Source organism: Anabrus simplex, chromosome 1 (genome assembly GCF_040414725.1).
Source record: "Anabrus simplex isolate iqAnaSimp1 chromosome 1, ASM4041472v1, whole genome shotgun sequence".
In the NCBI taxonomy this organism is placed as follows: Eukaryota; Metazoa; Arthropoda; class Insecta; order Orthoptera; family Tettigoniidae; genus Anabrus; species Anabrus simplex.
Genome location: NC_090265.1, coordinates 117,381,550 through 117,525,728, shown reverse-complemented (window position 1 = coordinate 117,525,728; position 144,179 = coordinate 117,381,550). Strand labels below are relative to the sequence as shown.

The following is a 144,179-nucleotide window of genomic DNA, read 5'->3' as shown; positions in this document are numbered from 1 at the left end:
GTATAAAATGTATTTAGTATTAGTGCGCGCTAATAAGATAATTCAAAGTATGCCAAGCGACAGCCAAAACAGCGTATGAACTGACAAAGATGTTGAGGCATACTGTATACAAATGATTTCTTTACTGTTAATTTTCATGTATAATAATATGGCATCATCTCATGTATTTTATCGTGTGGTTCTATCAGTTTAATAAAATTCTTAGTTAATATTGGAAACAATCTCCTCATTTTATAATATTAATGTATTCCTCTTACATTATACAGAACCCTACTTTCGTTATAATTAATGTAGTGACCATTTTTCTTTTACGAAAATTCCATTACCCGTATGCTCTTGAGCTTTAGCCGTTGATGCAATGAAAGTAGGAGGATGGGACTTCGAGCCCGGGAAGTGATTTCCGAAGGTATATTTAATTGTAAAGCAGTTTTTTTTTTTTTTTTTTTGCTAGTTGTTTTACGTCGCACCGACACAGATAGGTCTTACGGCGACGATGGGACAGGAAAGGGCTAGGAGTGGGAAGGAAGCGGCCGTGGCCTTAATTAAGGTATAGCCCCACCATTTGCCTGGTGTGAAAATGGGAAACCACGGAAAACCATTTTCAGGGCTGCCGACAGTGGGGTTAAAACCTACTATCTCCCGAATACTGGATACTGGCCGCACTTAAGCGACTGCAGCTATCGAGCTCGGTGCCGAATTATTTAATTGATGCCCTGATATGCCCGGGATGGGTACACTAAATCTCTAAGTTCAGCCAACATTGAGCATTCATAAAATCAAATCACTAAATGATCACTCCAATAATTGCAGGCGAAGGCTTACCCTAACTCGCAATATTTCTGTACTTAGCAGGTTGCTAAGTGACCAACACTTCCATATTTGCTGATATATGTGATTTTCATCCTTAGCAATGTCATTGCATGCAGCCATGTTTGATTAATACCTGTCAAGGAAGAGAGTATACACTTGCTCTGATCACGGAAGAATACTATTCCCTGGTAGATACTCTTTGATTCTCTAACCTTTCCCAGCTTTCAAACATATTCAACAGATGGCAAAGCGTTCCTAATAGCTTACATACTGCTAAATAAAAAATATACGTACTAACAGACCCCATCAGGACAAACGTCTTAGATATTATCTGGGAACACCTACAGAAGGATAACCTAGCTACGCTGGAAAGAGTATCTTAAATAGTTCTCTTCCTGGCTAAAAACGTTCCTTCGAAACTAACCTATGAACTCAAAAGACAACCGTCCTATATAGAACTGCGATCAAAAATACCATTGCCTTCCACGACACAATACCAAGCTTTACATCATGAAGTGCAGGATAAACAAGCGACTATATAGATAGACGTCATGCCAAATAGACGGCATGATGACATGAGAACGGATGCATTTTGACTACGAACTGCGGCATACTATATGGCGCTTCTTATTAATTAAATGTTCATAAAACCATTGAAAAGGGCAGACAAAAAAATATGACTACTACAGGAATATCAAGGCGAGTTATCTGACCTATTTATAACGAGTGCTGAGGAGAAGCACCGGGCCTCTAGAATATATATTACTTTTGTATTGTGTTTGGTACTTCTAAAAGAAGTGAGTACAGTGTTTGACGGTTTTAGTTAAGGCAGTACTCAATAAAAAACTTTATTTTCTAACTAACTTTATTTACAGGCTCTACAAGTACTTAATAATACAATTTGACAGAAAAAACAATCCAGTGCTCAGGAGGTCAGTATTAAGACAGGAATATACTTCCCACCGCCTGCTGTCTGCCATTTGGAAGTGGGAACATAATATTTCCCATAGCCCACCTATGGACACAATTTCAGTTCAGTTAGTTCACTTTTTATTCAGCAAAAATATTTCGGACACCTATGTGGGCTATGGGAAGCATATTCCCACATACAATGAAAGACATTTGTATCTCAGAACTCTTCAATTGGTAAAATAATCTCAGAACAAATGAGAAAAATGCACAGTAAACAAAGAAAATTCATGCAAAAAGTATATAGACTTATAAAACGTTGATTTCTTACCGTATCTCACTTCATAAATCTTGTTCACTACAGGGGTTGCGCTGGCATAATATCGCTCTTCAGATGTTTTCCAAAGAAGCTAAAGATTCCAAGGAGATCAGAATAGTTCCACAGATATTCCCAAGAGTGCAGCACACATCAATACTTGGGAAATAAACTCCCAGCGCTCCGAAATGACTGAAAAGCGAGCTGGAAAAATAATTCCCACCGCCTTATAAAGGGTTAATAAGCAAATATCAAAGGCAGTGGTAATAGAACATGCTCGTGTTCTGGGTAAGGGCACGGCTTTGAACCTACAGCGTACCGTTATTCGTCACAACCTGAAAGGACATATTTGGAGAAATTCTAACGTTCCATCAATGAACCAGAGAGAACTAAATTATTCTTGTTCTAAATATCAGCACCCGATCATTGGTCTCACCCTAATATGAATTGTGGATTAAGAATAACTCACCTAACAGAGTTCTCTTGAGTTCATCTTTGAGATTTTAAATACTCTGGTGGACATAACCTGCACATGAGCAGGTAAAAAGTTTTGAAATTTGGTGTTCATTGCGAACTATTTCATCACGTCGTTGTGCGAGTGAACCAAGGAAAATATCACCCCCATGTCGTCTTAAGGCGGAATGAAAGCACACTGTACTTTGTGGAAGAGTTCAAGTTCAAACACACTAGTTTATCATTTCTTCAGTAGAGTTAGATAAATGCTTACTAAGGATGCTTGGGGGCGAAGCATGACTGTCTCAGTTCCTGAAAGCGGGCTGGAAGCCATCAGTCAATCACAACCTGCACCATGCTGAGTTAACGAGTTCTAAGTGATCCTTGTTTGGTGTGGAGAGGTTGCCAAACCACTTTCTTCCACACTCTCTTCAGTCTTTACCCTTTCTTCGTGTCGAGTGCAGCAGACGATATGGCAAATCCGGCTATAGCAAACGTAGCAAATCCTATTAGCCACTAACAGACACCGGGCTGCCGCTGGAGAGTAGTGCTGTGAGGCCACGTCGTCCCCAAGTACCGTATACTAATCTACTTTGTCAACGGCAGCTTTATGGAACTGCACTAGTGGATTTCTTCAGCGGCAGCATTCTTTGGACGGGCTATAGTGTGATCGGACTTGAAAATGAAGTGCAGTGCAGAGAGGACAGATCTCACAAGGGGCATATAAGTTTACAATGAAGTTACAGTATAACAGAACCACGACTAAAATTCAGATATCGGGCGAGTTGACCGTGCGGTGAGGGGCGCGCAGCTATGAGCTTGCATCTGGAGGATAGTGGGTTCGAACCCCACTGTCGGCAGCCCTGAAGATGGTTTTCCGTGGTATCACACCAGGAAAATGCTGGGGCTGTATCTTACCTAAACCCACGACCACTTTCACCCCATTCCTAGACCTATCCTATCCCATCGTCGCCATAAGACCTATCTGTGCCGGTGCGACGTAAAGCAAGTTGTAAAAAAAAAAAACCAGATACTACGATTTCGTTATAAAATCGAACTGTTAGGCTATATCATAGTTCGACAAATTCAGAATTATTTTTAAAACATTGTGAAATGAATATAAATGATTTTCATTGTAACGAAAGTACTAGCACTCCCTGTTCGAGCCTAGAGTAATGTATCTGTCCTCTTGAGCAGTCATGTTAAATTCGTATAGGTAGAAATCAGGTCCGCCTCTGTGGTGTAGTGATTATTGTGATTAGCTGCCACCCCTGGAGGCCCGGCTTCGATTCCCGGCTCTGCCACGAAATTTTAAAAGTTGTACGAGGGCTGGAACGGGGTCCACTCAGCTTCGGGAGGTCAACTGAGTAGAGGAGAGTTCGATTCCCTCCTCAGCCATCCTGGAAGTGGTTTTCCGTGGTTTCCCACTTCTCCTCCAGGCGAATGCCGGGATGGTACCTAACTTAAGGCCACGGCCGCTTCCTTCCCTCTTCCTTGTCTATCCCTTCAAATCTTCCCATCTCTCTACAAGGCCCCTGTTCAGCATAGCAGGTGAGGCCGCCTGGGAGGGGTACTGGTCTTCCTCCCTAGTTGTATTCCCCAACCCAGAGTCTGAAGCTCCAGGACACTGACTTTGAGGTGGTAGATGTGCGATCCCTCGCTGAGTCCGAGGGAAAAACCGACCCTGGAGGGTAACAGATAAAGAAGCAGTAGAAGAAGAAATCAGGATTTACTTATAAGGGCGTCGTTCAATGTGCTGCACCAAATTCTTTGAAAAGTTCACAGATATTTACAAAGTATATTGATTGCTCTCCTCTAGGCAAAAAATTTATTGTAAAGAACTGAAAGACAATAGCGCATAAAATTATAGTGGTGGTGTTGTTGTTTTAATGCACAAAACAACGAGATGATGTTTTACAGTATACCCGTTGGTCCATCTGCCCCTTGCGATCCAATTTTATGGATCCCCTCATATTTACTACAATTCTGAAAAACATCGGTCCCTCTAACCGGGGTAATATAACGAGATGTTTGTTTACAGGCTAGAAGACAGCAGAAATCGTCAGCGCCACTATTAATTCACTATGCGTACCTCGTATAAACCCGTAAAACGAGTACATATACGCAGAACACGTACTTTGAAAACAGGAGGTGGACCCACAGATCGAAAGCACGGTACTGTATAGGCAGGGAAGTGGGCGCCGTAGGCCGAGTGTCGCAGTAGCATGGCGAGCGGGCGGGGAGATTTGTGATAGTGGACAGTGCTCGAAGTAGGAGGCTCGAATCCCACATAAGAATTTGTTTTAACAGCCAATTACCTGGGATGTGGTAAGGTTGCATACTTTATAACTTCCAAGAACTGACCCTTTTTACCCTGTAAAAGACTGTATGTATTGAGTATGGTGCTGGGTTGGACGAGGATAAGAAGGTGATGGTCTGTGGCCAGTTAGCTACGTCGTACATGTTTCAAGCTTCGTAGACCACAGCTAGGGCAAAGTATGTCCCATTGGAACAATAACAACTTGCGATGGCAAGTAAGTATGTAGTCGCGCGACCTCCCTTCCTTCGAAGCAATTCACAACACAGAGATGTATTCCAGCGACGAGAGTGTGGGTATGTTACTTATCTATGGAGTAGCTAGGCAGAATGCATATCAGGCGCAACGCCTGCACCAAGAACGCTATCCGGATAGACGACAACAGACGGGCATGACATTTCGGAGTGTGGAAATACGCCTGCGGGATGCTGTATCCGTGGGAAGGACACGGCCTGTTTGAGATCATCCCGTGGCGTCTGCTGACAATGAAGAGGTCGTGTTTGACGCAATCCGGCGTAACCCTCATACTAGTACACGGGCCATTGCACAGGAGACGAAGATCAGCCGAGCGTCTGTTATGCGGACAGTGCATACCCACCGGTTTCACCCGTACCATCTGCACTTACACCAGGAGTTCCATGCTCATGATTTCGATGCCCGGGTGGTGTTCTGTCAATGGATCCTACAGCATTTGGACACTGATCCTGCTTTTCTAGCGACTCTCTTACTTATGGACGAAACACGATTCCACAACAATGAAACCGTTAATCGCCATAATTTGCATTACTGGAGTGTGGATAATCCACACTGGGTGCGACAGACAGCTCTTGAGGTGCAGTGGAGCATGAATGCATGAAGTGGAATCATGGGTGATCATCTCGTCGGTCTCCATTTCTTTGAGGGCCATCTGACAAGCCAACGCTATCTGCGGTTTCTCCAAGATGAACTACCACCGTTTTCGGAATATGTGCCACTCCATGACCACTGCAGGATGGAGTGGTTTCAACATGACGGAGCTCCACCGCACGCGGCGGTGGTCGTCCGGAACCATCTCCATGCGACGTGTCCTGATAAATGTATAGGAAAGACCTGCCCCTGGCCCGCCAGATCGCCCGATATTACGCCCCTGGATTTTTTCTGTGAGGTCATGTAAAACAACTGGTGTATGTACAGGAGCCGGCCAGTCCTTGTCACCTTAGACAGCTCATCAACGAGGCATGTCGATCCGTTTCGCCAGGTATGTCGCAAAGGGCCAGGCGGTCCTTACAACATCGCGCGCAGCTCTGTATTGAACACCGAGGTCGTCAGTTTGAGCAGGTGCTGCGTTAAACGGTGTGGATAACTGAAATCTTGTCACGTGTTTCCTAGCCTCTATCAACCCAGCTCCTTACCAACGGCCCTTTTCAGGGCCAAATAAACAAATCAGTCAGTGAAAAATACCGGTACTAAGTATACAATCTTGCCACATCCCAGGCAACTGGCATTAAAAAAGTGCACGGGACTTGAACTTTCTAACCCTCGGGCACTGTCAACTATCACACATCTTACCGCGCGCTAGTTATGTGAGCTTCTGCGACACTTGACTTAGGGCGGCCACTTCCCAGCCTATACTGGCCACAGACCATCATCTCCACATCCTTCTCCAACCCAGCACCATACCCAATGCAACGATACATACGGTCTTTTACAGGCTCAAATGAACAAATCAGTCCTTGGAAGCTATCAAGTATGCAACCTTGCCACATCCGAGGCAACTGGCTGTTAAAAAAAATCCTTACTGTCAACTATCGCATATCTTCCGCCCACTTGCCATGCGAGATAATGTGACACTTGTCCTACGACGCCTACTTCCCAGCCTATATCTGTACTGTGCTCGCGGTCTGTGCGTCCACCTCCTGTTTTAAACTAGGTGTTCTAAGTATCCGCACCCGTTTTACGGGTTCATTCGAGGTGCACATAATGAATTAATAGTGGCGCTCACTGCTGTCTTCTAGCCCGTAAACACACATCTCGTTATATTACCCCGGTTTGGAGAGAGGGACCGAAGCCTTTCCAAATTGCAGTAAATGTGAAGGGATGCAAAAAATTGGATCGCAAGGGGCTGGGGGACCATCCGGTATAATGTCAAACTAGTATTTGCTGGTGAGACCTAGTATTTAAGTGCACTATCTCTTCTAGTATGGAAAAGCAAAGCAAAGCAAAGCAAAGTCATCACCGTACAGCCCATGGAAGCCCTTGGAGAGGTGGAAGGTAAAGGCTTCCACTATTCGTAACCTCGGCACGTGATGGGGTAGAGTGGTTTTGCTCTACGCCCGGCCGCCTTTGCCCCTAGCAGTTAACCTGGTACTCACTTTTGGTGTAGGCTGAATGAACCTCAGGGCCATATGCACGTACGGAAGTGGAAATCTCGTTTCTTAAATTTTACGACTTCTTGACGGGAATTCGAACCCACGTCCAAATGACTGAGTTATGAGCGATTCCATTCTATCGGTGATTCTAAATTCACACAGGAAGCTTGTTTGAAAATGAACCTAGAAGCATTTAGGGAATATCTGAGTTTTGGTGAACTACAAACGCTCAAACGACATCTCTTTATCTACTAACAATATACGACATGTAACTCTCCTGTGGGTCGGGACAGCTAAATATATCTACGATATTTCCTGCCTGTCGTAAAAGGCGATTAAAAGGAGCAATTCTCATGGCTTCTCATCTTGAGAGCATAAGTTGGTGACCATAGGGCCCATAACTGATTCTGGCATTACTTCTGCTTCAAATCAAAATCAAATCAAAATACTTTATTTGCAAGTGAGGTCTCTACCTCGGTGGAAAATGATACACAAAAATACATCATTCTCAACAACTGTATTTTAAGTTAAAAAGAAAAGAAGATATTTTTCCTAAAATACGTTATTATACAATTTACATTGATATATTTTTCTATTAAACATACAGCTCATCCGTATTAAATTTATATTATTTACAAAATTCTAATAATATCTTCTATACTTACTCATATAATCAACTCACAGTACGTGGAATCACTTCAAAAAATACTATACAATATTACTATAGGATTTAAATGTACATTGCTTTTTTTATCATGTTGGTTATGCATAACGACCTGCGTCGTCTTAACCAAAGCTCCTTTTGCCACCGTTTTTCAGAGTTCCTGAAGGACCTTCACAGCTACCGTAGCGGTCCCAGGGCCCTCGAAGTCCCCACTTTACTTCACTGTACTGTACTTCACCCCTACAGGCAGTCCCCTGTTTCAGCTGCCCAGTCTCCATAGATAAGGGGATGAAATTAATTTATTTAAAAAAATCTTTATTACAATCACCTACACAGGTCGAATGCCCTCTAACATTTATTTTCTTTGTTGCCGTTTATTCTTTTTTTTAATATCTGTACAGATTTTGGAAAAGGATCAAACACCGAGCTCGACAGCTGCAGTCGCTTAATTGCGGCCAGTATCCAGTATTCGGGAGATAGTAGGTTCGAACCCCACTATCGGCAGCCCTGAAAATGGTTTTCCGTGGTTTCCCATTTTCACACCATGCAAATGCTGGGGCTGTACCTTAATTAAGGCCACGGCCGATTCCTTCCCACTCCTAGCCCTACCCTGTCCCATCGTCGCCATAAGACCTATCTGAGTCGGTGCGACGTAAAGGAACTAGCAAGAAAAAAAAAAGGATCAAACACTTTCCCAGGTAAACTGTTCCACTCCTTCATGCCCCTCCCAATGAATGAAAATTTACCCCAATAATTTCTGCTAAACTAACGTCTAATTTTATACTTCTGATCAGCCCTGCCGGTATTATTATTTTCCAATAAAAGCCTCTCACACATTTCTCCTCATTCTACTTCTCCTGTATAGGCTCTATATAGTCCTATAAGTCTAGTTTTCTCCCTTCTCTTACTTAAAGCTTCCCACCCAATTTTCTGTGAAATTTCTGATACACTTCTTTTTCTCCTGAAATCTCCTGTTACAAATCTTGCTACTTTCCTCTGCACACCATCTATTTCTTCTATTAGGTATTCCTGATGAGGATCCCAAACACTGTTAGCATATTCCAATAATGGACGAACCATATTTAACGATCTGTATGCTTTCCCAACAATGTAACCAACATGACCCTTGCAGTGCAGATTACTTTCAAATCTCACACCTAAGTATTTGCACTTGCCATCTTTTGGGACAATTGCCTCATCCAAAATATATTTAAATTCAGTTTTTAAGCTCCTATTTGTAAATGCTGTGACAATTGATTTGCCTCCATTAATCATATTATTCTCTTCAACCCATTGTTGGATACTGTCAAGGTCCGTTTGTAATTCTGTACAATCCTCTATGTTATTTATTTCCCTATAAACAATTATATCATCTGCATACAATCTCATGTTTGATGTTATATTGTTTCCTAAATCATATGCATATATTAAGAATAGTAATGGGCCTATTTTACTACCCTGTGAAATTACCTTCCAAACTTTCTCTTCCTGTGATACCTGATTTCCTACTTTGACTTTCTGTACCCTTGAATTTAGAAATGTTCTTATCCAACGTATAACCCTTATGTCCAATCCTATTCCCTCCAGTTTCTTTAATATATTCCATGTTCCACTCTATCAAAGGCTTTGGAAAGATCTATGGCTATGCAATCTAACTGGCCTCCCGAATAAAACTCATCTGATATGTCCTGCTGAAATCCCACCAGTTGTGCCTCACAAGAAAATTTCTTTCTAAATCCATACTGACTCCTCATGAACCAATTTTTATTTTTACATACCCCTCTAATATATGTTTCTACTAAACTTTCCAGTATTTTACAAACTATACTGGTCATGCTGATTGGTCTGTAGTTCTCAGGTTTCCTTTAATCACCCTTTACTGTTTAAATTGGTATTATTATAGATTCCTTCCATTCCTTTGGTATTACACTGTTATATAGTCAAAGATAAATTTTAAATAAGGAACTATGTACCAACCCATTGTCTTTAATTCCTCCCCATAATTTGAACACTTCTTGCTGCTTTTCCTTGCTGAAGCAGTTGGATTAGTCTGAAAATATCCTCAGTTGTGAATGAGAAGCTTCTTGTTTCCCTCTGTGTCTCTCCCTCTCTATCTTCTGTTTCGGTTTCCAACTCCTGACAATCTTCTACTGAATCTCTGAATTCCCTACTAAATAGATTTGCTTTCTCATTATCTGTTAAAAACTGTTCACCCCCTTCTCCCACCATTGTGGGAATTTGGATTCCTTTTCCCTTTTGATTCCTGATATATGAATACAGCTTTTTCCATTTCCCTTTATGGTCATTTCCCTCATGAAGTACACCATTCATGTAATTCTCTTTTGCTTCCTTCTTCACTCTATTAAGTTCCCTTATTAGCTGTTTTCTAGTTTTTCTATTCTCCCTACTAATTTTATTTTCCTGTTTACAATTCTACATTTTCTTTTTACTTTCCTCATTTGCTTTGTATAATAAACCGGGTCTGAGGTCATTTTACTCTTCCTAACAGGTACAAATTTCTTCTCTCCTTCCCAAACAATTCCTTTAAAGTTTGTCCAAAGTGTATTCACATTACTCCCTTCACTTATCCAACAACTGAATTGTGATTTAAGGTAAGTCCCGAATTCTTCAACTTTAGTTTTTCTGCACAATTTCTTATCTTGTGTGACCCTCTTATTAAGCTTTTATGGCACCAGTCCTATATCCATTACTACAGCCTTATGGTCACCTATCCCTTAAATTACCTCAGTATTATCAAAAATTTCCTATAGTTTAACCAAGAATACATCCAGTAAGTTATTGAGATGAGTTGGTTTTTGTACTACTTGCGTAAATCCACCGTCCCAAATTAACTTATTTGCCAGTTTCTGTTCATGGCCTTAACTTGTAACTCCATTCCATTCAACTTCAGGCAAGTTTAATCTCCCCCAATTATTATCATATCATTATTGTTTCTATGAGTACAATCTATTAGTTTCACAAATATTTTCATGTCTCGTTCTTCTCTTCCAGACCTATATGTTCCTAATTCCCACCTGCTCCATATTATCACAAACTAATTTTATCCCGAATATTTCATCCGTTTCATCGGTAAACCATTCATGTGAGCAATAAGTTTCCTTCACCAAAATAAACACCCCTTCACCCATTTTATCCCCTCGGTCTCTGCGATAGACTGTATACCATTCTGGAAATACTTCTATATTACCCACCCCTTCTCCCAACCATGATTCCACTCCTATCACCACATCAATCTCATAAGATTCCATCAATGTACCCAATTTTAATTGCTTATTTACTACACTTTGACAGTTTAGCAGGATAAATCTCAGATCCCCTTCCTCCCTTTCCAATAATTTACTATGATCAAGATCCTGTTGACTCTCTGCCACACTGGAATTTTCTTTATTATCCAAATGATCATCAAGATAATTTAAACTATGTTCCTTACTGTTGTTTTACTTATGGGCTGGGGCTCTATGATGCATTTCCTTGAGTTGCTAATTGATAAATGTTTTCCTATATCCTTGGATGTTTTCACTTTTTCCTAAAAATGTCTTACCTGTGCGGTTATCTCTAAATTTAATCACCCATCGTTCTAGCAACGTTGGTTTCCCCCTTTCTGATTTATTATTCTCTCTAATTCTCAGTGGCATATTCAAATTCTCAATCAACTTTCCTAACCTGTCACACACCTGATTTTTCCCATGTCTGTTCATGTGAAGACCATGCCTTGTAAAATGATGCATAGATAACCCTTCACGTTCACGTTACCTGTTTACATTTTTTTTTTTGCAAGTTGCTTTACGTCGCACCGACACAGATAGGTCTTATTGTGACGATGGGAGAGGAAAGGCCTAGGAATGGGAAGGAAGCGGCTGTGACCTTAATTAAGGTACAGCCCCAGCATTTGCCTGGTGTGAAAATGGGAAACCACGGAAAACCATCTTCAGGGCTGCCGACAGTGGTGTTCAAACCCACTATCTCCCGAATACTGGATACTGGCGTCACTTAAGCGGCTGCAGCTATCGAGCTCGGTTACAATAATGCATTAACTAGTCGTACGATATGATTGTTAGCTCTTTCAATAACAGGATTTAAGTTACGAATTTCATGTCTGTGTGGTATAGCATGCAAAATTACATTGGTTTTTTGTGTTAATTTTAGCAAATGACTTATGGCATGGTCCAATTCCTCAGTAATTACATTTACTTGTACCAGGCTCTTCACTTTCATATTCCATATGCGACCTCCGTTGTACAACTCTTATTCTATTTCAAAATCAACGGAATTACAGTAGGTTTTTTGAAATCAGGGTAGTCTTTCTTTTCATGTCCTATATGGACCGTCTCTTCATTTTGCAGATACCCTCATTCTTCGATCCATTGTATCCCTTCCATTTTTCCTCCGACTAATTTAAGAGAAGATGGTTGTCCAGCTGCACTTTCTATACCGAACAAAAATTCGATTTTTCGATTCATTTTTAACTTAAAATTGACTTTTCCCTTTATCACTGTGCAAGCAAGTCCTTTATCGGTAAGTTTGTTGCTCGTTCCCCGTAACTTTTGTTTTTCAGAACCATTTCCATGATAACTCTGAAAGCTTTTAAGATATTAAGATGAAATTTTGCATGTATGTATATTCCACAGAGAAGAAGAAGTATGCTAGAATAATTGAGCTAGCTTCATTGGTTATGTTTAAAAGATACATTTTCAAATGAAAATTAATTTAAAATACTTGAAAATAACTTCATGAAAAAAAATATTTATGCTGGATGGACTTCACTGATTCTATAACACGTTGTAGCTGTAATATTACTCTTCATAATAAAACAAGAATCATAGCAAAATATTCAAGTGTTTGGAAATTATTATAGAAAAGGGCAAAATAGTGGCCACGATACACCCCCACTTTGAATAATTAATTACAGCATATGTAATGGCGTAGGTTTATATGGTTTCTAAATATGTAGCCATATGATTAAGGAATAATTTGTTTGTCATACTAAGTTTCCTTTTAGTATTCATTTTCATTGCTGCGGGAAAGAAGTTTAATTCACCTCATGTTTCTATGTTCAAAAATGTGGATCCCCCTTAAAACAATAATCGCCACCAAAACACTTACTAAATGATCGTACAGAAATAGGATATTTACAAGTTTCAGTGACATTTCAGAGGCTCTAAGAAGATCCTCACAACGTGCGACATATGTCCAGTTAGTAACATAGGATGTAGGATATGGTGCGTGTGTGAATAAGTTGGTCCGAACCTCAGCGATGACCACCTTAGCGTCGGCCTTCGTAGCGTAACGGTTAGTGTTATTAGCTGCCATCCTCGGGGGCCCGGGTTCGATTCCCGATACTGCCAGGAATTTAAAACTGACAGGAGGGCTGGTATGTGGTCCAAATGATACATGCAGCTCACCTCCATTGGGGGTGTGCCTGAAAAGAGCTGCACCACCTTAGAATGAGGACACGAGTTTACTTTTACCGGCTTAGTGAGTGTTTAACCATGGTTCCCTATTTTCATATAAACCAGTCTGCAGTGATAGGAATGGAGAGCTATGGAAATGAATCAGCAATCCAGAAAGGAGTGAGGAGAGACTGCAATTTGTCACCTCTCCTATTTCGATGTCTTTATAGAACAGTGCTAAAAGAAAACAAAGAGGAATTTGGAAAGATAATCTCGATCCAAGGAGAGGAAATTAAAACTCTGAGATTTGACGATGATGTTATTTTATCTGAGTCTGCAGAAGTTATGTAGAAACTGCTGAATGGTATGGGCGAAGTCTTGGTTAAGGAATACAAGATGAAAATAAATAAGCAAAAAACAAAAGTAATGGAGTGTAGTCGAACGAAGGCAGGTGATGCAGGAAATATTAGATTAAGAAATGAAGTCTGAAAGTAAGTAGATGAATATTGTTACTTGGGTGGTAGAATATCTATGATGGCAGAAGTAAGGGCGATGTAAAATGCAGACTAGCACAAGCAAGGAAGCCCTTTTTCAAGAAAAGAAATTTGATCACTTCGAACATTGTTATAGGAATTAGAAGTACGTTTTGAAAACTTTCGTATGAAGCGTAGCATTGTATGGAAGTGAAACATGGACGATAACTAACTCAGAAAGAAAGATAATCGAAGCTTTTGAAATGTGGTGTTGCAGAAGAATGCTAAGGCTGAGTTGGGTAGATGACGAGATATTGAACTGAAATGATGAGAGGAGAACGATTTGGCTAAATTTGACCAGAAGAAGTTGTAGAATTATGTGACACGTATTAAGACCCCGAGGACATGTTCAGTTGGTTTTGGTGTAACTGTAGGCGGTAGGCAGGAGCAGACCAAGGTATGAAAATGTCAAACAGATTAGGGTAGATGTAGGATGTAGTAGTTACCTAGAAATGAAAAGGTTAGCACGGAATAGGGTGACATGGAATCTGCATCAAACCAGACTATGGACTGATGATCCAAATAATAACAACAACAACATGTATCTTAATTAAGGCTATGGCCGCGAACTTCCCAGTCATAATCCTTTTCTTGTAAAATGTTGTCGAAAGCTTACTTATGATAGTGCGACGTTAAATAGCACATTTTTTTAGTTTGTAACTACCGCTAACGTGAGAAATGCCTACATTGAAAGTATCAGTTCAATGAATGACTGAACAAAATTACTCATCATATGTTGCGATTTAAGAATCACATTGTTATTCCACTCATTTTCACACTTTATTTTCCCACTCAGAGAGCGTAAAAGTTACAATGATGGCGAAGTAAGATCATTAAACTGATAATTAACCACCTTTAAGAGAAGATGCCTTTTTTTAAACTTACTAGTGAACGGATCAGTTACGGTATATCACCACCCTTCCTAACATTTAGTCCTTATAGTCATTTGGATAAAACTCCACTTAACCAAAGAAAGCACGTATATAATCCCCAAGGCAATTTTCAGCGGTGGTAATTTGTTGCTGTTAACTTGCTAAGTGATCAGCATGGTGGGAGGAGAGGGGGTAAGTCTTTGTGGATAAAAGAAGGCAGGCGCTCGGTGTCGATAACTCCCCCTCCCCTTTCCACTATTATGCCAATTAGCCCGCCGGGTGGGATTAGTCCCACGAGCGATAGGAGTTGGTAGGGGGAGCAACTAATTAGAAGCCGACGTAATTAGACTGCGCACAGAATAGGCAGTAATATTGTATATACTTTAATGCTATATTACCGTTATTACGCATTTAAAGTGAGTGGATTGGAAGTTCTCTCCCCCTACTCAATTTACTATCGACTTAATTCCCCTTCTTAACGAAGTGAAGGCGTAAAATTCAACATCATGAGCCAGCGTCGCGACGCGTCGCAGTCTGGGAGGATTGTCGTTAAATACTAAAACAATTACAGGCGCTAATGTCTGACGGTCCTATCCGATAGTGATATGTTCAAACACCAGTCCCAGTACGGCGTTTGTTGTAACAAATCCAGCCTGTGATTTCTCCTCTCATGCTGATGATGTCTGTGCATGCTGAATTGTACGGGATCGTTAGAAGAACACTGAGTGTTTCAAGAGGAATAGTAAATAATTCGAGAGACGTTAGTTTAGACTATTTCCAGTAAAAGAAGATCATATAAACATGTGTTCAAAGTGTAATAATTGTGAAATTACAGCTGTTCGTATGGTTCACGCAAGGACAATCATACTAAAATTATTATTACACAAAAATGACTTATTGATGCATTGAGGTCCCAATAATAATAATAATAATAATAATAATAATAATAATAATAATAATAATAATAATAATAATAATAATTTCGTGTGACAATTTCTAGTCGGGTGCAGCCTTTTTAAGGCAGACCCTCCGATGAGGGTGGTCGGCATCTGCCATGTGTAGGTAACTGCGTGTTATTGTGGTGTAGGATAGTGTTAAGTGTGGTGTGTGAGTTGCAAGGATGCTGGGGACAGCACAAACACCCAGCCCCCGGGCCATTGGAATTAACCAATGAAGGTTAAAATCACCAACCCGGCCGGGAATCGAATCCGGGACCCTCTGAACCGAAGGCCAGTACGCTGACCATTCAGCCAACGAGTCGGACGCGGTCCCAATTATCCCTGCGACAGCAGTGCATTCTACATTCGAGAGAGGACAAAACTTCAATTATTAAACATTGACGAACTTCGAGATTTCTTTATTTTTAAGGAATATGGTACCTCTGTGGCAAGATATGGTGAGAGCTCTATAGGAGACAACAGTGGCGGCGACTGGGGTGAGGGAGAGGAGGAGAGCGGGTGGTCAGTGGCACCCCACTTTGTGGAATTATTTAAACAATCAAGTTTTAGAAACCTAGCTGTCCCATCAGCTAAGGCTTTCCTTTCATTTCTTTAATTATTAAGAAAAATACTTAGGAGAAATACGTACAAAATGTCGTTCACCGAGCTCGATAGCTGCAGTCGCTTAAGTGCGGCCAGTATCCAGTAATCGGGAGATCGTGGGTTCGAGCCCCACTGTCGGCAGCCCTGAAGATGGTTTTCCGTGGTTTCCCATTTTCACACCAGGCAAATGCCGGGGCTGTACCTTAATTAAGGCCACGGCTGCTTCCTTCCAATTCCTAGGCCTTTCCTCTCCCATCGTCGCCATAAGACCTATCTGTGTCGGTGCGACGTAAAGCAAAATAGCAAAAAAAAAAAAAAAAAAATTCGTTCGTCGCGACTAACAGATTCGTACAGTGCGACAAGTAATGGAGAACCACGCAGCAACGTGCAGCATGTGCTCTAAGAAAGGGTAGCAGGGGTATATTTTTGCCAAGGTCTAGAACACTGAGATATTCACCCGCTTGTCGTGTGCATTTGTCAGTCTGGTAGCCTCACTCATTCAATGTATATGTGTATTTCTATCTAGTGCAGGGCCTCTCAAACCCCTAAAATCTCACGCGTACAAACTGAGTCGCAGAGGTCCTGTCCACAGTGCATCGGCCCCACTCGGCTCCGCTCTGACCAGTGCGTAGTCTCGGGGCGACTCGTCTAAGCTCGGTTCAACTCGGCTCGGATTTGGAGTGCTACGGAGCAAGTGAGGAAGAGGGAGACAATGGGAGCCAGCGATACAGGCGTGGAGAAAGAGAGAGACAGCGCTATTGCTCCAAATCGAGGAGTGGGGGTCTGCAGTCTGGTCAACCAAGCGAAGTCGTCTTTTGCACCGTACACCGCGCAATGCACTGGTGCTTGCACTCTGAGAGGCCCTGATCTAGTGTCTGTTACTTTTTTACTGTGTAGTCAAATACTAAGTGATTTTTAATTGTATAATCACGCTGTACTTCTATTTAATTGTAATACATGTGTAATTATTGTTCCTTAGGTGAATATTTTTTGTACAGTATTGAAACAAACCTTAAAAAACTACTATTACCGCACCTTTACCCGTCTGTCGAAATTTTCTCGCGCCGATGACGTAGCTGTTAGGCTCCTTTAAACACAACAAACAAACAAACAACAAACGAAATTCGCACAGACAGCATAAAAACTTACCATTTCGTAGTTCCCCACCCGTTATATCCCTCAAACCCGGGTACTTGTTGTTGTATATACATTTTTGTGCTCCATACTTCTAATTGCCAATTGCCGCTATTGGGAGAGAATATGCAACTTCTTTTCATCACAGCTGGCCAACATAAACGAAGAAAATAGTCGCATTTCACACTTTTACACAGTCCCCTTTTAATTTTTCTGTATAGGTACTGGAAAGCATAAACCACGACTCTCTCCTCAATCTCTGTTATTTCAGGTATCGTTTAACATGTTGTTTACATGCGTTTTCTCATTCCTAAGCACGCACACCCGTTAGCAAATTGCTACCTAAATAATAATAATAGTATGATCTCGGAGAGCCTCCGTGGCTCAGACGGCAGCGCGTCGGCCTCTCACCGCTGGATACCGTGGTTCAAATCCCGGTCACACCATGTGAGATTTGTGCTGGACAAAGCGGAGGCGGGACAGGTTTTTCTCCGGGTACTCCGGTTTTCCCTGTCATCTTTCATTCCAGCAATACTCTCCATCCTCATTTCATAGCATTTATCAGTCATTAATATCACCTTGGGAGTGGCGACCCCATTGTAATAATATCCTATATCTGGTTCATTCATCACATCCCTGACCCGGACAAAGACTTCTTTTTTTTCTAGTTGTTTTACGTCGCACCGACACTGATAGGTCTTACGGCGACGATGGGACAGGAAAGGGCTAGGAGTGTGAAGGTGTGAAAATGGGAAACCACGGAAAACCATTTTCAGGCCTGCGGACAGTGGGGTTCGAACCTACTATCTCCCGAATGCTGGATACTGGCCGCACTGAAGCGACTGAAGCTATCGAGCTCGGTTGTCAAAGACTGGAAAACAGGTTGTAGGTTTTCATTTTCAGCATGATCTCGGTTATTGAGCTGTAGACCTTCTGAAGTGTTGTACAGTAACGTGGGCGGCTTAGCAGGTGTATGCATAAGTTTTTGCCGGTTTTTGTGATAAAGAAAACTCGTAATTTTCAAGGGAAATTCATTTTTTGTCTATTCAAAATATTGGCCACCGGCTTCTACACATTTCGTCCCTCTTTCAGGTAAGTTATAAATACCATGCCAAGAAAAACTGCTTGTCTTTTGCGGAAAACGATTCGTCGAGCCATTTCCCAACTTCTTAGAAATTGCTGAAGTGCTAATCCGTAAGCGCGTGCCCCATGCATGCGAAGAGGTGATAGTCAGATGGCGCCAGGTTGGGGCAGTACGGCGGGTGCGGAAGGATGTCTCATTCAAGCGATTGGAAGATGTTTTTCACTGGTTTTGCTGAGTGAGGCGGCGCATTGTCGTGTAGCAAAATCACTTGAAACTGCCCTTGTTATCCAGTTTTCTTTAATTATGACATGTATTTTATCAAGATAGAATATCTGGTATCATGTGTGCATGGTCCATTGCTTCAAGTACAGTTCAGGCCTCAATCAAATCAGAGGATTTTGCATGGTCCACAAACGCCATGTGTAGAGAGAAAATTTACTCAGTACATTCCTCGGCCTGAGTGTGTATCGTTTGAAGATGTCCAATCGTACTGAAACATTTTCTGAATCCTGATTACTCGATGGGCTGGAAGGAGTCGAATTCGTTGGTAAGTCGGTTTGTTACAACATTGGTGATTAATTTATAACAGATGCGGAGTAGAGTAATGTAGTGTACAAGTAATATCTTATTAGAATTTAGCGTGCTTATTTCATTATTGTAAAATATGTTGTGTAGTGCTGGTATAGTAGAGGTACCCGTAGAAACTCTCTTACTAAAATTCTGTTGTTGCAATTAGGATACGCTTAATTGCAGTTTAGAATTCGGTAATTCTTGGGTATTGCTTACAGTATTCGGTAATTAACAGCAGTTTTTATCCTGTTATGGTGTTGTAGGATAAAAATAGAGTAAGACTAAGTAGTAGGCCTACTGTAGTGTAGTCGTATATTTATTACCTTACTGTCGTGTGATCTTTGAGTACTATCCCAGACAACACATCCCTCCGTTCATTTTTTTGCACATAAGTTATTTTATTTTTATTTTCATTTTTTCGTAAAGTATGGCTAAGGAGTGCAAGTGCAGGAACTGTGGGTGTGGCGAGGAATTAAGGGGTATGAGGGAGGAGTTGGAGAGTTTGAGGGAGATAATTAGGATTCTCATAGAATACAGGAAGGAAGAGAGGCCTCATCAAACAATGTACAAGTTACAGTAGATGTACAAGAGGGAGGGGAAGGAAATGGGGTAGTTGTAGAAGACAGATGGTCTAATGTTCTGAGGGGAAGGAGATTGAAGGCTAAGGCCATATTCAGGATCAGAATTCAGGACAGATATCTGTGCGAAATCGATACGAGTCACTCCACGTAGAACAACAGAGGAAAGATGAGTAAGAGGGAACTGTTGCTGAGATGTGTGGAAGTAGGAGGAAGAGAAAAGGTGGGAAAGGGAAATGTAGAGTAGAGGATCGGAAAAGACAGGTGGAACAGGGTCATGGGAAGGAGAAAAGGGAGGAGGAAGCAGCTTCTGCAGCTATCAAGAAAGATAGGGTTGACCAGGAGGGGAGCGGATCAAATGGGTTGGGCAGGGTTGAGGCTCTGGTCATGGGGAATTCCATCGTTAGACATGTGGGGAAAGTGTGTGTAGGAATGGGAACGAGGGTAGAGTGTTATCGAGGAATTAGGATGAGGCAGATGTTGAGGAAAGTAGAAGAGAGGGAGGAGGGGAAGGTGGTAGAGTTTCACGTTGTACCAAGAACGTAACGCAAACTGATATTAGTCCCAACATAGTCGGAGATGTGTGGGATCTGGTAAATACAGCACGGGTGTAGTTTAAGGAAGAGGAGATTGTTATCAATGGAATACTGTGTAGGAGGGATACTGACTGGAGGGGGTTTGGGGATTTAAATGAGACTATGGAGTGGGTCTGTGGGAAACTGGGAGTGAAATGTCTAGATCATAACGGGTGGGTAGGAGATAGGGATCTGAGCTCAGATGGCCTTCACTTCAACCGCAGTGGTACACATAAGTTAGGAAATTTGTTTGGAAGGGTTATAGGGAGGTACATTCAGGGAAACGGGGTGGCCTAGGGAGCGGTGATAACGGAACAGGGAACTGGAAATCAAGTAGGGATGACATAAAAATGTTACCGTTGAACTGCGGAAGTATTGCAAAGAAAGGAATAGAATTAAATAATTTAATAGATATATGTTGTTGTTGTTGTTGTTGTTGTTGTTTGAGTCATCAGTCCATAGACTGGTTTGATGCAACTCTCCATACCACCCTATCCTGTGCTAACCTTTCATTTCTACGTAACTATTCCACCCAACATCTGCTCTAATCTGCTTGTCATATTCATACCTTGGTCTACCCCTACCGTTCTTACCACCTACACTTCCTTCAAAAACCAACTGAACAAGTCCTGGGTGTCTTAAGATGTGTCCTATCATTCTATCTCTTCTTCTCGTCAAATTTAGCCAAATCGATCTCCTCTCACCAATTCGATTCAGTATCTCTTCATTCGTGATTCGATCTATCCATCTCACCTTCAGCATTCTTCTGTAACACCACATTTCAAAAGCTTATATTCTCTTTCTTTCTGAGCTAGTTATCGTCCATGTTTCACTTCCATACAATGCCACGCTCCACACGAAAGTCTTCAAAAACATCTTTCTAATTCCGATATCAATATCTGAAGTGAGCAAATTTCTTTTCTTAAGAAAGCTCTAGATATATACTTACCAGGTATTGTAATAGAAGTTGAATCATGGGTGAGAAATTATATAATGGATGCAGAAAATTTTTCACGGAACTGGAGTGTGTATCGTAGAGATAGGATAAGAATGGTGGGAGTATTCATTCTGGTGAAAGAAGAATTTGTAAGCTACGAAAAAGTTAAAGATGAGACACATGAAACTCTAGGTGTAAGGCTCATTTCTAAAGATAATAGGCAACTTGATAGATTTGGAGTGTACAGACCGGGAAAGGGTAGCGCTGACACAGGTTCAGAATTATTTGATAAGATAATCAGCTATGTGGGAAACGACATGGAAAGGAATGTGATTGTAGCGGGAGATCTGAATTTACCAGGTGTCAATTCGGAAGGAAATGCGAACGACATGAAGCATGACCAACAAATGGCAAATAAGTTAATATGGGAAGGACAGCTGATTCAGAAAGTGATGGAACCAACTAAAGGGAAAAATATCCTGGATGTGGTGCTGGTAAAACCAGATGAGCTCTATAGAGAAACCGAAGCTATAGATGGTATTAGTGATCATGAAGCTGTTTTTGTCGTAGTTAAAAATAAATGTGATAGAAAGCAAGGTCTTAAACCTAGTACTATTAGGCAGTACCATATGGCTGATAAAGCAGGCATGAGGCAGTTTCTAGTAAGTAAATATGACCAGTGGATAACGGCAAATAAAAATGTGAACAGACTATGGGATGGGTTTAAAGCAATTTTTGAGGGATGTGAAAATAGGTTTGTACCTTTAAAGGTGGTAAAGAATGGCAAGGACCCACCTTATTATAATAGAGAAAAAAAGAGATTAAGAAGGAGGTACAGAGTGGAAAGAAATAGAGTTAGAAATGGCTGTGGAAGTAAGGAGAAATTGAAAGAACTTACTAGGAAATTGAATCTAGCAAAGAAGGCAGCTAAGGATAACATGATGGCAAGCATAATTGATGGCCGTACTAATTTTAGTGAAAAATGGAAGAGTATGTATAGGTACTTTAAGGCAGAAACAGGTTCCAAGAAGGACATTCCAGGAATAGTGAATGAACGAGGGGAGTGTGTGTGTGTGAGAATCTTCAAAGGGCTGAAGTATTCAGTCAGCAGTGTGTAAAGATTGTTGGTTACAAGGATAATGTCCAGGTAGGAGGAGACTAATGCTAAAGAAGTATTAAAATTTACATATGATAACAATTACATTTACTATAAGATACAAAAGTTGAAAACTAGAAAAGCGGCTGGAATTGATAAGATTTCTGGGGAAATACTACAGACAATTGGTTGGGATATAGTACCATATCTGATGTACTTGATTATAGTTTGGTTGAAGGAGCTACACCAAAAGAATGGAGAGTAGCTATAGTAGCCCCTGTGTATAAAGGAAAGGGTGATAGACATGAAGCTGAAAATTCCAGGCCAGTAAATTTGACATGCGTTGGATGTAAGCTTTGGGAAGGTATTCTTTCTGATTATATTAGACATGTTTGCGAAATTAATAACTGGTTCGATAGAAGGCAGTTTGGTTTTAGGAAAGGTTATTCCACTGAAACTCAACTTGTAGGATTCCAGCAAGATCTAGCAGATATCTTCGATTCAGGAGGTCAAATGGACTGTATCGCGATTGACCTGTCTAAAGAATTTGATAGAGTGGATCATGGAAGACTACTGGCAAAAATGAGTGCAATTAGACTAGACAAAAGAGTGACTGAATGGGTTGCTATATTTCTAGAAAATATATCTCAGAGAATTAGAGTAGGCGAAGCTTTATCTGACCCTGTAATAATTAAGAGGGGAATCCCTCAGGGCAGTATTATTGGAGCTTTATGTTTTTTTATATGTATAAATGATATGAGTAAAGGAGTGGAATCAGAGGTAAGGCTTTTTGCGGATGATGTTATTTTCTATAGAGTAATAAATACGTTACAAGATTGTGAGCAACTGCAACGTGACCTCAATAATGTTGTTAGATGGACAGCAGGCAATGGTATGCTGATAAACGGGGTTTAAAGTCAAGATGTGCGTTTTACAAATAGGAAAAGCCCTCTGAGTTTTAATTACTGCGTTGATGGGGTGAAAGTTCCTTTTGGGGATCATTGTAAGTATCTAGGTGTTAATATAAGGAAAGATCTTCTTGGGGTAATCACATAAATGGGATTGTAAATAAAGGGTACAGATCGCTGCACATGGTTATGAGGGTGTTTAGGGATTGTAGTAAGGATGTAAAGGAGAGTGCATATAAGTCTCTGGTAAGACCCCAACTAGTGTATGGTTCCAGTGTATGGGACCCTCACCAGGATTACCTGATTCAAGAACTAGAAAAAATCCAAAGAAAAGTAGCCCGATTTGTTCTGGGTGATTTTTAACAAACGAGTAGCATTACAAAAATGTTGGTAAGTTTGGGCTGGGAAGAATTAGGATCAAGAAGACGAGCTGCTCGACTAAGTGGTATGTTCCGAGCTGTCAGCGGAGAGATGGCGTGGAATTACATTAGTAAAAGAATAAATTTGAGTGGCGTTTATAAAAATAGGAAAGATTACAATATGAAGATAAAGTTGAATTCAAGAGGACAAATTGGGGCAAATATTAATTTATAGGAAGGGGAGTTAGGGATTGGAATAACTTACCATGGGAGATGTTCAATAAATTCCCAATTTCTTTGAAATCATTGAAGAAAAGGCTAGGAAAACAATAGATGGGGAATCTCGCCACCTGGGCGACTGCGCTAAATGCAGATCGGTGTTGATTGATTGATTGATTGATTGATTGATTGATTGATTGATTGATTGATTGAATGGGCTAGTAGTTTTACATACCTGTACAGTTGCCATTCCTGAACAACAGAATCACCTCTATGTTCTGCTATGAATGAGAAATCCTACCTTCGTTGAGTCAATTGCTGAAGAGTAGCAGAAGTGCTGTTTCTAGAGTTTTTTACCCTACCCGTTTTGCAACGGCAAACGAAATTTTCTGTTTTCTGCTAAGTATGAAAGCGTTTAAAATTTCAATAGTTTTTCAATATGTTGGGAAAGAAAGTACAACAGGAAACCGACTGCGCCACTGAGGTTCGCTGGATGTAACAACAAATATATTACTGTATCGACGACAATAGGTAACGTGAAACAAAGCACACTTCAAACTACGGTATCAGTAGCTTACCGTAGTTTTCTCCAGGGTTATCCCCAACCACTTTAGGCAAGAGTTATTATAGAACTCTTTTTCAAATTTTGAAGTACTTGCCTCAATCGCTGAGCCGGATCATTATAGTATTACACGATATCAGGTAACTAGTAAAAAAAAAATGATAAGGAGGATTTCCCTAACTCGTAGGTTGAATTAATGAGAACAACAAACTATCACACAGAACAAAATTTAGCCTTTATTTTGGAACTCGTCGGGGTTCTTTTCACATACAGAAACACTAAAAATCGTTTTACAAGCAAAATTGATCCAATTTGTTTGGTAAATGCAGGAATCCTCAATCACGTCTCAAGAAAGCTATTATATTGTATTATCAAGAAAGATTTATGTTCAGCAATTCAAAAAAAAAAAAAGTAATTTCCATAGCTTCCACTGTCTCAAATATGTGTGTTCTTAAATGACCAATTTTAGTTCCGTACGCAACCTTGTTCACGAGTTACAATTCATTGTTAGCCCAGAGCACCAAACAGTTCAGAATTCAGCAAATAATTCACTCAAACAAATCTGAGAAAAAATTGATCACGTGATCTTTTCAGTCCAAGTCTACAGTTACCATGACAATAGAATGTTTAATATCTTCCAATACATATTCCAATGTAGGCCTACTGGACATACATATAGGCCTATACAGTGAATCCCATTTTCGTGTAGATAATTCCGTTGAATTCTCCCTCACCGGGAGAGTTGGCCGTGCAGTTAGAGGCGCGCGGCTGTGAGCTTGAATCCGGGAGATAATGGGTTCGAATCCCACTGTCGGCAGCCTTGAAGATGGTTTTCTGTGGTTTCCCATTTCCACACCAGGCAAATGTTGGGGCTGTAGGTTAATTAAGGCCACGAACGCTTCTTTCCAATACGTAGGTCTTTCCTATCCCATCGTCGCCATAAGACCTATCTGTGTCGGTGTGACGTAAAGCCACTAGAAAAATAAAGAAAGAATTCCTCCGTCGTTGCAGTACCCCGCTGGTGTGTCCTTGGTTTTCGGACTATTGTAAGGAACCTGTCATCTCTTGAAACTTTAGGTCTAAACCAAGTGCAGCAAATGTATTTAAATTAGTGTTTACGACTACTATTGTTTACCTATTAAAGAGCAATATGTTGAATTCCTTTCACCAGCTAATCAAACTTAAAATTTTGCACAGTATTAACTTCATTCCTAAATTTGCTCTAAATAGTTGTGGATAATCATTACAGGCTTTATTTCTTCTTCTCCTTCTTCTCCTTCTGCTTCTTTATCCGTTTACCCTCTAGGGTCAGTTTTTCCCTAGGACTCAGCGTGGGATCCCACCTCTACCGCCTCAGGGGCAGTGTCCTGGAGCTTCAGACTCTGGATAGGGGGATACAACTGGGAAGGATGACCAGTACCTCTCCCAGGTGGCCTCACCTGCTATGCTGAACAGGGTCTTGCGGGGGAATGCGAAGATTGGAAGGGATAGACAAGGAAGAGGGAAGGAAGCGGCTGTGTTTTTAAGTTAGGTACCATCCCGGCATTTGCCTGGAGGAGAAATGGGACACAACGGAAAACCACTTCCAAGATGGCTGAGGTGAGAGTCGAACCCACCTCTACTCAGTTGACCTCTAGAGGCTGAGTGGACCTCGTCCCAGGCCTCGTACCATTTTGCAAATTTCGTGGCAGAGCCGGGACCTCCGTGGGTGGCAGCTAATCACGCTAACCACTGCACCGCATAGGCGGACTATTTCATAACTAACATTTGAATTAATTTTACTTGGGTCTGAAGATAATCATCAGAGTTTCCGTTGCGTTGACGTAAGATGACAGTGTACATCGTCTAACAGATGTGTAACCATTCAGAGCCCAGCTGATGGCTATGATCTTAAAGGCGTCAAGTTGTTATAGTCTGACTCTGACGCCGTCGTTAGCTGCTTCGAGACGCGTTGATGGAGAACATTTTAACTACCAGAATAATAATAATAATAATAATAATAATAATAATAATAATAATAATAATAATAATAATAATAATAATGTTATTTACTTTACGTCCCACTAACTACTTTTACGGTTTTCGGAGACGCCGAGGTGCCGAAATTTAGTCGCGCAGGAATTCTTTTACGTGCCATTAAATCTACTAACACGAGGCTGACGTATTTGAGCACCTTCAAATATTACCGGACTGAGCTAGGATCGAACCTGCCAAGTTGGGGTCAAAAGTCCAGCACCTCAACTCTCTGAGCTAATCAGTCCCACGTATCAGAATGTTGGCCGGCAGGATCAGAAAGGTGGTGGTATACCATTTCCAAGTACTAGATTGTGTACAAAAAGCGTGGGTTCGATTCCATACGTATCCGCAATTTTCGTATAGAGTGAGGGCATCGGATGCTCTTGGTGAGGATTCATCCGCTGAATGTGGGCATTATGCCTTGGTGTTAGTCGACCTCACTGTCATCATCATTATTATCATCGTCATTACCACACACCTAGACGCGGCTCCTTGAATGAACGGTAAGCGAAAGGGCCTTCGGATCGGTTCTCGGTTTGTTAATGGATTATAGTCGTGTGTGGTTAACTCTCCTAGTTTGAGGAGTGGGTGTTCTGGTTTTCCATTAATACCCATCTCTTCATTTACGTATAACACTCTGCACCGCTAACCACGTAGAAGAGTGTAGGCCTAATGGTATTAGACTGTACTTCCCACAACATAAGATTGGTGTGTGGAAGGGCATGACAGTGGGTAATGTTCACCAAGGATCGTATCCATGACCCCATCTGGATATGGAAAAATAGGCAAAAGTATAATAATATTAATAATAATAATAATAATAATAATAATAATAATAATAATAATAATAATAATAATAATAATAATAATAATACCGAGGTCGATAGCTGCAGTCGCTTAAGTGCGGCCGGTATCCAGTATTCGAAAGATAGTAGATTCGAACCCCACTATCGGCAGCCCTGAAAATGGTTTTCTGTGGTTTCCCATTTTCACACCAGGCAAATGCTGGGGCTGTACCTCAGTTAAGGCCACGGCCGCTTCCTTCCCACTCCTAGCCCTTCCCTGTCCCATCGTCTCCATAAGACCTATCTGTGTCGGTGCGACGTAAAGCAAGTAGAAAAAATAATAATAATAATAACAGGCACCAGGCAAATGCGGGGGCTGTACCTCAATTAAGGCCACGGTCGCTTCCTTCCCACATCTAGTCCTTTCCTATCCCATTGTCGCTACAAGACCTATCTGTATCAGCGTGATGTAAAACTAATTGTAAAAAAATAATAATAATAGAGAGAAACAAGAGATGTCGTTCATAACATATTTGACACCATATATTATGTTACATCATGTGTAAGGCACTCGTGCGTTTATTTCCTTTAAATAGACCTACTGAACGAGCTGACCTCGTAATTTGTGTTTGTAGCTGTTAGACTGCATTCGGAAGATGGTGAGTTCAAACCCCACTATCAGCAGCGTGGCTTGTTATTTTCACACCAGTTATATGCCTCGCTGGATCGTGGTCACTTCCTTCCCAGTCCTAGTCATGTCCTATCCCATCGTCGTCATAAGACCTGCCTTTGTGACGTAAAAGCAATAGAAAATAGAAATAGACCACCCACCCAATTCCTATTAACTTAAACTGGCTAACACTTCTACTACTAAAATGTGTTAATTCCTCCCTTGAAGGCAGAGGAGAGCCTCTTTCTTACACGGTGAGGCCGTCTCTCCGGCCAGGAGTTTTGTATCCGAGAAGGAGATGTTCGGGGAAGGTGATGGGGTTGGCGGCCGTGATCTATAATAGGAACTGTCCCGCCATTCGTCTTAAAGCGGGGGAATGGAAAACCACCGGAAATCATTCTGAGGACAGCCGATGGTGGGGACCATCCCCCCTCCGTCTCCCGAATACAGAGGAGTACAGCCTTGGTAGAGTCGTGGCAACCCCTCCTCTCCCCTCCTCGGTTGGTCGGTCGGAGTGCAGAACTCTCGGACCACGAACCAGCCGTGGCCGCTTGTGGGCCGAAACCTAATTTTTTGTTATTTTCTTTACGTCGCACCGACACAGATAGGTGTTATGGCGACGATGGGATAGGAAAAGCCTAGGAGTTGGAAGGAAGCGACCGTGGCCTTCACTAAGGTACAGCCCCAACATTTGCCTGGTGTGAAAATGGGGAACTATGGAAAACCATCTTCACGGCTGCAGATAGTGGGGTTCGAACCCACTATCTCCCGGTTGCGGGCTCACAGCTGCGCGCTCCTAACCGCACGACCAACTCACCTGGTAAAACTAATCTGTAACCGCCGACCTGGTTAACACTGAATCTTATGACATAAAACGTCTGGATATCATGGACTAGTACTTTTCACAAATTTGTTTCGCAAATCATGAGCCTCATCGTGAACTTAATTCTAAAATTCATGTTTATGAACCTTCGTGCGCATTTGGATATTCGTGACTATTTTCTTTATTCTATGAAAGTCCAGTCTTTAAGTAAAATGATGTACTGTTGAAAGAAGCTAGAATCTGGAGTAGAAGAGAAATATTTGTTGTTTTAAATAATACCACTGCACTAATACACAATATTTCATCCAAATATACCCCGGAAACGGTTCCTAAAGGGATTGTTGTTTGCAATATTCCTGATGGGATTAATAGCTATATTGCCTATGGCATTGCTGATAGGGTTGTTTCTTATTAGATTGATGGTGTTGTTTACAGCATTACTAATAGGATTGTTTGTCATATTACCAACAGCGTTCTCCAAGGCACCGTTGTTCAAAACATCTCCTATAGGGCTATTAGCTAACATCCTGTTAACAGTGTTCCGTGATCGATCGATCACATCGCAAGGTCTCAGTCCGTCTGGTCCAATGGGTAGATCCCTACAGTCCTCCAGCATTCTTCCAGCTGTTTCTAGTAAGTTGCCCAACCGGCTTCTCTCAGTAGTGGTGGTCGTAGGGGTGGTAGTAGTCGAGGCAGTGGTAGAGGCTCCTCTGTTTGTAGCAGTGGTTGGGGTAGATCTGGTGGTAGCAGCTGTGGTAGTTGTGGTGGTAGTGGTGGTGGTGACGGTAATAGTAGTAGACCTCAGTGGACTTGTGCTGAAACAACGTATAATGAGAGTTAGTAGTGGAAATATCACCTCAGTTTCCATTAATGTTTAAATGTATTGACAATTTCCCTAATCTAAGATATCCAGGATTTATGGAGGACTTACTAGCTTGTTAACAGGATATAATTATTTTTCATTTTCAACTAAGTTAATATAATTAGTAAGTTTTCAATCTGTTGAAACTCAAAATGTAACATTTAGTACACTTTAAGATATTTATGTCTATTTATAGGATCTATGTTTTTAATCGTTTTTACAATCTGATTTATGTTGCAACAACAAAGACAGGACATTTGGCGACGATGGGTTAGGAAAGGACTAGAAGTGGGAAAGAAGCGGCTGTGTTCTTAATTAAGGTACAGCCCGAGCATTTGTTTGGTGGGAAAACCGGGCGAGTTCGTCGTGCGGTTAGGGGCGCGCGGCTGTGAGCTTGCATCCGGGAGATAGTGGGTTCCAATCCCACTGTCGGCAGCCCTGAAGATGGTTTTCTATGGTTTCCCATTGTCACACCAGGCAAATGCTGGGGCTGTACCTTAATTAAGGCTACGGTCACTTCCTTCCAAATCCTAGGCCTTTCCTATCCCATCGTCGCCATAAGACCTATCTGAGTCGATGTGACGTAAGGCCACTAGCAAAAAATGGGAAACCACGGAAATCCACTTTCAAGGTTGCTGACAGTGGGGTTCGAACCCACTATCTTCCGAATGCAAGCTCACAGCTGTGTGCCTGTCTATGTTTTAGCGTACTAAATGTTGCACTTCGCGTTATTTCTTTTATATATATATATATATATGAAACCATCTCTTTTCAGTTTCGACTCAGTTAATTCTTTATTACTGTTAGGTTCTTCCGTCTGCCGAAACTAATTTTTGAGCAAATAAATGTATAAACTATGTGACGAAGAAATCATGTGGTTAGAGAATTATACCTTAAGACAGGGCCTCTCAGAGTGCATTCACAGGTGCACTGCGCGGCGCAAGTTGCAAATGACGACTTGGCTTTGGTTGACCAGAGTGCAGATCCCCACTCCTCGATTTTGAGCAGTAGCGCTGTCCCTCTCTTTCTCTGCGCCTATTTCGCTCACTCCGCCTGTCTCCCCCTTCCTCACGTGCTCAACAGCGCTCCGCATCCCGAGCAGAGTTGAGCCGAACTTAGCCGAGATTAGCCGTGTCCTCCCGAGACAAAATGCTGGTCCGAGCAGAGCTGAGTCGGACCGATGCACTGCGCACAAAACGTCTGCGCCTCGGTTTGCACGCGTGATATTTTGGGCGTTTGAGAGGCCCTGCCTTAAGAAGAAGCAACTTAATTAAAATAGCAAGACATGGTTCGTTCTTGAAAGGACATCATCACATTCGATCAAATATAAGATAAGTTCCATATTTCAGTTTTTAAAGGATATAATCACTCGGCCTCTGTGGTGTAGTGGTTAGTGTGATTAGCTGCCACCCCCGGAGGCCCGGATTCAATTCCCGGCTCTGCCACGAATTCGAAAAGTGGTACGAGGGCTGGAATGGGGTCCACTCAGCCTCGGGAGGTCAACTAAGTAGAGATGGGTTCGATTCCCACCTCTACCGCCTCAAGGACCATGCCCTGGAGCGTGAGACTTTGGGCCGGGGTAATACAACTGGGAAGGAGGACCAGTACATCCCTAGGCGTTCTCACCTGCTATGCTGAGCAGTGGCTATGTGCGGGGAAGGTAAGCTTGGAAGTGATAGATAAGGAAGAGGGAAGGAAGCGGCTGTGGCCTTAAGTTAGGTACCATTCCGGTTTTGCCTGGAGGTGTAGTAGGAAACCACGGAAAACCAATTCCAGGTTGGCTGAAGAAGGAATCGACCCCCACCCCCAACTCAGTTGACCTCAAGATGCTGAGATAAACCTGTTCCAGCCCTCGCACCACTTTTGAAATTTCGTGGCAGAGCCAGGAATCGAACCCAGGCCTCCAGTGGTTGCAGCTATTCACACAAACCAGAGACGGGCATATTTATATATATATAATCAAACATTAGTGTTTGTTTCGATAGCGGTGGAAGCACTAGGGCAAATTCCCCTCCAGCTGTACGATGCATTTCAGTTGCTAAATCTCAAGAAGAACATCTACATTAAGCTGCAGGAGATACTGGGCTTAGAAATCTGCATCGTTACGAGGAAAAAGCAGAACAGGGATTTCAAGAATTCGTAACTGAAGAACATTGCAATCGCATTAGTGTCTCCCTACGCTTGGTTGGTAATGCCATCTAATGTGACTCAACACCGAGAAACCCAAGAAAACCTGTATAATATTAATAATAATGTATGTATGTTCAGTCTTCAGTCCTAAGCCTGGTTGGATCCTCAACAGCTCTGCCATCAGCTGTCATAGATGGCCTAGGCATCACTGAAGAGGCGCACTAGGGAAATGAGGAATGAGGTAGTTTCCCGTTGCTTTCCTATAATAATAATAATAATAATAATAATAATAATAATAATAATAATAATGAAAGTGAAATGAAATGTCGTATGGCTTTTAGTGCCGGGATATCCCAGGACGGGTTCGGCTCGCCAGGTGCAGGTCTTTCTAATTGACTCCCGCAGGCGACCTGCGTGTCGTGATGAGGATGAAATGATGATGAAGACAACACATACACCCAGCCCCCGTGTCATTGGAATTAACCAACTAAGGTTAAAATCCCCGACCCGGCCTTGGAATCTAACCCGGGACCCTCTGAACCGAAGGCCAGTACGCTGACCGTTCAGCCAACGAGTCGGACATAATAATAATAAAGTGGGGAGTTACTCCCGAGAATGAAATACCAAAAAGAGCAGGTACCAAGGGGACGGAAGAAAGGAAGAGGATCTTTAGTCAACAGATCAAAGCATCCTGGATCCTCCGCAAACGAAATCATAGATAAAGCTTTGTGTGTTCCGGAAGGAATCATTCACGAATAATAATAATAATAATAATAATAATAATAATAATAATAATAATAATAATAATAATAATAATAATAAATTAGGCCTAGTGTTAATAATAATACATACGTGCTGTAGAGTACACCTTTATTATAGACTCTTATGTCCGACTCGTTGGCTGAACGGTCAGCGTACTGGCCTTCGGTTCAGAGGGTCCCGGGCTCGATTCCCGGCCGGGTCGGGGATTTAAACCTTAATTGGTTAATTCCAATGGCACGGGGGCTGGGTGTATGTGTTGTCTTCATCATCATTTTATCCCCATCACGACGCGCAGATCGCCTACGGGCGTCAATTAGAAAGACCTGCACCTGGCGAGCCGAACCCGTTCTGGGATATCCCGGCACTAAAAGCCATACGACATTTCATAGACTCTTATGCCTTTCGGCGTTCAGTCTGCAAAGACAAAGACACCTCCGTACAGGCCATAAAGGCCTTGGAGGACAAATTGGGGCAAATATTAGTTTATAGGAAGGGGAGTTAGGGATTGGAATAACTTACCAAGGACCGCCTCTGTGGTGTAGTGGTTAGCGTGATTAGCTGCCACCCCCGGAGGTCCGGGTTCGATTCCCGGCTCTGCCACGAAATTTGAAAAGTGGTACGAGGGCTGGAACGGGGTCCACTCAGCCTCGGGAGGTCAACTGAGTAGAGGTGGGTTCGATTCCCACCTCAGCCATCCTGGAAGTGGTTTTCCGTGGTTTCCCACTTCTCCTCCAGGCGAATGACGGGATGGTACCTAACTTAAGGCCACGGCCGCTTCCTTCCCTCTTCCTTGCCTATCCCTCCACAAGGCCCCTGTTCAGCATAGCAGGTGAGGCCGCCTGGGCGAGGTACTGGTCATACTCCCCAGTTGTATCCCCCGACCAAGAGTCTGAAGCTCCAGGACACTGCCCCTGAGGCGGTAGAGGTGGGATCCCTCGCTAAGTCCGAGGAAAAAACCGAACCTGGAGGGTAAACAGGTGATGATGATGATGATGATAACTTACCAAGGGAAATGTTGAATAATTTTCCAATTTCTTTGCGATCATTTAAGAAAAGACTAGGAAAACAACAGATAGGGAATCTGCCACCTGAGCATATCAGTAGTGATTGATTGATTGAGTGGAAGGTAAAGATGTAGGCTGAGTGAACCTCAGAGCCATGTGCACCTCCGGAAGTGGAAATCTCGTTTCTTAAATTTTACGACTTCCTGACGGGGATTCGAACCCACGTCCTTCCGGGCGAACCGAGCACTCCTTTACCGCCTCGGCCAGGCAGCCCCTGTTCAGTCTGCAAGCCTCTGCGAATTTACTAAATGCTGCCATGATCCTCTATTTGTAACTAGTTTTTTGTCCTCGTTTAGTTGCTATATCTCCTATCTTTAAGTCATTAGAAACTGAGTCTAACCATTGTCGAATTGGTCTCCATCCACTTCTCTTACCCTCACTGCCCGAGTCCATTATTCTCTTAGGTAATATATCCTCCTTCATTCACCTCACATGACCCCACTACCGTTATGCCTACAGCTTCGTCAATCGAGTTCATTCCTTGGTCTTTATTTCCTCATTCCGAGTACCATCCTGCCATTGTTCCCACATGTTTGTGGCAGCGAGCATTCTTGCTGGTCTGTTACTTCCAACCTATGAATAATATATTCTGAGTACGCCCAGCTTTCACTCCCGTAATACAAAGGTGGTCTGAAAGCAGACCGGTGTAAAGGTAGTTTCGTCTGGGGGTTGACTTCATCTTTACTGTTGATCGCAACTGCGAACTCACTGCATTAGCGTTACTGCACTTTGATTAAATCTCACTTACTGTGCTCGGTGCATACGCGTCCTAAATATTTACTTGAAATGATCTACCTGTTCCAGCTTTGTATTCTCAATTCTCTTAGGTTACTTACCTAAATAAATCACTTTAGTCTTGTAAAAACTAATTTTCAAATCATATCCACTGCACTTAATTTGAAGATCCAAGATATTAGACTGCAAGCTTTCAGCACAAATTGCCATTAAGTAATAATAATAATAATAATAATAATAATAATAATAATAATAATAATAATAATAATAATAATAATAATAATAATAATAATAATAATAATAATAATAATAATAATAGTAATAATAATAATAATAATAATAATAATAGTTTTTGCCGAAGGGCATTGGCCTACCAAGCGTACGCTGCTCAGCCCGAAGGCCTACATTTTACGAGGTATCGGGTAGTCGGTACGACAAATCCTCTCGGCCGTTATGCCTGGCTTTCAAGACCAGGTAGCCCCTTAAATATAATCATGCAGGCTAAATATGCTTCGAACCAGCCCTCAGATCCAGGTACAAATCCTTGAGCAGGCCGGGAATTGAACCCAGGGCCTCCGGGAAAGAGGCAGGCACGTTACCGCTACATCGTGAGACCGGCAATTTCATTCGTTAATGTCGTAACTTATCTGCCAACTTTGGACAAAGCCATTTCAACTGGCTACTTCTGGCTTTGATGTCCGCCCAGTACTTCCGCATGCGTTCTCGGTGTCGTTATTGCCTCTGCTGCGTCCATGCCTTTCCTGTTTTTAATTTTGGCTTGTCTCGGAAATCCTAGAATGCTTGAAGTTTCTTGTTAAGTGGGACAATCTCCTGGATGTCATTATATGTGATTCCTACTTCTTCAAGGTCTCTATCTACCTGAATGAACCAAGCACCTTTGATTTTCTTCTGCTGAAAGAAGGTAATGATGCGGTTGGTCAGTCTTGTTTTGTGCATTCACGTCACATGCCCATAAAAGATAATTCTTATTTTCCGGATGGTAATGGTAATCTTCTCTATTGTACGTGGGTGTATATAACGTTGTTATCTCATCTTCTGCACTCCCCATTGTCTTTGAAGGGACCTAATATCTTTCGCAAAATCTTCCGTTCTTTGGCCTCCAGCTTCTCTATCAGGCCAAAATAATAATAATAATAATAATAATAATAATAATAATAATAATAATAATAATAATAATAATAATAATAATAATAATAATAATAATAATAATAATAATATTTAGCTCTCTCTGTGTCGGTCTCTGGATCCCCAGAGAGCGGGTTCATACTCGACAGAGGTACCGTACGCGTATTTTTGAAGGGCGGAAAAAACGTCTATTCGACACTCCATGTCGTATGATGTCGGCATGTAAATGATCTATGCTTTCATGTTTGGTGTTTACCCGCCAAAATTCATTGAAAGTGTTGCCATAGGCACCCAAGAATGACTCGGTTTACTGTGCCATTTAGTAGGCGTTCAGTAAAACGGTACGTCGAAATTGACGAGTTGGCAGCCAGATGACGACAAATTGAAATGACTCTCACGGTATCTGAAGCCATATGATTATTATTATTATTATTATTATTATTATTATTATTATTATTATTATTATTATTACATTGGTTTTACCCCCCCACTAACTATGTTTACTGTTTTCGGAGACGCCGATATACCGAAACTGTTACCTGCGTAGTTCTTTTACGTGTCAGTAAACCTACCGATACAAGGCTAACATATTTGAACTCCTTCAAATACCACCGAACAGAGCTGGGATCGAACTCGCCATTCTGAGCTCAGAAGGTCAGAGCTTCACCATCTGAGCTACTCATACCTACCAAATCAATTATTCATTCTTACTTCACTTCAGTGTCTTCCGATGTTAATTTGAAAATAGACTGAACAGTTCATAAGCAATCTAAAGTTCCATGCTTTATCACACTGCCAATGTTGTATTTTCGAACGAATCTAAGAACATTATTTGTAACATTTTAAGTTTCTCCGTATTCTTGTAAGCCACGTTAATTTCTAGCTTAGAAATCAAGAACTAGCAAAGTAGCGTTATTGGGCTTTCCACCAATTTCCTGGAATGATTTCATGTCTTCATTTATGAATCTAGAGTTAGTTATTCTCATAAAATAATGTTAATGTAGAATTCATTATTCATAGAAATAACTTTCTTGGATCTCTTGAAAGGATGGAATGACCGGGCGAGTTGGCCGTGCGGTTAGGAGCGCGCAGCTGTGAGCTTGCATCCGAGAGATAGTGGGTTCGAATTCCACTGTCGGCAGCCCTGAAGATGGTTTTCCGTGGTTCTCCATTTTCACCCCAGGCAAATGTTGGGGCTGTACCTTACTTAAGGCTATGGCCGCTTCCTTCCAAGTCCTAGCCCTTTCCTATCCCATCGTCGCCATAACACCTATCTGTGTCGGTGCGACGTAAAGCCACTAGCAAAAAGAAAAAAAAGGATGGAATGTGAAGAAGAGTAATAAATTAAACAATTCTGTTAGACAAACCTTGTTAATAACAGTAACTTAGGTGCTGTTCACTTACACTGTACACTCAGTGATGTGCTGTACATCGTGCTGCTTGCTTGTTGTTTAAAGTGGCCTAACATCTAGGTCATCGGCCCTGTACATCGTGCAAGTTGTGCCAAACGTGAAGGTAATGGTCCTCACCAAGAGCAGTTCCTGTGTTGCTGTGAGTGGTTAAAACAGATCTGTGATGTTTCCATCGCAGAATTCCTACGGCAAAATTGCATCATCACATACCTTGATGATGTTGATGCACTCAGGCTGGATCTAGTAGTTGGTTGAGTTGATATGGGTGTTGTTCTTGCTGTTGGCATCACCGTCCTCGTTGGAGAAGTGGTCGTTGTCCTTGATGCTGTACTCGTGGCTGTGCTAGGTCTTGCGGTGGTCACACTTCGCGGCAGTGGTGTCATGGCCGTTGTAGCAGCATTCCGTCTTGGAGAGGTACTCATTGTTCTGTCTGATACGCTCGTAACTGTTGTGACTGTACTCGGTCTTGCTGTAGCCCTTGACGTTGCTACTCGCAAGGCAGTGGATGGCCGTGGTGAGTTTTCTGTACTGCCAGCTGTTGTCATTCTTGTAGGAGCGACCGGTGATTGGGTAGTTACTTCTTCTGCTGTGTTTAGCAACTGGCCTGCTCTGAGTTCTGGCGTTGTGGATAACGTACTCGTGGAACTGAAAATAATAATAGGTTTATATTTTGCATCCTTAATCACTCTTTGGAAATAGAGTGATCAGCTAGGAGTGTTTCATATCGGTATCCTTGGTCACCTTTTGTGTGAAGTTATCAATGACAAGTTTTAATGGACAAGTTCAATTATCTTTGATTTGGGTATTTTAAGCATGCGATTGGATTCTGTGGAAAGTTTTTGGAGAGAAGAAAGTGAAACGTCTCCAATCTATATATAAAAATAGACGTATGTGTGCGTATATTTCACCTTGCAGCCGCAACTATCTGTCGCAGACAACTGGTGTTTGTGTGCAGTAGTGCCCTCGAGTCTCCTATCATGTACTATAGTGTTGCCATTGTAGCTTTCACGGCCCGTACTTATAGGCATGATACTGTATAGGCGTTTGAGCTTATGCTGTGTCAAGAAAATAAAGTGAAATTCTTTACGTTTCGCAGAGAACTTTGCTCTGCTACATCAGAAGAAAAACTCGACTGTCCACAAGAAAGGCTTCTTAAAAAATGACATTTTAAATTTTGACATTATAATAGAAGTGAAAATGGTACGTGCATTCGTCACCAGATGGCCCTCCGGACGTGGTACTGCGCTAGCGTTCGAAGCGGAAGCTGACCGAACCATCAGAGTCAGTCTAAGAGTGTCACATAACATGTGTACGTAACATATGCCATTGACAGATGTATGACACCGACACAAGCCTGGAATGAAACATCTGGCGATGAGGAACGTACGAATTAGGAAAACACCGAGACGAAATAACAATAGTGAAGGGACAGGAAAGGGAACTACCTACTTAAATCCTTAATAGGTGGCAACCAGGTATATTATTTAATTGATAGCCAGTGTCACTGTTGAAATTCTTAGGATTTCTACGTATTTCCACAGCTTTCCGTATAATTCTGGACCTGTAGTGTCTAGTGTGGGTAAGAGCTCGATCATCTGGGAACATGACATCATGACCCGACGATAGAACGTACTCAGCTATTGCCGATTTTTCTGGCTGGTTGAGACAAATATTACGTTCATGTTCCTTGATACGGGTACCAATGGACCGGCATGTTTGGCTGATGTATATCTTACCGCAAGTGCAGGGAATTTCGTATACCCCAGGATGCAAAAGTGGGGACAATTTGTCCTTGGTTTTACTTAGACTGCGAGCAATTTATTAGCGGTGCCAAACACGGTTTTTATACTGTGTTTGCGGAGGACCTTGGCAATTCGATCTTTAGGGTTGTGAATGTAAGGCAAGTAGGCAGTTCCTTTCACTTCTTCCTTCTGTGAGCTTTGCTTGTTCATTTCTCTGGGTTGCAGGGCTCTATGAATCTGCAAATCGCTGTAACCATTACCCTTGAACGTGACTTTGAGCGTGTCCATCTCCACCTGGATATTTGATGGCTCACAAATTCGTCTCGCCCTTTTGGCGATTGTCGTGAGAAAGTCTTGTTTTTGTGCTGGATAGTGGTGAGAATCTACATGAAGATAGCGATTTGTGTGGGTAGGCTTGCGATAGACGGGATTTCCTAAGGAGCCGTCCGGTTTCTTTCTTACTAGAACATTCAAGAATGGAAGACATCCGTTCGACTCCATCTCCATAGTGAATTTAATTGAAATATGTTGCTGCTTTACGTGGTTTAGAAATTAATGAAGTTTCTCAGAACCTTCTGTCCAGACCACAAATGCATCAACATACTTCCACTATATCATAGGTTTGACGGGCGCCGAAGTAAGAGCCTCCTCCTCAAAATGCTCCATAAAGAAATAAGCCACTACGGGCGAAAGTGGACTTCCCATAGCCACTCCGTCCGCCTGTTCGTAAAAAATCCCTCCCCCCCCCCCCACAAGTGGCCAACTACATATAAGAACAGACGTGTGTGTTCGTATATTTTACCCTACAGCCACAGCTATACATCGCAGACCACTAGTGTTTGTGTGCAGTAGTAGCCTCAAGTTTCCCACTGTGCACTATGGTGGTTGTGTGTCGGTAGCTGAGCTCGTGTGGTAGATTTGGGGGCTGAAAGTGGCCGACTACATATAAAAATAGACATGTGTGTTCGTTGCATCCACAACTATCCATCGCAAACCATTGGTGTTTGTGTGCAGTAGTAGCCTCGAGTCTCCTATCATGCACTATAGTGGTTGCGTGTCGGTAGCTATGGTGGTGTGAGAGATGCATGGTTGAAAGCGGCCCACAATATAAAAAATAGACGTCTGTGTCTATATATTTAACCTTGCAGCCACAACTACCCACCGCAGCCCAGTGTGGTAGTAGTCTCGAGTTTCCCAACCTGCGTTATGGTGGTTTCGTGTCGGTTTCTGTCGCAGTGTAGTAGCTTTGGGGATTAAAATGGCCAACAACATAGCAGAAATAGACCTGTGTTTACGTATATTTCTCCTTGCAGCCACAACTACCCATCGCAGACCACTAATGTTTATGTGTGGTAGTAGCCTCGAGTCTGCCGTCGTGCACTATGGTGGTTGCGTTTCGGTAGCTGTGGTAGGGTGAGAAAAGTGTGGGTTGAGATTGGTCGACTGTATACAAAAATATACGTCTGCGTTCGTATATTTCATCTCACAGCCACAAATACCCACCGCAGACCATTGGTGTTTGTGTAAGGCAGTAGCCTCGAGTCTCCCATCGTGGGTTTGGAGATGTGGTGGTTCAAATTCGCCGAGTATATATATGCAAATAGACGTATGTGTTCGTATATTTCACTTCGCAGCCACAAGTATCCATCACAGACCACTGGTATTTGTGTGTGCTTTTAGCCTCGAGTTTCTCGTCATGCACTATAGGGGTTCCGTGTCTGTAGCTGTGGTGGTGTGGCAGATGTGAGCCCTGAAGTTGGCTGACTTCGTCATTGAATGTATTAAAATGAGTTAGAATGTACTGGAAGGATCGGAGTGAGAACGCACTCTAGAAGGCTATGATTGTACTCCTTGGTTTTATATATCATCCTTGATTCATCTGGTAGGAAAATGGTGATCTCAGAACCATAACATCTGTGAGTATTTTCTGTAATTCTTGAATATAAAGCCGATACCTACTGAAACACCTCCTTAGCAATGTCATTGAGACAGTAATATTAACCGGCAAAGATAAAGGGCAATCGGTTTCCATACCAAGAATTCCCTTGATCTCAAATGACTTGTTATTTTGTTTCAAATGATTACAATATCTAGTGAGATTAGCTCATAGTATGACTATCAATAAAGTTCAGGGCCAAATGTTCCTCTCTTGCGGAGTTAATTTGAAGGATTTCTCTTTCACACGTGATCAGGTCTACATTGCTTTCTCTCGTGTCGCACAAGCAAAATATCTGTTCATGCATGCGCTAGACAACAAGACGTCAAATGTGTATAAGAATGTATTTTTGTGAAATGACTTAGAATGTAAGATATATATTGCACCCATAAGCGAATGTGTATAATAGATGCATGAATTAAATGTTTAATAATTCGCATATGGGAATACTGCAGTAGGCTGGGTAAAGCTTGCAGTCTCACAAAGCAACAGTCAGGCGCCGTTCAGACTGAAAATATATCCACAGAATGCGTCTTAAGGCACGAACAGGATATAGCTGGCCTAAGTGGTACGTCCAATTATGTTTATGATTCCGACGAGAGGTGGAAACTTTCTATCCAGTTCCCACGTGAATCCGCACATTGGAATGTGCCCTGCCTAGAAGTGCGAGTGAGAAACGAATAATGCCCGTCATCCCTTGGCAGAAAGTGGAAGACTCCAAGCTACTAAGAGCGCGAACGTCTCAGCCAATCACAAAATTGGAAATTTTAATGTCTTGTCATAGCGGGAATCTACAGCTAGTATTTCGCGATTTGGTGCCCGAAGTAGCTATGAAAGATTGTGTCCTGACTTCCAAACAATATTTGAGGATTTATCAGTGCAAATGTGTGGTTAATCAGTGGTTAAGTAAGAAATTTTCAATTTTACATGGAAGAGTGGTATCGCCCAGGAAATGAACAGTCATGGCGGGGCGCCATACTCTTGCAGAAAATAGAGCCAGTGACGCGTGCCGTCGTAAAAATTAACCTGTGATCGTTTCTCATAACGCGATGTAACACGTAAATCGGACCAAAATTAGGAATGTTTGGAACACATTTCCTAAAATTCTAACCTACGGACGTATGTTAAATCGGTCCCAAGTGCAGGATTATTACGCCACATCCCTTCCACAGAACTGTTTTCGAAGTGGGGGAGGACAGTTTACAAAACCGACGACACCAGGGTGGTGAATCTCAGTCTTGGAAGAATCTCAGTCTTGTGAGAATTCGCAGTCTTGTAAGAATCTTCAGTCTCGTAAGAATTTTCAGTCTTGTAAGAATTCTCGGTCTTGTACAGTTGTTCGCATCCGAGCGAATAACGTATTTATTTGTGTGAGTAATATCTTAGCCGAAATGAACACTTTGACAAACTTTTATTCAACTTTAGTTTATGCAGAGATAATCAGGCAATTAAATTAAGGAATGACAATGATAGTTATATTCTCAACACTCGCCTTGAATGAAGTTATAATGTACTAGGACCGGAATGAGCATTGAATCTCTTCGTAACACGTAGCTGCATAACATTTTCCCTAGTTCACGTGTAGCTTGTATATTTTGTGGAACAGTCATATTTTGGAGGACGATTATTATAAAAATTCTCCACATATCATCGGGAACATTACATTTAAATTTTTCCACACTCTCATAGAACTATTATTGCAAGTGAGATATTTGGGAGCAGAATTAGTCAAGCCAGTTACAGGGAGAAGGACTTTGTTTTCGCTAGTGGAATGCTGCGGCACTAAGACCTTGAGTCCAGTTTTTTGGTCAGAGAAGGTGAATAACCAATAATCCTTTACACAAACAAACTGAGAGGGGTGAGAGAGACGACAGTAGGAGGCTAGGCAGGTAGCGGAGTCCAGACTTTCAACTTCACGTCAGGTGCTCAATGCAGTGTCATTGAATAATCTTCATAGGAGTGTTAAAAATGCGAGTGCTAATATAAATATGGACGTGTGCAACGCTATCGTAAAAATGCATCAAGTTTGTGTGTGTGACCTCTTGGATAACCACATCAGCTTGAAGATGGAGTACTAAATTCATCATGACGGAGGCTGAAGGGTGATCTGACCTGCCTCCAGCACAAATAAGGTAAATGAGCAGAATGTAAATATGTAGATTTGTAGGACCATGAACAATCGATGATGAAAAATGTAGTTTAGAATTTTAGATAGAACTGTAAATAATTCACGTGTTGGATGGTATTAATTATAGTTTGATATCATTTTCATTTTTGAGTTAAACGTGAGACTACGACAATTATATTTGGCCATTCGGAATATAAATGCCATTGTGTCACGGTAATAGTAATTATAAAAATCATGATCGTAATAATAATAATAATAAATAAGTGTTAGCAAGTGTTATTTGCGTAGTTTCCTTAAGTAAATGTTTTTCATATTATTTCTGGATCATTTTGAAGTAAGTCATTTTGACATATGAGAATTCTATTTTATTAAGAAATTTACACACAGTGTAGTGCAGATGCTAAAGTGATGATGATAATAATAATAATAATAATAATAATAATAATAATAATAATAATAATAATAATAATAATAACTGTGGTAATGAGTGTTATTTTGTTGACGTTTTGATTTTATAGATGCCGCCATGTTAGTTTAAATGTTTGCTTTTGCTGCTGGCGCATCCAGTTTATTATTTCATGTTATGTAATCATTATTCAGATGACCGTTTCCGGTAGCTTTCATACTTTGTATTTCGCGACGATCTGGTTGATACGCAAAATTTAATTTCTTTATGTAAACGTGGTTACACATTTCGATAGCCGTGTTTTTGAGAGGCAATCTCGTTATTTCAGTTAAATAATTAGTGACGGGAAGCCGTTGATAAGTTAGCTCTGATATTTCATAATATATGAAACGGTATATGATCAAAATAACGAGCAAAGTTATAGTAATATCCCTGATGATCTGCGTTGAGAAATGGAAAATGTGATATTTGGACCATGTCATGAATAATGTCGTAAAAATGGATGTGTGAACGACACAGTTATTTCGCCCGCCTGATATGAGCGAGGCCGTACTATGAGTTACTACGTCGAGAATATTGATGAATAAATAGAATTGAGAGATGAATAATTTAACCGAGAATGTTAAATATGCGACATGTGTAATGGTTGTAGGTGAAAAGCCTGTATTGTTTCAAATAGTTTCCAGGGAAAATAGATGCTCGGAAAATATGCAAGTTAGAGTCCGAGGTGAATTGTGAACAGAGCGACCGATCAATGTGTGTTTCGACAGTCATGTATTATCATTAATGACATGTAATACCAATAATTATTGTCCGTAAAGATTGAATAGGGTAATGTCCAGACATTTTCGTCTGAGGTGAGAAGATTGCCATCAAATTCACATAATTTTGCTACTTGAATCAGGGTAATATTTTATACTTCGATATTGCGCATTTTTTATTTTTAAAATTGTATTAGGCAGCGATCTTTGGGTTCTGTTTTTTGTTATAATATCCTTTCTTTGCATATATTTTGTCACTGTATTATTTTAGAATCTGATGATACGTGAATAGTGTTTGTATTTAATTTATGTAAATAAAATAGGTGAAGTCAGGTTATTTTAATTTCAGTATTTCTTGGGAGCAGTGTTCTCCATTGACATGTTCATTTATGTAAATAAGATTTCATGTGTTAGGGTAACAGATCATCTATTAGTTCATAGTCAAAACCATAGTAGTGGTATGCTCATACCAGAAGACAGTTAGTAATCACCAAGCCTTAGAAATCCACTACATTTCAGTTAGGCAAATGAAGCGATCTTTAATAAGCAGTTGTATCGCAAATGCCGCAGATGAGTTACATAAATAAGATGGGATCTGCCTCCATCTAGAGTTGGTACCACACAAATATGCATTCACAATGAAAATGCAGGCAGCGGCAAACTAGGTAAAGTTGACGATGTAAAGGGATCGCTTTCATTTGAGATGTAAACTTGAGGCACTTGGCCTAATTAATTTAAGTATTTTAAGCGTCCAGACCATCACAGTTAAGTAAATAAGGTTTAACTAATTAAATGAGTGATGGTAGCACTCAGGTTTTTGGTTCTATAAATTTTCTTGTTTTCAGCCACGAGTAGTTTAAATATGTGGCAATGGTTATATAACGGATAAAGTACCATGTTCATGGTTTTTCTCTTGTTTTCTTTTATTGTTACACATGGTTAGTGTGTTCTATTATTATTTTAGAGTTGGGTGTTTCCCAACTAAAGTTGAATATGGGTTAAATATTTGATAGACACCTCAAAGTCAATGTCAATTTGATGAATTAATAGATTAACTAAGTAATTACTCAAATTCATTTTGAGAGGACATTTTCCAAGTTATTGTAAATCATTTATTCAAATGAGGTTGTATTTTTTACCAGTGTTTTAAATGTGGTCACATCATTGTCATGGAGACGGTTCGGTGTACTCCAGTATATTTAAATTTTGATCGACCTTCAGTCGAAATTTATTAAGGCAGATAATTAACTTATTGTAATGCAGATCCTTTAACGGTTTTAAATTTTAATTTCATTTCACATTATTTTATTTTACACCATTTTACACTTTGCACATTTTGTTAAATACATTTTATTTATTTAAATTTTAATTCAGTCTTTGGGTACCGTCATTTAATAGTTTAGTTTACCCCATCTTTCATTTCCTCACCCCCCGATCGTCGAGTGGCCCATCAACCCGAGGGATCCAAGACGCACCACCCCTGAGGAGAAGAGTCTACATGAGGCGGTAGGTATTTTTAAATGTCATTATTTGCAGGAGCAGCCGGCGCACATATCAAGAAAGAAGACCACCGTATTGGGTGCCTTTGAAAGGTCACAATATGTACCCCGTAAAAAGAATAAAAATGAAAGAAGACACAGAAAAAGAGCGGTATTTTAATTCACGTCTTCTGTATTATACAGTACAGTATAGAGAAAACCGCATGGATGTACAAAAAATACCCAGGGAAGCGGGTTGTCTTCAGCTACTTCAGTAATAAAATGGAAAACAGGTAGTTTGTCTGCTACATACAATATATGTCCGCCTCTGTGGTGTAGTGGTTAGTGTGATTAGCTGCCACCCCTGGAGGCCCGGCTTCGATTTCCGACTTTGCCACGAAATTTAAAACGTGGTACAATGATTGGGACGAGGTCCACTCTGCCTCGGAAGTTCAAATGAGTAGAGGGAGTTCGATTCCCTCCTTAACCATCTTCAAAGTGATTTTCTGTAGTTTCCCATTCTCCATGCAAATTCGGGGACTTAATGCCACGGCCGCTTTCTTCCTCCTTTCCTCCAATCTTCCCATTCCCCAACAAGTTCCCTGTTCTTCATAGCAGGTGAGGCCACCTGGGCGAGGTACCCGTCCTTTTTTCCCAGTGGTATCCCGACCGAATGTCTCACGCTCCAGATGGTAGAGGTGGGATCCCTCGCTGAGTCTGAGGGAAAAGCCAACCATAGACGGTAAACGTATTAAGAAAGAAAGAAAGAAAGAAAGAAAGAAAGAAAGAAAGAAAGAAAGAAAGAAAGGAAGAAAGAAAGAAACAAACGTACAGTATATATTCAAACATGAATGATCTTTTGAATGTCGATTTTGATAAGATTATCTCCTCATACATTATTTAGTGCACATAACTCTTATCTTCTTCATGAGTTAACTTGTAATGATAAGTCGAATTTCACATGTTAGCTAAATTCCAAATTGTATGGCTATTTCCCGTTGACTGACAAAGATCCCTTATGTGCCCATAGTGCAGCCAACTGTTCGGTGACCAATATTAAAGATGTTCTATAAACACAGGCATTATACGTGTGGAACGAGGCAGAATTGCCAGGAAACTTAATACTTCCTCAGAACTACCACGACTGTTCTAATAATTTTGTGAGAATAATTATTCGCGGTTAATTTCCGACCGAGTGAGTTGGCCGCGCGGCTAGGGTCGCGCAGCTGTGAGTTTGTATTCGGGAAGTGGGGGTTCGAATCACTTCGCTGACACCCCTGAAGAGGCTTTCCATGGTTTCCCATTTTCACATCAGGTAAAAGCTGTACCGCAGATAAGGGTATGGCCGCTATCTCCCCAATCCTATCACTTTCCCTTCCTTCCGTCGCCGAAACCTTTCGATGGGTTAGTGTGATATTAAACCACTAGCAAGTACTAGTATTACCACAACTACTAATACAAATAGTAATGATAAGGAATAATAAAGAATGAAAAACTTCGCAATTATTTCTCTACATACGATTTTCTACTGAAATTCATCAAGGAATATGCTCGAACAATTAAACACTGCAGGTATATAAAGATATCAGATATCATTCCCACGAATTTACGCAGTTATGACTCTTTTCGTAATTCAGAGTTCCTGTGTTTGGGTCGTTTGTAACACTGAATAAAATTTGCGCTCAATTTTAATGACTCTTATGAAGTATTGGATTCATCTTTCCTCAAGAATTCCAACGCTGAAGTTTTTAGTTATTCCTCTAATAGCAGTAGGATAACACTGAAAGTATCCCCTCCCTGTCGTAAGAGGCGATTAAAAGGGGCTGCAGGGGTTCTGAACTTGAAAGCGTGGGTTGGCGACCCTTAGCTGAGTCCAGGTATTGTTTCTACTTACTTGTGCCAGGCTTCTCGCTTTCATATTTCCTATCCGACCTCCCTTGGTCAACTCTTGTTCTTTTCCTACCCCGACGGTATTAGAGCATTCGAGGCCCAGGGCGTCACATTTTCACGCCGTTCGTGGCTCTTGTCTTTCTTTGGCCGATATCTTCATTTTTCGAAGTGTCGGATCCCTTCCAATGTTTCTCTCTACTTATTGTTAGTGTTATGTAGAAGATGGTTGCCTAGTTGCACTTCCTCTTAAAACAGTAATTACCACCACCGCCACCACCACCTGCCAAAGAACGAAATGCTTTTCTCAAGATTGATTTAAGTATTATGAAATTTCTCTAGAAAGTTTTAAAATTTCAATGGTATCACACTGGGAAGGTAATGCCACCATGATTGCATATTCGAAGTTTGATATTATTCGATTACGCAATCTTAAGTCGTATTCGATAAACTAACAAAGAATTGATCCCTTACTTTTGCTTCAGTTAAGCTCTAGCAATATATGGTCACCACACTTACGTCTGTATATGTGAAGCTTTCCTTACGGTGCATATACTATCGTTAAATAATTATAATAGTATCACTGAAGTAACCACAACATGAACTAAGATTAATAGTGTAAATATAACTGTTTATTCCCACTGCCTTCTGGACTCCAACATATTTTTTGGACCTCAGATTGCATTAATTGTCTATTAAGAGTCCAGATAATGTTCATGTAATGGATCAGCTACAAGGGATTCTATGTTTCTCTCTCTTCACCCGATTACGAGCCTTTTTGTGAAGCTGAGAGTACGAGGACATTGCATTGGCACCACAGATGTGCCATTGGCCTCTACAATCTGTAAGTGTCTGACGAATAGAGTGGATTGCTCAACACTGTTGGGGTTGATTCCACTACAATTTCCTCTCCGCGGTACGTCGTGGGTGAAGAGGATCCGGAGATTATACCATTTATTTGTTTTACATTTTCCCAACTACGATTCCTTTGTAGTATCTTCCTGAATTTAGCCAGAAGGTTTTGCCCATATCTCCAAGAATTTCGTCCAGTCCGGTTTCTGTGTTCCACACCTCATTCATTGATTTGACTAGCAGAAGCTCTCTGCTCTCCAGCGATATGTTAGATGGCAGTGAACCAAAATCTCGTCGATCTGTCAGAGGTATACTTCCCACCAACTTAAAACGAGAACTGTGGCTTGGGCAAAGTTATGGCTACTGAGGGCTCCAAAATCAATGAATGAGGTGGGTGAAACAGTGGATTTTTTCGCTCACATCCCTCTAAAATTCGACGAAGCCAAACGACCTGAAGAACGTAAGATTCCCTCTATTAAGATGTGAATATGAGTGTAGAGTTTTAGTTTAAACATGGTAGTTATTTAGGAGAACCATTTATATTTATTTCAGGTACATTTGTTGTCTATAATGTTTTATTCATCATTCTGTAATTGGAACATATCCTGTTGGTGATAAATAAAGTAATCAATTTACTGCCAACGGAGACTTACGGACCACTTTCCTCAGCTAATGATATTATTGTTCCCAGTTCTTAGAAAGGATATGAGCGCAAGGAAGGAAAATCACACCTTGTAATTTGCGTATACAGGATGATTCAAAACACCGATAACGCTTAGTATGTTCAAAGGGACTTCAAACTGATTAATTTAAACTGATGAACCACGTCTGGAAACGCATGGTTTACACGCTGTGGAGTATACAGCACTTCATATGAGCGTGCTGGTTTAAGCCACTTGCAAATTTAGCAACACCGCCTGGCAAAACGTATTTCAATTAGCCCGCAAAGCGATATGATTGGCTAACTCGAGTAGCTGATGAAACGACAATGGTGCGAGATATCGAATTGTTTTATGAAAATGATTTAATAGTATGGCCAATTCTTTTTTTTTTTTTTTTGCTAGTTGCTTTACGTCGCACCGACACAGATAGGTCTTATGGCGACGATGGGACAGGGAAGGGCTAGGAGTGGGGAGGAAGCGGCCGTGGCCTTAATTAAGATACAGCCCCAGCATTTGCCTGGTGTGAAAATGGGAAACCACGGAAAACCATATTCAGGGCTGCCGACAGTGGGGTTCGAACCTACTATCTCCCGAATACTGGATACTGGCCGCACTTAAGCGACTGCAGCTATCGAGCTCGGTATGACCAATTCTCTAACGCTCTATACACCATTCAGGTAGTTTCCGACCACCCTATGTAGTTAGATAATATCGAAATACCTTGGTTCCACTGTCTCAGCCTCCATCCTTACAGAAGTAGTTTCATAGTTCACGGTCGTATTGCTGTATGGGCGCCTGAAACAGATAAGATCAAAAAATTAGCACTAATAATTAATAACACATAACAACAATATTTAATATAGGCCTACCATGTTGGTTTCGATGAAAGAGAGAAAAAAATTTAACATGAGTTATAAAATGACCAACGTAAAACGTGAGTATTGATATTCCAGTGATCAAATCGTTAAACAGATCTCTAAGAAATCGACTTTTCGATTCCTCTTCAACAATGAAGATGATCGTTCGGCACTGGGTATACACAGTGAAAAATAATGTACGAAGTTTCAATTGAAAATACTAACATTTACATTCATAATATGAAAAGTTAATACCTTCACTTTATAGTTGAGAGACTGTAATATACGTAAATATCTTAAGTTATACAAGATGTTAAGAAAATTGCCATTTCTCTATAAATAAATAAATAAATTAATTAATTAAATAAATAAATAAATAAATAAATAAATAATCCGCATCTGTGGTGCAGTGGTTAGTGTGATTAACTGCCACCCCCGGAGTGGCACAAGTGCTGGAACGGGGTCCGCTCAGCCTCCAGTGGCCAGATGAACGGAAGGGGGGTTCGATTCCCACCTCAGTCATCCTTGAAGTGGTTTTCTGTGGTTTCCCACTTCTCCTCCAGGCAAATGCCGGGATGCTATCTAACTTTAGGCCACGGACGCATCCTTTCCAATTAATTGTCTATCCCTTCCGATCTTCCTATCCCCCCACAAGGACCCTGTTCAGCATAGCAGCTGATGTCACCTGGATGAGGCAATAGTCCTCCTCCCCAGTTGTATCTCCGACCGAAGGTCTCACCCTCCTGGACACTGCCCGTGACGAAGTAGAGGTGGGATCTCTCGCTGAGTCCGAGAGAAGGAGCAATCCCGAGGATAATCAGATAAATAAATAAATAAATAAATAAATAAATAAATAAATAAATAAATAAATAAATAAATAAATAAATAAATAAATAAATAAATGTATCTAATTGCTTAAAACTGAAATAATATTGTCATTCTGGGTGTTTATAAACTTGGAACTATAATTTTGCTATAGCCTGTATATCTTTACGGTTATTTCTATTTTCGTATGGTACTAGCATACATACCCGTTCTTCGTACGGGAATTGGTAATCGATTTCACGATTCCTTCATGAATTTTTGCGAGGTTACACGCCTGTATTCAAACGTTTAATATGGCATGTTAAACTGATATTCTTCTACGAAAGCACGTGGCAGTAACGTGAAGTACGATAAAGCTGAACGAAGTGGCGACAGAATGGAGTTCACAGAGTTTATTGTACGATACAGTTCTTGGTCTGAAGTTGTGCGTAATTTTCCCTATTTCTCGGTTACGTATTCTTGTGGCTGAACACTCATGAAACCAATCGTTGACGATAACCTCACTTATTATCTGTTCTATCCAAACAAGTAAAGTCGCTCTTTTGTTAAACCATTTAACGCAACTTGAAATGACATGACAGCCAGTAAAACTAATGAATACTCCCTTCTTATCCTCCTGTAGAAAAGGCACACATAAAAAAATATATATATTTTTAAACTGATTTCCATTAAGGCTGGCAGCTTTTTAAGGTTGGTCAAGTATATTTTGTGGAAGGATAAAATCACTGTTTCGACTTCATATAAACCCCAAAACCAATCCGGGATTTAGAAATAATATTGACCCCAATACCTACTCAAGGACAGATATAAAGTTTGGTAAAATATATAGAGTAGTTTCCAACTTAAAAGAACTCCAAACGGACGATCAGACAAATAGACAAAATAGCCAAAAGAGGTCAGTTAGAACTTAGAGTGAAAAACGGTCTGTTAATGATATCTCCCTTATTAGTCCTCGTATCGAAATGATGCACATGAGAAAAAAGGTTAGAAAGTGATTTCCATTAAGGCAGATAGATTCCCATTAAGTTTGGTTGTGTATATTTTGTGGGAGTGCAATATCACGGTTTCATTTTCGTATAAACCCCCAGTCAGTTCAGGGATTTACAAACAACATTGGCCCTAAAACCTACCCAAGGATAGGTGAATGCTAAATATGAAGTTTGGTAGAAATATATCTAGTAGTTTTCAAGTCATAAGAACTCAAACAGACAAACAAACAGACAGACACCAAAGCTTAAAAAATATGCAGATGGTCATTATTACACCTCAGACGGATAACTGAAGGAAAATTGCGCCAAAATAGTCTATGTACAGACACACGGTCGTTACTATTTTATTTATATGGATATCTTACCGGACTATCATGATAACGTAAGCTGCTGTCGCCTAGCGACAATCTGTCCATCAAGTCGATCCAATCTTGGTGCGGCTTTGTAGTTAAATAAAATTACCTAAAACTACTCATCATAAAAGAACTATCCATTGGATTTCGTTCAAACCAAAGTAATATGAACAAACTGTGAAATTTTCAGCGAAATCGGTCCAGCAGTTTTTGAGTCTATTAATCTATTCATATACAGTACCAACATCCACTTTTTTTATATAGATTTACTACAGAAAATTTTACTTTCACAAATCTTGAAAGTGCTTTAGAAGATGTGATGAAGTTTCCTTTTTTTAATTTCTGTTTGGTGAGCCGTTTTACCTTCTTTCTGTCAAGGGGTGCGCGTGGGGCTAATTTTTATTCGTATCCTTTGTAACGTGTTATTAAATTGAGTTAAATTGTTGAGTCTTGGTACAGCTGTTTGTTGGGGTTTCAGGAAAGCAATTAAGTTGAGAAGTCGAGAAGCGTAAACATTAGTCGCAGTCAGAACTTGTCTCTGTAAACTGTGTCGTTAAAACAAGAGCTATGCTCACCCTCAACATCTGGCGTTACGTAGTTATGCTCGACCAATGGTGGCTAAAGGTTGTACTAACAGAGATGGAACTGGGAGAGAGGGGTTGCCATGACTTTATTTAAGGTACAGTCTCAGCATTCAACTGGTGTGAAGTGGGCAAACCATGGAGAGCAATCTTCTGACCTAGCGCAATGCACGCGCGTGTTAACTCCCTACGGCTTTGGAGACAAGCTCTACATTCGGGAGACGCGTGGGTTCGAACACCAACGTCGGCTGTTCTGAGAACATTTTAAAGAACATTTTAAAGTTGAAAACATTTCCTAGCAGACAAAGTAGGGGTCACTATACTATGAAAAAGTAAAATTAAGCAGTTTCCTCAATTGTGCCAAAAGGTGAAGGGTTAAAGGGACCGGAAATGTTTCAAACTTAAAAAAAAAAAAAAAAATCGAAAATTACTTCCGGCCTAAATGCAGTTCCGGAAGAACACCTTAAAATCGCTTGTTTCTTTACTCGTTCTCGTTTTGTTTCAAATCCTAGCGAAATTAACTCATTTGCACAATTCTTTCTGTGATATGTGGTGTAGTGGTTAGTGTGATTAGCTGCCACCCTCGGAGGCCCGGGTTCGATTCCGGGCTCTGCCGCGAAATCTGAAAAGTGGTACGAGGGCTGGAACGGGGTCCGCTCAGCCTCGGGTGGTCAACTAAGTAGAGGTGGGTTCAATTCTCACCTCAGCCATCCTGGAAGTGGGTTTCCGTGGTTTCCCACTTCTCCTCCAGGCGAATGCCGAGATGGTACCTAACTTAAGGCCACGGCCGCTTCCTTCCCTCTTCCTTGCCTATCCCTTCCAATCTTTCCATCCCTCCACAAGGCCCCTGTTCAGCATAGCAGGTGAGGCCGCCTGGACGAGGTACTGGTCATCCTCCCCATTTGTATCCCCGACCCAGAGTCTGAAGTTCCAGGACACTGCCCTTGAGGCGGTAGAGGTGGGATTCCTCGCCGAGTCCGAGGAAAAAAACCGAACCTGGAGGGTAAACAGATTAAGAAGAAGAAGAAGGTCGTGTTACGTACATTTAGTTCGTGTAGAAGATATGTTAGGTACAGAACAAAAACGGCCAACCGGACACCAGTAGGATCCGAACCCACAACATCCCAATTTCTCGTCGGTTGCTCTATCAATTGAGCTATGGCGGCCTAGGTCAGCCTTGCTCTGTTGGAAAGGATCTAAGCTACAGGTCTGGCACTACTGCAACCGACTTGAAATCGGGAGGTTGTGGGTTCGGATATCACTGGTGTCCGGTTGGCAATTTTTGTACAGTACGTAACATCTCTTCTACACGTACTAAAACCGAGCTGGATAGCTGCAGTCGCTTAAGTGCGGCCAGTATCCAGTAATCGGGAGATAGTGGGTTCGAACCCTATTGTCGGCAGCCCTGAAGATGGTTTTCTCTGGTTTCCCATTTTCACACCAGGCTAATGCTGAGGCTGTACCTTAATTAAGTCCACGGCCGCTTCCTTCCCATTCCTAGACCTTTCCAATCCCATCATCGCCATAAGACATATCTGTGTCTGTGCAACGTAAAGCAAATAGCAAAAAAAAAAAAAAAAAAAAAAAAAAAACCACGTAGGCTACTAGGCTACAGCCTAATAGGCTGAAAGTCGGTTTCGAAAATAACATATTCTCATACTTAATTATATTTTATTTAATTAAAATTCGTAACTTATGTCCCTAGTATGTTTTCAACATTGAGTTGCTTGCCTGAAGGGCTAGAACTGAATTTTTTTTTTTTAAATTTCCCATTTTTCACTTCCAAGAAGACGCCGGGACAGTTCCAAACCATATACCACAGCCGAATCTTACTTCTTCCTTACTCAATTTCATTCAGCACTATTCATTTCAGCTCCATTAGCTCATAAAACTGATATTGGAGCCAGGAAGGCCATAAGACCGTAAGAAAATGCCATATAAATTAATCTCACCTCATCGTCGACCCCGTATCAAGAAGCAGCACTAAGGGTGAGACAGACATGGAAAGCAAACTTCGGGGCTTCCAGTTGTGGGGTCAACACCCCCCCCCCCACACACACACACACACAGTCTTACGTCTTCACGACCTGTAGCCAATTCGCTCGGAAAACTTTAGAAAAATATCTTCAGTGATATGATTATTTTATGCATGAAGAGTTGCAATTTTGGAAATGTTATTACTTTTTTTAAATGAAATAATAGTAATCGAACCGTGTACAGAAAATGATTGTGGTGTGATATTGAAGGAGGTTTACAAACACTTTTTCTTTACTCTAATGGTAGATGGAGGGCATGACCGGCATTCCCGTGTATTGTTCTCACCGTCTGGCTTACCTGTTAGTTTCTTGAAGATGCAATAAGAATATTCCATCTCTGGCCACATCGCGAATATTGTGGTGCACATTGCCCGAGCTATAAAAAGGGGGGCTACCCGCGGAGTGTCAGTTGGTGCTGGACTCGGAGTCAGTGTTGGACGCGGAGTCAATGTTGGACACCATGGTGGAGTCAGTGTGAGACTCTGTGTTAGAGTTCGGTGGCTGGGCTGAGGGCGACAGAGGTATTGGCCCGCGCTCGTGTCCCACCGAGGTCTGAACTAGGAGCTGTGGTTATGGTGTCGGAATGTCCAGTGAGTAGCTGCATTGGAGACGGCGTACGGGACAGAAGACTGGGTACTGCCTTAGAGTACTGTGTGTTTGTGTACTTCTGTGGAGTGAAAATCGTCGTAGAGTCGGCGACCGGAGGAGCTATCGTGAGTGTACTTGGAACAGCGCTTAAGGTATTTTCACGAGTACTACCCAGCTGGTGAGCACTGTTGAGTTGTTGGTATTTATTTTGTTCACTGTATTAGAGTGTGTGAGTTACTGGACTGTCTCTGGAGTTTAACCAAGGAACAGTTATCGCGTCTTGTGTAGCAAGTGGCACTGTGTTCGAACCTAGCGGTCTACACAGCTACTGTATGGCGTGACTGGACGTGGAGAATTGAATGTAAGGTGAGCCAGTGAAAAGGATTGTGGCAGAGCCCAGGTAATACTCACGGGCCGGACCGCCTGCTGTGTAAAAAGAAGAGTCTTGCAAACAGACAGCAATTAGTGAGTGTGGTCATTCATAGCTGAATAGAAGTGTGTGTGTGTGTGTGTGTGTGTGTGTGTGTGTGTGTGTGTGTGTGTGTGTGTGTGTGTGCATTTCTTGGGTCATCCAGAAATAAACTAGACTAATAAAATGGACACTGTTTTATTCGTAACAATATCAACTATCCCGCCCTTCAAAGCTAATTCTATGGGGGTCGATTAGGGTTCTATTACCCATAAGAAAGTCCAGAAATTTTGAAACAAGGAATTTAGAAAATCAGAAATTTCTGGAGAGACTCACGGCTTTGAGTTTTACTTACTTTGCACTGAAGATGAGTACGAGATTAATTTCTGGCGAAAGGCGGCCATACATAGAACCATCCGCTCTTTCCCACTTAATGTCCTGGGTACGGATATTGGAAGCCTTTACTTTTCAATACGCCAAGGGCCTTCAAGGCCTGTGCTGGGATGGATAAAAATACTATGATTTCAGGGTCGGGTAAGAGCAAGAGGTGAGCAAGAAAGTTGAACAAAGTACAGTCAACCGCACAACATTTGTCCGCTAGCTACAATAGAACAATCCGCCACATAAGAGGCTCACTAACCACCATAAGCCTGTACATCACTGGCCATGAAAAGGAAGCATACATCGTATCTAGCTTGTAGACATCACTGAAATCCTATTCTAGATCGATGAATAACACCTAAACAACAAGTAGCGCAGGACATTGTTTCTAAAAGGTAAAGGAGCAGCTATCTTTCTGATAAACCCATCAATACAATACCTCATATGTAAGTGGAGGTTCTGTTCCGACAAAGGGATGTAGTAGATTAGTTGGTAGAGGCGATGCAAATGGTCGATGGCGTATAAGTTGCAGTTGTTCGAATCCAACTAGTGCAAGGGCACCCATAGGATACTTTGTAGGGAGGGGGTCTAGACCTGGGTGTATGTAGTAATTTAATATTTTGGAAGATGAATGACGACTTTTATTCCACGGTAGAATACCGCCCACGGTATCCCGTACAACTTTTACGTAATACCGACTTTTAAATAATTTTCTTGAAAGAAAAACACCTGACTACATTAGAATTTTTCCTTTCCCTGAGAGCTGGGCCGTGTCCCTCCCTTGCTCCCGGGTATGGGCGCCATTGAACTAGTGCTCGCTAATCATTTCTTTTTTGTTACCGCTGACTAGAACTTGCAAGCACAGTCGTTTTTCGGAATACACGAATAATATCAACGGGGAACAGTTATCGTAATTGCCACATTTCGTTTCATTTCTCTGTATAGCAGTCCGTACGATAGGCTAGTATTTGATTCGTTAATAAAGACTGACCAATAGCCTGTTCATCTTCTGGCAGAAGAAGAAGAAGAAGATTCGTACCACTTGGCTGACAGGAACTTAGAAGGACTTTAAAGAACAGGGAATATCAGATCTTCAATATAGACGGTCTATACGACGTAGTCCGAAAGAAGTTCATGGATTTTAGGAGAAAAAGAACCGGAAGAAAGGCACCTCCTGGACACATTAAAGAAAGGAGTTACACCGGCAGAAAGTGCTTCAATACTGGGGAAACAGTTGAATAAGCGTGGTCCAATGTAGGCCATTCGAACCAAGAAGAAGAAAGATGGTAAGCACAGAAAGTAGGCATAGACCCTATTATCTCTTTTCATGTTTGTTATTGGTTGGTTTAATTATTTTATTGATGTATTATGCCTTTGCTGGCGGGACCTACTGTTTACAGTGCACTAAGTCTGCTGGTATAGGCTAGAGCAGTTTTGTTACTTTCAATGGTCTGTCTCTGTTTTATCCTTGGCTTTGACAATATGAAAGTGATTGAGGTATGAGCGATGCTAGTAATCCCGTTCCTTATGCAGCCAGTCCCTGTTATGAATGGTGTGAAAATGTTGCTCACAGGGTCGGTTGGTGGATGCATTTCAGTAGGCTTGGCAGGCTGATATATAATAGCAACTTCTGGCTCGATGAGGAAAGCAACGGGAAACTACCTCACTCCTCATTTCCCTAGTACGCCTCTTCAGTGATGCCTAGGCCATTTATGACAGCTGATGGTGGAGCCGTTGAGGATCCGACCAGCCTTAGGGCTGAGGACTGGACATGCATCAATTTATTTAATCCGTTTACTCTCCAGGGTTGGCTTTTCCCCCGGACTCAGCGAGGGATCCCACCTCTATCGCATCAAAGGCAGGGTTCTGGAACGTGAGACATTAGGTCGGGCGATACAACTGGGAAGGAGGACTAGTACCTCGCCCAGGCGGCCTCACCTACTATGCTAAACAGGTGCCTTCTGGGGTGTGAGAAGATTGGAAGGGATTGACAAGGAAGAACGAAGGAAGCGGCCGTGGCCTTCAGTTAAGTACCATCCTAGCATTTGCCCGGAGAGAAAGTGGGAAACCCCAAAGACATCCTCGAGGATGGCTAAGACGGGAATCGAACACCGTTTACTCACTTGACCTCGCGAGGCTGCGTAAACCCGGTACTAGTCCTCGTACAACTTTTCTAATTTCGTGGCAGAGCCGGGAATCGAACCCGGGCCTCCGGGGGTGGCAGCTAACCACACTAATCACTGCACCACAGAAGTGGACTTTGATATTAATTTCTTGATTTTAATTAGACACATTATTTTATGGTTTAATACACACAATAATTATGTTAGTTCACCGTTACATTAAGCGTAACCTACATGCCCTCGTCTGTGCTTTCTATGATTAAAGGCAAGGGACAGATAACAAGGATTTGTGTAATTTGGTAAGAATCTCGATTTATCTGTGGCAAGCCAGTGGAATAATAGCTCAGCCTGTAAATTGGTTGGATGGTGTCAGATACCGAAATTGTCAATTGAAGTTCGAATCTACGTCTTTTGTGTGTTTAACGTTATTATTGTGTTTGGTATTACTATGGTTTGTTTTTTAATTTTCAGTTTTATTCATTTTACGTCCCACTAACGACGTTTACGGTTTTTGGGGCGCCGAGGTACCGGAATTTTCTCCCGCAGGAGTTATTTTACGTGCCAGTAAATATACCGATATGAGGCTTACGTACTTGAGCACCTTCAAATACCTGATCGAACCTGCCAAGTTGGAGTCAGAAGGCCAGCGGTCTATCGTCTGATCTACTCTGCCCGGCTGGCATTACTTGCCATCGCACGATGCCATGGAGAAAGGTGGCTATCTGACCCCTAGCGGAGTAAGAATATCACACCGAAGGGAGGTAACGACCTTCTGAAGGTATTTTTAACCGCAGCTGGAACAAATAAATTTACGTACAATCCGTAACTCGTATAAATGCCTTAGCTTCGATTACCGCTTGAAATCTGTGAGGAACGGAAGCCATGAGACGCGCAATATACTGCTTGCTCTCGCCAACCTCCTCCCAAGCATCAAGGGCTAGATACCAAAGGTTATCTTGGGATCTTGGGGCGCGGTCAGGCCGGTTTTGCCTCATCCTTGAGGGAATAGTTGGAGGGAAACAGAACCTCCGTAAAATTAACGTGTGTGGGGGTTTAGTGACACTGGAGTAGGATATGTATGTGATTATGAGATGGATAGAGATTTGTTTGTGTCGTGTATATGTGTGTGTGTGACTGTATAAAGAAGTAAATAGATATACATAATGCCTATATCTTCCTACGTCATCGTAATATTCCGCTGGAAATGATTTCTCCTCCCTACTCTTTGTTAATAATGTACTGAACAACGGGAACATACTATTTGCGCCATATGTTCGCCAGCTACCACGATCAGAAAAGTTCTAACCATCCAATTTAAGTTCCGACAGTCTGTGATCCCAAATAACACGTATACAGCAGTTCGGACAAAGAGTTTCTTATGGATTTTCCCCTGAAACAAATGCGAGGGTTTCTTTTGTATAACTGAGCTGAGAATGTCAGCGAACGAACTTCTTCAGAAAGCAATCAAGTTTTATATGACTATTGATATCGTAATAGTTCCCTGCGGACCTCTAACTCAACGTGGAATCCGAACCACTGGGACGTGACTCTTCATTTTAAAACTGTTGGTGAGAAGCCAGTGAACCATCCTGCCCTCCCATATCCTTTACTTTAATAGGGAATGATCCTTAGATATAATTCTCAAGACTTTTGCCAAAGGGAAGACATAACATATCTATCTATTTATGGTGTATCGTCTGTACAATATTTTGAATGTATAATTTATGTCACCTATTTTAAGAGTTTCTCTCCAATCTACACCAATATTTTATTTACAAGACATTGATCATTCTCTTGTAAGCATAGAAAGTCACTAGATATACTCTAATTGTTACGTGTTTTATGACAATTATGCCATTCCTAACACAATCAGTAGTCAGAATAATCACACGAATCACACATACATTGACTAAAGAACAAACAGTGCCCATGGAATATAAGATTTTAGGGTACTATGCAATAGCTGCACAGTGCTGACGATAATTTCCCTCTTCCCTAATTTCCCTAATTTCTCAGGATTAATGAAGCACGTAGATAGTTCATAGAGTACGGAATAATTCAATGTACGGGACTGTATGAACGAAAAACAGACAATTCTTTATGAGGACTGTGTTTCATTATTCCGATACGTGTAATTCTAGCTCAACAAGCGGAGATCCAGTATGAGCACATCGTATTGCAATTATTAGTTCAATCAATCAATCAATCAATCAATCAATCAATCAATCAATCAATCAATCAATCAATCAATCAATCAATCAATCAATCAATCAATCAATCAATCAATTACCACTTATCTGCATTTAGGACAGTCGTCCAGGTGACAGATTCCCTATCAGTTGTTTACCTAGTCTCAAATAATTTCAAGGAATTCCATATAATGAGTTTCATACTGAATTCCGTATTGACGTGAACTATCCATACACAAAGAATTGCTATAGTTCCATCTTTTCAATACAACATTTAATTAGTAAAGAATCACATGATAAAAATTAGTTGAACACGTTTCTTCCAAATATAGGACAACTTCAGCTCCGCACTAGATATGTGGGTAAATTTAAGATAAATTTAATTATGTTTCAGTCCCCACATATCTGCTGCTACACGACGCATCATTTAGTGGAAAGGTATTTTGATATCCGTCTGGAGTATCTCTGCCCATGTTGCTTCGATGGGTGCCCAAAGTTCACCCATAGTGCTGTGGGCGTTCTACGGCAGGTCAGTCGTTGTCCGACCGTGGACTACGCGTTTTCGATGGAAAAGAGATTTGGTGAACGCTCAGGCCAACGAAGTTATGTGATATGGTGTTGTCCAGGATCCGTCGGACGATATGACAAATACCATTGCGCATTTTTCTCTTGGTACAGGGTCGCAGAGTGGCCCATAAGATAGAGAATAACAGTCATCAACACTCCCGAGATAGAACAGTTGCTGGTTGGTGTACCAATGATATGGACTAGGCGGAAACAGGATTAGAATCCATGCCATAACTCCAGGTTCTGGGTCGATATTACGGTGCATAATGCAGTACTTGATCAGACGTACGCAACTGTGCCACCAGACACGGATGTGATCATCAAGGCAGTGCAAGCAGAAGCGAGGTTTTTTGGAGAGGATAAAAATCACATCATGATCACGAATCGATTTGCTCACTTTTGAATGTCGTGACCCCGCTGGCTTTGTATTTCCAGGTCATATCGTTCATCCTTCGGTTTTCCACAGGGCACATTGGAAAGATAAACCGGTGGATAATCTTCACTTATCCCATCCGTCTAGTTGTAGTCTTTCCCCGTGGTCTAATGCCCTCAACTTTCCTTTCCATTAACTTCTCTAGACTTTCTCCAGGTCGTCTCGCAATGTGTCCAAAGAACTGCACTATTATTTCAATGATACGAGAAGAAAGGCGTTTTAAATTCTTCAGCTCTTGAAGAATGGACGAACTACAATTCAGCGGCATCGATGCGTTTTGAGTCCAAAGACTTTACGGTCCAGATCTTACAACCATAACAGAATAAAATTGTTTCAACGAGACGGATCTTTGTATTATTAGTCATTCCCCTGTTCTTCCAGATCTTAGTAAAGCTGGGTTGAGTGGCTCAGACGGTTGAGACGCTGGCCTTCTGACCCCAACTTGGCAGGTTGGAACCTGGGTCAGCTCGGTGGTATTTGAAAGTGCTCAAATACGTCAGCCTCGTGTCGGTAGATTTACTGGCACATAAAATAACTTCTGCTGGACTAAATTCCGGCACCTCAAAACCGTAAAAGTAGTTAGTGGAACGTAAAGCAAACAACATTATTATTATTATTATTATTATTATTATTATTATTATTATTATTGTTATTATTATATCTTAGTAAATTTCATCATAGCGACTCATCCTGGCAAAATCTATCTCTTTCTCGGAAATGTCGTATGGTCCGGCCTTAATTCCGTTTAAAACAAGAAATGATGCAGGATGGCTAAAATGTAGATGGGATAAGCTGCCGGAAGATTAAGGAAGAACTCGTAGCCCTTGCAGCCCATCGATGGCCTCAAATTGGTGATAATATGAATGCTGTCTCGCCAGAAGCATACAGATTGTCAATAGGCACATGGTCAGCATGACGGCATCCTCAACAGCACTGCTTGGCTTTTATGAGCAGTCCTCTGTCTCTCATATCAGAAATATCCTCGTTTTGTCTCACAACGCTGACTGAAGAACGTTTCAGGCCTCAATCCAGAAATATAATCCTGAGATTGACTAGGAATCTAACCCGTGACCTCCGAGAAAGAGGCAGGCACGTAATCCCTTCAGCCCTGGGCAGGAAGAAAGAAGTTTGGAGTTTATATACAATTTAGAAATAATTTTTACCTCGACACACACTCCATTTATATATGTTTTAATGTTTGAAACCATGTTTGAAAAAATATGTCAATGGAGAGAGTGAGTTTTAAATATAAAGCAACTGGGCCTTGTACAAGCTCACAGGTCTATGCCTGCATTACTTGTTAGCAATGTAACAGGTTACACGCATCAAGGGTTTTAAATGCGCTCCACATAAAATGTGAGAGAGCCTTGTGGAACAGCTTCCATGAATTATGAGTGGAGTTATATTATAACTCGCACATATACCATTATGCTTGTTCTATCGGCCATTACAATTACTCGTTTCACTAATTCCTTTTTTAAATTAATTTTTCTGGTGGTTTAACATCGCACTAACATCGTGAATTTTGGTGATGCAAGGTTGGGAAAAGGCTGGGATTTGGAAGGTAATACCCATTGCATTAATTAATATACAGTCCTAGCGTTTTCCTAATGTGAAATTAGAAAACCACGGGAGACCACCTTAAAGGCTGCCGACGGTGAGGCTCGAACCAACCATCTCCCGAACAGTGGCTCACAGCTACGTGATCCGAACCGCGCAAGCAACTCCCTCCATCGTTACACAAAATTTCCATTCCTGAATATATTTTCAAACCTTGCTATGTTTGAAATTCTAGTAGTAGTGTTATACCCACCTTTATAATCGACTACACCTTATGAACAACACACAAATGATTAACTGCAACATGAAGATAAACAGGGAAGAACGGTCATGAAGTGCTGGAGAACAGATCGCATAAGTATGGCGGCAATGAGAAGAGTTAATGCAGGTTACTTGTTTAAAATACCTTGGGAGCTCTATAACATCGGAAGGCAGAAGAACAGTTGACATAAAGTGCAGAATAGGAAACGATTTATCAAACATTTTTGTTTGAAACTTATCCACCAACGCATCTGAAATTTTGACTTTAAGAACAAGAGAAAAATTAACTTGAGACTTTCGACATAAGGTAGAAGGCCCATAATTCGTTCTCTTAGCAGATATGGACTTGTACATATTCAGAAATATTCTGGACAAGGCTAGAAATTGGGGACATGAACACAGGACAGCTATTCCCTCCGAGGAAAAAACCGAAGGGGACGTAGGAAGAATTGCTGTACCTGATATTTTAGAATCATCCAGTGATAAGGGCTAAAATTCAGTGAGTAAATACATGTATAGTCACACCTAGTAATAAGAATAATACAATTCATATTCATGAAATTAAGAACTGTAAGTGTAGAAATCAAATTTCAACTTGTTGAGAAATCTTGAGTAAGAGAAGTTTGTCATACGCATAGAATCACAGGCAAGAGGACGTGAGTCATGTTGACCGGTACATGGGTCATGCAATGAACAATGCTAAGACGTGCAGGAAATGTACAGAGAATACACGCCTCTGATTGGTCAGAACTACGGAAAGATCGGTAGTCACGTGCAAAGATAATCTATAAGGTTCTAGAACATTGGGTGGGGCCACTGAGACTATATAAGGGCAGAGAAGTCGTTGTTCAGGGCTTCTATCACTAATTCGCGGACGAGTTGCAGTCATAACCCTTGTCGGTGGACAGGGCGATTACGCAATCGATATTAATAATAATAATAATAATAAGTCTTTTCATAACTTCCCTTCGAACACGAAGGCTGATAGACAACTTCTCACTCAAGATTTGTCAGAGTAAAGTCTTGTAATATGTATATACTTGTAATTACTTCAGTTGAGAATATAATATCATCGTGGGATTCTACTCCATTGACTACCCTTCTTATCTGTACCTTACTTGAAACTTCCCAACCATAACGTTCCAACCGCTCGGGAACGATAAAATCAACCTTCCAACCAATCAGACATTCTCCTACAAGCTCTAATCCTGTCTGCCACGACATATGTACTGTATTACTGAAAATATTCTCCACTTACGGGCAAGTAACAATGTAACTGTTATAACGTAACGTAGTCAATATTTGACATAAACATAAACACTACAAAAACTAAGCTACCAAAAATGTGTTCGTAATATCTTCCCCCACAAAATTTATGAAAAGTACAGTTAATCATAATATATATTTTATTTCTAACCTTAATTTTTTTTCCCTATAATGAATTACGTGAAGGCCATTTATGAAAAAAAGTTGTCATGGTATTCTTTTTAACATAGTCATTCAGCCGAGGCCGACGAGAGAGACAGGCCATGGCCCGTTAAAGTCACGTGACGAGGCCAGTCCCAACAATGGTAGAGTGAAGCCGGTTATTACATGTGTTCTTGAGGTGTTATTGCTAGTTTATTGTGGATTATAGAAGCAAGTAACGGAGATTTTGTGTTTATGTGAATATGTTGGTGTTGTGCAACAGTTCCTTACATTCATAGTGTTGTGTGCGGTAGTGTAAGTAAGTTTTTATTTACAAAAATATGTATATAACGTCAACGTTGTTCACATCATTCAGCAATGTTGGGCTGCAGTGCACGAGTTGGATAAATTACAACACCAGTGCTGAGGATTTAGAGGTAATACATTCATATTCTATTTAATACATTCATATTCTATTTAATTACAGATATCTATATAAATAAAATTGTAGGGGGTCCGCTGTCTGTAATTTCTTTTGTTTTGCCAATTTTTCAGATATTTATCCGTTTTAGGTCAACTCAAGACCGAATCGGTGGTTTTTACGTTTCGTGTCTGTTTGTTTGTCTGTTTGTCTGTTTGTCTGTTTGTCTGTTTGTCTGTCTGTTTGTTTGTCTGTTCCACCATCACGTCGAAACGGCTGGATAGATCTCAACCAAACTTCATATTTAGAGTAAACTCATCCCGGGAATGGTTTCGATATGCATATCATTTTAAAATCTTTCAATACTCGGGGGGTTTATAGGAAAACCAGAATGGTTTTTCCACCATCACGTTGAAACGGCTGGATAGATCTCAACTAAACTTCATATCTAGAGTATACTCATCTCGGGGAAGGTTCCGATATGCATATTATTTTAAAATCTTTGAATAGACCGGGGGTTTATAGGAAAACCAGAATGGTTTTTCCACCATCACTTCGAAACGGCTGGATAGATCTCAACCAAACTTCATATTTAGAGTATACTCATCCCGGGGAAGGTTTCGATATGCATATCATTTTAAAATCTTTCAATAGACGGGGGTTTATAGGAAAACCTGAATGGTTTTTCCACCATCACTTCGAAACGGCTGGATAGATCTCAACCAAACTTCATATTTAGAGAATACTCATCTCGGGGAAGGTTTCTATATACATATTATTTTACAATCGTAGAATAGACGGGTGGTTTATAGGAAAACCAGAATGGGTTTCCTCCATTTTCTCTTATACTATTGATTTTCTGTAAACTTCGTTTACCGTACGTGAAACGTCTCTTCATTATAAACAACTTTCGTTATGTTCATAATTTACCTTACTCTTCACATGACGGAGAAATTTACAATTTTCCGCTGGTATCATGCTCTGCATTGAGTGACCGACAGACCGACAACGAAACTACAGGTTACCATGGCAACGTCTCTGACTGCATGCCAGCAGGGAAGTAACGTACTGCCATTTTCCTCATCATGCTTTTAAATTCGTGGTTGTTCCTTGGGTACAAGGCAAGAGAGGCGTCAATCGGCCTATCTGCGGGATATTGGCGGAATATCGTTGGATATTATAACCGCCCTCGAATAGATTAAGTAATAACACCATTAGTCATCTTCTTATTATTTGTTTACCTAAGAATCACTGACCTAAATTTCTCCTCTGTTACCGCTTTATTATATCCATTACTCTCACTAGCATAATTTATTGAGGGGCATTTGATTTTCCAATACATTCACTTGGCATTTACATATTTGTCGTTATCCGGCTGTCCGCAGTTATAATCCATTTTCTATTACTTTCTACTTTCTTAACTGTATTATTTCTTCCTTAATTACGCCGTATGTACGCGAGTGCTACAAACTACTGGATGTATTTCCACCAAGACTCATATTTAGAATACACCTGTCCTTGATAGGTTTTGGGCAAATATTGTTTCTAAATCCCTGAACTGACTGGGGGTTTATACGAAACCGAAACAGTGATTTTGCACTTCCACAAAATATACACAACCAAACTTAATGGAAATCTACCTACCTTGGTAGATAATAATTTCTAAACCTTTTTTCTCATGTGCATCATTTCGATACGAGGATTAATAAGGGAGATATCATTAACGGACCGTTTTTCTGTACAAGTCCCATCGGACTTAACTCCCGAGCGGGTGCGTGTAAAGCGTACTCCTTACAATTTGAAAACTACTGAAGACATTCGAACCAAAATTTATATTTAGCATCCACCTGTCCAAAGGTAGGTTTTAAACGTAAATAACATTTCATGTTCCGGAATGGACTGGCGGTTTATAGGGAACCGAAATGGTGATTTTACTCTTCCACAACATATACAGAACAAGACCAACCTGACTGGAAATCGACCAAACGTGATGGAATTCCGCCTCTAAACCTTTTTTTCATGTGCATTCTTTCGTCAGGAGGATTACTGAGGGAGATATCATGAATGGTCACTTTTGCAGGTTAAGTCCAGCGGACATAGCCCAAAAGGTGTTTTACATGGAGCAGATTCCTTATCTATATAAATCAAATCGTAACGACTGTGTGCCTCTACACTGACTATTTTGGCGAAATTTTCGTACAGCTTTCCGTTTAAGGGGTAATAATGACCATCTCCATAATTTTTGGTTTAGTTTCCTGAAAGTACTAATTTTTACCCGCCTCGCCCAAAATCCAAATTGCGCCATAATCTGCCAGAAGAAAAAGAAGATAATTGAAATTTGACAAAATTATACGTTTAAGCCTGTAACGAACGGAAAACTTCCTAGATCATTAAATTTTTCACTTTGAATCCCCGAAGAATATCGAAATACGCAGGCAATTTTAATGATGGTGCAGACCTTCGGAAATTCCTATCCTATAACGGATTGCACAATCTCCGTTCAATTTGGAATGATCTACAACCGTGGTCTTATGACTTTTTGCCGTATCTGTATCCCTTTTACGTTTGATTTTTCTCTTTAATCGATGTTAAGTCAATTTGGAATTTTCACATGCATAATTCATACTTTCAATTACTTATATGAAATACAGAATCATTAAACTCTTCACGAAAATTGGCCCACCCAGTAGCCATATGTGAGCCAAATGCTATGTATGTATCCGAAAAGTAATGTAATGTGAGATAATCTTACAAAACCTTTACCCTGTTCCACGTTTCTAACTCAATCTGACCCAAGAATAGATGACATATCATAGGACCAGCCATTTAGGCCACTAAATCCGGCGTGTCTTATGGTATAATCCTTTGTCGATATGACGTACGTTTAGTAGCAGTTAATCTGTAAATGAAGGTCTTCAATATTGTAAATACGCATATACTTTCGTATGTCGATCTATATATATTCACTGATGTCGATTTTTAGCGATCGAGAAAGGGTGGGTCTGCTATTGTAATAAGTATTCCCCACACCGACTTTGACTGGCAGTAGGAAAGGGTTCCTTCTCCAACTCCTGTGTAACTGTCATTAGTAAGGGAAGCCTACAATTATAATGAATAGTTCCCTTCTCGATTTGACTTGCAGAAGGCAAGTGAGCATGCAGTTTTGTTTAAAACTCCCCTACCCGATTGTGTTTGGCAGTAGGCAAGGGTGCCTATCATTATAAAGAAATGTCCTCATCTAAAATGTGACTGGCATTAGGCATAGTGGCCTGCTGTTTTGATGGAAACTCACCAACTTGGTGTGACTGGCAGTAAGCTGGCTGGCAGTAGGAAAATGGGCCTGGCATTATAATGATAACTGCACAACTCAATTTCGAGTGATAGTAGGGTAATTGCCTGCCATTATAATAAAAACTCCTCACCTGAAATCTGTCTGGAAGTAGGAAGGGGGCTGCCATATTAACGAAAACTCCCCAAATCGATTCTGTCCGCGTAGTAGGCAATGGGGCCTGCAATTATTACGTAATCATCCCAACTCGATTGTGAATGGCAGTAGGCAAGTGAGTCTGCCGCTATATCACAAATCCGTAACAAACACTTTACATTGGAAACAACGTACGGGGAACTCCCCATGCTCTTTCTCGTATAACGCTAAGAGACATGCAATTTTAAAACAATCTTATTTACTGCATGTACACTATTTACTTCGATAACCGAATACAATGTAGAATACCGTAGCGAAGCACGGGTACATTCGCTAGTATGAAAATGAAAATTTAAATAATAGATATGATGCTGAAGCCAGGTATGGAGTGGAACAAATATAAGACTTGTAAATAGCTTACAATAGGCCTACCTTTCACCCTGGATTCAATAACATATTTATTGCATGAATGTTATTGCGAATATAGGATTACTTATACATTAACCATTAACATTATTGAGTGAGCATATCTTTACCTCAGTAATTTTTTTAGTGTTTGTTCAACCAAGGATAGTAAGAGACACTATGTTTAATTTGATCTGTAGTTCAGTAATGTTATTTTAGTAGGTTGAAATGCGCTGAAATGTATTTTATTTACCAAGCTACGATAGTCTCTCGCGTGAGCCTTGGGATGCATACTCTACAGTAAGACCGGCCAAGTCACGTGACATTCAGTGTATGCCGTGCACGCCGCGGCCTGTCTTTCTCGTCGGCCTCGCATTCAGCGTTTTACTTGCACGTTTGTAATCCATTACCTTGCCCCTCATTGCATTAATAGCCTTTTTCATAGCCTCCTTATCCCACCGCTTGCATTTTCCCATCTGAAAACAATAATAAAGTTCATAAATCTATATAAATAAAATTGTAGGGGGTCCGCTGTCTGTAATTTCTTTTGTTTTGCCAATTTTTCAGATATTTATCCGTTTTAGGTCAACTCAAGACCGAATCGGTGGTTTTTACGTTTCGTGTCTGTTTGTTTGTCTGTTTGTCTGTTTGTCTGTCTGTTTGTTTGTTTGTCTGTTCCACCATCACGTCGAAACGGCTGGATAGATCTCAACCAAACTTCATATTTAAAGTAAACTCATCCCGGGGATGGTTTCGATATGCATATCATTTTAAAATCTTTCAATACTCGGGGGGTTTATAGGAAAACCAGAATGGTTTTTCCACCATCACGTTGAAACGGCTGGATAGATCTCAACTAAACATATCTAGAGTATACTCATCTCGGGGAAGGTTTCAATATGCATATTATTTTAAAATCTTTGAATAGACCGGGGGTTTATAGGAAAACCAGAATGGTTTTTCCACCATCACTTCGAAACGGCTGGATAGATCTCAACCAAACTTCATATTTAGAGTATACTCATCCCGGGGAAGGTTTCGATATGCATATCATTTTAAAATCTTTCAATAGACGGGGGTTTATAGGAAAACCTGAATGGTTTTTCCACCATCACTTCGAAACGGCTGGATAGATCTCAACCAAACTTCATATTTAGAGAATACTCATCTCGGGGAAGGTTTCTATATACATATTATTTTACAATCGTCGAATAGACGGATGGTTTATAGGAAAACCAGAATGGGTTTCCTCCATTTTCTCTTATACTATTGATTTTCTGTAAACTTCGTTTACCGTACGTGAAACGTCTCTTCATTATAAACAACTTTCGTTATGTTCATAATTTACCTTACTCTTCACCTGACGGAGAAATTTACAATTTTCCGCTGGTGAGTGACCGACAGACCGACAACGAAACTACAGGTTACCATGGCAACGTCTCTGACTGCATACCAGCAGGGAAGTAACGTATTGCCATTTTCCTCATCATGCTTTTAAATTCGTGGTTGTTCCTTGGGTAGAAGGCAAGAGAGGCGTCAATCGGCCTATCTGCGGCATATTGGCGGAATATCGTTGGATATTATAACCGCCCTCGAATAGATTAAGTAATAACACCATTAGTCATCTTCTTATTATTTGTTTACCTAAGAATCACTGACCTAAATTTCTCCTCTGTTACCGCTTTATTATATCCATTACTCACACTAGCATAATTTATTGAGGGGCATTTGATTTTCCAATACATTCACTTGGCATTTACATATTTGTCGTTATCCGGCTGTCCGCAGTTATAATCCATTTTCTATTACTTTCAACTTTCTTAACTGTATTATTTCTTCCTTAATTACGCCGTATGTACGCGAGTGCTACAAACTACTGGATGTATTTCCACCAAGACTCATATTTAGAATACACCTGTCCTTGATAGGTTTTGGGCAAATATTGTTTCTAAATCCCTGAACTGACTGGGGGTTTATACGAAACCGAAACAGTGATTTTGCACTTCCACAAAATATACACAACCAAACTTAATGGAAATCTACCTACCTTGGTAGATAATAATTTCTAAACCTTTTTTCTCATGTGCATCATTTCGATACGATGATTAATAAGGGAGATATCATTAACGGACCGTTTTTTCTGTACAAGTCCCATCGGACTTAACTCCCGAGCGGGTGCGTGTGAAGCGTACTCCTTACAATTTGAAAACTACTGAAGACATTCGAACCAAAATTTATATTTAGCATCCACCTGTCCAAAGGTAGGTTTTAAACGTAAATAACATTTCATGTTCCGGAATGGACTGGCGGTTTATAGGGAACCGAAATGGTGATTTTACTCTTCCACAACATATACAGAACAAGACCAACCTGACTGGAAATCGACCAAACGTGATGGAATTCCACCTCTAAACCTTTTTTTCATGTGCATTCTTTCGTCAGGAGGATTACTAAGGGAGATATCATGAATGGTCACTTTTGCAGGTTAAGTCCAGCGGACATAGCCCAAAAGGTGTTTTACATGGAGCAGATTCCTTATCTATATAAATCAAATCGTAACGACTGTGTGCCTCTACACTGACTATTTTGGCGAAATTTTCGTACAGCTTTCCGTTTATGGGGTAATAATGACCATCTCCATAATTTTTGGTTTAGTTTCCTGAAAGTACTAATTTTTACCCGCCTCGCCCAAAATCCAAATTGCGCCATAATCTGCCAGAAGAAAAAGAAGATAATTGAAATTTGACAAAATTATACGTTTAAGCCTGTAACGAACGGAAAACTTCCTAGATCATTAAATTTTTCACTTTGAATCCCCGAAGAATATCGAAATACGCAGGCAATTTTAATGATGGTGCAGACCTTCGGAAATTCCTATCTTATAACGGATTGCACAATCTCCGTTCAATTTGGAATGATCTACAACCGTGGTCTTATGACTTTTTGCCGTATCTGTATCCCTTTTACGTTTGATTTTTCTCTTTAATCGATGTTAAGTCAATTTGGAATTTTCACATGCATAATTCATACTTTCAATTACTTATATGAAATACAGAATCATTAAACTCTTCACGAAAATTGGCCCACCCAGTAGCCATATGTGAGCCAAATGCTATGTATGTATCCGAAAAGTAATGTAATGTGAGATAATCTTACAAAACCTTTACCCTGTTCCACGTTTCTAACTCAATCTGACCCAAGAATAGATGACATATCATAGGACCAGCCATTTAGGCCACTAAATCCGGCGTGTCTTATGGTATAATCCTTTGTCGATATGACGTACGTTTAGTAGCAGTTAATCTGTAAATGAAGGTCTTCAATATTGTAAATACGCATATACTTTCGTATGTCGATCTATATATATTCACTGATGTCGATTTTTAGCGATCGAGAAAGGGTGGGTCTGCTATTGTAATAAGTACTCCCCACACCGACTTTGACTGGCAGTAGGAAAGGGTTCCTTCTCCAACTCCTGTGTAACTGTCATTAGTAAGGAAAGCCTACAATTATAATGAATAGTTTCCTTCTCGATTTGACTTGCAGAAGGCAAGTGAGCATGCAGTTTTGTTTAAAACTCCCCTACCCGATTGTGTTTGGCAGTAGGCAAGGGTGCCTATCATTATAAAGAAATGTCCTCATCTAAAATGTGACTGGCATTAGGCATAGTGGCCTGCTATTTTGATGGAAACTCACCAACTTGGTGTGACTGGCAGTAAGCTGGCTGGCAGTAGGAAAATGGGCCTGGCATTATAATGATAACTGCACAACTCAATTTCGAGTGATAGTAGGGTAATTGCCTGCCATTATAATAAAAACTCCTCACCTGAAATCTGTCTGGAAGTAGGAAGGGGGCTGCCATATTAACGAAAACTCCCCAAATCGATTCTGTCCGCGTAGTAGGCAATGGGGCCTGCAATTATTACGTAATCATCCCAACTCGATTGTGAATGGCAGTAGGCAAGTGAGTCTGCCGCTATATCACAAATCCGTAACAAACACTTTACATTGGAAACAACGTACGGGGAACTCCCCATGCTCTTTCTCGGATAACGCTAAGAGACATGCAATTTTAAAACAATCTTATTTACTGCATGTACACTATTTACTTCGATAACCGAATACAATGTAGAATACCGTAGCGAAGCACGGGTACATTCGCTAGTAACTAATAAAACGAAGGGGGACGAAATTACGAACATTCGTTGATTTATTATAATGGCCGCTAGAGTAACTCACGCCAACTACCACACTGTAGCGATTACACGCCGGGAACTACACCACATGACTGAAATGCACTCCAGTATTTCACGCACATATTAGTGCTCACTCTAGGAATAACAGGCTGTTAATTTGAATGTACCACTAACTCAGCTCAGCATAAAAAATGAATCCTCCTTGTACACGGAAACTAAACGTGGTGCACACAACCAACTCTCACAACAAGACAACGGGATGAGGCTATACGTGTGCGCGCGGCTAAGCATTGAGTACCAACCGTGCAAAGTGGAAATCCCCAGGGGGACGAAATTAGGTGCGGGGTCGGAATTTGGCCCTCCTACCTTATCGTGTTGGAGGAGAGTGATCAAGGTACCATAGTATACCGTTCCCGTCTGAAATACAGTCTACCGGCGCCAATCGGAGAGCTGCGTGTTCGATTCTTAAAAATTTGATCGGGCTAAAATAAATTAAAAATCTCAGGATAAAATAAATACCATGGGTATATGAACTGGAAACAGTATAAATTTCTGAAATAAAATTCAAAATAAGGGGTAAGATGGATTTATTGACTAATAAACATTGTTGAAATTCAAAATAAACAAAAATGTGAAAAAACGATTAGAATCTGGCTCAAATAAATGCCAAAAATTTAATATGCGCCGAGCACATAATATCATTTTATTAGAAGTCACAAAAGACGGGCAATGTCCCGTTTCAAAATGAAAATATTAACAAAATAAACACAACGACCTGGGGAAGAAATTCACACTTCGCTTCGACTTACGCAGTTAAATTCATTTTAACGCATCCTGACGGATATCATTCAAATTATAAGTACAGGACATACCGCGACAGAATAAAATTATGCTAAATCCGATCCATAATAAAACTATATGTACATCACTTATCATCAAATCAATATTTCAGGGACCTTAGCTTACATCCACACTGAATTTACTTAACAGACTGTTCTGTTATAAATTGGATGGCTTAAAAGCCTACTTCCCAATAACATGAGTTCCGGACTCATATTTTAAAGCAAGTATATATCAACGCTGGCAATGACATAATCAACAACAATCCAAGTAACACAAATTAATACAAAATACACTCTCGGAGAAACCTGTAAAGACATGCAATAAAAAATATCATCTGTGTATTCAATATCTGAAATATAAACAATAAGATACTAGACTCCTTCGTATAAAAAGAACACCGAACTCCAGGCTCAGCTATCCGTCTGTTGATCTTTCACTTCGCACGCTGTAATATAAATCACGGAACACTTCTAATGCTCCAGCTATGAAACATCTTACTTCGCCAGAAAGACTCTAACTAATTGGTTTGGTAATCCTTGCCTGAGAAATTCTAATATATTTGGGAACATAAATTACGCTGCCATTCACTTCTCTGTTCATTTAATTAACACAAGGCCTCGAACTCAAACTAAGGCACCAATACACATTCCTATGGCCTTAACTACATATTCCAATATAACACGGCTTGCAGATATGATACTCAACACATCTGGCCTAACACTTTGGGGTCCGTGAGTTCGATTCTCACAATCATAATGAACACTTGAGGCAAATCAAACCTCTCTCTTTTCATGCAGCTAACACCATTGTGTCTTTCCCAATATTCATTTCTAGGCACTTCCACCCTGTGTAACACACATTGTAATCTCAGTGTCAGGCTAATCTTGCCTTTTTTCGTAAATACATAACTCAATATCAATTAGCTAGTTCTATCTGCGGATCTAGAAGATATTAGTTCGACGGTGCACTTTTACGTTGGTCATCACTGCCATGCACTCCTATAAACGTGCTACATGCAGGAAAAAAAATACCTTGCTAAATTTTATTCCCAGACCAAACTTTAGGCTGTGTAGCCTTCATACTAAAAGAGTCTACATCTTGTACCAAAATGGAATACACAGTTACCTTTAGACATATATATCCTCATCTACACCTAATCATTTCCCTCTTTCCCATCTTATGAAAAGGAAATAAAATAATATATAAAAATCAGGGTTCCAAACATGCATTTCCCTGAAACATGATATTAATCTATAAAAATACAACACAGCTCAGTCACAACAAGACTGACATTTACATTTACATTACACTGGGATCGAATTAGCCTAATTCCTTCTATCTAAGCATGCCTATAATTAAAATGAACTCAACTGGTAGCGTCTCAGCTTCTTCATGATTCCAGGCCACAGCGTCCAGCAAATTACGCCATTATTGCACCAAACTGCATGGCGTTATCAAATACTCTGCAAGTCTTTTCTTCTCTCTTCATCATGTAGTAATAGTGCTTCGCACACACCATTTAATTGTACCGATACGATGACGTCGGTTCGCAGAAGTTCTTCGCGAAACCGGACGCGTACCGAACACGGTATTGGCACAAACCGTTAGCAAATTACGTATACACGGGTACGGAAATATCGACAGTAACTATCGTTTTTATTGTTATTATCCCGTGTCACCACCGCACTTTGACATACGTGATACGTGATATTATTTATATAGCAAAGGTAATTGCTCTGTTAATATACTATGCACACTCGTAACTACAATCTATCACTTGCATTCATGTAATGCATATTTTCATAAAAGAAACGTTTCAGTTTCACAAATTGACTACTTATATGTTCAAAACTGGTCACTAAAAGAGTCACTTTCCTATACCACTGGCTTAATATCAAAAACACCGACCCGCACGGATCACACTTCAAAGCAGAGTGACTTTCCATTTCCAGAGGCTGCTATATACACCAAACTCCCGGTATTAGTCATATCTTAGGGGATTCCACTGGTACGATGACGCTATTGCTCACCCACTACTCTGCAAAAGCGCTGATTCAATAGAAATATGTTAATTACTTTATTAATTCAAATTAAGTATTGCAACTGTCTACAGGTAGTTCTTTTAATGTTTAACTGGCATCTATTTCATATTAAAACCGTGGAGTATAGCTTTATAACAAATTGCCTAATAAAATTAAGAGTAGTGCAGCACTGTAAATTTAGAAGTTGGTAAGACTGACTTAATTTGTTTTGTAAATCCCTTCATTCTGCCATATCGCTTCCAGGGCTGTGATTGGTCCTTTTATAATCGGCCGCTCTCAAACACTCTCGTACATCCCCGATTGACTCATACGGAGTACCCGAGATATACGCTGTCACTATGAAAGATAAGAAGTTATTACTGATGTCACGCGATGACGGAATACTGCATTACGCAACTTCTAGGTTGCATCTTGACTCCTGCTTGTATTAGATGCACAATGTTACACCATATTATATAATTAATATTTGGGGCATATATGATATGGCACAATAGACAGGGAGAGTGACTAACGAGTAGTATAAGCTCGAGTAGGTGAGAGGAGGAATCTGCAGAAAACAATTGCGGAAAGGAGGAATGGTATGATTGGTCCCCTACTGCGATATTCAAGATATTACACGATATTGCTGGAGGGAAAATGGAAGGACGTAGTACGAGAGGGAGGCCAAGGAGGGAATTCATGGACGATATCAAGTCAGTAGCTGAATACAGCAAAGTGAAGTGATTGGCCGCAAAAGAAGGAGTCTGCTAGCCCACCAACCTCCACGTTAAGGACAAGAGGTCCTCTATGGGTGGGGGTGGTAAAATAACATTCAGCGTATACAAGTGCTTACAACTTGGGAGCGTGAGTTGGCGACCAGGGGCCCTCAGATGAGTCCTGGTATTGCTTCCAATTACTCTATCCTACCCAACCTTTCTTGGTCATCTCTTGTTATTTTCCTAATCCAATGGAAGAGGTTTGCTAATTCTAGGAAGCCTTTCATTTCCATGCCCTTCGTCGCCCTTGTCTTTCTTTGGCCGGTTAAGTGTAAGAGAGGGCCAAGAGCCCTAACTTCGCCACAAATAAAGACATCAATAAATAAATAAATTCATGTTTCAATGTGTTGGACCCTTCCATTTATCCCTCTTATTAGTGTTAATGGAGGATGGTTGCCCAGCTGTAATTATTCTCAAAACAACGATCACCCCAATGCACTTCAAGAGGATGAGAAGAAGAATAAAACCGGAAGAACAACAAGAACAAGAAGAAAAGGAGAAATTAAGTAGGTCGGCCAATGAGAATTTCATTCGCACGATTATATCCGTGTATTAAGCTACTACAGTAAAATGCTGCAACAGGTCGTTATTTCAGTCGGTCGAAAATTCTAACACTGGGCATGCAGTATTCTTCTTTCCTGTCATTTTCGCAGTCATCAGAGTTCAGGACTTACGTGGATTAATCTGGTATTACGGCCGGATTCTTTTCCTAGCGCCAGCGTTATGGGGAGGGATGCATTGACTATTTCGTGTTTCTCAGGTGGTTTGTAGTATGACATGTTGGGTGTAAAGGAAGATGGGTATTAGGACGATGAAAACCACTCATCCTTGAGCTAGAAGAATGAAGCGAACGTGGTTAAAATCCCCAGTTCGAGGCCGATGACCTCGATATTAGGCCCCTTTAAACAAGCATCATCATCATCATCATCATCATCAAATCCCCGGTTGTGCCTTGAACGGAACGTGGATCCTTCTGAACCGAAGGTAACTACTCGTAGATGGTACGTATCGGAGGGTAAGGAAAGTAACGGGGCTGCAACTAAAGACTTGCCGAGAAAATTATTCTCACTTGCTATTTTGTCTCCCCTTTTGGTTCCAATCATTTTCCCATATTCGTGACAATATTGTCATTAGCCTATTATTATTATTATTATTATTATTATTATTATTATTATTATTATTATTATTATTATTATTATTATTTCTTACTATTCTTATCCGTTTACCCTCCAGGGTCAGTTTTTTCCCCGAACTCAGCGAGAAATCCCACCTCTACCACCTCAAGGGAGCGTCAGACTTTGGGTCGGGGGATACAACTGGAGAGGTGGACCAGTACCTCGCCCAGGTGACATCACCTGCTATGCTGAACAGGAGCCTTGCTTAATGATGTGAAGATTGGAAGGGATAGAGTAGGAAGAGAGAAGTAAACGGCCGTGGAGTTAAGTTAGGTACCATTCCGGCATTTGCCTGGAGGAGAAGTGGGAAACCACGGAAAACAACTTCGAGGGTAGCTGAGAAGGGAATCGAACCCACCCCCGCTACTTAGTTGACCTCCCGAGGCTCAGTAGACTCCGTCCTAGCCCTCGTACCACTTTACAAATTTCATGGTAGATGTGGGAATCGAACCCGGGAGTGACAACTAATCGCGTTAAATATTACAGCACAGACGCGGAATATTTATTTATTTATTTATTTATTTATTTATTTATTTATTTATTTATTTATTTATTTATTTATTTATTTATTAGCTGACCCGACAGACGTCGATCTGTCAAAAATAAATGACAATGGAACGAACTCAAATTCAGTCTGTACTGCACGCAAAAATCAGAATAATGCAAATGACGAATCATCAACATCAAATGAGTTAATTTTGCTACAGCTACCAAAAGTTACTAATAAACTACTGGAGAAACGTGTTTTCATTACCTGCAATATTAATAATAATGTTAATTGCTTTACGTCCCACTAACTACTTTTTCGATCTTTGGAGACGCCGAGGTGCCGGAATTTAGTCCCGCGGGAGATTTTTTACGTGCCAGTAAATCTACCGACACGTGGCTGACGTATTTGAGCACCTTCAAATACCACCGGACTGAGCCAGGATCGAGCCTGCCACGTTGGGGTCAGAAGGCCAGCGCCTTAACCGTCTGAGCCACTCAGCCCGGCACCTGCAATATTGTGAATAAGGAAATGCTCAAATAGATCACAGCATATCACTACCCAGAAATAACCCTGATTGACTGTAACGTAGCCGCCTCTGTGGTGTAGTGGTTAGCGTGATTAGCTGCCACCCCCGGAGGTCCGGGTTCGATTCCCGGCTCTGCCACGAAATTTGAAAAGTGGTACGAGGGCTGGAACGGGGTCCACTCAGCCTCGGGAGGTCAACTGAGTAGAGGCGGGTTCGATTCCCACCTCAGCCATCCTCGAAGTGGTTTTCCGTGGTTTCCCACTTCACCTCCAGGCAAATGCCGGGATGGTACCTATCTTACGGCCACGGCCGCTTCCTTCCCTCATCCTTGCCTATCTCCCTACTAGGCCCCTGTTCACTATAGCAGGTGAGGCCGCCTGGGCGAGGTACTGGTCATACTCCCCAGTTGTATCCCCCGACCAAGAGTCTGAAGCTCCAGGACACTGCCCTTGAGGCGGTAGAGGTGGGATCCCTCGCTCAGTCCGAGGGAAAAGCCTAACCTGGAGGGTAAACAGATGATGATGATGATGATGACTGTAACGTAGATAGGAACTGTTCAGCAGGTCTGCAAATCCCTCACAGAGCCATAATTATCCCCCGTTGCAAATCAAGTAATTTGATAAGTTGATTGCGTGAAGATAATGTGGCAAAACTTACTCCACTTTCTTCGTAGGAAATAACTATCATAGAAAACACTGATTCCAATCAACACTATGACGATATTTTTCACCGTAAAGCTTTAAGGTACACGATATTTTTTGTTTGATTACCTGGCGCGTAAACAAACAAAGTTGATTGTTTTCCGACACGGGAACAGGCAACCTTTAATTGGCCTCGTGAGAAACCTGGGTTTTCAAGATTAATGCAACAAACACTCAATGACTGACCCTGGAATTTATTTATGGTCATAGCAAAAGCGAACCGGACTGGAAACTGCAATCGTTAAATTCAAATGGTATGTCAGTCGGAATCATAGGAATACGTGGTATCAAAACGTCTTCTCCTTTATTCTTCCCCGTTAGAATGGTTGCTTCGATCACGTTGTTCAGTAATGTTTTCACCGCTAGCCGTGTGCCATTACAAAGACGCGGTTGGTTGATATTTCGCAACATTATGACCACTGATCCGACATTTAATTGAAGAATGTGAGGCGGCAATCCTGGCAAATCCAGCGAGTTCAAAAATTCGGGTGGATACTTGACGACATCTTCTTGGTTAGTAGCGGAATCAACTGATTTGTATGTCCTCAATTCACCGTCAATTTCATTTTGAATTTTGAAATTTAATTCATTTACATCCATGTTTTTGGCAGCCAATATAGCTCGTTCGCTCAACCAAATTTGATCTGTGTAATTTTGAGCAATGTTAGCGAACACATCTTGAATGAGTTCGGTTTTGGATTCAGTAAACTGACAAAAATTGTCAGAAAATGCAGCCAGTCAGAACGTCTGAAGGGAATTTGCCATTACCAATGTCAATGAAAAAAAAAAAAAAAAAAGAAAGAAAGAAATCGCGTATGGCTTTTAGTGCTGAGAGTGTCCGAGGACAGGTTCGGCTCCCCAGGTGCAGGTCTTTCGATTTGACGTCCGTAGGCGACCTGCGCGTCGTGATGGGGATGAAATGATGATGAAGACGACACATATACCCAGCTCCCGTGCCAGCGAAATTAACCAATGATGGTTAAAATTCCCGACCCTGCCGGGAATCGAACCTGGGACCCCTGTGACCAAAGGCCACCACGCTAACCACTTAGCCATGGAGCCGGACACCAATGGCAATTAGTTGTTTTGAAAATATCTCTCCAGATGGATCATTTTTCAACTCAAGTGTTTAGTATCTTGACGTGTTTCCACAAAACTGATGACGTTAATCATGCATTAAGTTCATCAGCTGGCGTTGACCGTGCAATCACTGGCAAGGTTTGACGAAAATCTCCTGCTAACAAAATCATCGCTCCACCAAATCGGTTTTGCTTGTTCCGCAGATCTTGCATGGTTCGGTCTAATGCCTCCAAAGACTTTTCATGTGCCATGGTGCATTCATCCCACACTATCAATTTACATTGCTGCAAAACCTTTGCCATTGCAGAGTTCTTCGATATGTTGCAGGTCGGAGTTTCGTTGCTTTGCACATTCAAGGGCAATTTTAGCGCTGAATGGGCTATTCGCCCCGACCGCCTTCCAACAATGTAGCTGCAATGCCTGATGAAGCAAGTGCGAGTGCAATTTCATTGTGTGAGCGAACTGTTGCTAAAATCAATGGAATTAAGAAAGTTTTTCCTGTACCCCCGGGAGCGTCCAAGAACTAAATCCCTCCATTTATAACTTTCATTAGAGTATCAAATACATACTTTTGTTGTTGGTTCAACAGCGGAAGATTTATTCGATCTGATTCTCTTAAAGCACCGAGATCGTACAGTTTATCGCGTTGCAACTCTTGATTAAATGCGTTGTGCATCGGGCGATTGGGCGCGGCCATGCCTAATTGAGGTGATACTTTGTTTGACATCATCAAGCACATGTCCTCAATTGATATCAACGCATCATTGCACATTTCTTCACTGATTTGTAAATTTGTGCTGTCCGATTAGACTGAAAATTGGCTTGGCTTGCAGCATTTCGAGTTCTTCGACCGAAGTTGCTCCGCCCGTGTCTTATAGGTGGCATGAGTCTTGATATGAGTATACTGTATATGGAAGCACAAACAAAATAAGCCAATCAACCAAAGAAATCGATGAACTTGTTTGTTGAGAAGCGAAGATTTAAAAACAGTCAGGGTAGACAAAGGTCTCAAACTACGACACTGCGTGCGACTGTCTGGAGTGCGTACGCGCGAAACCAAAACCAAAGGAGACATTCTTCCTGTCACAAACTGAGAACTAAGCGAGATAAGAACTTGGGGTTTGTTTTAAAAATAACTTCCATATCTGAAGACCATTTGCCTTGCTTTGACCCCCCCCCCCCCATGCAAATTTAATAGCAAAGAAGCTGGCTAGCGACTGCCTTTTTCGTGCCTGCACATACAAATATCTGAACATGACTGAAAAGAAACACAAATAGTGCATGTTCTTATCATTTAAATTTAAAAACAAACTTACCTGCGTTGAGCGGAAGTGTTCCTTTACCAGCAGTGAAAAATTACAAATATAGTGAATATAAAATAGGAGTTATGACATGATAAGTTCTATGCAATGAAGATTGTGCATTTGAGGTAACATTCCATTATATTCACATTTTCACACTCAATTATTTTGTAACCGTTTTTTCTGTCAACAGCATCAAATGCGGCTTGAAAGTTTGTACATAATCCGATATTCACCCATTTCAACCGATAACATTGAGATTTACGGACATTTGGCAAACGCGCTGGATTAGAGGACAGCGTTAAGCGCACACGTGGGAGAAGGAGAGAGTGACGAACAGTTTGAATGAATAAAGAGAAATGATGATTTTACGGTTTTTCCTGACATTTTCTCCAATTTTTCTCTTCGTAAAAACATTACTCGGACTTCGACGAATACTTGAAAAAAGAATTAGCCGAATTGGTCCAGCCGTTCCCGAGTTTTGCGCTTATCAACACATTTAGTGACTCATTTTTATTTATATAGATTTATTTATTTATTGGATATAGAATGTCCCAGCCAGGGAAAAGGTGCTTAATTCTTAATAAGGCTTACTGATGATGCTTGCTAAAATGAAAATCCACAGCCTGTTTCCAGTCATTCGACCGGGTCAGGAATGGAATGAATGAAGCCCCATCTAGCGGGGAGGATAGGAATTGTGCCGGCTGGCTAAGCCTGTCCCACTCCTCTGGGGTACTGATTAATGAATGACAGATGAAATTACATGATATTAGAGAGTGTTGCTGGAATGAAATACTGTATGACAGGAAAACTGGAGTACCCGGAGAAAACCTGTCCCGCCTCCGCTTTGTCCAGCACAAATCTCAGATGGAGTGATCGGGATTTGAACCACGGAACCCAGCGGTGAGGGGTCTGCGCGCTGCTGCCTGAGCCACGGAGGCTCTATGCTTGCTAAAATTATTATTATTGTTATTATGATTATTATTATTATTACAATAATCATTAATCAAATATATCAAATTTAAGCATTTGTTCAGAATACTGAATACAAACAGAATTGCACCTCCGGTCGAAGTGTGCGCGAGGAAGGGAGGGACAGCACCATCGCAGTCAGGGAAGGAGTAAGACCGACACCGTCGTCTCCTTTCTCTCTGCGCGTCCAAGAGCCTTCCGTGGTGGTGACTGCTACAGTTGCTGTTATAGTTTTGTTTGGGCTGATGACCTAGATGTTAGGTCCCTCATCATCATTGTAGTTTTGTTTACATGTTCACCCCTGCCCTAATCACTGTACAGCAAACATATTCTTCTTAATTATTGGTGATAGAGTTCGTGAAGAGCCTCCGTGGCTCAGGCGGCAGCGCGCAGGCCTCTCACTGCTGGGTTCCGTGGTTCAAATCCCTGTCACTCCATGTGAGAGTTGTAGTAGGCAAGGCGAAGGCGGGATAGGTTTTCCTCCGGGTACTCCGGTTTTCTCTGTCATATTTCACTCCAGCAACACTCTTCTATATCATTTCATTTCATCTGTCAGTCATTAATCATAGCCCCAGCCGGCACAATTCTACCTTCGCCGCTAGATGGGGCTTCATTCATTCCAATCCTGACCGGTCGAATGACTGGAAACAGCCTGTATAATATATATATATATTTATGAGAGTTCGTCAAAAGGTACCTTCTAATAAATAATATGTCAGTCATTAATTCTGCATCACGAATGTACAGTAAACTCGGTGATAGATTCTTGACAGGGTCACTCTGAAATTACTGCAGATAAGTGCTGTGAAAACATCATTAAACTATTAATAATTCCATTGAATAAAAAACATTCCGACCCAACAAAAGTTTGGAGAATAACTCAGCAACGTACGGTTGACTGCATCAAGGAAGGATCTCATTAGAGTGCTAGTGCTACAAACAGGAAACAAGTGTTAGGCTTTACCAAGAGAACAACGAACGCAGTGGTTCAAAGATTTATACTGTAATCCCGCTGACCAGGCCTACTTTACAGATAGATGAGAAACTATGATAGAAATGTACTTACTTTCTGAACATATTGTATGTAGGGCTGCAAACGGTCTTCTTTACAGCAGTCTCTGTGTTAGCCCTGAGGATTATATAGTTGGCAGCTTGGGGATTGATCTTCCCAAATAAATACATGTGAAGATTATTACTCAGTATCCAAACACTTTGATTCTTCTCATGATCAACTTTAACGTCATTGGGAAAAGCCAGCTTGCGCTTTTCCACGCCTATAACTCCTTGCTGCAAGCTGCTGAATTCAGTGTTGTTAGTATCCCAGCAGGCAGCAACATGATGCTCGGGGAGGGCATAGAAGAGTACTCCACTTCTTGAAATAGCCGAGCCACCTGCATGGCTGCGTGAATAACCCCTCTCACCAAGTAACACAAACTTGTCATTGCTTTCATTGATTGCTGCTGGGTTTTTCAGTACAGACGTAGGTACGACAAATTCTTTATAACTGGTGGTGGCGTGGTAATACAACATTCGTTCGTGTGCTTTCAACATTGGTCCCAGAGCTAGACCAGACAGTCCATAATTCCAGTACCATTTCAGATCATCTAGTTGATAATTGAATTTCATAGGGTCAGGGTAGAAGGAGCCATGACTTATTCTCCAAGATGTTCGATTTTTATAGCTATAAACCAAGAGGTTGTATCTCTCGGTGTCAGCCATGTACGCATACACATCTTGACAGTCACCTTGATAGTCCACCACGATATTGTTGAAAAAGTTATCCACTAACGCCTGTTTCTCTGGAAATACGTACCTTCTTAATAGTCTATCGTCATATAAGTCGAAAATAAACAGCTGAGGAGGACACACTTCGGTTATGTTGAAAGCAACGTTTACTTTCCCAGAGTCTAACACCCATAACCTACCGCAAGGATCAGTGGCAACTCTAAAAACAGAGATCATACTCAGACATCCCGGTCTATCATTATAGAAGTCCCAGTTCGGATAGGGATCCAACATCGGAGAGAAAGAGTCGGATAATCGGGACACGGACGCTAGTGTTGCTGGGATACCTTCTCTCAATTTTGGTAGAGTAACAAATATTCGATCTTCCCAGACGTCTATACCGAAAGGTATCACGTTTTCTGGTATGAAATTTCCAGATTCGATCGCACTGTCACGTGTGTCGTTACTGGGGTAGTTGAAATCCAGTTGAGACCACTGATGAGTGATGTTGAGTTGATTATTGGGAGGAATTGGCAAGTTGTTAGGGTCGAGTCGTGGGGTCGTCAAAGTTGACAGCAGAGATGGTACAACCAAGAATCGGGAGGCGGCACCTGCAATAGAAACGTATTATGCAATAGACACATTTCATGACTGTTAGATAGAGACCTAACTACCTTCCTGGGACAACAAATCAAAGTATAATACTGATGATATTAACCTGAAATGTACTAATACAATGTCAAATACAAAATTTAAAAAAACATCGTGCTACAGTGCCGAAGAGCCATGGCAATATATCAATCAATACTGATCTGCATTTAGGGCAGTCGCCCAGGTGGCAGATTCCCTATCTGTTGCTTTCCTAGCCTTTTCCGAAATGATTTCAAAGAAATTGGAAATTTATTGAACATCTCCCTTGGTAAGTTATTCCAATCCCTAACTCCCCTTCCTATAAATGAATATTTGCCCCAGTTTGTCCTCTTGAATTCCAACTTTATCTTCATATCGTGATCTTTCCTACTTTTATAAACGCCATTCAAACCTATTCGTCTACTAAAGTAATTCCACGCCATCTCTCCGCTGACAGCTCGGAACATAGCGTACCAAGTGATCGCTGTTCAGCCAGAAGGCCTGCAGATTATGAGGTGTCGTGTGACCAGCACAACGAATCCTCTCGACCGTTACTCTTGACTTCCCAGACCGGATACCATGTCAAATACCATCAAACATTAATATTTGGGGACTTTTCTATGATTCACTTTTACTCTCTATGAAAGGTGTGTGTGTGTGTGTGTGTGTGTGTGTGTGTGTTCCAGGTCCTTTGGTATAAGTCCATTGGCAAAGAAACTGAGCAGTTTGCGATCTTCAGTATTTCTGCGCACCATCAGTGACGAAGATCATTACGCTAGTCAATGACCATATGATTACTGTTTGTTATGTGTTGTGTAATATGTGATGATAACGAAAACGGGGCAGGGTCAGGGTGAAATCTGCCGTTTCCTCTCGATTAACATCAAGGAGTATGCCCAAGACTTACAGTAATATCGCCATCCAACGTAAGAATCGCCTTCAGCAACGTCGCTCTATTTGAGTACCGCAGAGAAGTTTGGAATTTGCTTTTGACAAGCAATCTGGCGATTAGAAATCGTATACATCCACTTCTCATACCTTGTCGACCAACATTCTCTTTCCTGCCCATGGTGCTCGAACCAGCTAACCCCGATATCAGACTATAAGGACTTGGCCACAATGCGGTCATCATTACTGAAAGCTTCATTCATTATTTGAAACAATCTTGAAGCCAAATTAACATCACGTAGTCAAATAATGTTATTGTTTTACCGTCTACATTTGAAGGCTTTTTGGAGACGCATAGGTGCCGGAATTTTGCCCCGCGGGAGTTCTTGTACTTGCCAGTAAATCTACCGCACGAGGCTGACGTATTTAAACACATTCAAACACCATAGGACTGAGCTAGAATTGAATCTGCCACGTTGGGGTCAGAAGGCCAGCGCCGCAACCGTCTGAGCCACCCAGCACGGCATCATTACGTAGTCTCTTTATATTGTGACTACATTTGATTTCAAACTGATATAATGTCTGAAAGAGCAATTACGCTTTTCCAGTTGAAAATATATTCTACACCTTTGGCGAAATGAGATGGAGTGAGCTTCGTGGTACTTACCACGCAGCCGTGAGCCTGAATTTAGGAGATGGTGGTTTGGAACCCTAATGTCACCTCCTGTGAAGATAGTTTTCTGTTGTTTCCCACTTTCACACCTCAGAAATGCCGGGGTTGTGCAGTAACTGAGGCTAGAATCGCTGTCTCACCAAACCTAGTCATTTCCCATCCCACCGTCACCAGAAACCTGTCAGTTATTGACACGTTAAACCACTTGTAGAAATAAAATAAGAAGTTGAAATGTGGTTCAGATAATATTCAAACAATACATATATAAACATTTTGTCCATCAGATTTTCATATGAGTGGGTTGTTATTGTTTGTTAGTTGCTTTACGTCGCACCGACACGGATAGGTCTTATGGCGACGATGGGACAGGGAAGAGCTAGGAGTTGGAAGGAAGCGGCCGTGGCCTTAATTAAGGTACAGCCCCAGCATTTGCCTGGTGTGAAAATGGGAAACCACGGAAAACCATCTTCAGGACTGCCGACAGTGGGGTTCGAACCTACTATCTCCCGAATACTGGATACTGGCCGCACTTAAGCGACTGCAGCTCGGTGTGAGTGGGTTGATGAATAATCGAAGGTATCTTCGTTTCGCGAATTGATCAGAACAATTTTCATTTTGTTCGTTTTCCTATGCGCGCGTGTAAAGGAAAATGAACCTTATCACACTCTAGAAGTGCGGTCAATATGTCAAGCAAACACACATTCCTACTGTATGGTACAGTAAGGTTCAATTTTCTTTACATACTTGCATAGAAAAATGGACTCAACGAAAATTATTCTGATGAACTTCATATCAATATGTGGCTGGGAGGCGTGAGCATTCTTAAGGGAAATAACGGATAGGAAGAGCATTGTCACATTCGCATATTTGCCACAGCAGCGATGATATCACATCATTCATTTCATCTCATTGACTCCTCTGATGAGGTTGACGTAGGCATCCGATCTTTAAAAACTCGATACGAAGTTTCATTTCACATCATAACCGGTCCCGTAGAAAAATGAAACAAGGGTTGCATATACTTGCTCTCCCTGTTAAACTTGTCTGTCTCTAAGCCATCTACTCGCCTAAAACATCCTACCTTCTACTGCTCATCATAGTAATTCACCAGTGTTAAAAGTCAGTGAGGGCCGATGACCTTCGATGTTAGGCCCCTTTAAACAACAAGCATCTAAAAGTCAGTGAAAATATCTACTAGTTATGGCATTAGTATAGTCTAGATATATCTGCAACTACATTCCCTTCCATAGTGTAACGGACTCCTCACTTCACCGGCAACTACAGTTATGAACTTCGCCACGCACAGAACTTTTCTCTACTATTAATATGGACTTACCCTCATCGTGAGATAAACCGCATTTTCTCTCCAACTGGAACTTACATACTTACGTGAATTTGCACACATCATACCTTGCATGAACTCTGCTCTATCCACCTTTACGATCTACGATAAACTAACTTCCTTTTCGCCGGCTGACGTCATGTGACATCGCCTGGTTTGTCGCGCATGCTCCACTAACCTCTGGAATCTTCCAGACATATTTCTCATTATTTCCCCTCTACTCCACACCTGGCCTTCCTCTGAATGTATTGAGATGGACTTTGGCCTGTGTGGAGGGAGCAACATCCAACGTCAACTCCGTCCTTAGGGACATGTGCCCAGAAGTCTCCATTTTCGGGCAGTTGGTACAATTTGGTTCATGATGAGGTATGACAAACTGATTTCTTTACTGTAAATACCTTTAGTTGCATTGGGAGATACTTTCCTTGCAAATTCTGACTGGGAGCATGGCATTTCCAGGCCGAAATTTCACTTGTCTTTTTTGTATTTAAACTCTTCATTGACGAACCTAGTAACGAGTTTCTTTCTAAATGTGCGTGTGGTGTATTGGCAACTGTGCGACTCCTACTGTACACACATTTCTATCCGTTCAGTGCTTCGCCATTTGAGTTTCTGAATGTTGTGAAACTGGTTCACTTGAAGTATATTGTGATTATTCGCGTGTAGAACTACGTTACTTTGTGTCAATTCGAGTGATAACGGAAGTGGTTGTGACTTGCATATAGCATTTAGATTTTGCTCAGAAGATTTCCTGCTGGTATACTCGTATTTGGTAACTGTGAACATCCTATTTTTCTCGTTGTTCTGGGTTTCTCTTTTTATAGCCATATTTATCCTTTCCTCGTTCGTCCCTTTCCATTCCTGCGCTATTCTCTCTTGTTTGCTTTCTTTCTCTTGGATATCTTATTTTACTATAATGAATCTGTATTTTGTATATGTGGTTGGGAAAATTTCATATTTGGATAGTTCTCCTTTCATGTAAATTGCTAGAGTTTTTGATTTATTATTCTAATATATGTTCTGTGTCACTATCGAGTGGCTGCACACCCAAGTCGGAATCAGAACCGGGATCAGCACACGAGGTAAATTAATCCCGCCGTCAATACTATTCGCTCGGAAATGCTTATAAACAGACAGAATCATATTTCTCTCGCCGGCAGTAAAAATCTTTCGTTTCTTCTTCAACTGATAACAGTCTGGTGAATTTTTGTTCGGACCATTGCACAATAATATCCAATAACGAGTAAGAAGAAACCTACAAACGTACAAGAGACTACAAGAATTATGAATTAGCACACAATACGCACATACACTGTTTTTGTAAAAGCGAAGCACACTGATAAAATTCTCTCACTGCTTTTTTAAACAGACAGTGATTGAAACTGCACCCACGTGTTCAGGACATCCACTGAGTGAGTAAGTATGGCAGCTGGGCATTGGCTGCACCATTGCCAAAACTCGCTCTGAGTAGCGCACCCCCCTTGTCCCCTCACCAACCGTGTGACAACACCGAAGGCGCTGCCCCTGTCGCCCGCGCCATCCCAAGGCCGGGCCAACCCCTGGTCTATACACTCACTTCCGCTTTAAGGCCCGCTCCCACCTAGTGGAATGGAATCGAATCGAACCGAACAGAATTTGTTTTTAACATGTGTTTAAATGGGAGATAGAGCTGGCGATCGCCGCGAGTCGAATCGAATCGAACCGAACGGAACAGGATTCTCTGCCAAGAATATTTTTCGAATAGCGGAGTGGAATCGAACAGAATTATCAAGATTCATGCAACTTCGTAGACGGTCGGGTAGAGATCTTTCGGACGAACATTTGGCGGCAAGTGTGTATCACCTTCAGCTGGAAAGTCAGCTGTTTCTTGGATGCGGTCGGGAACGTTCTGTTTTGTGTTAGTTAATTTAATTTATTAATACAAGACACGGAAAACTTACCAGTTTAATTCAAAAATATAATTTCCTCTACTACAAGACCCACAAGCATTAATACAACAACGTAAAAATAATGCCTGGGAGGAAATAAGCAAGGCTATTAAAAACCAAACTTACTAGAATATTAAATTTTGTGGTAGGTTACTGTAGTCTATATACAATTTACTTCATAATTTTTCTTGACTTCCTCACAAAATCATGTTATGTTGGAGTCCACATACGGTATATCAGTACGATAATTGACACCACATCTCATATGGGATCTATATTTAAGTGTTTATTATATTTACAGTGAACGATTTCTAAGCCGCATTCCCTAGGTTTCAGACTGTCGTATATGTGTTCCTAACAAATAGTAGGCTACTGTATACTAAATTGCTCTGTTGTAGACAATAACTACACTTCACTGTCTTTAATTCATGTTACAGAGAGTTGGCCGTGCGGTTAGGGTGGCGTGGATGTGAGTTTTCATTCGGGAGATAGTGAGTTCGAAAACCACTGTCGGCAGCCCTGAAAATAGTTTTCTGTGGTTTCCCCATTTTTCACACCAGGCAAATGCTCGTCCCGTACCTTAATTAAGGCCATGGTCCTAGCCCTTTCCTATCCCATCGTCGCCATAAGACATATCTGTGTCGGTACGACGTAAAGCAGATTGTAAAAAAATAATGGTGAGGCTACCTCGATTAATGATTTCATCCCGCCACAGGACACAATCTGGTATATTAAAGTTGTTTTAAAAATGATCACGGACTCCCATTGCATCTGAGGTAGCATTTCCTCCTGTAAAATTGAACTTTTCTGTTAAATTCTGCTGAAATAATTATTGAAATTACAATACAATAATTCTGAGCTACGTCGAGACTTAGCTTCATCGCGCAATAAACATTCAAATAAGTTTGAATAGTCTTCTTTCGGCTCTCTTGTTAATTTCATGCACCCAGAAACTTCTCCGATCTCTGCCTCCTCACTCCTTCTATCAGACCGTCCATTGCAAGCCTGAAGATTCCCGTAGAATCCCGTTCGATTCTGTTCCGCTAGATGTGAGCGGTCGAGTGGAAATTTCGGCTGTTCGGTTCGATTCGATTCCACTAGGTGGGAGCGAGCCTTTAGTCTGCTCAAAAGGTGGTCCGGAGAATAGCCCCCATGCCAACGGAATTATCTTCTTTGTTACCGCTGTAGCGTACATTGCATTCGGGGACAATGAATACTTGCCGCCCGCTGCCCTATGCACGGATGTTTCGATATAAGTGATCACCGCGAGATTATATTTTACTTTTCGTGGTATAAGTTCATCAATTAGATTAGAACAATCCTGCAACATGACACTAAATGGAGTACCTAGGATGAGATCTTCGAACAAAGCCAGGCCTCGAAGTCTTACCTGCCCTGCTGGAATAACACACTAGCTGCATCGGTGGAGCATAAGGGTCAGTGGAACGTTCTAAAGGGCAGTAATCTATTTATACAGTAAAGGAACCTTAACTATGAGAGGAATGCTATTTACCTATGAAATGAGAAGAATGATTTTTTTTTTTACAATTTTAATGTCCGAGAAAGCACAAGGATAATTTATACATGGTTATGCTACCATATTAAACACATAAATTGAACACTGCAATTTTCTTGAGTGTATGACTGTCCTCTCTAGTCCTTTCTCCAGATTCGAAATTCACTCTGAAAATATTCAAAACACTGTATACACTAGTACCGTTGTACACAGAAATAATTGGATGATGGCGTATCTTGTATTTACTCGTCTTGTTACACTATTAAATCATATATTCAATTAACAAGTCGTCGTCCTGTCGCCGAGTATGTACATCAGCTATTGGATGAACCAGGTTAGACATATTCTGATATACGAGCTTATTTAAAATATCTGAAAGTCGTATCACTTATTAGAATAACCTATCTCGCTATCTCATGAAATGAGCATACACTACACATCGTATGTTCCAATGGGATGTCACCTAAATATACACACGACTTGGACATTTGTACAACGATGGTCCCTATAACGACCCACGTTTAATGAACCAAAGACCAATACAGTATTCAAATAACACTCCTGTAATAGAAGACAATAAATTCGCTTGACATTGCAAAGGTAAATCATGGACGGTTGCAACCGCCTGTAGTTGGTGGCAGTGGGCACAACTGGCTCTGGTGCAGCTGAGACACGAACTCGTGTCTTGTGACAATAGTGAAGTGTGACGTCAGCTCTGAAATCCCTAGTCGTTTTAATTAACATAAAGGTATAGGGGAGTTCTTTCATTGATTGGAATTTTAGCTCTACCCAACGGTGTTTATTTCTGACAGGTTATATATAAGATCGGTACCGGAGAATGGAAATGAGCCCTTTAAAAACACCTTCCTTGCACTCTGTGGTAAAATGAAATGGCGTATGGCTTTTAGTGCCGGGAGTGTCCGAGGACATGTTCGGCTCGCCAGGTTCAGGTCTTTTGATTTGACGCCAGTAGGCGACCTGCGCGTCGTGATGAGGGTGAAATGATGATGAAGACGACACATACACCCAGCCCCCGTGCCAGAGAAATTAACCAATAATGGTTAAAATTCCCGACCTTACCGGGAATCGAACCCGGGATCCCTGTGACCAAAGGCCAGCACGCTAACCATTTAGCCATGAAGCCGGACTAGTGAATTTATTCGACACCCCACCATACCTGGCCTGGTGGTTTAAATCCCACCGGTCAGCTGTTTGCATTGTCGTCGCCTTTCACTCTCCATCACTACACAAGGGAGTTCAGTCGGTCCCGTTATCTGGCCATCTCGGCGCTTTGCTTTAAATCTCATATTACGCTTGGATGCCATTCGCATCAGTTAAACATATCGGCTTGCATCTAGCCTAATTTATATCATTACCGCGGAATAGACAACATCGGTCATATCATTTACTCATATGGGGAGAGGTTCATATTTCATCAGCACCGTATTTAATTATATCCCTTATTCGCTTGAATAGCTCGGTCCCACTTCTCGGCATAAACAATACACACATATCATAGAAGAAAGAAAAGCCCTATCACTCGGGACAAAATATGCTAACACTCACTATCTAAATAAACTCAAACATTATCACAGTTCACTTGTCACACCGTGGTTTCTTCACCATACTTAATCCATACATGGGAATGACCTAACACTTTACGTGAAGCACGTAATACAGAAAACTTAGAAATTTCTAGATAACTCATATTATTTATTACCGATCATACATGGAGTGATTTCACGTGAATATATACAAATCCCTTTAATTCTCATAATAAAGAGCAAAGTCACCTCCGTACAGGCCATGAAGGTTCTTGGAGGAGTGGAAGGTAAAGGCTTCCACCATTGTTAACCTCGGCACGTGATGGGTAGAGTGGTTAGCTTTACGCCCGGCCGCCTTTGCCCCCAGGAATTAACCTGGTACTCATTTTTGGTGTAGGCTGAGTGAACCTCAGGGCCATATGCACCTCCGGAAGTGGAAATCTCGTTTCTTAAATTTTTAGACTTCCTGACGGGGGTTCGAACCCACGTCCTTCCGGGCGAACCAAGCACGCCTTTACCGCCTCGGCCAGGCAGCCCCTTTAATTCTCATAATGCTTCACAATAAATCAAATCTAGGGCCTTAAATATATCATGCACTAATTCCCATAATAAAAAAAGAAATACGCTCACCGACCGTGGTGAAAAATCAATACAAGCCCTATGAAGTAACTAGAACTACCCCTTTGAGAACATCGAAATCCTACCCTACATTTCTAAAGAATTGGCATGCATTAAAGATTTACATTTTTACAGGATATAGACTTTCAAATATTTTATGGTACTCATCTGTCTGGATCACACCCACAACTCACCGAAGAAGGCACATATGATCTTCTGGCCGCACAATACGACTGCATCAGCAACCTGAAGTCCTGTGTTCGGCGGCCGCTGGGTCGTTGGTATGGTGTCTTGACTTCTCGTACAATGCAGGAATTTCTCGAGGTTCCACGGCGTCTTGACTAAGTACAGGGCTTCCGGTAATCCTCTTCTTCCTAGGAGAATGATGTCACTGGCACACAACACAATGAGGGAATCTGACTTAATTATAATTGTGATAAATGGCAACACATAATTTCTACGATCAGAGAAACTCATAGGCTCGAGCCCTCCAATCAAGTGTTGGTATTGTCCTGTAGCTCGTTGCTTTCCCTATTGGCTATCTATTCCACTGTCGGCATTTTAGGTCCCTAATTACACACGTTCGCACTCTCAGTGTTATTAGAAGCCCAAAGCTATCCTTACGAACGTGGTTTAACTTTGCCTAATTCAGCACCAGTTTATGTGAGAATACAGATTAGCTGCTACGCTTGGGTTTCTTAGCCGATATCGTAGTTTATACATTGTCACTGAGCCGCACTTGCTTCTATAACTGATCATTCATCATTACACAGTTATTTGAGCTCCCGTGTTATTCCTTCGGCAATAAATATGTTCGTGAATTTATCGCACAGCCTTCTTGCGTTCGACTCACGTTCTCTTTACACACGTATTTGTTCACTTCAGCATTCCGCATATCACATGACCGTCATAGTCAGGATTAAATGCCGTACTCTGTTAATATCGATAAACTTTCACTCCACTGTTATATAATCATATCGCTGACAGAACTTCAGCTATATAAACACCATTTAAACAATTACTGACTGGTCACACTTTGTAGCACTGTAACAAAGAATACTGAAGAATCACTCACGGCACGTATCACCTCACAATTTAACTGGTAGAATCGAACAGGTCGCTTGCCTCAGTTTGCACCCTCTTTTTATAATAAAAACTTGTCCGACTCGAGGGAGAGGGTAAGGCTCCTCCTACTTGCAAAAATCGCTCCGTTAGCCCGTAGTTCCCAGAATTGGTTACAGCATCAAATTAAAGCTTCATTACCCGAGTTTCCACTGATCGATTGTCATTCGTTCTCGCTGACAGCTTTCTCCAGGTGGTGAACACCTATTGAATGTCCGTGAACTGCGTAGATTATCCCATTAGAATCATGTAAAGGATTTCTTGGTGTCAAAAATTACTATAAAATTCGCCGCTTCTAATGATCCTTGAGTCATGAAAATCTGTTTTGTATTATGTGAGTTATGTTAATTTTATTATGGAAAACAGTTGAAGGTAAGGTATTGGTTACGGTGTTTTCAGGGAAAAGGAGCGAGAAAGTGATATTTGCCAGGGCTGGACACAGTGTTTGTAACCTACTTAGCAGCTTGTGTATTTCCTACTCTGGCGCTCCTGACTGAGAGCGCTTCTGCCCGGAGGCGAAAGTATGACTCGTTACAGCAAGTACGCGTAAATCGAATCTGGTGCGTGGGGCTGGCAGCTCACCACTCGTATCCCGTGGAGGGTAAACGTGCGCTAACTTGGGCGTTAATTAACGTAGGGAAGCGCAGAAAACGGCATAATTCATCTCCAGGATACCGTAGTACACATTTGGTGACGTGATGAACGGTCAAAATATTACTCGAATACTTGCTCACTGTGGACTAACAAACAACTTTGAGATCAAACAAAACTCATGTCCTATTCCCGAAACAATTGTCAAAAAATATGTTTGCACAAGACTGGAATAGAGCGTGATTAGTCACTTATGCGCTGATTCTCTCACTGGACTAGTGCAGTGGTATTTCCTATCGGCTGATAACAGTACATTGCCTAGTATTTGGAATGCCCGGTTTCGCAATAGGAGTAGTTGACATGTTTATTTCGAAACGCATCCGGAGCTGCGTGATAGATGTTGGGACAATTGGGTGTGTCAAATACGTGAACATTTCTTGTTCTCCACTTTGGACCCAAAAATATTGGGACGCGTAAATTATGTAAGGGCGTAAATTATGCGCGAAAATACAATAGTTATTAATATAACGAGAAAAATGCTTATCAGTGCTGTCCCCGCGGACGATAGCGTCGCTGATTGTTGCACAGGAAGTACGTTCTTCGGACTGTAGATTACTCAGATATTGAGGGAGAATACTTGGTATGACACCTGTCATTAAAATATTTAATTTTGCGCTCTTCTTATGGTGCGTATTGCGAAAATGAAGATTACAGACGCGAGAGTTTCCTATTACTTCCTTTATTAGTACCTTGCTTACATATAGCCGACAACCAATTTCCTGCTAATTCCCTTCTAGACGGTATTTCATAGAATCGTATCCCTTCTGGCTGTGAGCCACCTCGCCGAGATTTGAAAAAGGGTACACAACAGTTGAAAATTTCGGGAAAAAATAAAGTTTCGGTTGTTCAAAAAAGTGTAAGTTGCACAAATGGAAGAAAAAGAGTACAAGTTCTTTTAAAAACTTTTAAAATATCTGTAAGTATAACATGATTAATTCATGTCACAGTTCTACACAAAATATCACTTATACAAAGGGAAGCGATCAGGCACGTTTATTGTTTGTACGGAATAACTGAGTTTTCACACACATGCACGTATGAATCAATCAATCAATCAATCAATCAATCAATCAATCAATCAATCAATCAATCAATCAATCAATCAATCAATCAATCAATCAATCAATCACCACTGATATGCATTTAAGGCAGTCACCTAGCTGACAGATTTCCTATCTGTTCTTAAAGAATTGGAAATTTATTGAACATCTCCCTTGGTAAATTATTCCAATCCCTAACTCCTCTTCGTGCAGGATATACGAATATTTGCCCCAAGTTGTCCTCTTGAATTCCAACTTTATATCTTCATATTATGACCATTCCTACTTTTAAAAACACCGCTCAGACTTATTCGTATACTAGTGTCATTCCAACCCATCTCTCCACTGACAGCTCGGAGCTACTATTTAGTCAAGCATCTCGTCTCCTTTCTCCCAGGTCTTCCCAGCCAAAACTTTGCAACATTTTCTTAACACTACTCTTTTGTCTGATATCACCCAGAACAAATCGAGCTGCTTTTCCAGTTCTTGAATCAAGTAATCCTGGTGAGGGTCTCATACACTGGAACCATAGTCTAGTTGGGGTCTTTCAATGCTACACACACACTGACTGCGAATATTGTGCGTCTACTACTGCGCCTTACGGTGGCTTGTAGAAATGTTAATAGTTGCGCCTTCCTGTGTTAAACTATTCTAAGGACCACGGGAGTTGGAGTCTGACGTTTAGCGCCATCGGCGAGAAAACGTTGACAAACGCTGCTCGAAGACGGTCTGTTCCTATGGCAACGATAATAGCGATGCCACTTTAAGGAAGCTATCGCCATGTGGGTTGGCTTGCTCTCAGCCCTCAGTCGCTTTTTTTATTTATTCGGAGTGGCACTGTGTTAGTTGTTGCTGCTTCATGTATTTACGTGTTTGTTTTCTGAATATTATTTCCGTTGTTTGTTAGTTAATTTTGTTGTACGTTAATCAGTGGCTAGTTATACAGTTTTATTCTGTACTGAACATGTGCATTTGTTGAGGTTATTGTCTGAAACAGATGATTTTGTTGGTAATTATGACTTCTCATATTTATCGGTAATGACGTGTTCTGTCTTAAATGCTGGAATTAGTAGCACGAGCGTAGGAACGAGTCAAAGAATATTGAGTTGCATTAGGCCTACATATTTTGTTAAAAACTCAGCCGGTATGAAAGGGTGATATGCCACAGATGAAGTTAACTATGACAACGCAGCGTACTGCGTAGTTACAGCTTTTACCGCTTAAATGTCAGGCTCCAACTCTCGTGGGCCAACTAGAGTGTCATAGAGCAGGCCGTATAAGAGGATCGAGACGGCGGTGTGCAACAATTCGAATCTTCGCCACTTGATGTCATGAAAACCTTGTACAGTTGGTAAGAAAAATAGTAAAAGCTGTAATGTCCAGTGTCTAATACTAATTTTAGAACCAAAAAGTATCAAAAATGAAAACTCCGGCTTCAAACCCCTTTGCACGCAACGGGTCACATGTGTATATATGTTTCACATAATTATGTTTATACCTGTCTGAAGCACAATAAATAAATTCATAAATAAAAATTCATTCATACATATATTTATTGCCCACCCTACTATACACCATCGGCTTACAGGTCATAAAGACAAAAAGATAAAAGTAACCACTACAACCCTCCTAAAGCTATTTAACTAGATTAACTACCTCTACATCTACTCCGTATCATCCCACATGTGCGCAAATAGCCAGCACACGTGCAGGATACCACCATACTACAAACTACCCTAATCACCGAACTCGAACCCAACACCTAAAAAACTAATGAAAAAACAAAAAATAGATAAAAGTAAAAAAATATATATAGTAGGCTGGTCGCGGTGTCATCCACGGAAAGGAACACACGCCAACCAACCCTTGACGCCGCCACCAGCCTCGCCAGGTGAGAACGGATACCATATCTCACCGACCCCTGCTGACAATGTGTTTCCTTCCTTCTCTTGCTTGGCAAGCTACCTGCGGTGGAAACCGGACCAGCATACGGCCTGCAACACTCTTTCGCCCAATGTGCACGTCACGCCTACTCTGATCCATTGTCAGTGCACTTCCTTCCTTCTCCTTTTTCTTCACATGCAGACATGCTTAAGCCTAACTTCCTTGGGATGGATCAGGCCCACCCCTCCGTCTTCCCTTGATACGTCACGCTCTCCTCTCTCGCGCTACTCCCGCTAGCTACATCTCACATTAATATAACAGTTTATCTTTTCTAACTCTCCATAAAATACTTTCACAATTTTCATTTTACCAACCCTTTCTACTTTACTACACTACCCACTTCAGCTCTCATAATTTTTTTATTCCATACACATTCACTTTCATCACCTCCTCAACACATATACTCCTAAACAAAACCCTTTTTCTACCACACCGCACATACACACATACAAACAGTTTGCCATTCCAAGTCGATACGTTCACTCAGTCTTCTCACAGTTATTCCCATCATGTTTAACTTGTGACTTTACACCTAAACAAACCAATAATCTACAGCACCACACTTACACACATCAAACCTTTTTCTTATCCAATCAGTTTGTTCACTCAGTCTTCTCCCAGTTCTTTCCATCTTATTAAACTTAAGAATTAAACATCAACCATCACTCATTCTACATCCCTCATCAACGCAAACAAACAGTTTTCCCTTCCAAGACAATTAGTTCAATCAGTCTTCTCACAACTTTGATTCACTATTTTCTAACTAAGCGTCATTTCAGCCATCAACGATAAACTTAAACTATATACCTACTTCTTATATTTACACTACTCGCAGGGCCTACTCAACCTCCCCTTTTAATCCACTCATACCTAATTCTCTCAGGTTTTCCTTTATTACATAATTTTTTCATAAACACATCTACTCTCATATTACTCATATATTAAATATCTCACATACTCACATACTACTACTCCTCGATCTACTTCCCAACAACTTGCCCCGGGTGCATCACCATTCAAGAGGGCAAGGTGCTCTCCCCACTTCCCCTAACACTACTGCCCCTTTCTCTGATATCATGGTCACCATGATACCCTTCTCGCATCTGCTCAGGGCGGATAACCATTTCTCTGAACATAATGCCTTCCCCATTCCCCCACACAGCACTTTATCTGAACGATCCCTGTTATTCCCTCAGTTTCTTAAAAAAATCTAGCTCTAGCCACATTTAAGGGTACGAACATGCCGAGTGGATTACTCCTCGCTCAGCGCTCATCACTCCTGTGTCTTCACACAGGAAGTTGAGAGATGCAAAACAAACCCATACATTTCAATAGTAGCGTTCATGCCGGCACTTCACTCATCCCTCTTCTCTCCGCTCCTCCCTCAAGGATCAAATCGGTTTGATTTTGGAGCGATGTGCTTCTTGAGCGCTGTTCTGTGATTGGTTGGCTCAAGGCCACGGCCGCCTACTCATAATATTATCGGCCTGCGTTCACTGAAGGTAAAATAACCATGTTGAATATTATCCTTATACTCAGTAAATTTAATATTTCGATGAAGTACAGATTGCTTTATTGAAGTGGAGAATAATATTATATTACTACTGCTTACGTTATTGTAATGACCAGTTCTTCTTCAATGCAAATATGACTGACATGATAGCTGCTGTACTTCCGTGGTTTCATATTGCCTTCAATTCCCTTCAGCAAATATTGAAATGTCTGCATTCTTCTTCTTTTTCTACCGCCTTTTGCCTCACCTTGTGGGGGCCGCGGATGCGAACCGTATCACACATGTTGACTGACCCTGTTTTACGGATTGATGCCTTTCCTGACGTCAACCTTATGTGGAGGGATGTAATTACTATTGCGTGTTTCGGTGGTAGTTTGTAGTATGGTGTGTTGTCTGAATATGAAGAGGAGAGTGTTGGAACAAACGCAAATAACCAATCCCCGAGCCAGAAGAATTAATGTCGCCAATAAAATCTCCGACCCGGCCAGGAATCGAACCCGGGATTCACTGAACCGAAGGGATCAACGTTTGTCATTCAGCCAAGGAGTCGTATACTGAAATGTTTGCATTGACATTCTTCAATAGTCGTAACATTTCTGTGGGTCTTTCTTCACTTCTTGGTATAAATGATGGAATTCACCCAATCTCTGCCTTCTCTAATTAATTGGATGTGCGCTGTATCTTCTGTCAGAACTTGAAATCAAGTACAGTTTGCGTGCTATCATAAGTTCATCATCACTTCTGCTACTACACTTAACTATTATGTATGCTATTTTGCTTTACGTCGCACCGACACAGATAGGTCTTATGGCGACGATGGGATAGGAGAGGCCTAGGAATGGGAAGGAAGCGTCCGTGGCCTTAATTAAGGTACAGCCCCAGGATTTGCCTGGTGTGAAAATGGGAAACCGCGGAAAAACATCTTCAGGGCTGCCGACAGTGGGATTCGAACTCACTATCTCCCGGATGCAAGCTCACAGCTGCGCGCTCCTAACCGCACGGTCAACTCGCCCAGTACTATTATGTATACAGAGGAGTATGAACATTTTCACGAAACAAAATTACATATAAAGAACACAACCCTATCTTCTCGTGAATGCTGCACAATCATAACTGGATGGAAAACTTTTCCTCATTAATGAAGAAAGAGCGAGGGTCTCCTAACCGGTATGTGCGCCTTTGAATGATGAGTGAAGAGCACTGCTATGAGCACTGAGTGAGGAGTAATCCACTCGGCATGTTCGTACCCTAAGAATTTCGCTATACTCCTTCCTTTCTCCCACTCTCTACATAACCAAGATGCCATCTTCTAACTTTTTCCCTACCTTATCCATCTCCTTCTTACTTAGCATTTTAATCTTTATCTCCTCCAAAGCTCGGTATTGATTGAATATATGCAGGTCCGTCCACCTCTCTCCTCCACATAATACACATCTATCCTTATTCTCACTTCCTACCCATCCCCTATTACTTGGAACTCCTAATAGCCACCAATACAAACCTCTCTTATCCCTTCTACCCTCGAACTGCTGTTTTCGGGTGTATTACTTCCACAAATAAAAATAAATAAATAAATAAATAAATAAATAAATAAATAAATAAATAAATAAATTCCTGAACCACTGACGCAGCTTTTCCAGAAGTGACATGTTTTAACTAAAGGCCTTGATAGTCTAAGCAAAGGGAACAAACAAACAGAAGGAACACACATCATAGCCAGAGGACCAGCTTATGAAAATTGTAAGTTGAACGATCAGCCATCAAAATTTAACGCACAGGCACTGAACTATATCTGCCGGCTGCCATTAAGCAATTATTGCTATCATCGCCATCTGAAGAAACAAATAGTTAAACCCAAGCAATTTCTATAACTTTTCGTGACTCATTCAGGTCCATTTCGCAGCAATCATATCCGGAATGCATGGGTTAAATTTGTTACGAGGACAACATCAATAATGCAAGCGGTAATTTACGATAATGGGTGGGCATGGAATTGACGTATTATAAATATAAGTCACACCGCAACGCATTTCAATTTCAACAAATATGTTAGTAGTAACAGGATTGGAATGAGAGAAAATTCCCATTAGTAATTAAAACAAAATGGTACTTCATTACCAATGCTGCATAGTTAATATATTGACCAAAGCTTGTAGAGTATACAGTACGTACGGGCTAAACCGGAAAGCGAAAACGCCATCCCTGGAGCTGATGTATCTGAAAGAAGAAAGCAATTTGTTGATTTCAATAACAGTAAGAAATAATAACAATAATTCCGCATTTCTTAGTTCCTTATTTAGTTAGTATGTTTTAGAAGTTTGTTAAAAATGTATATCATTGTAGTATATTGATCATAGCCATGGGACTTCCAATATTAAGTGGAATTAAAATCGCTGAGACTTGACTTTCCATTTCCAAACTCCCACTTTCATTAGTCGGGAATCGAATCAAGGTTTCCTCGATTAGACGCTAGTGACGATGTCACTCAGCTATCATACCCCATCAAATGTTAGTTTGTTTTCAGACTGAGGAGTAATACTGGACTCTTTTGCTGTTGCCATTGAGTTATTAAGGTAATAATTCACACTGAAGTCAACGGTATTAAACTTCGGCACATTGAATCAAACGCGCATAGCGCATGGCACAGAACTATACTGTTATGTTTTTAAAAAAGAGTGGTTTGAACACCGGCCAATACACTATGGCCGCTCCACATTCAGACTGTATAATCCTAAAAAATCCACCAAGACAGGGTATAAGTTTTGATGTCGTGTTGATATATGCCCTAATTAATTATAGGTTACCTAGTTACATTCAAGTTTGATGTGTATCGAGGACTACGTGGAGGATTGTAGATAAAACAAAATAACCCTCAAAGGTGGATATTATATTTTTGTGATAGATAGTTGGTTCTTCTCTTCTCACGGGTCCACATACGCGTGCGATGTTGCGCAACGAGGGAGAGTAATAATTCGTCGCTGTTCAGGGAAAAGGTAATATCTCACAGTGCTCTTCCTATCAACTGGTCACGCCTTGCAGCGAGATATGAATATGCAGTCCGTCAGAACAATTTTCCTTGTGTTCCTTTTCGTATTCTAACGTGTAAAGGAAAATGAATCTTAAGCATATTATAGTGTAGGAGTGCGTAACTAAGTCGCGCAAACACACATTCCTAGAGTGCGGTACGGTAAGGTTCATTTTTCATTACACGTAAGTGTAGGAAAATGAACACAACGAATATTGTTGTGATGGACTAAATATCCACACGTGGCTGGGAACCAGATATGATATGACCTTTTGCCCGAACAGCAACGAATTAACCAAGATTGATCTTTGAAAATTTTCCAACTTCTTTGAAATCATTAAAGAAAATACTAGGTAAACAATTGATAGGGAAATTACCACCAGGGTGACAGCTCCAAATGGAGATCAATGGATAAACATAGGTAATACGGAGGTAGGTGGACCAGTGAGGAGAGAACCACACGAATAGTACTTCATTAATATAAGTTATAACATTTCAACAATTATAAGAGAGGACATTGGTTTTTAAACTAAATGGTTTTACACTTCTCAATAATATTAATCATTTCATAAGTTATATTACAAAAGTGTGTGATTTAATTAAATCTGATGATGTTCATTCAAGAAGGAGACATGTCATTCTATTTTAATTAAGTTGTTTCTATTATTATAGTTTTCTTTTAAGTTATTTTCTAAATTTTATTTATAAAATAGTCTCCACAGACTGAAGAAGTTAACAGTTATAAATTAAATGATTCGAAACTGAAAATAAATGGTTTCCGCTATAACAAACAAACAAACAAACAAATCCTAGACATGTATATGTGTGTTTTTATATCAGCTCTCCTTGAAACGACAAGGCAGATAAATTCAGTAATTTAAGCCTTGAAATAGTGTCTTGAGACTTTCCACAGTTGGTTATATTAATAACTGTTACTAAAGAAGAATACAAATGACAGCAGAATTCAAGGGAATTCTTCTACAAATATGTTCACAAAAGTTTAACAGTGATGTTAATAATAATAAATTAACAATACACAAATGAACCTAAGTGTTAGGAGAGTATGGAGACTAAGATACGATAAACCACTCTAAATTTTATTTAAATTGCATTATATATATAATTCGAAGGGGCCATCAAGGACCACGTTAAGTCTTGCTGCATTTGACACTGAACTTGGCCTTCTTTAGAGCCCAAATTTCCCTCATTCTTTGTGAGTGGGCATGCTTACGCGCCTCTGCCCAAGGGGCACCGTGTCTTCTCTTCGGTTGCTCGTCTCAGTTTAGCCCGTTCGTCAATATTTTCTTGCGGAAGAGATCTCTGTTAAGGGCGTCTTCAGCTGAGATATGTAGCATTTGCAGGTATTCTTTGGTATTTCTAAACCAGGGAATTGTGGTTTTGGGGTTTGAATCAAAAAAGTGAAAGATTTCTTTAGTTAACTTTCTTCCGCCCATTCTTTTCAGATGACCGTAAAATCGTGCCCGTCTTTTTCTGATTGTGTCGGTAATTTTCTCTATTTTGCTGTAGACTTCCTTGTTGGATCTCTTTTGATGGATTCCATTTCTGTACTTTGATCCCAAGATTCCTCTCACAATTTTGCGTTCTCTTTTCTCCAGTTCTTCAAGGAGTCCTTTGTTGGCATTTAGAGACAGGGTTTCGGCTGCATATAGAACTAATGGCTTCAGAACTGTTTCATAGTGACGTGTCTTGGTGTTTTGGGGAATGCATTTTTTGTTTAGATTCTGCGGGATGTTTGGTAGGCTATTTCCAGTTTACGTACCGGTACTCGCTCCTGAAGTGCTTCTCTGTCCAGTCCATTCTTCATGATGATCTCACCCAGGTATTTGAATTTGTCTACTCGGGTGATGTCCCCGTATTTTGTATGCAGTTTTGGTGGAGCCTTTTTGATGTTAGTCATTACTTCTGTTTTCTCAAACGATATCTGCAAACCAGTTTGTTCGGCAATTTCCTTTAATATTTCAACTTGAGCTCTAGCGGTTTCTATGTCGTTTGAGAGAACAGCAATATCATCGGCAAATGCTAAGCAGTCTGTTGCGATCCCCTTCGATTTGGTTCCTATTCTCAATGGACTGTAGTTGGTTTCCTGTAATCTCACCCGCCAGGTTCTGATGATCTTTTCAAGAAAACAGTTTAAGAGTATCGGGGATAGCCCATCACCTTGTCGGACTCCTGTTTTGATGTCAAAGGAATGCGGGAGACATCCGTGGAACTTCACCTTGGATTTTGTATCGATCAGGGTGGCTCTAATTAATGCCAGCAGTTCCAAATCAACTCCAAATTCATTTAAGATGTTTAGCAGGACTTCCCGGTCAATGGAGTCGTACGCTTTCTTAAAGTCCACAAAGACAGACACATACTGCTTGGACCTTAGTGTAGAATATCTGATGATCGTTTTGAGATTTTGGATCTGTTCAGCTGTTGAGCGACCTTTTCTGAACCCTCCTTGGTATTCACCTATTTGATGTTCGACTTGTGCTTCCAAACGCTCCAGGATGGCAAGTGATAGAATTTTGTAAGTCACGGGTAGCAAAGATATTCCTCTGTAGTTGTTGATGTTCTTCATGCTGCTTCTTTGTGTAATGGATGGATTAAAGCTATTTTCCAATCTTCGTTCCAAATTTCTTCTATTTTCTTTTGCAAGATATCAAGTGATTCCTCTGGGGAATATCTCCGTAGTTCTGCTACTACTGAGTCTTCCCCCGGCGCTTTGTTATTTTTGAGACGGGCAATGTGGCGCTTGATTTCATCTCTGTCGGGTGGTCTGGAATCTGGGTACCTGAGTAAGGGTTCCTTGGTCTCAATGGCGCTTTGCGGTTTAGAGCAATTAAGTAAATTCTTGAAGTAATCTGCCAGAATGCTGCAATTTTCTTCATTTGACGTCGCCAGTATGCCGCACTTTCGCTCAAAGCATAGAGATGGTGGTTTATAGCCAGTGAGTTTGCGTTTGAAGGCTCTGTAGTACTCTCTGCTTTCATTCTTCCTAAAGTTTTGTTCTATGTTTTCAGTGAGAGATTTTTCGTATTTACGTTTCTCAGTTCTGAACACCCTAGCTGCTTGGGCACGTTGGGTTTTGTAGGTTTCCCAATCATTTTCTGATTTCGTAGAGTAGTACTGTTTCCACGCATTGAGTCTTTCTTGGAGGACAGTTTCGCAGGTACCATTCCACCAGGCATGCTTTTTGCTTCTCTTGATTTCTGCAACCTCTTTGGCGGCCTCAACAAGGAGACTTTTGGCGTTGTTAAAGTCACAGTCATTTGGTCTAGCCTTCTCCTGGAACTCCTCGACCCTTTGCCGAAGTTTATCATTGTCGAAGCGTGTGATCTTTTTGGTTGTCTTCCTTGTGTTTGCGGGAATTGGTTTGAATTTGATAAGAGACATATACTGATCTGAGGCCACATTGATGCCTTTCTTTACCTTGACATTCATAATCTCAGGTCTAGTTTCTCCTGGAGATTGCAACATGATCAATTTGGAACTCTCCGAGAACTTGGACGGGAGAACGCCAAGTCATTTGCTTTCTGGGTAGATGGCGAAAGTGGGTCGACATGACCTGCAGGTTGTGATTTTTGCAAATGGACACCAGTCTTTTGCCGTTGGGATTGGTTCTTTTGTGAGCAGGGTAATTTCCTATAACTTTCTTGTACTTCTGTTCACGACCTAGTTGGGCATTGAAGTCACCCAAAAGAAGCTTGACATGGTGTTTGTAGATTTTGTTTAATTTTTCATCCAGTAGGTCCCAGAAATTATCAACTTCGTCTGGATCAGACTTGTTCTTATCGTTTGTAGGAGCATGTGCGTTAACTAGGCCGTAGGTTTTGTTCGCGCATTTAATTGTGAGTATAGACAATCTGTCATTCACAGGTTCGAAATTTGCAACCGATTTAAGGATCTTGGTTCTAACAGCAAACGCGGTTCCAAACATCACAGCTCCATTGAGGATTCCTCTTTGCGCTTTGCTCTTGAAAAATCGGTAGCCTTCGGATTCAAAAATCTCTTCATCTGGGTACCTTGTTTCCTGTAGGGCCATTATGGATATCTGATTTTCGTGAAGAGCTTTGGTGAGGGTTTTCAGCTTGCCAGTTTGTGTAAGTGAATTTATGTTGAAAGTTGCTAGAAAGGTTTTAGATTTTGGCCTGAGTTTTTGACTCTTCGGGTTACACCGAGGCGCTCCGACTCGTCTCTTGCATGGTGTCGAGTCTCCCCCAGAATCCGAACGAGACTCGTGCGCCGTGGCGTTCACGACGAGGGATTTATCCGAAGATTTACCCCCTGGGGTATGTTTCTTGAAATGTTGTGCCATCATGCTTTTTGACTTGACATTGCTTTGGACGGGTACCCATCCTTTTACAACTAGGGTTGTTAGCCCTAGAGGTTGTCTCAAGATGTTTTCTGGCTTCTGGTTATTTACCAGTCTTCGCCGTAACCCTGGCAAGGGACCAGATTTTTTTTCACGGTTGTATTTTATTTCCCTACTACCCTCTGACTCTGCTGGCGGCAGAGCCAGCGAGCTTCCCCAATTCCAATGGGACGCGCCCGATGGAGGTTATTATTATTATTATTATCATTATTATTATTATTATTATTATTATTATTATTATTATTATTATTATTGCATCTGTTGTCTTTTATTCGGCTCACGCATCCATACTACCTGAAAATCTTCGCGTCATTAATTTCAATGATGATGGTTCTTATGCGCATTATATTCCTGTTGTTCGTGGGTGCTATAGCTCAACCTTGAAGCAATCCTTCAGCTTTCAGTGACTGGAAGATGATTAGATAGTATATTTCCTAAATTAATTATAATCAGTGTATAACGCTTTCAAGGCTTTAACATATAATATGAGACTGGCACAATTTGCTAAGAACGTAGGCCATAGTTTGGTGATGATGATAACGATGATGCGTGTTGTTTAAAGGGACTAATATCTAAAGTCATCGCCCAGGCCATAGTTTATTCAGCGGAACACTGTCATAGATATTGCTCAGATCAGTTACCTTGGAATGATGATGTTATCAATACAAAATCTCCCAGCGCATAAATCAATTTGTTTTTCTACGTCTTGAAGTTTGATTTTTAATACATTTTTATCATCTGAATGGCATATTCTAAAAAGGTACCTTTGTGCAAAAAATACCATGGCTAAATGGTAAGCGTGCTGGCCTTTGGACGCAGGGATCCCGGGTTCGATTCCAGTCATGTTCGACTATAACTATAATTGGTTAATTCCGCTGGCACGGGGTTTTTGTGTATGTGTCGTCTTCATAATCATTATTTCATGTTCATCACAACGCGCAGATTGCCTACGGGCGTCCAATCAATAGAGCGCATCTAGCAAGCCACACTTGCCCTCCGACACTCCAGGCACTAAAAGCCGTACGCCATTTTTTGTGCCAAAAATGACCGTTTTGTGTTAACTGAGGATTTAATCACTGTAAGGATAAGTTAGACCTAATATTCTGTATTCCAAAATAACAGTTCGTGCATTTCCATCCGAAACAGATCTCATCAAGAAACAAAAGTTTGAGGACGTAAGAAAGATGACTTGTCATGTACCTGAGGACTGTGCTGATTTCTACAAGGAAGTAAATTTTGGCCAACAGTTGCAAGTCACACGGACGACGACTGAAGAACCAGAAGAAGCTTTGAAGAGATTTCTAATTTTGATCGGTGATTGCCCCTTTTCCATTAAAAGAGGTGTAATATATTTGAATTTATTTAGGTTTTTGCAGTATTGCATTATAACCTCAAACGTTTATGATGTTAAACCATAAAATAAATATGTATAGTCAAATTTTAACTGTAAAATATGTTGATAACCCTTTCTGTTGTAAGAAACAACACAAATTCAAAAATCAAACAAAATGTATACCAAGAAAGTTCTAAGTCTTATTAGACCACGAAATGCGTACACAAGTTACACCTTTGACTAATTACCCTATAAAAAAAATTCTTTCTTCTTAACGGTTTTCTTGGAAATCAGTTTTTCAGAAACTTATAGACATATTTCTTTAGGCCTATACTGTAACAGTCTCATCTATATTATGTCATCTGTTGTCTTTTATAGGACCATGTATCATTCAATAACTCACTCGCTGACTATTCAACGAATCTTAGACATTCCTTAACGTGGGAAGTTCAAATTTCAAACGATAGTCGCCCTTATACCGTAGGTGCTCACGAGGAAGACGATTGAACTATATCCACTCTTAAAGTTGTTAAATAGGGGTTTAACACCTCCTAATAAAAATGTACTTCTAGGAAACCATTCTTCGTACAAAAGTGAAATTTAACATGACCGTTGCTGTCATACATCTCTGACATTTAAAAAAAAAAATTGACATTGAATATTGAATTTTCACGACCACATTGTTATCGAAACCGACTTTCAACTTATTAGGTCGTGTTACGTACATTTAGGACGTGTTGAAGAGATGTTAAGTACAGAATAGAAAAAGGCGAACAGGACACCAGTGAAATCAGAACCCACAACCTGTGAAGATTATTTAATAATAATAATAATAATAATAATAATAATAATAATAATAATAATAATAATAATAATAATAATAATAATAATAATAATAATAATACCTATTATTTCTATTCCTCTGTTTATGCACTGAACATTGCCCGTCTGCATAAGACCACATACAACTGACTTAACATCTTTTCAACACGTACTAAATGTACGTAACACGACCTAATAGGTTGAAAGTCGGTTTCGATTTTTGACGTGTTCTGTATGTGAGGTGTTTGCATGTGGGTTAGATCCAAAAAGATGTTTCACTCATTGATCTTACGGATTACACATGATACCGAGGGTATATTCTAGGAACTCCATCGACTTTAGGTCTTCAGTGTTTAAAACCATAGCGAAGCTTTCCATATAAACATAAAACGGGAGTTCGTGACACTTATTCATCGATAAATTGACAGTTATTCCTGTGTGAAGATTATTTAATAATAATAATAATAATAATAATAATAATAATAATAATAATAATAATAATAATAATAATAATAATAACAATTACCTGTTATTTCTATTCCTCTGTTTATGCACTGAACATTGTCTGTCTGCAGAAGACCACATACAACTAAGAATTTCTTACTATGTGAAGGGCATTCGTTCTGTTGTCCATGAACGTGATAAAGGTAAGCTTTAACTTATCTAGAGACCTTGTTTCCTGTCGTTAAGTATCAACCACCTGAATGGTGTGTTACAACAGTCTCTGATCGTTCTCGTGATAGACATTAAAAGAAATTACAAATATTCAGGGACAAGAGCACCGAGTGTTTCTTCAAAATGTAAAATGACTTCCCGTTAGACTACTTTTTACGCGTAGGCGAAGCACTGTATCTAGACTCGAACCGCGTTGCAGCGTATTTGGTTATCCGTCCACCTTCTGTCCTCAAAGTGATTAGGTTGGCATTTAACAGTATTTACATAGTTGACTCCGGTTTCGATTCCCACTAGATCACAGGTCTTTACCTAGTTCTGAGGTTGGTTCAAGATCCACTCAGCCTAGTTTAGGACAACTGAGGAGCTATCAGACGGAAGATGGCCGCCTTGGTCTAAAAAGCCGGGAGCAATCGCAGCGCTTCCGCTTGTCATCTCGTAATCTGCTGGCCTTTGGGCTAAGCAGTGGTCGTTTGGTAGGCCAAGCCTCATCAGTTTTGTAGCGCCATAGGGCGGAAATAAAACCAAATCCCATGGCGCAAGAGCCCTGAAGGGCCATGGCCTACCTAGTAACCGCAGCTCATCCAGAAGGCCTACAGATTACGAGGTGTCATGTGGTCGACACGACGAATCTTCTCGGCCATTATTCTTGGTTTTCAAGACCGGAGCTGCCATCTCACCGTCAGACAGCTCCTCAATTTCAATCCCGTAGGCTAAGTGGAACTCGAACCAGCCCTCAGATCCAGGTAAAAATCCCTGATCTGGCCAGGAATCAAACCCTAAGCCTCCAGGTGAAGTGTCAGGTACGCTACCCCTAGACCGTGGGGCCGTCAGCCGCAGGAAAAGGGGCTGTTAAATAGGGAGGACGATATTTATAAAATTAAGAAGAAGAAGAAGAAGAAGACTTTTACGAAGAAGAAGAAGAAGAAGAAGAAGAAGAAGAAGAAGAAGAAGAAGAAGAATACTTTTACGTCCCACTACATTAACTACTTTTGTGGTTTTCAGAGACGTCAAGGTACGAGAATTTTGTCCCTCAGGAGTTATTTTAAGAGCCAGTAAATCTACCGACATGAGGCTGGTGTATTTGAGTAGCTTCTAATACCACCGGGCAGGTCCGAGATCGAACCCATCAACTTGAGCTCAGATGCCCAGCACTCCACCACCTGAGCTACTCATCCCGGCTAAATAGGAAAGATCTGTCACGTAGCTATCAGCTAGTATTCGGTAGATAACGGGGTCGAACCCCAGTGTCCGCAGCCTTGAAGGTGTTTTACCGTGCTTTCCCCATTTTCACACCAGGGAAACGCTGGGGCTGTACCTTAATTATGGCCACGAGAGTTTCCTTCCCACTCCTAGCCCTAACACCTACCTGAGTCGATGCGACGTAAAGCAAATTGCAAAATGTAACGATACACAAATCTGGGTGCACACACACGTGCTACAAAGTGCATACATATTTATATATGACCTTTTCTTCAACATGAAACCGTCCATTCTGCTGCCTTTCGAAATATTTACTAGTCCTCCTGAGACACCTGTGTTTACTGAAAGTTCAGTGATCCTTCTTCAGAGCAATAATCTGATTCCCTAAAGAACGATATTAGTATATCATTAGGAGGACGATTAAATACTGAGCACTCGCGCACTGTCCTTTGGTATGGGCTAGATCAAGTTTGCACTCTCATGGACCTGTTCCAGTCTCATCCTTGGCTTTGACGACATGAATGTGACTGAGGTATGAGCGATGTTAGTAATGCCATTCCATATTCAACCACTTCCTGATATGAATGGTATGAAAATGTTACACATAGAGTCAGTTAGTGCGCGTATTTCATTGGGCTTGCTGCAGTGATATGTAATAGCAACTTCTGGCTGGTAGATGAAAACAACGGGAAACGAATTCACTACTCATTTCACAAGGATGTTTCTTCAATGACGCCTAGACCATCTATGGTAGCTGACAGGGGAGCTGTTGTGGATAAAATCAGCCTTCGGGCTGAATGCCCAACATACTTGTGATGGTAGGCTACATATCATAACCCCAGCATACTGTTATTATTATTATTATTATTATTATTATTATTATTATTATTATTATTTCATTGCTGACTAGCAAAATACCCGTGCTTCGCTACGGTTTTAAACTGAAGGTTATTAGTGATTTTAAATTTTCGAGAGTCTACTGTTGGCTGAGCCTGGGAAATACTCCCTCAATTCGTACGTCAAACAGTTTTGTGGGAATGATTATTTATTTTATAATCTAACACTAATTTTGAAACCCGTGCAGGAGAATTGGAATGTTTCAAACCCTATCTTACTTTATATCTGGAATATTGTTTACTCTGTGGATTAGGAAAAACGTGTGAGTGTTTCGCGATGTAAGATATCAGTGGTTAAGTGCATAAGAAGTGCACAAGAGTGCAGAAGTGATGAAAAATAAATTTATCGTGGTGGTGTATACTTATGTATGTGTTATCCTGCGTGATAATTTTTGAAGTCATTGAATAGAGAGAGTCGAAATTTTATCCATAGAGCATCAACACTACGCCGCCATTTTGACATCCCATAGAGATCATAAGTTAAACTGGAATACAAGCGACATGTTGATGGACGAGTGCGACATCTGCAGAAAAGTCATAAACTCAGAAGTGAACTTTTTGCAATGCGAAATACGTGAAAGATGTCAGCACTTCGAATGCTGCGGGATTACAAGTGGAGAATTCTACATCCTCAAAAAGAGGAACTGTAAACACACTTGGCTATGTTCCGGATGCAAAACAAAAAGTTTGAAGTTTACAGATGCGGAAGATAATCTGCTGGAAAAGCTCAAGACATTTATGAAGGCTGAATTAAGAACTTTGTGACGACCCTACTGAGGGATGAGATAAAATCAACCCTGTGCCAAGAATTTTCAAACTATATTAAGCGCTCGAATAAGGAGAAGGCTACCAGCCACCCAATTGGTCCTAACGGTCCTGAAACCGAAAACAGTGATCTTGGGGAAACTCAAGGGCTAGATGTCAACTCTCATATGAACATTGACGCCGCTGTAATATCGCAGCAAGCTCAAAAGAGAACTCTCAAGTAGAAAGACAGGGTTTTAGTACAGAAGGGTAAAGAACAGGTGAAGGTAGATTCTAAGAAGACAAATGCAAACACAGAACCTACGACTGTAGATATACCAATCGTTAGTCAACATGAAGTGGATACATTCGGGGAAGAAGGAGAGTGGGAAGAAAAGGAAGGAAGAAGGAGGAAGTCCAAGGGAGCGCACACCACAACGGGGTCCAAAGTACTTGAAAATAGCAAATTCAGAGCTGGAGATAGGAAGGCGTGGCGCTATGTAGGCCGCACATATCCGTCGATAAGAATACCCTGGTTGAACATCTAAAAGAAGATGGAATTGAATGGAAGATAGACTGTGAAGAGCTGATACAGCGGGCGAGACCAAAGAGTTCAAACTGGGTGTCCCCTTCGAAGCCAACAGCATGGTGAAACATCCGCAACTTTTGCCGAGAGTGATCATTGTCCGACGATATATTTTTCGAAGATACTAGGATTTAAGGATCCGACCCACGGGAGGAAACTATGACCGAGAACATAAGAACAATGATATGGAATATAGAAGGTTCAGTGAATGGTTTAAGCATGTTCCCAATCGATGAACTGAAAGACTTTGACATTGTAATCCTAACGGAAACCTTTCTCACGAAGGACTGGAATTTGGAAGGTTTCTACAACATTCATGTTCTAATCCTGAAGAGACTAAAAGGTAGGTTATCCGATTGAATTACCTGCCTTCTGAAGCCGAGATACCACCCGTTCGATGTGAAATACAAGACACTAGAGATGTTAGTGGTTAAAACAAGCATGGGTTCGATAATATGTGTGCATTTCCAACCTGGTATAGAAATAAAGATATTATAGATATCATTAGCATTGGACTCAAGAAGGTGGGACAACAGGAACGGGTGATACTCGCTGGATACATTAATTGCTGAGTCGATATTGACAACACTAAGTCAAAGGCGGTCCTCGGATTCCTTCAAGGAGAAGACATACATCTGCCCCAACGGAAGTTGCACGATCGATTTAGCATTCTCAAATATGAAGCACGTGATAAGCGTAGCCCAAATAATACAGAAGAATATTGCCAGGAAGTATATGCCTGTAGGGACAAACTTTAAGGTACAACAAAGCATCCCTACCACATCTCATACTATAATGCGGACCAGAGCACTGGTCATACAAACGATCGAGGAATCCACCCCTTTGATCACAGAAACATTACAGCTCATACAGTATGGACACATTGACACCGCCCTACGGGAAATAGAAGACATCAAGCCTAGCCCTGGTTCAGCGCAGCCTGTTACCAGCCCAGGAAACAACGATTCAACCGCTGCACGCAGCGATAATGTCACCCTGTGAAGTCTCCCTGTACGAATGCTCCAGGAAAAGACAGAGCTACAAAGCGCTGATCAGAGAAACAAAAAGGAAATATTTTGAGGAAACAGTAAAGAAGCTTATAGAGAAAGCTGAGAAGAACCCGTTCAAAGTCTTAAAATCGAGGAATCCAACCTTTCCGAGAGACATTCCTATGGTGGTCTGGAATGACCAAAATTTCATTTCTTTTTGTCCAGTAGTTTTAGCTCGGCCAGTCAGTCAGTCAGTCAGTCAGTCAGTCAGTCAGTCAGTCAGTCAGTCAGTCAGTCAGTCAGTCAGTCAGTCAGTCAGTCAGTCAGTCAGTCAGTCAGTCAGTCAGTCAGTCAGTCAGTCAGGACATGTCATTTTATGTAGATTAAGGTAAGAATATTTGAAGCTGAAAGTTCTCCATGTTAGATTTTAGCAATTTGTTTTGTACATGCATTTTGGAAACACTGCTATTTCCAGGTTTGAGAAATCATACAAGGAAAACTTGAGTGAGTCATGCCGGGAGTCCACAAGTCAAACTTCGGGAGTGGTAGGGCGATAGCCACGTATTACCTTTGCACGGATATCTCTCGCTCATGATTGGACAGACAAGCCGGAACAAGCTTGAAGATATTGAAAAGGAGTTAAGATGAAAAAGTTTATTTATGTTTTGGGAGAACGCGATTCAGTGAACATTTCTATTACTCGGGAACAATTTTTGGATGAGTTTACTGTAAATATTATCTACCGTGTATTTGGCGGTGTACATTTGATTAAGGACGAACGGAGTAGTGTTGTTGTGTGCTTGTTAGTACTTATACAACTATTGTGCTAAGGTAATGATCTAAATTCGTGTACTTGGTCTTCCATAGTCTCATGGCAACTTTCTGTAATATATGGCCCAGTTTGAAGACATACAGTAGATCAACAGCGTGTGTTTGTACAAACGAAAGTGTCTCTAAAACCAAGTGTCGGTGTCGGTGGAAAAAAAAAAGAGGAATAATATAAAATTGATAGGCTATACCATGTGTTGATGGTGAAGATAATTTGTATTGGTACGAAAAAACAGTGAAGGGCGATATACCTTATATTGTATATGCATTGAAATAATTCGTCATCGGGCTCACTACTGTCACTCAAAACTGTCGTTTTTCACTGCCTTGCTTTTTCTAGGTTTGTTGAATGTATGTAGGGAGTCTTCAAGCAATTGTAAATATTTTTTGAGTGTGTTGCTACCTTATATGTATTGTGTGTTGATGAAATGCTAATGTACAGGTTATGGTTAGGTCAGAATATAGATAGTTTATTTTCAATTAGTGGAGAAGTTATTGGAGAACCTAGGTAGAGTTCCTACCAATTTATTCATTTGTTTTGTTGTTTATATGTACATTGGCATACGTGTTAAAAACTTCGTAACCTGCGTCATCGTATGTAAGTACTGACTGGTACGTCAAGCTGTAAATACAGTGCATACACATGAAGCACATTCTGAATTATCCTTACGTTTTCCTGTATTCATATTGTCGTTCTCTGTGATGGATGACCTGAGTTAAAGAGATTGAGAAAGTTGCGGGAAGTCATTCTCTTTAATGTACAGGCATGAGGTAGGTAGGCGGTGTCCCACTAGTAATTCAGTAGAGTGCTCTTTTACACAGCTATAGTCAGTAGGATGCTGTTCAGGATGTTTTAAATGTAAATTGTGACAACTTTTCTGTAATGTGCTGTATGTATGTTCAGTTTATCTACTTCATATTTTTCATTGTACTAAATAATAATAATAATATTTTTTATATCCCACTAACTGCTTCTGAAGGTTTTCGGGGACGCCGAGGTGCCGTAATTTTGTCCCGCAGGAGTTCTTTTATGTGCTAGTAAATCTACCGTCACGAGGCTGACGTGTTTGAGCACCTTCAAATACCACCGGACTAAGCCAGGATCGAATCTGCCTATTGGGGACAGAAGGCCAGTGCCTCAACCGTCTGTACCACCCAGCCCGGCTCATTGTCCTCACGACACATCTTTCTACATTCTTTCTTAAAACAACTGGGTAATTTTCTTTTGACATAATTAGTCTTTTCATTACATAATTAACTATTTGTGAGGTCCCGGGAGTCAAACATTAGAAAAATTCTGAGTGAAGAACATGTAGGTCGATTTTGAACACTCTTCCACAGTCTAAGACGGCTGAAATATGTCTTATTGTTAACTATCCAACTTATTCATATGAATTCTTTATTAATACAGTACTAGAAGACACGTGCTTCTCCACAGCATTCCATATAAGTAAGTGAGATAACTCGTCTTGATGTGCATGTCGCAGTCACATTGTCTTGCCCGCCCTTTTCGATAGTTTTATGAACATTTAATACAGGTACACGCACGCACATTAATGGTGTCCCGACATAAACAATCAACACTATCCCACTCCAGTACTGAAAAGGAGGGGAGAGAGTGAAGGGGTAGTGTTGAAGGCCATCCCAGAACCGAAAAGGAGGGGCAGGGAGCGAACAGGTAGTGCTGAATACACAGTGTGTGTATTCCGGCCTACATTTCATTATACTGCAACATTGTAAGATGGCTCCTATCTTATCACAGGTGAATCGAGGCCGTATTATTGCCATGTGGGAAGCTCACATGGTCCCCCAAGCAGTAGCTCAAGCAATACCACGCAGCCTTAAAGACACCGAGCTCGATAGCTGCAGTCGCCTAAGTGCGGCCAGTGTCCAGTACTCGGGAGATAGTGGGTTCGAACCCCACCGTCGGCAGCCCTGAAGATGGTTTTTCGTCGTTCCCCAATTTCACGCCAGGCAAATGCTGGGGCTGCAGATTCCAACTCCTACCTTTTCCTATCCCATCGTCGCCATTTTTTAAGTAAAGAAATGCTTACACATTTATACATCAATATCTTATTTTAGCATATTAATTTTCTGTTTATAGAATTTATCGTAATTCTATATTCGAAGTGGTAAATTATGATGATATTACTTCAGTAAAGTCCAGAACAAAGTTAGGAACCAGTAAAAGATATTTTCAAATTACGACCCGATATAACGCAGCTACAAAATATTCCTAACCAGTATAAAATACTTTTCGGTTAAAAACCTCCTTTACTTCTTGATACTGTAATTATCACAGTAGGTTACCTAATGCTGTACTTCAGTACATCCGCCACTGTGCCCATTTCAATCACAACAGAGTCTTGTAGCGGGCTGTATACATGCAGCAATGCGTAAGGGTACGTCCATAGTGCACCGCTTCCCGCTTCTCGCTTTGTCGCGTAAACCGCGCCAGTTGCAAGCAGCGAGGTGAACCCGCGCGATTCTAGCTGGTGGTGGTTATAGTGCACCGCTCGCGGAAGGCCGGAAGCATCTGTCAGTAGGCAAGATAGAGGTGTCACGCGAGGATCTAATGTGTATGTTGTTGACAACAGATATTATTTATCATAAAATTAAACAAGAAAGAATTAAAAACGTCCACGAAATGAACATTTTTTTGCTAGTGGCTTTACGTTACACCGACACAAATAGGTCTTATGGCGACGATGGGATAGGAAAGGCCTAGGAGTTGGAAGGAAGCGGCCGTAGCCTTAATTAAGGATGCAAGCTCACAGCCGCGCGCCCCTAACCGCACGACCAACTCGCGCGGTACGAAATGAACAGAACTCGCCTTAAAGTAGGGGAATAACGTACTTTGTTACCTCAACTGAAAGCTCACCCCGAGAAATTTTACGAATATTTCCGAATGGATGAACAGACTACATCTTGAACAAAATCGAATACCGGGTAAGAAAAGGATGGTGTAACTTTCACCAACAGAAAATTCTTCCAGAAGAACGTCTTACGGTAACTTTGAGGAAAGTAGTTTTGAATTATTAGTTTTGATTGTTTTATTTATACAAAAGGGAAAATGAGATGATGTGGTAATTTTGAACAGGATTTTATAACAATAGTTGGGCTATAAACATTTAATTACCGAGCTCGATAGCTGCAGTCGCTTAAGTGCGACCAGTATCCAGTATTCGGGAGATAGTGGGTTTGAACCCCACTGTCGGCAGCCCTGAAGATGGTTTTCCGTGGTTTCCCCTTTTTACATCAGACAAATGCTGGAGCTGTAGCTTAATTAAGGCCACGGCCGCTTCCTTCCCACTCCTAGACCTTTCCTGTCCCATTGTCGCCATAAGACCTATCTGTGTCGGTGAGACGTAAATCGTCTTATAAAACAAAATAAAAGCATTTAATTTCAACGATAAATTAATGGCGGAAGCGTTAAAAGTACACTTTTTCAAACCTAATTTTATTAGAGAATGAATACGAAGTAAATATTAATGAAAATGTTTAGCATTACACTTTTTAACGTAACACAAATTCACCTTACAGTTGCACAATGTCTCAAATGCATCACCATGAAGTGCGGTCTGAACGGTCTGTTCATTTGAGTATGAAGTACCACCATGACTGGAATTAGGGCTGGGAATGTGTGGAATATCCTGGAAATTCGGATAAACGAACTCGTCAACTAATTGCTGAACTCTATTTCTGAGTTGCAGTTTCTAATGGTGCGGTATTTTGCTTACATAAGCCAAAACACTTCGAAAGAACAATGCATCATCATTGTCGTCACATCGGTCACATCTGCGTTCTTGTATGACGCGTTCCAACAAAGAAGCCTTTTTTTCTCAATCAGTATCATTTTCTGGTTATACTTTGAACTTAGTTCGTCTCGCTTCCTTTTTCTTGGCAAGCCTATGGTTTCATCCTGCTGTGTTTCCTGAGCTGTGCGGGTTTTTTTTTTTCACTTCCTGAATACTCTCCACACCCAACTGCAGTGTGAGCAACCATTTCAGAATGCTCATTTTCCTGATGAGCTGGAGTTTTACTGTTTTTCAAGTTGCTCGATGTAGTTCTTGGTGCCCACTAAAAACGTCAGTGATTTAGAATATGGCCATTTGGATTCTGGATGACTGCCAGCATCACCTGAACGACAGGGAGGGAACTTTCCCATTTCTATGGCGAATTGTTCTCTCAGATACTTCCACTTTTTCCGCAGAACCCCATCTGAGAAAACAAACGGAATTATTAGTTTATCGATTGATTATTTACTTAGTTTTACACTGTTAATAACTCGCTGATAATCTGAAGTCCCGTTTAAAACTATTCAACTATTAGGAAATATCTGAAAACACATTACTGGGAAATGCAGTAATGTTTAGTGACTACTAATGTAGTTGTTTGATATAATAATGACGATATAATTTGTGTTGATAATAATAATAATAATAATTGTTCCGAGGGTACTGTGGAACAGCAGAGGTGAAAGAAGGTGCGGGTTGGAATAGGTCTCAACTACCAAGTTAAAGTTAATTTAAAAGTTTAACAAAGGTTATATTTTCTCTTCAAAATCAACAAATAACAGATAACATTCAACAATTTCCACAAGGTGAAATAACAATGAAAGTCAGGTACAAAATGATTTTTTTCCGTCAGGGGTTTTTTTACCAAGTTTTGGGCTTCGAGCCCCACACTCACAACTTTTGAGCGAATAGCTCAACTTTACCCAGTTACCAAATGAACAAAGGAGCAGAAGACCCCATCATTCCAAGGAGCACTTGCCCCTAATTACAATGTTAAGCCTCCTAGAGGCACGCAGAGATCAAATTAGGAAAGAGCAGTCCTGCTCTCAATTTCACAAGCCTATCAAAGGCCACAACCAACTCACTCCTAACTGCCCTCAAGGCACACATACAGTGAAACAGGGGTATCTTGTACCCAACCTACAGGGCCTTCACATGAAAAAAAACAAAACATCAGGTTAAGTTACTGGCCCATAATGCAAAATAGAATGGAGGCCATAACTTGCACTCCTACACCAAGTTTTTATCAAAAACCCTATGTGGCGCTAGGCTGATGATACAGGGGCTAAGCCCAATCTATGGAGGTGACTAGTCGGCAAATAAGTTTAAGACTTTAAGAAGGAAGAGAAAAACGGTTACGAAAACATAGTCACCTCAAATTCAAAACGAAGGGGAGTTCGAGAGGGTGAAGCACTCTCTATCCCCACTTTACAGATTTGTAGTTTGTAGATAGACAGAAAAGAATTTACATTTTAAAAGGGTAGGTTACATACTAAAGGTTTCGAACCCTCCTCGAGAGTTAAACTGCTGAGCTAGCAAGAAATGAAGATGTTAACAGGCCATTACCTTTTAGATGAACTGCTGCCCGAAGAAAGAAGCGCTTCCCGACCCCTGCTACATAATCATACACTACGCAAGTTGTCGATGGAGTGGCCCCGAGACAAGAAAATCAGCAGTTTATATACCCTCGTGGAACATTCGAGACCTTTCATGAATGATAACAACCCGCCCACAAACTTTTATTGGTCGGCTAAAGATTACAAGTCAAAACTGAAGAAGAAATCTAGGATTGGAGGGAAAATTAATTTAGAAAATTTAGGATTGGCTGAATTTAAAACTGGCGGAAACAGAGATCAATATTGCCAACCCAAAAAATGAAAGAAAGAAATTTAACAAAGAACAAACTTATATATACAAAATTTCTTCGAAAACAGTTCATTCACTTCGCACCAGGGTGCACAGTTATAGTTTTTAAGTAGTGACATCTAGAAGAGAATGTCCACACTTCTTGCTACAGCACAAACAAACACAAATCGAAATAGACATAGTTCAGAACACTTCAAAATTTACAGTAGTGACATCTTCCGAAAAACCGTTGAGTTAATTCAGTTGTTAAAGTTCAGGCTCTCTCCTGTAGAGGAGTTTCCACTGGCGCAATATTTGAATTAGTGGAGGTGTACCACCCGGTACAATAATAATAATAATAATAATAATAATAATAATAATAATAATAATAATAATAATAATAATAATAATAATAATAAAAGTACTGTCTATTTCTCACTTACCGTCTTCAACACCCATTTCAGCAGCTCTTTCCTTCCATGCTTTGTCAACAACGTTGACATGGGCTAGCAACCTTTCGTCTCAAATTACACTTTTCATAAATACTTTGGAGATTAAAATATCTTTATCCGCTTCTATTTTATAAAAGCAAGAGTGAGAACAACGTGCGCAGTCGGAAGATAAACAGCAGACTGACCGGGCGTGTTGGACGGTAAAGCGGTTCAAGCGGGGAAAAGAAATAAACATTATTTCCTGTTAAAGCGGGTAGAAGCGGTTTGAGCTGGTTAACGCAGTTAGGCGGGTGCACTATGGCCGCCCCAATCAGTTTTCACTACCTTTTCTTTCCCGCTCGCCCGCCGCGATAAAGCAGGAAGCGGGAAGCGGTGCACTATGGCCGTACCCTTAAGCGAGAAGGTGGGTTATTGTACCTTCGGCACTACCCCGTCACTCCCTTCCTTCTTGTTTTGTACTGAAATGGCCTTCAACACCACCCCTTCACTCTCTCCCCTCCGTTTCAGTACTGGAGTGGGGTAGTGTTGATTGTTTATGTCGGGACACCATTAATGTGCACGTCTGTACATAATAACTGATTCATTCGTAATAAAGTTTCTAACACTTCTTTCCATAAACTATTTTCTGTGCTTCGACCAATCGGGCGTATCTGGATCTTAACGTTTTTAAACGAACTCGCCCGAGATTGTGCAACATACAATATTGGCCGTGACTGAATATATATATTTTGCTAGTGGCTTTACGTCGCACCGACACAGATAGGTCTTATGGCGACAATGGGATAGGAAAGGCCTAGGACTTGGAAGGAAGCTGCCGTGGCCTTAATTAAGGTACAGCCCAAGCATTTGCCTGGTGTGAAAATGGGAAACCACGGAAAACCATCCTCAGGGCTGCCGACGGTGGGATTCGAGCCCGCTATCTCCCGGATGCAAGCTCACAGCCGCTTGCCCCTGATCGCATGGCCAACTCGCCCGGTGACTGAATATTAGTTCGGGTAAGTAGACTACCCATTTTTTCAAGAGTTTGCTCCTGCGCGTTATTAATGGTCATAGAGACAGCAAGTCGACTTGATACGTTCCCATCTGTACGTATATAGACTGTTTTCTCTTTGCAGCGTGTAAGTTATTACGAAAGTTCTGCCATCTGTTGACTACATTGAGAAGAGAATCAAAGAGTATCTAGCAGAGAATAACATTCTTCCATGATGAGAGGAAGTGTATTCTCTCCAGCTTAAAGGGGCAGTAATCAAATATGGCTGTATGCAATCACATTACTAAGAATGAAAATCACATTATATCAGAACATTAATTAAAGTGTTAGTCGGTTAGCAGCCTGTTAAGTACAGAATGTATTGCGGGTTAGGGTAAGCCTAATTACTGGAATGATCATTTAATGATTTGATTTTATGATTACTGGAAGTTGACTAAACTTAGAGACCCATCGATGTCTCACGATTCACCGGCAGTGGATTTCGGAAAGAATAAAAGAGGAATGAAGCAAATTGGTCCAGAAGAACGGACGGACGGATTTGCCAAAACCGTGCTTAGTAAACTCTTTTAAAATTTAGACTAGAGGACCCGAGAGAGTAGCTTTATGCTTTGGGTCACGTAGTTATGAACTTGTATTTGGGAGATAGTGGGTTAGTGGGATAGCCTTGAAGATGGTTTTCCGTGGTTTCCTATTTTCACACCAGGCAAATACTATGGATAAACCTTAATTAAAGGCCAATGTCGCTTCCAGCTTCTAGCCCTTCCCTATCCCATCGTCTCCATAAAACCTATCTGTGTAGGTGCTACGTAAAGCAAATAGAAAAAAAACTTTTTCTTCATTGTTGTGAAGCAAATTTATTTTTTTGTTCGAAAGAATCATCATGATGCAATATAATAACTTTCCCTGACTATTTCCCGAACGAAGAAAAATATAGTACTCTTCTCTCTGGAGGTCGTATTCTGATTTGTGACTATCATCTGGTTCTAGATGAGTCTGACACACCTCCGTTCGGTTTTAATATGTTTATGTGGAGCCTGAAAGATCTAGTATGATAAAATAATGCACCCCCCGGACCGGAACAAATGCAAAAAGTGCAAAGGAAATATATGATACAATAAATTAGTTACAATTTTGAATATACTAGTGTGACACAACCTAATAGAGAAACTCTTCTTCTTCTTCTTCTTCTTCTTCTTCTATGTATGTTTACCATCCAGGACCGGTTTTTCCTTCGGACTCAGCCAGAGATCCCACCTCTACCGCCTCAAGGAGAGAGTGCTGGAGCTTCAAACTCTGGGCCGGGGGATACAACTCGGGAGGATGACCAGTACCTCACCCAGGTGGCCTCACCTGCTATGCTGAACAGGGGCCTTGAGGAGGGATGGGAAGATTGGAAGGGATAGACAAGGAAGAGGGAAGGAAGCGGCCGTGGCCTTAATTTAGGTACCATCCCGGCATTTGCCTGGAGGAGAAGTGGGAAACCACGGAAACCACTTCCAGGATGGCTGAGGTGGGAATCGAACCCACCTCTACTCAGTTGACCTCCAGAGGCTGAGCGGACACCGTTCCAGCCCTCGCACCTCTTTTCAAATATCGTGGCAGAGCCGGGAATCGAACCCGGACCTCCGGCGGTGGCAGCTAATCACACTAACAACTACACCATAGAGGCGGACAATAGAGAAACTCAACCACTGAAAATAAGGTTTGCTTTAAAAATATCAATTTCCATTAAGTAGGCTACTTTGTACAAATATTATTTTTCATTATTATGGCGTCTACTGCTGTGGGCGCCCCCTGCCAGCCAAGCAGTATCCGACCAGTTATGAGTGTAGTACGTTGTTATTCTAACCTTCTTTAAGAAAATCCACAGCCTGTTTCCAGTCATTCGACCGGGTCAGGAATGGAATGAATGAAGCCCCATCTAGCGGCGAGGATAGGAACTGTGCCGGCTGCCGAAGCCTGACGCACTCCTGTGGGGCAATGATTAACGCATGACAGATGAAATGAAATGATATTGGTGTTGCTGGAATGAAATATGACAGGAAAAACCGGAGCACCCGAAGAAAACCTGCCCCGCATCCGCTTTGTCCACCGCCAATCTCACATGGAATGATCGGGATTTGAACCACGGAACCCAGCGGTGAGAGGCCGGTGCTCTACCGCCTGAGCCACGGAGGCTCCCTCTAACCTTCTTTATATTATCTGTATTTGGTGCACAATGAATCTGAGGTAAATTTACTACTGGTGAACCCAAACCTCTGCCTCCGAAGATAATTAGACTTTTGAATTACAGTTTAATTAGACAAGGTTTAAAAAGAATATCTAAGATATGAACCTCAGAGAAGAAGGAATATAATGAATATGGCATTCTTTCTCCCTTTCTTAATCCGTTTAATCTTCAGGGTTGGCTTTTCCCTCGGAATCAGCGAGGGATCGCACTTCTACTGCCTCAATGGCAGTGTCCTGGAGCGTGAGACTTTGGGTCAGGGGATACAACTAGGAAGAAGAACCAGTGTGTCGCCAAAGCGGCCTCACCTGCTATGCTGAACAGGGGCCTTGTGCGGGGGAGGGGGTAGGGGTGAAGATCGGAGGGGTAGACAAGGAAGAGGGAAGAAAGCGGCAGTGGCCTCAAGTTAGGTACAATCCCGGCATTTGCTTGGCAGCTAATCACGCTTACCACTACACCACAGAAGCGGAAGAATATGGCATTTATTCAAATATTTTGATAACAACTTGTTCGCTGACGAGTTACTGAACTGCAGGTTTAGCAGGAGAAGCTTATCAGACACCACTGTGGTAATATGAACGCCCCTGCATTATACCCAGATGGCATATTTAGAACAAAAATCTAAATTCGTGAAAACATGGGACATTAAAGATAGGATATTCTATGTATAAGATTTTCGATGTCCGTATACTAAACAGAACTAATATTTCTCGAGATATTTTCAAATTTTCGATACATTAATAATCGTGAATATCCTCCATTAAATATTGTTCGCACTATAAAACAGCATGAAACATAAAAGGTTAAAAATTATCTTTCGCACAAATGTTTAAAATGTATAGTTCGACACAGTTAATACTAACAGAGAAATTTGACTAGCCTTCGGGCTGAGGACTGAACAACAATATTGCTACGACACTGCATAGCCCTAGTCAAATAATTTGCTGCCTAGCGCACAACCTGGATATCCTTGAACTTAAGTTTCATGAAATTCTGTTGAGCCGTTTCACGTCATGGCATCACGAATAATCATAATAATAATAATGAATTGGAAATGAAATGGCGTATGGCTTTTAGTGCCGGGAGTGCCCGAGGACAAGTTTGGCTCGCCGGATGCAGGTCTTTTGATTTGACGCTCATAGGTCACCTGCGCGTCATGATGAAGATGAAATGATGATGAAGACGACAGATACACCCAGCCCCGTGCCAGCGAAATTAACCAATTAAGGTTAAAATTCCCGACTCTGCCGGGAATCGAACCCGGTTCTTCTAGGACATTTCGTACCATGGACATTTCGTATCACCAGACATTTCGTACCACTTGACCGGTTGATTACCTGCAAAGTGTCAGTTAATGACTTAAAAATATTTAGGAGAGGACATTCCGTACCACTTCAAAGAGTGAGAAGTGTTGTGAAGTAAAAACCATATCCTAATGAATATATTCATTTGTATATCCATTGTCCACTACTGGCGCAGAAGCCTCCACTCGGTGTGACCACTACTGATGTTAACCTTCCGTCGGACGCAGCTGGGACACACGTGTTAATTCTTATCTGGTATTCTTCATTCTCGGGTCCGACTCCTTAGCTGAATGGTCAGCGTTGAGGCCTTCGGTTCAGAGCGTCCCGGGTTCGATTCCCGGCTGGGCCGGGAATTTTAATCACGAATGATTAATTCTTCTCGTTTGGGGATAGGTTGTTTGTGTTTGTCCCAGCATTCTCCCCATCATAATCAGACAACACACTACACTACCAAACACCACAGAAATACGCAATAGTGATTACATCCCTTCATATAGGGTTGTTGTCAGGAAGGGCATCACGCCGTAAAACAGGGCCAAATCCACATGTGCTACACTGTTCGCACCCGCGATCCCACAAGGTGTGGGAAAAATTGGTAGAAGGAGAAAAAGAAGATTCGTCATCGGCGGCAACCATGTACGCTTAAGAAAATGGAAATTGCAACGCCATGAAGGCTTTGGTCGTTTGTGTTGATTTTCAAGATATGGAACGATTCGATGTAAGTATGTAAACGATCAAAGTTTCAGACCCATTGGATTGTTGCTACAGGTCTCCCCATGTGATTGGTCGCGGAGGAATCAACTCCAGTATACGGACTCTGGTGTAGCGTAGTTGACTTGCAGTCTGTGCAGTGAAGTGTTCCCCGTCAAACATGCCTCCACGACAGAGAAGAGCACGCATCAACAACTGTCGCCGTTTGAGAGGGCTCGGATAATTGGGCTGTGTGAGGCTTGATTATCGCTAAGGACTGTCGCTGCACGTGTTGGCCGATAGGCATCTACGGTACTACGTGTATGGCAGCAGTGGTCAAATGAAGGTACCCACACTCGTAGACCTGACACAGGCCCATCAAGACGGACAACTGTGAGAGAGGATCGCCGCATCATTCGGATGGCCCAGATGGAACCCCATGCAACAGCAGCGCAAATTCGAGCAGCTGTGGCACCCCACGTTACACAACAAACAGTTGGTAATCGCCTGCGTCCAGCTTGCTTACGAGCCCGTGTCCCTGCAGAAGGTGTTCCAATGACCCCACAACAGCGACGTGTAAGGCTGGCCTGGTGTCGAGATAGATCGACGTGGGTCGACGAATGGCATAGGGTCGTCTTTAGTGATGAATCGCGCTTCTGTTTTGCCCGCAGTGATTGCCGGAATCGCGTGCGCTGACGTACCGGGGAGAGGGGCCGCCCAGATCTTATTGTCGAGAGGCACATACGGCCAACACCAAGCATTATGGCCTGGGGAGCTATTGGCTTTAATGTGAAATCACAATTAGTGCTTGTTGAGGCCACTATGACTGCTCGACAGTACGTTGATATGATACTCAATCCAGTGGTTGTCCCTATGATGGCGAACATTGCTAATGGGATATTTCAGCAGGACAATGCCCGGGTTCACACTGGACGCATCTCCAGAGGAGCTCTCCACGACATCACAACCTTAGAATGGCTCGCCAGATCCCCGGACCTCAGCCCTATTGAGCATGTGTGGGACATGATGGGTCGACACCTGGCCAACCGTCCTCCGCCACCCACAACTCTGGAACAACTGACCCGTGCAGTGCAGCAAGCATGGGCCACAATTCCTCAAGACGCGATCCAGGGCCTTATTGACTCTATGCCTCGACGAATTCATCAATGTTTTTCAGCTCGTGGTGTGCACATCCTGTATTGATTGTTATCCAAACTTGCGGTCAGAGGGACCTGAAAGTGTAATAATCGAATCATAAACGAACACTCGCCCTGCACGTTCAATTGCAGCAATGTAGCATCACTCTTTCTGGGTGTTACAATTTCCATTTCCTTCAGTGTACTTCCACCATTCAGTAGTTTCCTGTTTGCACGTGACCTTCAAGCCCATATCGGCCAGTTCATCAGAATATTTTACTTACTTGATACTAAAATAATGCAGTAGTTTATAAATATTCACAGTAATAGTAATATTATCCATCCTTTTGCTCGTCAGGCACATTGCGCCCGAACACGATGTATATTTCTATTGTATTGTTTTGTTTCACTATTTATGCTTCAAAAATAGACTTTCTTATGATAATATTTACATATATATAAATAATAAGTATAGTTTAAGGGACATCTATTAAAAATATTACAGAGGTTTTGTTCAGCAAATTTTGAAATTTTTTTGTGTCTGATTTTTAAAGGTGTCGTCTGTCAGGCTCAATACGGACGCTGGCGTGGAAATACAAATCCAATTTGACATCAAGTGGTACGCATTGTCCTGGAATAAATTCTTGGGGATTACGGGAAAACAGTTCGCAGGTAGATAAGGACCTAGGTGGTACGAAATGTCCTCAAAAATCAAGTGGTACGGAATGTCCGTGGTACGAAATGTCCGGATACTGAACCCGGGACCCCTATGACCAAAGGTCAGCACGCTAACCATTTAGCCATGGAGCCGAACAATAATAATAATAGTAGAGTCGAACTCTGGAAATATGCAGGTGACAATGCGATCAATTGAGATAATATGCGATTTTTGGGAACCAGAGGAACTTCCAATTTGCTGGACTTCAGCACTGATACACTATCATTATAAAATTAAAGATTAATTAAACAGACTGAATAAGTAGCGAGACAACTCACTACTCTCGCAAGATCTCCAAAACCCTCCAAAGCAGGGCAGAGAAACAACTGATTCTGTAATTCGGAGACTACCAAGGACGGTTTTGGAAAGGACTCTTTTGTGCTGAACAGATCATGAACCTTAAATCTATTATTTCGTATCTGAAACTTAGGAATGTGAAAATCATGGCGAGGTTTGTTGATTCGCAGAAGGTCCACCACTCGATCGATCGAACAACATTAATGAACATTCGGAAAGAATTCGGCTTATAGAGTCAGATATATAAGGGACCATTCAATAGATCATTATGGGCATCACATCCAAAGTGAAATTTAGAGGAGAAATTTGAAACACTTTTGAAATAAGAACTGGAGCAGCCTGGTTCACCGGGGCCAGGAAAGGTCGTACAGGAAGTGGGGATCACGGGTGTTGACATCCTGAGACATGTATCTTGCAGGACTCCGTTATTTACGGAGCATCCATCGGCGGAATTGCTGTTCAGCTGGGCGTTTGGTCGGTTCATGGTAGGGATTGCTAATTCAGGTTAAACAACAGTGTGCAAAGTTTGCTGCTTAAAAATTATACTTAAACGGAGGACACAAACTGAAGTCAGTGACATTGCCAATTATCGGCATGTCAACCGGCGGGTAGACTACGTTAATCTCAGATAAAAGCGAAGTTTACTAACCTACAACCTGTTTTCCAGTCATTGACCGGGTCAGGGATGGAATGAATGAAGCCCCGGCGAGGATAGGAGTTGTGCTGGCTGCCGAGGCCTGTCGCACTCCTCTGGGGCAATGACTAATTACTGACAGATGAAAAGAAATGATTGGAGAGTGTTGCTGGAATGAAAGATGACAGGGAAAACCGGAGTACCTGGAGAAAATCCTGTCCCGCCTCCCCTTTGTCCAGAACATTTCTCGCATGGAGTGACCGGGATTTGAACCACGGAACCCAGTGGTGAGAGGCCGACGTGCTGCCGCCTGAGCCACTGAGGACAGATAAAAGCGAAGTAGGAGACACAAATTTGAGGTACAGAATTGAAACAGAAGTATATACTGTATATATAAATTGCATCTCTCCGTCCGACTCCTTGGCTCCGGGTTCGATTCCCGGCTGGATTGGTAATTTTAATAGCGTCTGATAAATCCTTATGACTGTAGGACATAAGCAACCATCACAGAAACACTAAATACTGGTTAAATTCCTCCACATAGGGTTGGAGTCAGGATATGCAACCGGCCGTAAAGCAGGGCCAAATCCACATGTGTGACATAGTTCGCACCCGTGACCCCACAGATGTGGGAAAAGTGGTAGAAGAAGAAAAGGAAGAGGGTAGATTACATCTCTCAAAAATGCCACCCAGTCTTTAAAATATTGCATACCATCAAACCTTTTTGTAACAATTATATCAAGTTTTTCCATTGTTTTATAATAGTGAAGCCATGCTGGATAGCTTAGTCGGTAGAGCACGGGCTTTCTGAACTCAAGTTGAAGCATTCGATCCCGCTCAGTCTGGAAATACGTCAGCGTCGTATCGGTAGATTTACGAGCAAGTTAAAGAAGTCTTATGGGACAGAATTCTGGCACCTCAGCGTCTCCAGAATCGTAAAAGTAGTTAGTGGGAGGTAAATCCAATACCATTATTATAAACATAATCGTGTAGTGTATGTTTGACAAATCAAACAATATGAAATAATGTATAAGGAATTCTCCTCATGGAGAATGGGGATTTGGCATCCGCAAATTGAGAGATGCGTGATCGATATAACATGACAGTAGTCCCCATTGTTGACTGTTCCCTGCTTTCTAGTGGCAGCCTTCAAGACGTCACTTGTTTTCGCGTGTTAAATATTTTATTAGCGGCAGCAGACAGGATGTTCCTTGACATCCAGCCGTCACGACTTTAATTAGATGAAAGAAAAGCGAGCGGCAGCATGCTGTGGAGTACTCACCGCTTTCATATTAAAGCGGGACGAAATATCGGTTTTGTCTAAGCTCGGAGAGCAACAAGATTATTAGCGAAAAAAAATTACATATTCCATATACATTCTAGGTTCTAGGGGGAATACATTTGTTACCGGGTGAGTGACTGAAATTTTTATTTCCGTTATTTTCGATGCTAAGTGTTTCTCTGGAAAATGTCGTTCTGAACTGAGGAGATAAGTATCACATCCACTGATGAAAGTAAGAGAGGAACCTGTCCAATTACTCTTCACTACCTGGAAATCCCTCAACTAAATTCTCACCGGTGTATTGAGATGAAAAATCGAACTTTGCTAAGTGACAATTCATCGAAGAATATATATATATATTTTTACAATCTGTTTTACGTCGTACCGACACTGGTAGATCGTCTTATGGCGACGATGGGATAGGAAAGGGCCAGGAGTGGGAAGGAAGCGGCCATGGCCTTAGTTACGGTATATCTCCGAGAACTGTAAAGGTAGTTAGTGGGACGAAAGCAAATAACATTATTATTATTATTAATTGCTGTACAGCCTCGTCATTTGCCTGGTGTGCAAATGGGAAACCACGGAAAACCATCTTCAGGACTGCCGACAGTGGGGTTTGAACACACTATCTTCCGAATGCAAGCTCACAGCTGAACAACCCTAATTTCACGGCCAACTCGCTCGGTCATCGAAGAAGTTTCACTCTTTCAAATTGCTCAAGTCCAAGATAAAGAAGAACTTCAGGTCCGTGAGAATTTGACCAGAATATGACCTTCTTTCAGCCAACGCAAAACAATGCAGATTGCTGGAAGGACAGAGTTTAATTGTGACCGTCGACACGGAAATCATAATGAAGTGAATGGACTCAAGAGTGTGTTATTCATAAGCTGGGAGTATTAGATACGAACGTAACGAGAATGATTGCTGGTTCTAGGGTGAAGATACTCAAAAGGATGAGAAAAAATCTAAGTTACGAATTAACTTAATGAATGAAGCTATGAATAGGAATCAGCGTCGGTGGTGATGTCCTGTGAATGGTGGGTGATAGGTTATCTAAAAGAATGAAGGACTCAAGCATAGATGGAAAGAGAATGAGAAGGAGACCAAACTAACAACAGTTAAAAATGGCCGGACTTGGTTTTTAATGATTTAAATGATTTTGAGTTTAGAGGTATGGAACTAGTTGCAATTAGAGGATTGACAGGATGACGACAGTTAATTCACTGAAGCTTGCAGACTAAACGCTGAGAAGCACAGCATTCTATAACGAAGATGTTTATATGTACCGAGTGAGTGGCTGCGCCGTTTGGGTCACGTAGCTATCACCTTGCATTCGCGAGATAGTGGGTTCGAAACCTGAAGATGGTTTTCCGTGGTTCTTATTTTCCTTTTCCTCAATTAAGGCCACCGTCACTTCTTTCCCACTCCCACCTCTTTCCTATTCCATCGTCACCATAAGATATATCTGTGTCAGTACGACGTAAAGTTAGTTGTAATTAATGAAAAAATGAACCATTTAGCCATGGAGCCGGACTGTAATTAATAATAATAATAATAATAATAATAATAATAATAATAATAATAATAATAATAATAATAATAAAGTTTTCATAACGCTCTCCTTGTAACTATAACCATTCTCTTGTCTGTTGTTTTTTCCAAAGTTTTCTTAAAATATTTCTGAAGTATAAGAGATTCATCGAGCCAGACACTGTAATCTCGTAACGTGGACTTAAAGAAAACTAAGTCCACCATGGGATTGGAAAAATAATTTTTCATTATGCACGATATGTAATAACGTATAACCCTTTACCTTTGAAATATGAAATTGTTTAATAAATCATTTTGGGTACCTCTAGCAAGGATGTTAGTCAGGTACCGATTTTCTTGGCAGTTTCGACTAGAAATATAGTGAAAAAACTTACGTATTTATCTACTAGGGATGGCAACGATATATCGATTTTTACGAAATACCGATATTTTCCTTTCGATTTATCGGTATATCGATACCGAAATTTTGATTAAATTTACCGAATAATATATCGGTTTTTCCGTAAATGTATCGTTTTTCTTTGAATTACTATTTTCATAAATACATACGCACTAGAGAACGCCGATAATTCTTCAAGAGATGGTGCTAGTGAAGGTGGAATTGCAACCTGGAAATATCCAATCTAATCAATACCTTGCTCTGAGCCTCTGATAGGCTGGACTATTATTCGAATACAAACGGTGGAATATGTAACACCGTTGCCTACGTGATTAGTAATAAGTCCTCCGCATGGCAGTATACACAGCGCGAAGTCACCGCCGTCTCGATCCTCCTATACTGCCTGCTCTATGCGAGCCTTTTTGCGACTACGCTGCGACAAAATTTCTCCGCTAGATGGCAGACATAGACGCACAATGTTCTAAACTTATTCTAATGACGACAGCCTACAAAACACTATGCAGTATGGTCATATGTTCACTGAAGCTCGTAAATTACATCAGTAATATTAAATATCGGCAAAATTACCTGTATGAAGTTGCAGTTGGCACAATTTAAAGATTTCCCTGGACGAAGGCTTGGAGTGGTACCGTACTTTTTGTGTTCTTGCCTACGCAATATAAACAAATAGAGGTCTTACGAACTTGATTAGGATAATATCACTAACAGTTTGCTGATATTATTTGACCTCACACTGTAAAAAGCACATTCTGAAATGTTTTCTTTGCTGGTTGTTTTACGTCGCACCGACACGGATAGGTCTTATGGCGGCGATTGGATAGGAAAGGCCTAGGAATGGGAAGGAAGCGGCTTTGTCCTTAATTAAGGTACAGCCCCAGAATTTGCCTGGTGTGAAAATGGGAAACCACGGAAAACCATCTTCAGGGCTGCCAACAGTGGGATTCGAACCCACTATCTTCCGGACGAAGGCTCACAGCTGCGTGCTCTTAACCGCACGACCAACTCGTCCGGTATTCTGAAAGGGAAGACGTCGCAAGTTCTCGTATTAAGCTCGAACGTTTGAAGGACGTCGACAATAGGGCACAGCAGCTTCAGCGAACTCCTGCATATGCTTCACCAGAGCAACAAAACAAGGTTTTGAATATCGAACTTCTACTCTGCCCTGATGCATAATCAGTTCCATTTAGCGGTTTCGAAGCTCTAGGCAATGAGATGTTGCTGACAAAAATGCACACTCCATCCTCTCTTCATCAACATGAACCTAGTACCCGCAAATTAGGATTTGATTTCCTGTTTTTAGTTTGATTGGAATATTATCGACTGGATATCTGAGGTTGTCCAAAATGTCTAAACATGAAGACGTTTGCTTTGTGATTGTCCGTCACGATTCTTATCACAAGGAATCCACTATCCTCGACGGCTTGAATCACCTTCTGAAAAAAAATCTGCAGCCTGTTTCCAGTCATTCGACCGGGTCAGGAATGGAATGAATAAAGCCCCCATCTAGCAGCGAGGATAGGAATTGTGCCGGCTGCCCAAGCCTGTCGCACTCCTCCGGGGTAATGATTAATGAATGACGGATGAAATGGTATTCGAGAGTGGTGCTGGAATGAAATATGACAGGGAAAACCAGAGTATCCGGAGAAAAACCTGTCCCGCCTCCGCTTTTTCCAGCACAAATTTCACTTGGATTGACCGGGGTTTGACCACTGAACCCAGCGGTGAGATGCCGGCGCACTGCCGCCTGAGCCGCGGAGGCTCCATCACCTTCTGAAATAAGGTGTAAAGGCACAGGTGCGAGAGTAATCTGAGGATAACCAATTACTTCCTTTATTAGGTCCTTGCCTAGATAAAGCCGACAGCCGCTTTTCTCTTAATTCCCTTCTAGACGGTATTTCATGGAGTCGTATCTTTTCTGGCTGTGAACCACCTTGCCGAGATTGGCAAAATGGTACACAACAGTTGAATATTTCGGGGAAAGAATCTGAAGTTTCAGTTCTACGAAAAATAGGACTTACACAAACGAAAAGAAACGAGTACCAACACCTTACAATCACTTTTGAAATATCTATTAGCATAACATGATTAATTCATTTCACAGTTCTATACAAAATATCTCTTGTACGAACGAAAGTGACCAGACACGTTTACTTATTGTACGAAGTAACTCAGGTTTACACACACATTCATGCACCAATAACACAGTACTACACCCACACTAACAGCGAAGATTGTGCGTCTACTGCTGCACTCTTACGGCGACTTCGAGAAATGTCGGTAGTCGCGCCTTCCTGTGTTAAAATAGTGGCATAGAGCAGGCAGTATAAGAGGATCGAGACGGCTGTGCGCGAAGTACGTTCTACTTCCAGAGTCGCCGCTAGACTTCGTGTTAGCCCTCCATTGTTTAACAACTCAGACGTATAACGAAACTGTGAAGCAAAAAGGTAAGTCAGTGAGTTTTTAGGTTAGATAAGCCTTAAAATTAATTATAAGAAGCGTTGATTTGTGTATTCAGTTTGGGGTGAGTATATGGTTTATATTTAAACGTAACATTAAGAAAACAGAAGCCTCCGTGACTCTGTGGCAGCGCGCCGACCCCTCACCGCTGGGTTTCGTGGTTCAAATCCCGGTCACTCGATGTGAGATTTGTGCTGGACAAAGCGGAGGCAGGACAGGTTATTCTCCAGGTACTCCGGTTTTCCCTGTCATCTTTCATTCCAGCAACACTCTCCACTATCATTTCATTTCATCTGTCAGCCATTAATCATTGCCCCAAGAAGTGCGACAGGCTTCGGCAGCCGACACAGTTCCCATCCTCGCTGCTAGATGAGGTCTTATTCGTTCCATTCCTGACCCGGTCAAATGACTAAACAAGCTGAGGATTTACATTAAAAGAAAATGTTTTGTGTTATTGATAAATATGCAAGAGCCGAGAGAGGTTTTTTTTTTTTGTAAACATTATATTCACAGGATGTTTAATGCGCGTGATAAACAATGGTTTATTGCTGTGTACCATTCTGCCAAAGTAAACTTCAGAAAGGTAGTGGCATTTCTTTCCACGAGCAAATGTAGAACTACGAGACAAATGGGTCAAAATTATGTCATGTCGGGGTGACGAGAAGAATAACATGTGGCAACCTTCCTCGAAGTCTGTAGTATGTAGTAAATATTTTGAAAGCACATGCTTTAGCATTTCTACTAAAACTAGCCGCAATCAATGCCAACACTTTTTTCAGGGTATCCATCATATTTGCACGGCAAGACTAGCCTATGTACTACTACTAAAATGTTCTCATTCCTCACCTGAAGGAGGCAGCGGGCCTCTTAGACGGTGACGCCGTCTCTCAGGCCGGGATATTTGTCACGTTGAAGGACATGCTCGGAGGTGAGGGGTTTGGTGGCCGTGGCCTATACTAGGAATTGTTCCGGCATTCGCCTTAGTGCAGGAGAATGGAAAACCACGGAAAACCATTCTCAGGACAGTCGACAGTGGGGACCAGCCGTGAGGTCCAGCCCTGTCCCGTCCTCCGAATACAGAGGTGAAGAGCCACGGTAGAGCCGTGGCCACCCCTCCTCTGTTCGGTTGGCCGGTCGGAATGCAGAGCTGTAGGACCACGGGCCAGCCGTGGCCACTTGCGGACCGAGACCCACTCTGCATTCATCGACGTACGCTATGTGAATACTGCAGTGTTTTAAAATATGCTACGGAGTATTTTCATTTTTATTAGGACGTGAACTTTCCGGTTGCAATGATACTACCTGGTTCGTATGACCTCATCTTGAATTACTGGGTGATACATTTATTTTTCTTCATTAAACGTCATAGAAATATCACTTTCCTACTCAAAACGCAATGTTTTATATTTGTAATGTGCTTTTATCTGCAAGTTATTCTCGTAATGCCAATTGGAATCGTGCTGAGGAATAGATGGAAAACCTGACATCCAGCGCCGCTATTTGAACTGCTGCTACTCTGTAAATTTAGTACTTGAAGAGACCGTGCATGCAGAGGCCTTTACGTATCTCGTAGGTAACGAAAACATCTAGCGACGTTCCGATATACCGTACTAAAATATCGATATTTCCTTCGATATCTACATGCCGATATTATCCTACTATCAAAACAAAATATCGATATATCTCGATATCATTTCTTTTTCATAATACAAGGATTTGAAATCATATTGAAGTTCTATTAAACGGGGACCACGATAGTTCCAAGAAAAACAAGATAATTAAGGGAATCAAATATAATGACCAAAATCTTTTCTGTAAAATGGTATCAGCAGTAAAGTACAAAACATCAAAACCTAATTCAACCATGAATTCTGACACTTTAAGTGTCTGAGTTATTATTATTCACCAGAAAAAAAGACCAATGATATCTTTATTCCCAGAATGCAATGATAAAGCCATAAATACTTGCACGGTACATTCTGCATCATATTCTTAACTACTTTCGGCCATTCGTACTAATTTACGAGGATTATACGGACTTCATCAAGCATTACTGACACTATTTTTTCACTCTCTTTCACAGGTGTACTTAGTTCTTTCAAAAAGCTAATTATTCAGGGTCTATGCCTCGACTGCTGGCGCCTGTTGACATAAGTATATCTTGTGGCTGAGGGTCAATGAAAATTTGTGTTTCAGAAGTATAACCCTAGTACCGTGCAGGCTGGTGCTCATCTGAAATTAGCAGCCGTTGATGGAGAATTAAACCGCGGATTCCAGTAGCAAGATAAACTAAACCAACCAGTCGCGTGCACAGGCAGAATACCAATATTGATATTTATGCATTGAGGTATGATGATATTGTTGTTGGTCTTGGACTCTTAGGTTATCATTAACGATATCGTTTGAATATACCGATATATTATGTGCAATAAATATTGAAAATAAGTTTTCAATATATCGCAATATCAATATATCGGTATTTACATTTTTTTTGCCATCCCTATTATCTACACTGACTGTTGTCACCAAACAGGAGTGTTACTACTTTTCCACAATTTTTTAAAAATATATCTGGAGCACCAAGACACGGAAAAGCTATTAAATTCGTTATTTACAAGGTTAGACCAATTTTTGTTATATACTTTATAACTAGAAACTTATAGGTGGGAGAAGTATCATAAAGAAACCATAAGTGGAGAATGTTTTCGTTTTCGCCAATGAAGTAACCTTTTTTCTAGAAAATAAAATATTCTACGCCAATTGGACTTCACCACCGTTCGTAACATAACACGAAGAGCAGCATCTTTGATTTTCTTTTTGTTGGTATACTGTAGTACTAATACATTCTGTATTATCAATTGAACATCTGCAATTAAAAAGGCCTATCACACAGACCCTGCAGGTCTTATGCTTAAATGTACCTATATCATACTAAACGTAATAATAATAATAATAATAATAATAATAATAATAATAATAATAATATAATAATAATAAAAATAATAATAATAATAATAATAATAATTGTACCGGGGTACACCTACCCACGGCTAGATAAACTGCGCTCCATCTATGTAAATAAACTTGAACTAGTTTACTACAAGATACTTTGGTATTCAACTGTTAGATGTCTCTATCATCGCTTTAATTGCTCTCTCTAGAGGGACGAACTCTAATTATTTTATAAAGCAATGTTTATTTTTGCTGTTGGCCGTTGCCTACGCAATATACAAGGCCTGGAAGAACGGGCGATTTTCCGCCAGCACGGCCGACTTGATGCGTCGCTCTAGCTAGCTCCTTACCGGCCTTGACAATCGGGTCCACGCACTGTAATCGGAGAAGTTACTCATCTCGACAAGTGGCGCTTGCAGCCTATTTATTTGCGGTAGAAATGCATACTTCTTTATGGAAAGGATGTTGACTTTGCCGATTTAGGTGTAGAGAATGTTGCATAGGTTCACGCTATTAAAATGATTAATCCTAAAGGTTACTTTCGTTAATATTTGTCAAAATAATGTCGTGAAATGAAACTGCGGACAGCTGGAGTAGTCCAGCTGACGTTCTGTTATTGACTATGATTGACGATTTATCTTAATTTATGGAAAGAAGGAGTATGTTACATTGACTAATACTGTTAAAATGATTAATCCTAAAGGCTACTTTCGTTGATATTTAAAAAAAATAACGCCCTGAAATGAAACTCCAGAGAGATGGAGTAGTCCAACTGACGTTCCTTAACTGTGAGGAATAATAGTAATCACTTTTATTATCCATAGCATTTAGATACATAGCAGAATTTCCAACAACACTTTTGTCTTCTGATGTTAATGCTGCTGTCAGGAAGCGGGCTGGACAAAACATAAAAGTCCTACTTTTTTCTATATTCGGTGTATGGATAACATAAACATTTTGACTCAAACATACTTCAATTTTAATTTCAATATATATAGTTTCAGATTACATTTCCTTCATACGTTGAACTAGAATTTTAAATACTGGGCGAGTTGTCCGTGCGGTTAGGGGCTCGCAGCTGTGAGCTAGCATCTGCGAGATAGTGGGTTCGAACCCCACTGTCGCCAGCCCCGAAAATTGTTTCCCGTGGTTTCCCATTTTCACATCAGGCTGCATCTCCATTAAGGCCACGGCCGATTCCTTCCCACTCCTCTCTCACCGTCGCCATAAGACCTATCTGTGTCAGTGCGGCGTAAAACAAATTGCAAGAAAAGAAGAATTTTTAATACAAATTCAGTAAGAGAAAAGTATTTTAAGTAAATACAATGTAAACTGTTCATTGCACAGGTAACACTTCATACGTTGGCCTTACCGCCATAGCAGTAATGGTTTCTACTTGTCAGTTTAAAAAAATGTTAAACTTCATCTTGGATAAAAATGCATTGTGTCGCTGTCATGTGGCAAAATGACTCCGCCTAAAGGATTACTCACTGAAAGAAAATGTAGGGGTAATAAATACCAGATTAGCGTGATAAGCTGCCACCCCCGGAGGCCCGTGCTCGATTCCCTGCTCTACCACGAAATTTGGAAAGTGGTACGAGGGCTAGAACGGGATCCACTCAGCCTTGGAAGGTCAACTGTGTAGAGGGTTTATCGATTCCCACCTCAGTTATCCTCGAAGTGGTTTTTCCATAGTTTCCCACTTCTCCTCCAGGCAAATGCGGGGATGGTACCTAACTTAAGGACACGGCCGCTTCCTTCCCTCTTCCTTGTTTATCCCTTCCAACCTTCCAATCCCCCGGAAAGGTCTCTGTTCAGCACAGCAGGTGAGGCCGCCAGGGCGAGGTACTGGTCATCCTCCCCAGTTGTATCCCCCTACCCGAAGTCTTACGCACCAGGGCACTGCCCTTGAGGTGGTATATGTGGGATTCCTAGCTGAGTCGGTGGGCGAAACCAACCCTGGACGGGTTAACACATTTAAAAAGAAAGAAAGGAGATATAAATACCGTAAATAGAAACGGAAAACTCTGAAGAAAGTGATAAATGCTTTGAGCTCTTCCGAAGTTGTGTCCTGGTCTACAGAGAATTCGTGAAATCAAAGTGTCCCTTTGCTCTTTTTCCTGTTCAAAGTGGAAAAAGGAACACGGCAATACATATTCGAATATTTCCAAACACAGTTAAAGAAAAGTAAATCACTACAGAATTTAAAAAAAGAATTAGCGCATAAATTAAAATTTTTGTTTAGTAAGAATTTACGGCGAGAAATCACTTAGAGCCACTCATTACATATGTTCTTGTTTGCAAAAAATTTATGTTCGAAGTACAAGAAGGCGCACAATAATATCACATATTCCAAGATTTGTAAACTAAGTTTAAAAAAATCAAATCACCACACTACACAATAAAAAAATAAAGTGATTAGCGCATAACTGTCAGCTCTCGATATTAAGCCAATAAACACCTCATTGTGAACTCACTGACAACATTTACGAGAGCAAAACAATATAAATAAAACTGGAAGTGCGGTCATTTGCTGTATACAGCTTCCTGTCGGTGACTAGGAAGCCAGCGCTCCAGCGGCATTATGATGAAACTTTCCAATTACAGCTCACTGTCTGCTCAATCTGCATCCAATGGCTGCTTATACTGCCTTCTCGTTACAACATTTTAAGATGGCACAAAATGAAATAGTGTCCTTACAAATACCCCCGGTAGACGGCAGAACCAAACGGCCCCAACCTGTCGGAATGACAAAGTAGGCTAGTATTGCATTGCTTTTCGGTGTAAATGGTATATTATACACATTGTATTTATTGCCGGATTGCTTCTCCGAAATATTATGAATATGGGTAGAAATTAAAATTAATATAGTCACTTTCACGTAGTCCATTAGATAAGTATCCGGGAGCGATGAAGTTTGGAGCAGGTATTTCACCGCTAATAAAATAAGGATTGCAAGCAGAAGCCACTAACTTGAATGATCTGAAGAAAGTTTGCTCTCTTATTTGCGAGGAAGTTATAATTAAAGAGCGGCTGCTCTATAATAAAGAAGAGGACAGATTATATGGACTTGTCGAAGCAGAGGAAGTCTATAGATAAGAAATTGGAATAAACCATCAACTCGCCAACGAAATGATGTGCTTTGCAATTCATGGATTGACAAAAATGTTTACGATTCTGCTTGCCTACTTCATGGTGAAGGCATTACAAGGAAATGCATTTTCCCTCTGGTTCAGCAGGTTTTGAAGGCTGGATTCTATGTCATTCGTCTTGTGACAGACAAGCATAGAATAAATACTCCATGGTCCCAAAAATTTGGTGGCGGAGAATTAAGTCATGTGTGGTGCATCCATGCAGTTTCATGCGACAGTTTCTGCCAATATGTTGAAGAAATACAAGAAGTGTAAAAAAAAAAAAAAAAAAAAAAAAAAAAAAAAAAAAAAAAAAAAAGACTTGCCAAAGAAACACATCAAGCTATTATTATCACTGTCCGACTCGTTGGCTGAATGGTCGGCCTTGATGTCTTTGGTTCAGAGGGTCTCGGGTTCGATTGCCGTCCGGAACAGAGATTTTAATCGCGTCTGATTAATTCTCCTGGCTCGGGGAATGGGTGTTTGTGTCTGTCCCAACACACTTCTCTTCAAATACGGACAAAACCCCACACTACCAATCATGGCAGAAACACGCAATAGTTATTAAATCCCTTCACATAAGTTAAGATTGGCGACAGGAATGGCACCCGGCCGTAAAACCGGAAAAAATCCGCATGTGAGTGACACAATTTGTACCCGCAAACCTACAGGTGTTCATTGTTCATCTTCTACAAATGATTATTTTTAATGTGCTGACACAGGCCTTTCAGGAGATCCATTTGAAACCATGTTTAGGGCTATTAAGAATGGAAGAGGGAGCAGCGACATGACTGACTCACGGGCTGTTCAGAATTCTGTAAAGGTAATTCTGAAATCCGGGATTGTTATGTTCACCGACGGTGCTAGCGTTATGCAGAAGCAAATTTCGCAATTTTCTGCCTCAATTATCTCCTTCCAGATTTGACTAAACAGAATCAGTGGTATTTGACTTACTGAAAGATCTTCGTGAGCCCCATGAATCAGTGTGCGCCACATTGGTAACAGCTTCGCAGGCACTAGTGTATGTGGTTATTTGGTGCGTGTTCCAAGAAGAAACTGAATGCAGTTCGTGCTTGAATAAACTTTACACCTCGGTTAGTGCATCCCTAATGATCAGTTACTTGGACACGCCTACGGTATCTCCAGGCGCGATTTTCTGTCCTAATTATGCGGCTATATGAATTTGTTGAGGTTGCTCTACCCTACTGTAAGAACTTTTCGAGTCATTTAAAGTTAAAATGTGAAACCTTCGCTCAGTAATGTAGGAAAGTATAATACAGACGAAGTTTCCAGGTTTTCTTGTCCGTCGAAACCTCCTTCTTCGAGAAGCCCTGAAGCTATAAATCTCTTTATAAGTAAAACTCTTTCTTTTTTCTACTTTATTTTCAGAGTTTGAACTTCGCTTATGTGCTTGTCTACCTGTACTCCCGCGATAACTAGAGGGTTTTGGTGCAGCCATCTAGCGGCGGATTCTTCGCAAGTCGTGTTACACGTTTCAGTATGGAATGAATAGGCAGTATAAGCAGCCATCGGGTGCATATCGAGCAGGCAGTGTTACAGCTTTATGCTGGGCTTCACAAGCGATTGTCAAGGCCGGTATAAAGAGCGCAGCGAGGGATCCAGTCGGCCGTGTTACATCTTTATGTTGGGCTATTTTTTTTTTTTGCTAGGGGCTTTACGTCGCACCGACACAGATAGGTCTTATGGCGACGATGGGATGGGAAAGGCCTAGGAGTTGGAAGGAAGCGGCCGTGGCCTTAACTAAGGTACAGCCGCAGCATTTGTCTGGTGTGAAAATGGGAAACCACGGAAAACCATCCTCAGGGCTGCCGATAGTGGGATTCGAACCTACTATCTCCCGGATGCAAGCTCACAGCCGCGCGCCTCTACGCGCACGGGCAACTCGCCCGGTATGTTGGGCTTCACAACGATTGTCAAGGCTCAAGGCCGGTATAAGGAGCGCAGCGTGAGATCCAGTCGGCCGTGGTGGGAGACTTGAGATTTGCAGTCATACCGGTAGATGTCAGGGTTATGGGCTGTTGTAAGGGTACTAGAGCCGTAACTTGCTATAAGATTCGCGCTACGTGTGTGATATGTTTGCAGTTTAGTAATGATTTTATTGGTATTTTTTAGCATGCTATAGCTGTACGAATTATAGAATCCTTATAGATACATCTTGTTATCGCTTTTCCTTCATTATTACAACTTCAAAAATGTTTCGTCTTTTTCCGTCTATAAATCAGTTTCGATCCGCTTGGTTATTTTGTAGTTTATTCATATAATTTACATTGACTGAGGAGAGTGACCTTCGGCTCGACAGCGGCTTGTTTTTCTAGACTTGGAACTCTGCATTCGGGAGGCGGAGGGTCTGGTTCCAACTATTGGCTGTCCTGAGAATGGCTTTCCGTGGTTTTCCATTCCCCTGCAGTAACGCAAGGGCCAGGACGTACCTTTCCATTGGTCACGAGCACCTAGCCCTCACTTCCGCACCTCAAATCACAACTTCAAATCTCCTTGGCCTGAGAAAGTGCTTAACCTTCTAGGAGGCCCGCCTTACTCCATCAGGGTACAAAACGAAAAGGTTTAATAATAGCAGTATTGTATAGGATGCTTCTTCGCCTACTTCTGTAACAAAATACCAACACTACCGTTTGTTTCTTTATGGCAGCGACGAATAGAGTGGTGTTAACTGCCAATACTGTGATATTCTTGTAGAGCCAAGTCATGTACGGTAATGTACATTTCGTGCACAGAGAATGTGAGTAAAGCGTTAAAATCGTATGTTGCTTTGTTCCAATATGTACTTCAAACAGCGCAAAGAAAGATAAAAATGAGGCACTCCCTTTGCTTCTTACTGATCCAACCCTAGTAGTGAAGTGGAAAACTGCCGTTTCGACATAAGGCGAAAATACTAGGCTTTTTATTTTCTCGATTATGACTTTGTTCCAAGATATTAGACTGCAGGCTTTCGGCACAATCTGCCATTAAGACCAAGTCGTCAGCATAGGCCAGACAGCTTATTACATTTCCACCTAACTGAATCCCTCCCTGCCATTTTATACCTTTCAGCAGATGAATAATGTAAAATGCGAACAGCAAAGGTGAAAGATTACAGCCTTGACTAACCCCTGTAAGTACCCTGAACCAAGAACTCATTCTACCAACAATTCTCATTGAAGCCCAGTTGCCTTTGATTGATTTTAATAATCTATCTTTAATTCCATAGTCCCCCAGTATGGCAAACATCTTTTCCCTCGGTACCCTGTCATACGCTTTCTCTATATCTACGAAACATAAACACAACTGTCTATTCTTCTCGTAGCATTTTTAATTACCTAGCGCATACTGAAAATCTTATTCTG

General features: G+C 41.1%; 1 protein-coding gene across 1 annotated transcript; it reads right to left on the bottom strand.

The window, feature by feature from the left end:
- Window positions 1-28,791: 28,791 nt before the first annotated feature.
- LOC137496931 (dopaminechrome tautomerase-like) lies at window positions 28,792-109,599 on the bottom strand. The gene is made up of 5 exons (XM_068225032.1): window positions 109,562-109,599; window positions 101,650-101,694; window positions 83,410-84,679; window positions 49,174-49,248; window positions 28,792-29,305 (listed from the first exon to the last, which is right to left on the bottom strand). Exons 2-5 carry the CDS (start codon window positions 101,675-101,677, stop codon window positions 28,792-28,794), a joined length of 1,887 nt encoding a protein of 628 aa, XP_068081133.1. The 5' UTR covers window positions 101,678-101,694; window positions 109,562-109,599.
- Between the last annotated feature and the right edge of the window lie 34,580 nt (window positions 109,600-144,179).

What these genes read in the sequence shown, in the direction of transcription:
- LOC137496931 (XM_068225032.1), bottom strand. Translation starts at nt 101,677, where the DNA reads ATGGCGTTTTCGCTTTCCGGTTTAGCCC. An exon ending in TTCGCTTTCCGGTTTAGCCC is followed by an intron (nt 84,680 to 101,649) that starts GTACGTACTGTA and finishes TTTCTATTGCAG; the next exon opens with GTGCCGCCTCCCGATTCTTG. An exon ending in ACATACAATATGTTCAGAAA is followed by an intron (nt 49,249 to 83,409) that starts GTAAGTACATTT and finishes TATCTGTTTCAG; the next exon opens with GCGCCCATACAGCAATACGA.